The sequence below is a fragment of the Pristis pectinata genome, chromosome 2 (genome assembly GCF_009764475.1).
Source record: "Pristis pectinata isolate sPriPec2 chromosome 2, sPriPec2.1.pri, whole genome shotgun sequence".
In the NCBI taxonomy this organism is placed as follows: domain Eukaryota; kingdom Metazoa; phylum Chordata; class Chondrichthyes; order Rhinopristiformes; family Pristidae; genus Pristis; species Pristis pectinata.
In genome coordinates, this window is record NC_067406.1 from 128,555,026 (window position 1) to 128,699,204 (window position 144,179).

Consider the following 144,179-nt stretch of genomic DNA (forward strand, 5'->3'; position numbering starts at 1 on the left):
GTTTGGGTGATGGGCAGATGAGTGGGTGGAGGAGTGGAAAGTGACTGGGGTGAGTGTAGGAAGAATTGGCAAGATCAGGAGGGGAGAGTAAAGGGACAGAGAGGGGAGCGGTTTACCTGAAATTGGAGAATTCAATGTTCATACTGTTGGTATGTAGACTACCCAGGTGGAATATGAGGTGCTGTTCCCCTAGTTTGCATTTAGCCTCACCCTGGCAGTGGAGGAGGCAGAGGGCAGACATGTCAGTGTGGAAATGGAGAGGGAAATTAAAACGGCTGGCATCCAAGAGGCTTAAGAGACTAAATGGATGAAGCCATTTGTCTCGAGTCCTTTTGCTCCTCAATAAGATTATGGCTGATCAGCTTGTCCAGCATTTCACTGTATTCCTTAATACTTCTGTTTAACAAAAGCTGTCAGATTTAAAATTAACAGTTGACGTTGCATTGGTTGATGTTTGCAGAAGACTTGCAAACATCTGATTGTCAGACTTGATGTTTCTTGTCCTGGCCCCTGGTCCTACACTCTTGCAAATAGACTTTCTATCTTCTCTACCAGTTCCAAATAATGTCTTGAAAATTCAAACACCCAATAATGATAGTAAATTCCCAGGAATAGAATGCTGGTTTCTGTTATCCCTCCTCATAATTTAAACTGTAGAGTCCCAATATTGTTCCGGTAAATCTGTACTGCCCTCGGTGGGGTACCTCAAACTACTCTCAATACTGCAAGTTAGTGTGTCTTCAGATGGCAGCAGCTTAACTTTATTCCCTGCCTGTCCCCTCCTCGGTCATCCAGCATTTGATCAAATGATTAGATGATCTTCTGTTTATCCCATTACCAGTCTTTCATCTGGCACAATCATCCCATTTGCCACTTGTACCTTCAAACTACCCTGCAACAGACCATCCCTTTTTATTTTCTCCCACACCCAATCTTTCCCCTTTTTTCCTGCATCTTAAAATCTGTAATGAAATGTCATTGACTGAAATGTTAACTCATTCGCTCTCCCCAATTACAGCATTTTCTGTTATTTCAGCATTCTTGATTATTCTATGCATCTGCTCATAACAATTTTACTGATGTGTACTTGGAGACAAGTCTTGCAGGACCTCCACTAATTCTGTCTTCTCACCATTTAGAAAGTAAACATACAGGGAATATCTAAATTGGTTTGTTTTCTCTTCACAGAAGCTATATAAAAAAATATAAGATGAATACTGCAATACACAAGTTACTTCGGATCCCTTGCTCGACTAATAGGGATTGAATTTATTGCCAAACCTGTGATAATTCAATTTGCAACACCGGAATGAAAAACTGGTGTACTGTTAAATTAATTGTCTTCTAAATCTCCAAGTTGTTAAATAATTACTTCAGTTACAGCTATTGCTAAATTATTCATTAGTGAGGCTATTACAGCACAGTAAGAAACAACTAAATCCACAACACACAGATGCACATTATGTTCAAGAATATAAAATTCAGAACTCATTTTCGGATAACATTTGCAATGTGGGTAATACTGCCAGCTTTAGAAAGAACATTTTCTCAAAGACTTCCATTAACATTTGCTTTATTTGGGGATATAAAGCTAATGGCTGGACAATTCCATTTGTATCATACTATTTTATATTATCCAACATTTCACCATCCCAAGGAGCCAGACTGACTGACACAAAGCTGACTGCCCTCAGCAAAGTTGCATGTCCTAGATCATGGTCTGTTGGCTGACACAGTGATCACTGCTTTTAACTATGCTTGTTATTTTTGATGTGAGGCAATGCTCCAGGTATTTGCAACTCAATTTCGTGCCAGGATTTTGTCTGGTGTAGACAACTCTACTCATCCACAAGGACTGAAGCAAGTAAATCTAATTGTTAAGCTGCTGTGACTGGATGCTCAACAGCAGTGAAATCACTCAAATGCCACAAGCAGATAGGTTGCCACAATATGTTAATCAAGTGAAATGCCTCTGGGACTGTAACATCTTGGAACCCTGTTGGCTGATGTTTCTTTTGCATTGATTTCCTGTGACACCACATGGTGTGTAAGTTGGTCTGCAGTCTTCACAGCCAGCAATCACATTTTGAAGCACCCAACAGTGCTTGCACATTGGCTTACACATTATATACAGTCTGGGTTGGGGAAGATCAACTGGAGAAACGAATCATGGGAGTTCGTTCCTCCAGAAACGAGGTGGGGAGAAATTGGACACCGTGGCACCTGCATCTCAAGCTGCTGAATTTTAAACATGTTATGCAGACTCCTTATGTGTCACCATCTCCGGCCTAAAACTGAGAAGTGCCTCAGTGAGGGTTGAAAAGCTGCCAGTGTGACTGTGTTGTGATTTTTTTTCATTTGTGTCAAAGCAAGTTTCTATGGGTAATTGCTTTATTATTGTCACATGAACCAAGATATAGTGGGGAAAAAATTTGTTTTGCACGCCATCCATATGGATCATTTCAAAACATAAATACTTTGAGGCTGTATAAGGGAAATGCAATAACAGAATATAGCGTTACAGTTAGAGAGAATGCAGTGCAGGTAGACAATAAGGTGCAAGGGTCATGACGAGGTAGATAGTGAGGTTGAGTTCATCTTTTTTGTACAAGAGGTCCATTCAAGAGTCTTATAACAGCATGATAGAATCTGTCTTTGAGCCTGGTAGTGCGTGTTTTCATGCTTTTGTATCTTCTACCCAATGGAAAGGGGGAGAAGCGAGAATGTCCGGGGTGGGAGGGGTCTTTGATGACTGCTTTCCTGAGGGAAGTGTAGACAGAGTAAATGGAGGGGAGGCTGGTTTTTGTGATGGACTGAGCTGCGTCCACAATTCTCTGCAATTTCTTGCTGTCTTGGGCAGAGTGGTTAGGTAAAACATTTTATTATTATTATTATTATTTATTATTACTGAGCTCTAATAGCTCAATGTAGGTTTCGAGGTTGTAGTGAATTGGGCGGTGGATGAGGATAGTGATTCAAAGACAAATTTGCTAACATTCATGTCTGGTCATCGAACCTTTTCCTCCTGCTGGAGCAACATACCTGGCATTGACCTTCATTTGCTGCTTCTTCCCATTACTTCCTGAGAGTCCTCTGTGCAATGCAGGACTTTTATTGATCTCTTCTGCTGAGACCTCAGTACATTGTCAGGAAACCTTCTGCTCTCCCTGTTCCATGTCCAACTATCATTCAAGATGCTAAAGATGCACTTATTTTTGAGGGTGGGAGGAGTGGGGATCCGACCATTTCTGAGACCATGAAATGAAACCAAGGTGAAAGTTGGTGTGCTAAGCAAATGTGCTGCATTGTTTTTGAAGGGTTCAAACTGTTTGAATGGTGGAGCTGTACTTACCCAGGCAGATGGAGTATTTCATCACCACCTTGACCTTTGCCAGGAGGATATTGAAAAGGTTCAGGGAATCGGAGCCTGCTGCCCAGGTCTTGCTTCATGTAGACATAGAGAGCTTCATTATTTCAGGAGTGGGAATGGGACCTGAGCATTGGGTAGCAGAGTGTGTGCAGCTAGTTGATCAGCTGCCTCACAGCTCCAGCAGTCTGGGTTCAATTCTGATCTTCACTGCTGTCTGTGTGTGGAGGTTGAATGTTCTCCCTGTCTCCACAGAGGTTTCCTGCAGGTGTTCCGGTTTTCTTCCACATCATGAAGATGAGTGGGTTGGTAAATTAACTGGCACTATTAATTGTCCCTTGTGTGTAAGTGAGTAGTGGAGTCTGGGAAACACTGATGGGAAGGTGAGGATTATTGTAGCTGGGGGCTTGATGGTATTGGTTTATTATTGTCACTTGTACCGAGGGACAGTGAAAAACTTGTCTTGCAAGCTGATCGTACAGGTCAATTCATTACACAGTGCAGTTACATTGGGTTAGTACAGAGTGCGTTGAGGTAGTACAGGTAACAACCATAACAGTACAGAGTAAAGTGTCACAGCTACAGAGAAAGTGTGGTGCAATAAGGTGAAAGGTCACAAGGTGGATCATGAGGTCAGAGTCCATCTCATCGTATAAGGGAACTGTTCATGCAGACTTGGTGTGCCAAAGGGCCTGTCACTGTGCTGTAGGACTCTGTCAATTAAAACAATTAGATCTGATCTAATGAATGAGGGAAGGATACAGATCAAGCCTCTATATTGAATGGGCCAAGGACGTTGCCCCAATGAACTGCTGAGAAGATCCTTGGGATGAGCTTATTGGCCTTGCATCAACATAGCCAAATTGCTGTGTGTTAACTATGACTGTAGCTCTTAGAGCTTCTTTGTCCGTTAACCCACCCTGATGCCATGTGCTGTTTAATGATCCCTTCCCTTATCCTGGTAATTGAGAATAGGCTAATGTGCAGGAGTTGGTCTAAATAAATGAGATCTGCTCTTTAGGAGATTGACTTGCAACTTTCTGTTGTCAGGTAAATTCAGGATTGTTGGCTAGAGGAACAGCTAGTTCTGGAGTACACCTTTTGTGCACTAAAGATGGGACATTGCTAGTCCCATAGTCTTTATGCTATCCATTGTATGGCTGTTTTGTGATATCACGTGGAGTGAATTAAATCAGTTGAAGGCTAACTTCTATGATGGTGGGGACGAAAGGAGTCCAAGAAGGATCATTCACTTAGCACTTCTGGATGAAGGTAGTTGCATGTGGTTTAAGGGTGTCTGCATACAAGTGATGGAGTCTAGTCATTGAAGATGGTAATGATCGTCACTGTCTGTCACCATTTTGGATACGGCAGAAGTGCAGAGCTTGGATCTGATCCATTGAACATAAAACAAAAGAAAATTAGAGCAGGAGTAGGCCACTCGGCCCCTCAGGCCTGCCTGAGCATAGGCTGACAGATCATATGACAGTTATAAGTTTCAAAGGCGCATGAGGGATTGGGGACCTTCCTTTAAAATGGAAGGTTGGAGGCAGATGGTACAAATGAGGTGAAAACAGGTGATTGTTATGGTGGGCAGCATATGGACTGAAACACCATGTGGTGTCTTATAGGGCTCTGGAGTTGCAATCTATCTGCGTCAGCCTGAGACAACACTTGTGGCTCAGTGTAAAATCCTTAGTTTTGGGCCATCCCTTTGATTAAAAAAAAAGCTTAAAAAACCTATGCATCCCTCTGAAATCCTACAGCCTCTACTAGAAGATGCGCCAAACCCAGTGACAGGGGCACCATTTAGCTAACTGCGACATGGTAACTGACCTGAATGAAGAAGTCCCAGGTCCTAACCTTCCATTCTGGACTAATTTTAACTGTGAAGTAAGGCTAGAGAAGATGTGATCTCGAGGTGAATGTGAGAGACAGCTCCCCTTGTGACTGGCCAAACCATCAGCCACATATCGAACACTGCACTGAGGGCTCCATTTCTGGTGGCATTGCAATCATTTGCAGTCTGATGGTCAGATATTTAAAAATAATTTGAAAGCATTTAAATATTTGAAATTTATAAAGTGAACACCTGTAAGTGCTAGAAATTTAAACAAAAAGTTCAAATGGATAAAAAAAACCCTATCAGTCAAGGTCAGCAGCCCCATTCAAATGTAAGGGGTCTGTCTGAACTGGATGTAGTATGGCTGAGAGACCAGAGGTGAAGTGCATAGAGGCCCTCACCTCGGGTATGTATTGTCTTGGTCTTGTTGCTGATTCCAGCAGTGGAGCTGGAGTTCAGATGCTCCTATGTGAGGCTACAAACTTGTAGCAATGTGCAAATGCAGAAGTTAGAGATGAGCCGATCTGTGAAGAAGACCCTGCCGTCAGTTCTCTATGGAATTACAGCAAACAATAAGTATGTTTCCAGTCACTGACTTTTCATCAGAACACATTATTCATGTATGGTATTTCTATTTCCAGATGTGCAGTATTTAACTTTGGTATTGTGAGTATAGAAATGATATTGTGGGGGTGTGGACAATAACATAGGATCATGCAAGCTGATATGAGAGGAGAAGGGGGTGATGATGGGTTGTGAAGTACAAATCTATTGTTTATTACTTGTCCCTTCCTGTTCACATATGAGGACAGCAGTGGGGTTATGAAAAATGGGTGCCACATGTATAGATAGAATGAACTAACCCATTTATAATGTTGTCTCAATTTGGTAATTCCTCAATGCAAGCATGTTACAATATATAATAATTCCATTTTAAGGCAGGGAGTTGCTAGTCTCTTGGGTTTCAATATCTCTGGAAAAGCATTTGTATGTTGATCTTGAATGTTGCAGTTGTTTTGAATTGCGATGAAATGTTTTTTTTGCAACAGATCAAAGCTCGATTGAAGTATGTACAGTATCTGGCTTGAGCCTGCAAATTCAGGGATTTAATCAGAGACGAAAGAGAATGGGTACCTTGTTAAATCAGGTCTTCATGCTTTGGTGTAGAGCGACGATATGAATTTATAGCCACGGTACAAATTAGCATTGGGACATGACACCAATTCAGTTTTTGTGTGAGGTTGAAACTTTGCACTGTTAAATGAAACAAAGAAAGTGAAGGAAGAAATAAGTCACAACCTTGTTTTCTTACACTGATACAACATCGTGTAACTCCATCTGTAACTGACCACTCCCTGGGTAACAAAGATGACTGGAAAGATGTTTTTAAATTCTGCATATGTGGTAATTTATTTTTGCTGACTCTCAGACCTAATCACTGACAGCTTCAGAAAACATTTCTGGAAGTCTTTTACAAAACAAAAAGTAATATATTTACCCAATAAAGTTGAGTTTAATTTAATCTTCCATTTGCTGATGATATTAAATCATCAGTCATGTCTGCGCGTACACCGTTAATAAATGACGCGAGATGGGGAAAATGCTTCTGTAGCAGAGGCCAATTTATTCATCAAAGCTATGCTGTCGACTCAAATATGGCAGAGGACTTGGCAGCAAGTTAGCAAGATGTCATTGACCAGGAGAGCCAGAGGAGAGAAATGGAAAGTGTGACTGAAAAATGGAGGGTGCTGCTGAAATATTAGAATAATTGAGGATGACCTTGAGTAAGAGCTATGTAGCAATGGCTTCTTATTTAAAAAGTCCACAGCAGTTGTGATTAGAATTTGATTCATGTACCCTTGGGTGTAATCAACAAACTGAATACAGATCTTTAGTGATTTATATTTTACACACATAGAATACATTTGTTATCTGAGCATTGATACGAGCTTTAAGCTTGGGTTATTGCACTGCCAGAACATGAAACCCCTCACTGCAGCATATTTATCAGCAAATTAGAACTATGGAAAAATAGGTTATTGTTACATTTAGAGATAATTGCAGAAAACTATACTGAACCAATGTGCTACCAATTTCAGACAAGAGTCCACAGATGGGCAAGTATTCCTTTAACAGCTTGATCACAAGCATTGGCCTTTCATGAAATCCAGGAAGGTTATCAAAGATGGTACGGCTACTTCTTAGTAGATGTTTTATCTTTATGTAGATTCCGTTACGTTTGTACATCTATGTAGTGCCTGTTGCGAGACAACCTCGGCCCCCTCTTAAATTCTGCTCTTGCACCATCCATTCTTCATTGCAAAGAATTTCTCTGCTCCCCATCTCTCAAGTCCTACTACAAAGTTTTTGGATTTAGGCGAGCAGGTTTAGTGTAGGTTCAGCCTAGCCCAACGCATGACCATTTTACAACTGGCTCCAGCTTAATATGCATTTCAGAAGACCAGTAATCATGAATTATTTTAATCCTCTGGACATTTTGCAAAGCAGTTTAAGAAAGAGTCAACACCAGGATCACGCCTGCTGGTGTCCTGCTCTGTAATAGCCCTCCAAGAGATTGTAGTGTCAATAGAAAGACACATGGGGTCACAAGGCTTTGGCACCCATTTGAGTACACCTTTGATGCCTCTGAAATAGAATCATTGAAAATCTATGATGCAGAAAAAAAGCTATTCAGTCTCATCCCACATTCCATTACTAGGCCCCTTGACCACACAGATCTTCAAGTACATATTCAAGCACTTCATAAATGTGGTGATGGTGTTTGCCTCTACCACCCTTTCAGGCAACGAATTCCAGAACCCTAGCATTCTCTAATTCCACTAATTACTTTAAATTTATGCCTCTTGGTTTGGACACCTCTACTAATGGGAAAATGGCCTTTCCCATTTACTCGATCTTGAGCCTTCATAATCTTGTACCCCTTAACTAAGTTACTCCTCAGCTTCCCCTGTTCCAAAGGAAATAGTCTTGGCTTACCTAACCTTTCATCACAGCTACAATTTTCCAATCCTGGCAGAGCCACCTGAAATCTCCTGTGCACTTTCTCCAGTGCAATCATGTGGTGACCAGAACTTGCGTGCATCAGACCCAAGCCTTAGGGATCCTTTGACATCTTCCTGTTTGTAAAGTAGTTGATGCATAAAACTTGCCACTTGCCAAGAGAATATGTGGCAGTTCATTTGAGGTGCAAAGAATGGATTCAGACTTTAGACACGGTACAGTTCCTTTTTAGTCCAGCCCCAGTAAAAGTGGACTCTAGACTCAACAGTTGATGAAAATGGCTATTTAACCACTGTTTTTAGCAAAGTAATGTACTTTTTCAGTGAAATTGGATTCATTTTGCATTCAATTCTCACTCTCTAGTTTTATGGAGCGCCATGACCTACTCAAGTAACAATTGAAATAGGTGAAAAAAAAGACTGTTTTATTGTTGGCGATGTGGTGATTCTAAATTGCTAATAAAAACAGATTCTGTTTACCATGCCCTGCATCTTAAAACTAATTTTATTTAAGTGTTGTTATTCTCTCAGAATATTTGAAAATTCTTTTTAATTATGAAAATTAACTTGTTTCAACTTCTATTATCCATGTGCATGTTCAAATATTTTCTATAAAATCTTAAATCATTGCAAATTAATGTACTTATTGTGAGACTGTTTTAATCAAATTAGCTGGCTAGTAATGATAACTTCACTGTTCTTAGAAGTCACAGCTCCTCTTTAGAAGGTACCAAACTGCAGCATGTCAGAAAAGTATAAATCCACACCATGAAGTCTTTGTAGTCAGTAGTAAGTGTTGACCTTCTGTGGTCCAGGAAACCACGACTGTCACCTCTGAGTGCAGATCATCAAACCAGACTATGCAGAGATGTACAGAGCGCTTTTAAATCCCTTAACCTATGCCGACACTGATCGAAACATTCTTGTAGAATGCCAATGAGCTTAATAAAAACATCTATTTTTGTATCTTCATATTTTGTCTGAAATATGATTATTAATCTCTTCAGAATTAAATAAAGACTTGATATATTTTTTAAATCTGTAGAGAAATATTTGACGCTTTTTAAAAAAAAATAATTTTGAATCATCGGGGAAATTTCTGCTTGCAGTAATAAGCTAACAAATTTCACCCGTCGTACAAGGATTCAGTTCAGTGAGATTCTATCACATACATGAAAAGACAGTTGATTCTTGCCATGTTAGAGTATATTGGTTTTCAAGCAAATGCTGTAAATTATAGCAGTGGGAATTTTTCGAAGGTGTGGGTGGATTAATATTAATATGGGGAAAGTTCAGTTATAATTTCAGTTTGGTAATCTGATCTCAGTCTTCCAGAATTTCTTGACTCCTGACTGAATAATGAAAGATGGAAAGAGAAATCTTAGTAAATACCCTTTTAAATATCTTTTTAATCACCCTATTTTGTTTCCAACCAGTTGGTAAATTGACTAGGGCCTCCTGTGAGGGAGCTGCATCTTGTGATGCATTCTGTTGTTGTCTTATGGAAAAGGTGATATTTTTGTTCTGCTTAAGGATTCTTGTATTTGTAAGACATTATTAATTTGTAATTCATAGAAATTAGTTGTCCCATACCAGAGTATTGTTTATAGTGTTAGGTCACAGTCAAGGTAATTTGGAGATGTTTATTGAAGGAGACGGGTCAATTTCATCTGTATCTTACTGTTCACTTCCTTAATGTTGCAGTTTATTGTCCTGAACAAGGTGATTTATACTAATGGAATATTTTTGATTAAAAACATTTGAATTTAGAATTATGTATTGGTAATGCCAAAGTTTCAATAGCTTTTCTTCCGCTTTTGCAAAATGTTTACAACTTTTTTCCTAAATTGGCTTATCCCATGGTTAATATTCATGAGAATTGCATTAATTCCCACAATATTAAGAATGACCTAAGATTCTAATGTTAATTATTAACAGCCAAAATGTAGTGTCATAGAGAAATAGATAAATTTATTAGCATAACAAGATGGGAACTGTGACTCTATAAAGCAGACATGGAGATGTAGCTAAAAACTAACAGCAGAGTTAAGATAAATGGGAGGAGATGAACGTGCTTAATAATCTGTTTGTGCAGATAAAATGCAGATTTGATTTTGCTGTTTTATTAAGATGAAAGCAAATGAGGTCTTAGGAGTGAATGAAGTAAGTTCTATGTTAACAGGATAATTATCTTTTGGTGAAACAGTCTGTGAATTTGGACTTATTGTACTTGCCATAATTCCTTGACATTGTTACTGTCTTGTACGATACTTTTGTTTTCCCCACAACTTTTTTGGAACACAGTCAACCTGTAATCAGTGATCACCACAGGGTCTCTGTTTGGAGCCATTCCTGTCACATGCACTGTCCTTGCATCTCCTGGGAGATGTCTTTTATCAGGCAAATGGTTCAAGCTATTTGCCATTTCCGTAGGCATCAATAACATGTACTGGATAAACCACCTCAAACATGCCAGCTATTATGGGCAGTAAAAGTGAGCATTTTTTTGCAATGCTGGCTTATCTATATTCTTTTCAGATATTCCAGATTGGTCGATAATGTACATTGATTAAATATTGAAACAGTCTAAAAAGAGTGCAAGTTTGAGGTCCTGTGCTGGGAGGAAGATGACTTGCAGATGAAGTGACCACAACTCCCTGACCTTTCCCATAGCTATGGACAGGGATAGGAGCAGGCAATATGGGAAAGTTTTTAATTGGGGGAGGGCTAATTACGAAGGTATTAAGCAGGATCTTGGGAGTGTAAATTGGGAACAGATGTTCTCAGGAAAGTGCACAGAAGAAATGTGGAGGCTGTTTAGGGAACACTTGCATGGGTTCTGGATAGGTTTGTCCCACTGAGACAGGGAAAGAATGGTAGGGTAAAGGAGCCATGGTTGACAAAAGAGGTGAAATATTTAGTCAAAAGGAAGAAGGAAGCATACTTGAGCTTTAGGAAGCAAAAATCAGGCAGGGCTCTTGAGAATGATAGGGTAGCCAGGAAGGAGCTTAAGAAGAGACTTGGGAGAGCCAGAAGGGGACATGAAATGCATTGGCGAGTAGAATTAAGGAAAACCCCAAGGCATTCTACATGAGGAACAGGAGGATGACTAGAGTGAAGGTGGGACCGCTCAGGGATAAAGGGGGAAATGTGTGCCTGGAGGCGGAGGAGGTAGGAGAGGTCCTTCATGAATCCTTTGCTTCAGTGTTCACTAGGGACAGGGACTTTGATGAATGGGAGGTCAGCATAGAACAGGCTAATCTGCTGGAGCATCTTGAGGTTAAGAAAGAGGTAGTGTTAGAGCTTCTGAAAGACATTAGGATAGATAAGTCCCTGGGACCGGATGGGATATACCCCAGGTTACCACAGGAGGTGAGGAAAGAGATTGCTGGGGTGTTGATGATGATATTTGCATCCTCCCTGGCTACAGGAGTGGTACCAGAGTATTGGAGGATGCCAAATGTTGTTCCCTTGTTCAAGATAGTATTAGGGATAATCTTGGGAATTATAGACAAGTGAGTCTTGCATCAGTGGTGGGCAAGCTATTAGAGAGGATTCTTAGGGACAGGATTTACGAGCATTTGGAGAAGTATTGTATTATTAGGAATAGTCAGTACAGCTTTGTGAGGGGCAAGTTGTGCCTCACGAGCCTAATTGAGTTTTTCAAGGAGGTGACAAAACAAATAGATGAAGGTAGAACGGTGGATGTGATGTATATGGACTTTAGTAAAGTGTTTGACAAGGTTCCCCATGGTAGGCTCATCCAGAAAGTCATGAGGTGTGGGATCTATGGAGACTTGGGTGCGTGGATTCAGAATTGGCTTGCCACGGAAGGTGGAGGGTGGTAGTAGATAGAATGTATTTTGCCTGGAGGACGACAACTAGTGGTGTTCTGCAGGGATCTGTTCTGGGACCCCATACTCCTTGTAAATTTTATAAATGACGTGGATGAGGAACTGGAGGGATGGATTAGTAAGATTGCAGATGACACGAAGGTTAGAGGGGTTATGGATAGTGTAGAAAGTTGTTGTAGATTACAATAGGATCTAGATAGGATGCAGAATTGGATCAGTGGCAGATGGAGTTCAATCCAGAAAAGTGAAGTGATACACTTTGGAAGAAAGAACATGAAGGCGGAGTACAAGGTTAATGGCAGGATTCTGAGTAGTGTGGAGGAACAGAGGGATCTTGGGGTCACGTCCATGTATCCCTCAAAGTTGCCGCGCAAGTTGATGGGGTGGGTAAGGTGGTGTATGGTGTGCTGGCCTTCATTAGTCGGCGTATTGAGTTCAAGAGCCGTGAGGTAATGTTTCAGCTTTATAAAACTCTGGTCAGACCACACTTGGAATATTGTGTTCAGTTCTGGTTGCCTCATTATAGGAAGGATGTGGAAGCTTTAGAGAGGGTGTAGAGGAGATTTACCAGGATGCTGCCTGGATTAGAGAACATGTCTTATGAGGAAAGGTTGAGCGAGCTCGGGCTTTACTCCTTGGAGCGATGCAGGATGAGAGGTGACTTGTTAGAGGTGTATAAGATTATGAAGGGCATGATAGAGTGGACAACCAGCACCTTTTCCCCAGGGTGGCAAGAGCCAATACTAGAGGACATCAGTTTAAGGTCAGAGGAGGAATGTTCAGGGGAGATGTCAGAGGTAGGTTCTTCCCACAGAGAATGGTGGGTGCCTGGAACGCACTGCCGGGGGTGGTTGCAGAGGCTGACGCAATAGAGACCTTCAAAAGGCTCTTAGATAGACACATGGAAGTAAGAAAAATGGAATGATATGGGCTGTGTAGGAGGGAAGGATTAGATAGATCATGGAGGAGGTGTTCACATAGTTCGGCACAACATTGTGGGCCGAAGGGCCCCTACTGTGCTGTACTGCTGTGTTCTAAAGTCCATTTAGGAGTGTCAACAAGCTATTGTCCAGGTTTAGTGGAGATCACTTTGTGGCTGTTCAAGTGATATTGTTGGGCAATGGCTCAGAACGTTTGGTTTTCATGAAGTCAACTGTGTGTCAACAAAGATGAATTGTGGCTGGTGTTCCTGACTCTTACTCGGTGATCAAGTGTGCTATCTAAGGGCCCACGGATACTTGGTTTGGGATTTCTGTTACCCCAGACTCTCAGCAATCAGCTGGGTTCCCTCTGAAAACTGGGTTCAAGGGCAGTTTGGTCTGTTCAATAAACGGTGAGCTTGTCAGCAACTTCAACCTACAAATTAATTAAAAGAAAGCAATTTTAACATGGAAAGCAAAATTGGTTTAATCTTTCCATCGGCTTTCTCATCACAAAAGCAAAGTTTTAAGGATTTTGAATGTCTGAATAAGATTAAAGTTTCCTTTTGATTTGATCACCAAAAGAGATGTAACATTAGGCTCTACATAGAAGATGGTAAAATCTGTTGCTGACAATTTATTTGATGCTAGATGCATGTGTTCCAGTAATTACACCTTTAAGAAATCAACTCACTAAATCCTAGAACTTGTGTTCCTTTGAAGATAGCTGATGTGAACAGGCCAAGGCTGGCACATTCATTCCCTGGGAAGTTATCTCTGGGATGTGGGACTGCATGTACTGTGCAGTAAGTAGTCTTAAGGTGACCATTTTGAAGCAAAAATGAAAGTAGTTATTTTAAAAAAAAAACATAGGAATTGTTTTCCAAATGCAGGATCTCAGAAGTGTTTCCAGATGCATTCTTTTTAAATAAGCAAAGTGGTTTATTGGACTGCCTGTATTGTCTGGAACCATATCATTCCTAAAAGCATAAGTTAAAGTTCCAATACAATATTTAAGTGGCCATCTAGTATAAATCTTACTGCTTATTGTTGCTGTGGTTGTGCTCGGTCAATGTGATAGCTGTTAGGTTCAATAGCCAAGGCTTAAATTTCATTGGCACATGAGCTTAAACTTCAAATGAGATGATTCAAAAATATTGTACCAATTGGCATGACAATGTAATTGCTGGCTTATGTCATGTGTATGGGCAGCTTACCACTTATTCTGTGCTGAGACGGTGGATCTCAGAGAGTTATACTGAACTCTTGTACAATTTGGAGATGTAAATCGGGTAAAGGTTCTACCTCCTGATCATGACTCAGTGGCCACTTGCATAATCTGACATTCAGGATAAAATTGTCTTTTTTATACAACCCTCTCTAATTATATGCATTAATCTGGGGTTCAAACTTGACTTTAGACTCTAATGGTTTGCAGCTGGATGGAAGAGTTTATTTGCTCTGTTGTAGATGGCTGTAGTGCAGTGTCAAACTGGGTTTAAAAATAGTGATGGATCTCTTAGATCTGGACTTTTTGTTAGGATTGATGCATGTTTTTAGTTCAGTAACTTGAACCTCAAAGGACAATATGGCGAAGAATAACATTTTATGGTGATAGAAACAAAATAGAAGCATGACTGGAAACCAACTTGCAGCCAGAGTCTGGATACCACTTGCAATACACCTTAAAAGTGTAGCATCTGACCTGTGAAGCTTGGTGACTGTATCCCCTCTCAAACTGGAACAAATACTGCTCTGTCTTAGAAATTGGGTTGAACAGTTTCAGTGACATTTAGCACCCAATCAAAGTTAAGCAAATCTTGTTGGGGGGGTACTCGACTCTCAAAGACACCATAATGCAGAGTTTTTTTTGCAGTTTTTGAGCACAGTGGTTGGTACCTGTGTGAGGAAATAGGTGTGTTCACAAAGGAAATGTACACATTGAAGGAAATGTTGTTTGACAGTCCATTTGTTTTAAAATACACCTTGAAACACATTCACTGATATAATTCAAACTGTATCCTGACCTTTTTATCTGATCGTGCTGATTAATTAACTCAATACACTTGAATAAAGCTCCAACATCTGTTTCTTCACAGTGTTATTATGACTGGTGCCTACAATAACTTCTTCAGGATGTTTGACCGCAACACAAAACGAGATGTCACGCTGGAAGCTTCCAGGGAGAACAGTAAACCACGAGCTGTGCTTAAACCACGGAAAGTCTGCACGGGAGGCAAGAGGAGAAAAGATGAAATTAGTGTTGACAGTTTAGACTTTAACAAGAAGATCCTGCATATGGCCTGGCACCCAACAGAGAACATAATAGCAGTGGCAGCGACAAACAATCTCTACATATTTCAGGATAAAGTGAACTCGGAGATGCACTAGGTTTATAAATACCTTGGTGTAATTATAAACCGGCCTTTTTTTTTCTGACCTTTCTGGCAATGATCTTCGCAAGGTTGAATTCATCTTAGTGGAATTGTGGAATGTGGTTTCTCATTAGTGTGTATCACTTGTCAGTAAGAATTGATTTTTGTCTGTCACTGGGGGTGAGCTGAGCACTTCAGAGGGGCAAGTGTGGCTACCATCTACACAGTTACACCTCTTCTCCAGTCAATCAGGTTTCTATGGTTCAGGCATCTTAGAAAATTTACTGGTTGTTGAAATCTTTTCACCCAAAGTCTGCAGACTCAGATGAAGACACAGGATCTGACAACCAATTAATTTCTGATGCATTTTTCAGTCTTTACGGTGGATTCAGTTGGCCATGCATTAGTAAATAGCTTCAGCAGGCACCTGAAAGGCAAAAAGCTACTGTCTTTGTTGTGTCATTCTGTCCACATGCAAATTTAACAGATTGTTAGCCAAATCTACCACAAGTTTTTTTTAAAAAGAAATAGTTTGGTTGTTAGACAATTTGAAACAATGTTGGAAATGCATAGCAGGTTAGTCAGCATCTGTAGAGAGAAATATAAACAACATTTCAGGTTGATTGCCTGCCAGCAGAACATTTCTATTTCAATCTTCACATGCTGCTTTACTTGCTGAATATTTCCAGCATTCTATTGTTATTTCAAACTTCCAGCATCTGCAGTGTTTTGTTTTCCTATTAATAAATGGATTCTGATAATATTCTCTTGCCAATGTGCTTGAATAGTTGAACATTTCAGATTGTTGATTGTTGGAAGCAAAGTAGGTTTGCTTATTTGCACTCTGTCCTGAAAATAACCAAAAAATTTAAAGCTGTCAGATTTGGTATAAGTGATAGTAACTTGGCAGTCTGATTCAAAGGCATTTAGTTAAAATCTGACAGTATAAGGAGTATTGTTTTGAAGTTGCAGTGTTATTGAATGCTCTGTGAATTTTTCATTGAACTTAAATAATTTTGCATCTGACCTGAAACCTTCTGTCAGTGTCACAAAATGTGAAAATCATCCGTAATCCAGCACTGCAATTTGAAATAAAATTGCATAGCCTTGAATTTTTTCTTCCTAAGAATATCTTCAGAATTTTGAAAAAAAATAACCTTGCATCAATTCTTCAAACAGCCCAAAATATAGTTTGGAATCTCTGAACCAAACAGAACCATAGAATGAATCATTGCATAAGTTGAGGCTAAGCTACATTTTTGTTTAAAAAAACTTAAGTTGAATTATCTGTGACCTGTCATAAAATTTGAGATGGCCTTCAAAGATGTTAGGCATTTATACAGACTTCAGAAATCAACTACATTATTTGGACTATCCCTAACATAACCATTGCTCTTTGTAATGAGGCTGAGGACAACAGGGAAGGTAATGTTACTCCTTCATTTTGTAGCTGCTTGAAATAAAATATCAGAAGACAGTGCCTCTTTTGAACCCTTCTTGCTGACAATACTTGCTTTTGTGTTAAGGTTAACAGGGCAATAGGATAAAATAATGGAACAGTCATTACAGTTTGAAGACTATTTAATTCTCATGTCCATAGTTCAGCATTGGGAAAAAAAACCACAAGACCTGTGTTTTATATTTTACTGAATTTCCCAATAATCCAAAATTACATGCTAAAGAGTGGACAGTGTTAGAGTGGGAGAGAAGTGATGGATGGGAATGGGGATTAAAGGGTGTTGTGATACAGAAGGCACAAATACTTTGTTTTTATTCTTATTCTTTATTAAAGATACTGAAATATCATTGGGTTTGGAGATGTTCATTGAGAAAATTGGCTCTGAATCATGAAGCACAATGCAGTTTTAGTAAATTGATTAATGTTATCAAAATGCAATGGATGTCTAAAAATTCAGAGTGCTTTCGTTCTCCTCTTGACTCCCAGCTTCACTGAGCAGTCTCTTTGTAGGTTAGACACTAACACTGACTTCTGGGGGAAAGAACGGAACAAAAACATTTTGAGGAAATTGTATTGAGTATCACAGAAACTTCCTATATAGGAGCTTTAACTTTAAGCTATTTGGGTGACTAACTTTGAAATTTGCTTGGAAAAATGGCACCTCTTGAACCTGTTGCTTATCTATACCCAGGCAATGCTTTTTCTTATAATATAAAATTGGTAAAAATGTTTGTCAATGAGAGAGAGGTTCAGGTTTTCAAATAAAATCTAATGTCAGCCACTGTATCCTTTAATTTTGCCTAAATGTATACTTAACTGTTTTGGGTATTCTTTTTGGGCACATGTTTCTTAGAGAAGAGAATCTTTCTTTATGCTGGCCCTAGGTAGTGCTGTAATTATTTTTCAGAAGCTCATTAGAATATCGAAAATCAGATCTTTTTGACTGATACCATTTGACAATTTACACAAGGTATTACAGTATGAAATTGTAATGTCTTATATCCATAATTTCATCAGAGCTTCACCCAGTGCTATTGAATAGTCTAAACTGTGAACAATAATATCTCTCAATTGAATGAACTGTGCCATGTGCCTTGCTTTAGCTATGTTGATGTATATTGATGAATGTTGTCTGCTCCATTACCATACCATACCTTTCTGAATGGCAACCCCAAATTAGAAATTTTATATTTACAATTAAAAATGAGTTCAATATGAGGAAATATTGACAATATTGAAATAATAGTCATAATTTTTCAAAAATAAATTTATGTAATGAGAGAAATGTCAGTTTAGTCCGGAATAGTTTGAGGAGTGGTAGGGAGTTTTTATGAATCTAACGTGGAAACCAGGAGTTTAGAAGTATAGTCCATGGTTTAAATGTAACTTGCATTTTATTTTAAATTGATGTTCCCTGTCAATGTGGCTGATAAAGGCAAACACTTTAGGGACAAAGATGAGATGCAGAATATTAATGAGGTCCATAGATAATTTGAAGAGAGTTATTGCCAAACAATTTGCATCTACAGACAGACATTACAAAGATTTTCAAACTGCCTTGTTAGAAAAAAGGTGCTGAAACTCTAATCATTACTCATAGTTTGGCCACCTAATGTTTAACAGCTAGTCTAAAGGCTCTTCTCAGTAATATCTCCAGGAGCATCAATTTGATGTTCTAATGATTAATAGAGAAGGTGAAGGCAGGTACACTCAACATTTTAGTATCTATATGAGCACTTGAATCCCCAATGCATTGAAGACTACACACCAAGTGCTGGTAAATGGGATTAGTATAGATCGGTACTTGATGGTCAGTATGAACATGGTGGGATGAAGGATCTGTTCCTGTGCTAGATAATTCTATGACCAGAAAGGAGGTGCAGAAGCAGCGAAGTTTAGGGAATGACTTCCAGAATTCTGGTGCTGAACTTCTGAAGGCAAAGCCACTCATATGGCTGAAAAGACAGGGAGGAGTAAAGGCAGAAGGATTTTAAACATGACAATGGATGCTTTTAATTACAATTGTTGATCGACTGGGAGCCAGTGCAGATCGTAAGCACAGGACTGACGGACAGACAGGAATTGGTATGCTATCACATACAAGTGAGAATGAGCTAGTTTTTCTTGAGGGTAGAACATGCGATGCCAAGCTGGAGAGTATTGGAATGGTCATGTTTGGAGATGAGTAGAACACAGTTGAAGTTTTAAGAGCAGATGTACTGAGACAAGTTAGGAAAGGGGATGATAACTGATTAAATTCATTGTCCATTCCCAGTTTCCCTCAGGGCAGTCCTTAGGAAGGTTCTGCTTTAGTGGTGTTGGGCTAGGAGTTTTTGGACATAGACCAAGTGAAGAAGAGAGCGTAATGTATTTTCAAGTCAGGATTGATTGTGATGGAGGGAACATGCGGTGGAGAATAGAGGGGCTCGTTGGCAGTTATAACATTGCTAAACTGCTAAAAGATTTGAAATTGCCATGTTCTGAATTTACTCTGAATTTACCATGAGACAGCACCATTGTGCCATTATGTATTTGAATGGTAAAATGGGACAACAAAACAGAATTTTCTGTGAAACTAACAGCAGAACAACATCATTTCAATTTCTGCAAGTTGTGGTCACATTTGCACATTGTGCAATCTGACCTTGTTATTATTTTGGGACTATGTGATGTTCTGCAGTTAATTCAAATCATAATCATGAGTTATAGAATTGCTGTAATTTGCTATCAGTTAGAACATGCATCAGAAGCTGTTGCAGAATGATCCTTGGCTTGGACAACTTCCCTGCAAGAAGTTAGAGCAGGATAGAATCAATCATGCAGGTGGCAATTGATTATCTCACTGGTCCCCCCAGAGTACTTGGAACAATCAATTTACTTTATATGAGAGAAAACAGAATCTACATGGTAAACAAAAAAACACTCTATTTGTTTGGAAGGCAAACTTTCATTCCCATGTGATATTAGGAGATAATTGTTGAATAACTTCTACCCATCAGACATTTTTGTCTTCCGTGTTTTGAACAGTTTGAATGGTTCGAACACATTAACATTCTAATACATTAAGACCCTCATCCATCAGTCTAAATGGCATAACAGCACTTCTCAGTGACCTTAGATTGTGGATCAATTTTGTACCTCCTATCTTCCAAAGGAAATAGAACATTGGATCTTGTTTCAGCATTGAATTAATGAGTTAACTTGCCAAACAGTAAGTGATCATATAGTTTTAATAATAGAGGATCTGCATTTTATTGTACCTTTCACAATTCAAGGACTTTACAAAATGCTTCTTTGCCAATGAAGTGATAATATCTTTAAAACAACTGTTAAAATTATTCCTCCAGGAATAATTTTGACCATTATTTGTCAGGTGGAGGATTTTTGGGACTACATTGCCTACTTTACACTTCTAGAATGGAAAATGGGATTGGATGGAGTAATAAATAGGTAGCCAATCTAGTTAAATTTACCAGTTATCCCTCCTGGATTGTATTTCACCTTATCACTTTTCAAATTTTAAAAAATTAAGTGGTTTCAATATTTGTACCAATTGAGTACTTAACAAAAAAGCACCCTTTTGCAGCTCATCTTGGGTAAATAGGGCAAACAAGTATCAATGTTATTGACTCAAGAATTATTGGTTAGCATCTATTCTAAAATTCATTGCTCTGAGTTGAATTATTTGCACTTAAGGGTAACATTTTCACATGGATTTAAAAAAAAGTGCAAAAAAAAAGTGCAGGTAATTTAATTGAAATAATTAGCATGACCAGAACAGATGAACATCACTAGCTGTCATCAACTTGCTATTGTCAACCCATTTGACTAGAAAGAAATACAAACAGCAATTATCAGTGGACTTTTCTACCAGACTAGCAGGGAGTGATTCACTCAGTTAAAGAAATCAGAGATTTTTAATGAATAATTTTGAAATATTGCTCTCATCCTTTCCAGTAGATGCTCAAACATGCAACAATAGTAAATCCCTCATGAAGATCAGTCAGAATTTACCTGGGTGGTAGGACCTCCTTGTCAGTTTGCTTACTGATTCCAAACTTCTGTTTCACTTTACACAAGTAGCTGCAGGCTCTTGTCACAACCTTTGAACCTATCTTTCTTGAAATGTGTATCAATGATTATGCAAGGAAAGTGTTTTCAGATTAGTTCAGCAATTAAATTTCAGTTGAATAATGTCTTTCCCTATTTTAAAGAATGGTCCGATTTTATTTCCATCCTTGGCGAGGAAAACTTTTTTTTTCTACAGTCATCTCCATGATGCACTAAGCTTCCATCAGGTGAGCAGGAGAGTTTTTTTTTCAAGGTTGGTATTGTCAGCCGATTTTCAACTGCAGTAAAATTATCTGTTTTAACTATTTGGCTTTGAAAAGAATTTACCCCTTCTGGGGTACAGGACTCTCAACAGATGCCAGATTGGGAAAACTAAAGGGGATTTGCCCTGTAGAAGGTGTGCTCAAGTGTCAAGAGAATGATAGTTGAACACATTGTCTTTTGCTCTATCACTAAAGTTAACAAACTACCACTACAGTGTTATTGTAACCTTGATGACTTGCTTGAGTGTAGGGGTTCTTTACCATTGAGATATCCACTAGCAAAGAAATGATACTTAAAAAGAAATAAAATGAAGATATAATCCTTTAATATGGAACAATGGTTAGTATGTATACATTATAATATATACACAAGTGTGTGTATATCAATGGATTGAATAGATTTTGTTCATTAAAGCTGATTCAATCCATTGAATCTCTTCCATTGTGCAAATGTGGACTTCTGTTGAAAATTATATTTCAAGTATTAAATTACAAAAATGTTATAGGTTCCTTTTGAGTATCTCTGTTTTATGAGTGCAGATTTGTTTGAACTGCCTTTCTCATTTGTCCTCAATTTTTAACCTATTGGTTTCAGAAGGAATTCACCATTCTTGGGATAAGAAATGGTGAATTCCTTCAAGCGCTTCATCCAATTGGTCGTTGTCTGGTTATTCAAGCACAGCATTACAGTTGAGGTGGAACAGCTGACACCAGCATTCACGCCACTACCCATAGCTGAGATCAGTGAATTCTGCCCACAGCACTTATTGCAACCAGCCCTTCTAGGATAAACCTGTCCGGCTCTTTTTTTTTGCCATCACTCACTTAGTTTAAAGGTAACTTGTTCTAGTTTATCATAGGTACCTATCTACTACTGTTTCCTGTTTAAATTTCAGGATTGCCCTTCAATTAATGCGCTGTAGCCTTCTCAGCAATATCGTGCTAATAGATGGGGTTCTCCATCAGTCCATGTCTCAACTGGTTTCTGACCTTTATGGGTACCAACACTTCTGCTACCTCCTCCAAGAGAAACTGCATTCTCTATTTAATTGCCTCCATCTTTGTACTTGCCTTCCTACTGTGCTATCCCATTAGCCACTCTTTCATTGGGAATTTTTCATTAGTTCTTATCTGTTCCTGTTGATTCCTGTCATAGAACAGTACAACGCAATCCAGACCCTTCGGCCCACAATGTTGTGCTGACCTTTAAACCTTGCCTAAGACCTATCTAACCCCTTCCTCCCACATATCCCTCTATTTTAAAATCCTCCATATGCTTATCCAGCAATCTCTTGAATTTGACCAATGTACCTGCCTCCACCACTACCCCAGGCAGCACATTCCATGTCCCAACCACTCTCTGGGTAAAAAAAATACCTTCCTCTGATATCTCCCTTGACCTTCCCTCCTGTTACTTTAAAGCTATGCCCTCTTGTATTCAGCATCGGTGTCCAGGGAGAGAGGCGCTGGCTGTCTATCTATTCCTCTTAAAATTTTGTACACCTCTATCATGTCTCCTCTCATCCTCCTCTCCAAAGAGTAAAGCCCTAGCTCCCTTAGTCTCACCTCATAATGCATACTCTCTAAACCAGGCAGCATCCTGTTAAATCTCCTCTGCACCCTTTCCAACGCTTCCACATCCTTCCTATAATGAGGCGACCAGAACTGGACACAGTACTCCAAGTGCGGTCTAACCAGAGTTTTGTAGAGCTGCATCATTACCTCGCGGCTCTTAAACTCGATCCCACGACTTATGCTAACATCCCATAAGCTTTCCTAACTACCCTATGCACCTGTGAGGCAACTTTCATGGATATGTGGATATGAACTCCCAGATCCCACTGCTCCTCCACACTGCCCAGAATCCTGCCATTAACTTTGTACTCTGCCTTGGAGTTTGTCCTTCCACAGAGTACCACCTCGCACTTCTCCGGATTGAACTCCATCTGCCACCTCTCAGCCCAACTATGCATCCTATCAATATCCCTCTGCAATCTTCGACAATCCTCCACATTATCCACAACACCAACCTTTGTGTCATCTGCAAACTTGACAACCCACCCTTCTAACCCCTCATCCAAGTCATTAATAAAAGCAGAGGTCCCAGAACCGATCCTTGTGGGACACTGCTCGTCACAGCCCTCCAATCTGAATGCACTCCCTCCACCACAACCCTCTGTCTTCTACAGGTAAGCCAATTCAGAATCCACACGGCCAAGCCTCCCTGGATCCCTTGGCCTCTGACCTTCTGAAGAAGCCTACCATGTGGAACCTTGTCAAATGCCTTACTAAAATCCATGTAGACCACATCTACTGCACTACCCTCATCAATCTTCCTGGTCACTTCCTCAAAGAACCCTATCAGGCTTGTGAGACAAGATCTTCCCTTCACAAAGCCATGCTGGCTGTCCCTAATGATTCTCTAAATGCCCATAGATCCTATCTCTTAGAATCCTTTCCAACAGCTTGCCCACCACAGACATAAGGTTCACTGGTCTGTAATTCCCTGGACTATCCCTACTACCTTTTTTGAATAAGGGGACAACATTTGCCACCATCTAATCCTCCAGTACCATTCCTGTGGACAACGAGGACTCAAAGATCCTAGCCAACGGTTCAGCAATCTCCTCCCTCACCTTGCGGAGCAGCCAAGGGAATATTCCGTCAGGCCCTAGGGACTTATCTGTCCTAATATTTTCTAACAGCTCCAACACATCCTCCCTCTTGATACGCACATGCTCTAGAACATTAACTTTACCAACTCTGTCCTCAGCATCGTCGATGCCCCTCTCCTTGGTGAATACTGAAGAGAAGTATTCATTGAGGACCTCGCCCACTTCCATAGCTTCCAGGTACATCTTCCCACCTTTGTCTCTAATCGGTCCTACCTTTACTCTCGTCATCCTTCTCTTCACAAGTGAAAAATGCCTTGGGGTTTTCCTTAACCTTATTCGCCAAGGCCTTTTCATGTCCCCTTCTTGCTCTCCTCAGTCCCTTCTTAAGTTCCTTCCTTGCTACCCTATATTCCTTAAGAGCTCTATCTGATCCTTGCTGCCTACACCTTATGTATGCTGCCTTCTACCTCTTAACTAGATGTTCCACCTCTCTGGTCACCCATGGTTCCTTCACGTTGCTATTCTTTCTCGGCCTTCACTGGGACAAATTTATCCCTAACATCCCGCAAGAGATCCCTGAACGACGACCACATCTCCATAGTACATTCCCTTCAAAAATGTCATCCCAATTTACACTCACAAGTTCTAGCCTTATAGCCTCATAATTTGCCCTTCCCCAATTAAATATCTTCCTGTCCTCTTTGCTCCTATCCTTGTCCATGATGATGCTGAAGGTTATGGAGCAGGGGTCACTGTCCCCCAAATGCTCACCCACTGAGAGATCTGTCACCTGACCTGGTTCATTACCTAATACTAGATCCAATATGGCATCCCCTCTAGTCGGCCTGTCAACATACTGTGACAGGAATCTGTCCTGGACACACTTAACAAACTCTGCCCCATCTAAACCTTTGGTGCTAAGCAGGTGCCAATCAATATTTGGGAAGTTGAAGTCTCCTATGATAACAACCCTGATATTTTTGCACCTTTCCAAAATCTTGGATGATGCTCATTATCCCACAGTTTGTTAAAGTCTATGTGTGCTTCACCTGCCTTATCTGATTTGATCCCATGGATTTACCTGCCCCTGCTCTTGCTCCTTGCTTTCCTATTATAGCCCTTCAAATAGTATACTTGATCCATGAGGGTGAATTAGTAACACCAGACACAGCTCATCTGTGTTGGCAGACGGTTGACTTTACTTTTTTTTTTAAAAAAAACAATGTTCTGAGCCATTGTGCAACAATATCCCTTGAATAGTCACAAACTTGCTCTCCACTAAACCTGGACTATGGTTTATTGACACTCCAAGGTAGACCTTATCTACATCACAGCACAGGACCTTAATTTCAGGTTCTGTCTTCCACTTTATCCTTTGCTTGCAATAAGAACTTGACTCTCCTGATCTTTGTAATCTTCTGACAAAGGTTGTCCACTTTCACTTTTAATATCTCCTAGCTCATCTGCAATATAAACCATTGTCTCTGCCTTTTTGATGCCACTAGACTCAACCATTGTATTGCTGTCCTGATTGGGCTTCCATGTTTCGTGAACTTCAAGTAATTCTGTTTCTTGTAGCCTGTTCTGTTCACATCACTCATGCTTGATCACTTTGTCAATCACATCTCTTTAACGTCTCACAATTTCCCATCTTGGCAAGTTTCTCCCTCTGAGAACTCTGCCTTGCTGCTCCCTTCACCACTGGCAATTGTACCATCAGTTGTGTTTATGGCATTCATCTCACTTGCCTGTTTCCCACCCCCCACTTATTTTAGAATGGTCAAAAGAGGGAGTTATCATAGTTTTTTAAAAATTTGTCCCTTGGCACCTATTTTTGTCAGCATCTTTCTGCAAAATATCATTTGATTATATCCATGCTGTTTTTAAAGACAGGTGATTTAGCTGTGGAAAAGGTTCATTTAACTTCAAGTAGATATGCTGTTAGGAATGTTGCTCTTGTTGAAAATGTGAACCATCTCAGCCTGTTTTTTTTAAGGAGAAAAAAAAATGATGGGGTGTAGGGGAAGTAAGTCCCTGCTACAGGACACTACCAGTCCCAGAAATGCCATGTTACTTGTACACTTCCCTGTATATCACTTTCTTGTAACTGTAAATAGATTTTTCTTCTTTTAAACTATTTCCAGCTTTTGGGTAAAAAAAAAACATGGTTTTAAGGACCCATGGATAAACTCTTTGCTTCTAATCTAAGAAATTCTCATAATACATTCAAAATTTAGCCATTTTCATCACTCGTCTTGGGTTTGGTAGCGAAGGAGTCATTGTAAATACTGTGTGCAACAGGACTACAACCTGCCTCAATATCATCAGTGATCTGCACCATCGCTCTGTTACTGAGGCAGAAGATTGCTGGCCTGAGTGATCTCATGATCTGATTTGTGTAAATGAATGGGGGGGGGGGGGGGAGGAGGGGAGGGGTGGAGGGAGAACGTGAAAAGGGAGCTGGGGTCAGTGAAGGTATGAGGAGGAGGTAGTAGTTACTGACAGGTCCAACCTTTCAATACACATAATAGGAGAAATGTTTTAAAATTACTGTTGTAAAAGCTCAAATTACACTCCTGTGTGTATTGTGGATTAATTCAGAAGCTGCAGACTATTGCCAAGTCAAATTACAAATAGAAGATATTTGTTGGTAGGCCCCTTACTGCTTAGAATCTCAATTATACTTATTCAAACTAAGCATTACAGTGCCATCTTGTGGCATATAGTGCAAAGTACTGCAGAAGAAATCCTGGTTATTGACAAGTGAATGAACACTTTTAGAAAGAAATAGTCATAGAGTAATACAGCATGGAAACAGGCCCTTTGGCTCAACTTTGTCCATGCCACCTGTAATGTACACCAAGCTAGTCCCATTTGCCTGTGTTTAGCCCATACCTGTCTTAAACCCCTCCTATCCATGTACCTGTCCAAATGTCTTTCAAATATTGTTATTGTATTTGCCTCAACCACTTCCTCTGGCAGCTCATTCCATATATGCACTACCCTCTGTGAAGAAGTTGTTTCTCAGGTCCCTTTTAAATCTTTCACGTCATCATAAACCTATGCCCTCCAGTTTTTAGTTCCCTACCGAAACACATTTTAATTAAATTGTTTTCTTCAATGCTATTCGGAAAACTAAATCACAACTGCCGAAATATACTTTATGGGTTTGGGTTTCCAATTTGTCCTAAGCAAATTATAAACCAGGGAATCAAATGTTAGTTTTAAAGGCAAAATTATAAAAAAAAAAAAATCTCAACTCAAAGGAAATGTGATTATTTATTCATCATGTTACTTCAGTTTTATTGCAAAGTAATAAACTGCTTCATTATACTTGAGAATTTTAAATGTAAAGATTTATGGTATCCAATTATTTAATGTCATGCATTTTAGTAATAAGAGCATTAATAATTGTGCGGTGGGCTATTTGGTGCTTTGCACCTCTTATTTATCATGATCATACCTCCATGCCATTTTCCTGCTCCATCCCCATATCCCTCATTGCTTAGAAATCTGTCAGCCTTTGTTTGGAATGAACACTGTCTGAGCCTCCACAGTGTTCCAGGGCAGAGTATTTCAAAGATTTCCCACAGTTTTATGTGAAAAAATTTCTCATTTTTAGCTCTAAATGGCCCATCCCTTATTCTGAAATATTGATCCTTGGTTCTAGATTCTTCAAGTCAGGGCGGCCATTCTCCCTGCATCCAGCATGTCAAATGCTTTAAGTTTCTGAGCAGACGGGGCATGCATTCTCTTACACCTCAAAACTATCATCCCAGGAATGGATCTGGTGACTTTACTGTATTCCCTCAATGATAAGCATTTTTTTTAAAAAGAAAGACAACCTACCAAAATTCTACACCATTTTCCAGGTGCATTCTCACCAAACCCCTGACTAATTGCTCTTAGAACAACTTTACCCCAGTATCCCAGTGCTCATCCTTTTTATTCCATTTGCTGTATTTGGATATGGGCCTTTACAGACTTTTGTACAAACAAGCCGAAGTCCCCCTTGAATAGCAATGTTACCTAATGTGTCATTATTTATATTTTTAAAAAAATGCTGTGCTTCTGTTTTATGCATCAGAGGGTAAATTTGCACTTTTCCATGTTCTATGTCATCTCCATATTCTTGCCCACTTACTCAGCTTGGTATTGTTCCCTTGAAACCTCTTCACATGCTCCACTGCATTTGCTAACCTACCTAGTTTTGTATTACCTAGAAATGTGACGTTTGGGGCTCCTCAGCAAGGTCCAGTGATATAGATCATGACATAGTTGAGACCCAAGCAATGATCCTGGTGCTAATCCACTCATTTCATTGTCAACATTTATGACACATTAGGTAACATTGCTATTATTTATTTCCACCCTTTATTTGATAATTCTCTTCAATGGTGGGATTTTATTTGCAACTTTCTAATCAATACTAACAGTTTCAAAATGTATAAAATTTTGGAAGATGCTCATCAATCATGGTGTTCATTATTGCTGTATCTACCATTGTCAAAACTCTGGGCTATAGCTCTTTGGGATTGATCTTTTTTTATAATCTCACACCAATACTTAGCCAGCTGCTATATCTGACAATTTTCAGCCTCTTCCTTGGATGTAGTACTATAATTTCCACTAATTGCATTATTGTACTTGAATAGTTTTCTGCAAATTATGCATTATTTCTTTAAAAGGTAATAATTACCTGTCCATGGTAGCGTAGCGGTTAGTGCGATGCTATTACAGCGGCAGCGATCAGGGTTTGATTCCCGTTTGTCTGTAAGGAGTTTGTACGTTCTCCTGTGTCTGCGTGGGTTTCCTCCGGGTGCTCCGGTTTCCTCCCACATTGCAAAGACGTACGGGTAGGTTAATTTGGGTTTAAAATGGGCAGTGTGGACTCATTGGGCTGGAAGGGCCTGTTACCATGCTGTAAATAAATTTTTTTTTTAATTTTAAAAACTTAAATTTAAAAAATGTAGATTGTTCCATGTATTTGATCAAAAATCCATAAGCAATAATTCCAAAAACCCTATAAATGCCAAAATGAAATTCTTACATCAATGTGACTAACCACACAGCTAGAAAAATGTACTTAAATAATTATCTTCTGGGGAGATAACTGCAGTTCTCTGGGACTGGTTAATACCATTACCTCCACTGACATCCTTTCTATAGCCAAATTTATCTGGGGTAAGCCTGAACAAATTCTGTGGTTCTGCATTGCTGAAAATAATCAGCAATTATTTTCCCTCATGACAATCCAACTTCTGGCATTTGTCTTGTGAAGGGTAATTCCACCAAGAAATTTGAAGTTTTAAATTCAATAAAAATGCTAACCTGTAGCGGTTGCTACCGCGGAATAAAACAAGACTCTACTCGGAGGATTGCCAAACAGAACTGGTTTATTTTCCCGCCTTGTGCGGGCCCTTTAAGGGAGAAAAACTCCCGCCCAAAAAACCGGCAATGACGTAAGTCCTACGTCATCAGGACTTTCCCGTGCGCGGGTTCTCCCCGTCGCTCGGAAAGACTAGGCCCGCCGCCATCTTGGGCCTCGTCGCTCCGACACCGCGCGACCCGACTGCCGAGCCGGTTCGCCCGACTAGACGGTGAGTCGCCACACAACCCCCCCCCAGAACCGGCGAGACAGTCCCCAAGGTCCGTGGGCTGTGCCAGCTGCCGCTTAGGGGGGCGGCCTCTGCGTCGTGGCGTGGCCACCTCGACAGGCTGTTGCAGATCCAAATGGGCCGGTTTGAGGCGGTCCGCCGTGAAAACCTGTTCCCTGCCTCCAATGTCCAAAATAAAAGTGGATCCGTTATTCCGTATGACTCGGAACGGTCCCTCATATGGTCGTTGCAATGGCGCCCGAGGTGTGCCCCTGCGAACGAAAACAAACTTACAGTCCCGTAGTTCCTTGGGCTGGCAGGATGGGGCTTGACCGTGCCATGAGGTGGGAATCGGGGCCAAGGCGCCGAGCTTCTCGCGCAGTCTTTGTAGAACTGCTGGGGGTTGTTCCCCTTGGTCCTGAAGGGCAGGTATGAAATCCCCGGGGACAACTAGTGGCGCCCCGTATACAAGCTCAGCTGACGAAGTGCGGAGGTTGTCTTTGGGGGCAGTGCGTATGCCGAGCAGGACCCAAGGCAGCTCGTCAACCCAGTTAGGACCCTTCAGGCGGGCCATCAAGGCCGATTTTAGATGGCGGTGAAAACGTTCCACCAACCCGTTTGATTGAGGATGGTAGGCCGTGGTGGTGTGCAGCTGCGTCCCTAGCAGGTTCGCTAATGCAGCCCAGAGACTGGAAGTGAATTGGGTGCCTCCGTCTGAAGTGATGTGGGCCGGAACGCCAAAACGTGAGACCCAAGTTGTGAGCAGCGCTCGGGCGCAGAAATCAGTTGTGATGTCAGTCAGGGGGGTTGCCTCAGGCCACCTCGTGAACCGGTCCACGATGGTAAGGAGGTACCGGGCTCCTCTTGAAACCGGCAGAGGGCCCACGAGGTCGACGTGTATGTGGTCGAACCTCCTACGGGTAGGCTCGAACTGCTGTGGTGGGACCTTGGTGTGTCGCTGGATTTTTGACGTCTGGCAGTGCGGACAAGTCCTGGCCCACTCACTGACCTGTTTGCGCAGGCCATGCCAGACAAACTTGCTGGCGACCAGTCGGACAGTAGATCTGATGGACGGGTGCGCCAACCCATGTACCGAGTCAAAAACGCGTCTCCGCCAGGCTGCAGGGACAATAGGGCGGGGCTGACCAGTCGCAACGTCGCAAAGTAGGGTCCGCTGACCTGGACCAACCAAGAAATCTCGGAGCTGCAGACCCGAGATTGCGGTTCTGTAGCTGGGCATTTCGTCGTCGGCTTGCTGTGCGTCAGCCAGGGCCGTGTAGTCGACACCCAAGGATAGGTTGTGGATGGTTGGTCTGGAAAGTGCATCAGCAACGACATTATCCTTTCCGGAGACATGTTGGATGTCAGTTGTGAACTCGGAAATGTAGGATAAATGTCTCTGCTGACGAGCTGACCAGGGATCGGAGACTTTGGAGAAGGCAAAGGACAGAGGCTTATGATCGGTGAAAGCGGTGAAAGGCCTGCCTGCCTTCTAGAAAGTATCGGAAATGCCGGACCGCCAGATACAGCGCTAGAAGTTCCCGATCAAAAGCGCTGTACTTCAGTTCGGGCGGTCTAAGGTGTTTGCTGAAAAATGCCAAGGGTTGCCAGCGGCCTTCGAGTAGCTGTTCCAGTACCCCACCCACCGCGGTGTTGGACGAGTCTACCGTGAGGGCAGTCGGGACGTCAGTCCTAGGGTGTACCAGCATCGTGGCGTCTGCCAGGGCGTCTTTGGCCTTAACGAAAGCAGCCGCAGCCTCGTCAGTCCAGGTGATGTCCTTGCCCTTACCAGCCAGCAGCGAGAACAGAGGGCGCATGATACGGGCTGCTGCAGGGATGAAACAATGGTAAAAGTTGACCATCCCAAGGAATTCCTGTAGGCCTTTGACTGTGTCGGGGCGGGCAAAATGGCGGATAGCATCCACCTTGGCGGGTAGGGGTGTTGCCCCGTCGCTGGTGATTTTGTGGCCGAGGAAATCGATAGAGTCAAGTCCGAATTGGCACTTGGACGGGTTAATCGTGAGGCCGAAATCGCGGAGGCGGGAATACAGCTGGCGGAGGTGGGAAAGGTGTTCCTGGCGGTTACGGCTGGCGATCAGTATGTCGTCCAAGTAAATGAACACGAAGTCCAGGTCTCGGCCTACCGCGTCCATCAGCCGCTGGAAGGTCTGCGCGGCGTTCTTAAGGCCGAACGGCATCCGAAGGAATTCGAACAGGCCGAATGGGGTGATAATCGCAGTTTTGGGGACGTCATCCGGATGGACCGGGATTTGGTGGTATCCCCTAACGAGGTCCACTTTGGAAAAGATGCGGGCCCCGTGTAAGTTCGCTGCGAAGTCCTGGATGTGAGGGATGGGATAGCGGTCCGGGGTGGTGGCGTCATTCAGCCTGCGGTAGTCGCCGCAGGGCCTCCACCCTCCGGTGGCTTTGGGGACCATGTGCAGGGGGGAGGCCCAGGGGCTGTCTGACCTGCGAACAATCCCCAGCTCCTCCATGTGACGGAACTCTTCCTTTGCCAGGCGGAGCTTGTCTGGAGGTAATCGTCGTGCTCGGGCATGAAGGGGTGGCCCTGTGGTAATGATGTGGTGTCGTACCCCATGTGTGGGCCGAGAATTTGTAAACGAAGGTGCCAAAATGGATGGGAATTCGGCTAGGAGCTTGGCGAAATCGTCGCCAGAAAGGGTAATGGAGTCCAGGCGCGGGGCTGGTGGGCTGATTTCTCCCAGGGGATAGGTCCGGAGAGTGCTAGAGTGGACTAACCGCTTCCTTCGCAGGTCGACTAACAGGTTGTGGGCCTGAAGGAAATCGGCGCCTAGGAGTGGTCGGGCGACGGTGGCAAGGGTAAAGGTCCAGGTAAAACGGCTGCCGCCAAAGTGTAATTGAAGCATACGGGTGCCGAAAGACCGTATCGTTGTACCGTTGGCGGCATTGAGTAGAGGACCTGGTGGCCTATCACGAGTGTCGCGGCCTGTCGGGGGCAAAATACTGACCTCCGCTCCAGTATCAACGAGGAAATGCCGTCCAGATTTCTTGTCCTGAACGAAGAGGAGGTTCTGTCGGCGGCCAGCCGCCGTAGCCATCAGCGGCGGCTGGCCCTGGCGTTTCCCTGACTTGCAGGGTGGGCGGCATCGACGGGCCTCCGCACCCCACCTCTGATGGTAGAAGCACAGCTGGTCACCCGTGTCGTCGTCTGCGTTCCTGGGGCGTGGCTGCTCGGTTGCTGGGGCCGGGCGAGGCGGGCGTTGGGCTCGCGGCCTGGTGATTTGACTGACGGACGAACCGCTCTCGCGCTTGGCCCTCCACAGGACATCTGCCCGGGCGGCCACCTCACGGGGGTTGCTGAAGTCGGCGTCAGCTAACAACAAGTGGATGTCATCGGGGAGCTGTTCGAGGAAGGCCTGTTCGAACATCAGGCATGGCTTGTGTCCCTCGGCCAATGCCAGCATCTCATTCATTAGGGCGGATGGGGATCTGTCCCCCAGGCCATCCAGATGAAGCAGGCGGGCGGCGCGCTCACGACGGGAGAGGCCGAAGGTCCGGATCAAAAGATCTTTGAAAGCCGGGTACTTATCTTCCTCCGGAGGCGACTGGATGAAGTCTCCAACCTGGGCGGCTGTCTCCTGGTCCAGAGAGCTAACCACATGGTAGTACTTCGTGGAGTCGGAGGTGATCTGCCGAAGGTGGAATTGCGCTTCGGCCTGGTCAAACCAGACGCTGGGCCGAAGTGTCCAAAAGGTGGGCAGCTTGAGGGCCACTGCGTTGGCTGCTGCGCTGTCGTCCATTTCGCGGGTCCAAAAGCCGTTTGGACCGTTGGGGTCACCAATGTAGCGGTTGCTACCGCGGAATAAAACAAGACTCTACTCGGAGGATTGCCAAACAGAACTGGTTTATTTTCCCGCCTTGTGCGGGCCCTTTAAGGGAGAAAAACTCCCGCCCAAAAAACCGGCAATGACGTAAGTCCTACGTCATCAGGACTTTCCCGCGCGCGGGTTCTCCCCGTCGCTCGGAAAGACGAGGCCCGCCGCCATCTTGGGCCTCGTCGCTCCGACACCGCGCGACCCGACTGCCGAGCCGGTTCGCCCGACTAGACGGTGAGTCGCCACAACCCATGATTTCCTAGTCCAGTTACTTGTGCCTATTCCCACATTGAAGCTCAAATCTTTGGGGAACAAATATTGTAATGCAACCCTCTCTATCCCACTTTGTCCTAAAAATGGGACTCTTCACAATGCTGGGGAGAGAATACAAATCTGACTAATTCCTTGTACCAAAGGTTTTGTATGTTTGCAATGTAACAAGAATAAAAGACTGAGACAGGTCAATAAGTACCTTTTATTTAAGAATGGAGTAAAAGAAGTTAGATTATTGGGTAATAGCATCAATACAGTTTTTGTACAGATGTTACACAAACTGATATAATCATGAACTGTCACAATAAGGTAAATTTTTAAATGAACATTATTTACAAAAATAACCATCAACAAACAAGTTGTTCCTGTAAGGCTCATGTAAGTTAAAAATATTTTGGTTCAATAATAGCTCTATTGGCACCAGGTTTTATTTCTCAGGATCCCAGTGAGCTTCTTTACTAAACAGAATGTACACTTCAAAATTTTACTCAAAGTGCACCATCTGCTTATTGAGCCTGGTTAAACCCCCAAATACTTAAGGGGTTATAGAACCACAGTGAAGGGTCACAGTCAGGCATTTCAAAGTAGAAACTGATTACTCAATGAACAACTTGTGACTTTTTGTAAAAGAAAGAACTATTAACCAAATTCAATTCCTGGTAAAACATTCAACTGATTAGATGAAGAAACATATTAAACTATTCAGTCATGATTTATACCATTTGTTGGGAAACAATGTATGCATTTAGCTTTTAACTATGAATTATTCAAAACATTACTAATGGTATAGGATAATCTTCCTCAAAAAAAAATGCCAACACCATTCACAAAATAGTCTTTTGTTGATTTGGAATTTGCAGTACAGAAATGCATTAAAAGTACCATTTACTTGGCTGGGGGGGGGTGGTAGTAATGGTGGTGGGGGGGAAGATTTATATTTACTTCAAGTTTGTCATTTTGTGAGTTAGTCTCAACATTTCACATCGCCCTGAAACAAAGATGAGATTTGTGATTGATCATATCATACTGAATGCATCAATGTACAAGTGCTTGTACAATACCATTCCATTTCATTTTATTGCTAACCCTATTACTTATGACCACTTCTAGAACCAGAAGTGTATGACCAAACCACCAAGCAGACTGTTGGAGTAGTTAAGATATCTTTATTAGTCACATGTACATTGAGACAAACAGTGAAATGCATCTTTTGTGTAGTGTTCTGGGGGTAGCCCACAAATGTCACCACACTTCCGGTGCCAACATAGCATGCCCACAACTTCCTAACCCATTCTAGTTTATCTTCCATGCTTCCCCTCTTATCACACAGTAGGGTTTTCAAAAACTAGTTGTAAAAATTGCTGGTTAAGTAAGTCACACTCAAAGCAATGCTCCATCTGTAATGAAAAGTTAAAGCTGTCCTTTGATTTTTGGTTTTATATTTAGAAACTATACAGGATCAAATGGTTTAATGACCCATTCCTGTCTGTTTTTTCCAAACTTATTTCATTTTATCTTTTATGTGAACATTTTAAAAATGTTTAAAGTCAAAATTGTGATCTTTGGAAACCAACTTACCAACTCCTCATACTAGTTGACATGGTTATGCAATACTTAGTGTTGTCAAGAGGTAGCATCTTTTTGCACCACATTATACTATTTGGTCAGAAGCAAATAAGGCAAGGTTTCATGAACCCAGAAGTCTGATATGAAGTTTCTCTTTGTGATCGAAGGTGATTAAAATACCCACAATTAAGAATTCCACAAACTCAAGCTGGGAGTAAACTGACATTTTTTTTTAAAAAAAGACCATCAATTTAATAAGCCATCCATTATAAAAGGCCCAAACTTCTCAGCCATTAGAGAATTAAATTGCTATATCAAGAATAAACCAATTTCTTGTCAATGGATACCTATTCCTTTGTTGGTCATCACCATCACTTACAATATTTTACACTGCCTTATGCTACCAAAATAAACCTAACAAGTTTGAGCCAATGTTGCTGATACTGAGAGAATATTACAGTGAACCATAAAGGAATTTGAGAGTACTATAGCTTTCCATATATTGGTTAAAGGCTCAACAACAGGTATGCTATAAGATCATTATCCTACCCTGTGTTACACCATCACACAAGTAGTGCATGTGTTTGGGGGATTTTGCTAGGTGGAGTTATGGGGAGAAGCTAAAAGGAGGGAAGCGGACTATATCCCAGCTCATTTAAACTTATCTTTAAAAACAGAACTTAATCTTCGTATCCTGACAGTGATGGAATTAGATTTATGGTATTCAAGTTTTATATGTTCTATCTAAATAATTCTGAAAAATAAATTTGTGACTGCTGAGCATCTCACGTGATGCAATGCCACGGATTGACCATATTATTTTAGCTCTTTAACTAGAAATAAAGTATACCAGAGATTAAAAGAAATTGCAAATTTATGTATCCTTTAAAGAATCCAGTGATCTCTCAGTAGCACGCAAATACAGTTTCAGATCTAAATTACTGGAAGTGATGCAAAGCATGATCATTGAATGAAAACTGCATGGACAAGGTGAATTTATTTTTTTTAATGTGATTGTTGTCTTCCTTTGCATTTTAAAATCAGGTGATAATGCTTAAATTCAAACCTTTCATGCAAAGGCAAAACCTGAGCAAGCCTAAAATGTCATTTTACTGAGACCTCTTATTTACATTATTTTTTTCTACTAAGTATGGCTACAGATGTACACTTCAGTCGAGTAATCCATGGTACTACAGCATACACATCAAGTACATGATTCACCATTTAGCATTAAGCTTGTGTTTACTGACTCTTCTATGCATAATGATCAGGTTAAACAGACCTACTTTAAGGTTGCCTAATTGGTTAACAGTTTCAAGTACCTTGTGCAAAATCATCCACAACCATTTCCTATTTATTTAGCAAAAGTAGATCAGACTGAAAGAGTAGCTGGTATCTGCACAGCCATTTAAGATCAAATAAAGCATGTACCCTAGGTATTGCAGCCCAGAAAACAACTGGTAATTCTTTCTTTCTTCCTTCCTTTCATACGCAACCAGAATGGTTTGGTCCAGGTAACATTAAAATTGAACTGGGCAATGTGCATTTTATTGCCTTTTGCACAGCATTATATCAATGGATTGAGGTCCAGGTTTGTTACACAAATATGCTGCAGCGTACCTCTTAAAGAGACAAAATTCAGGGGTTTATCCAGCAAGAATAGATTGAAAAGCAAAACATAGGTTTATAGAGCACACAAGGCTGGCTCGAAGAAAAAATTGAAAGCAAATTTGAAAGCTTGCTTCACTGTGCCTCTCCAGTCATGTTCAATTTTAACCTGCCTTGCTGTTGCTGGTATTAACTTTGACATGCAGTTAAGACATCTGATGGCTTTCAGTTCAAAGACTGGCCATTTACTACCCAACTTGCCCTCCAAAATGGTACTGAATTCCACTACACTTCCTTGCACCAAGTTCAGCAGAACACTCTTGAACTCATTACTAGCTCTAAGTACAATGTCTTTAGTTGCATCATCTTCAGGTGCCTCATTTCCATTTGAATTATATGGCATGCCAACAGTTATTTCAAACTTATAACGACAAAATCTTTTAAGATGGCAAGTGTGCTTGGTGAGGAATTTGAGCCGACAAAGATCATCCTCTACCACTGACACATTTTTGGGATCACATTCAGGATAAGGTTCACCATACAAGCATCTCATCCAATCACTTAAGAAGTACGGAAGCATATTTATCGCAGACTCTGCACTGTTGTCAATCTCTACAACACGAACGTACTTGAACCTCCCAGTCCACGTGACTCTGTGTCCCTCAAGGTGGCCACAAAGCATCTGAACCCTGGCCATGTTAGTCTCTTTCCAGGCCCTGGGCCCACAAACAAAGCTGTACTGCTGCCAAGTCAAGGTGGAATTATACACCTTCATTCCCTCTGACCTGTATACATATACCCAGCAGAACATCATTATAGCGGTGAGCCAAACCAGGATGAGCTTGACGATTGAGCTCCTTGTCAAGGACTTCACTAGTCCCAATAAGGTGCTAGTTGATTTTGTCCACATGTGGAGGACAACTGGAATAATGCACAAAATAATGGTGACTATTATCTTGATCAATTCCATGGAAATAAACCATTTTATTACCTGGATCACAAACATTAATGCAATACCTATCAGGAGGATAGGCAGGGCAAAGAGAAACAGGAAATAGCCAACTGATGCCCGTATAAGACCTATTCCTGTGGATATCTTCAGAAGGGTTACTGCTAGTTCACACCACATAAAGCAGACAAGGTAAGGAATCAAGTAGCAGTAAGTACCTTTAAAGTTCCTCAGATGTGCCATTCTGAAGAACAAGTAGAACAAGAAACAGTACAAGAGACAGGGAAGGCCAATATTCAACACAAAGTTTTTACCAATCGAGATGGATGCAATATCTTCCCCAAGGACCCTCAGGTAATACCAGCTATCAGGAAGAGATCGAAAGAATCCCAACGCTGACCATGTAATTTCTGTAATGAGAGCCCATCGTGTGAATGGTTCTGCACACGTACTCAGGCTCATATAAGATGTTATCAAGAAGAAAATTGCAATGATTGACAGCTCTGAACAAGGAATCCAATTTTTGTCTGCTACAGGAAAGGAAAGAATCACAAAGAACACAGAGAGCATGAAGTGTATATGTGGTTCCAAGTGACTCCAACTAAAGTTCACCTCAGCCTGTTCTACATCTAGATCTGGCTCAAAACGGAGCAGCAAGTCAGTCATTGTCCTGAAACTGTCCCATGCTTTACTGTCCTGAAAGACTTTCAAAGTGCAGATCACCATGGAAATGAAGGAAAGGTAAAAGATAACTAGAGGGATGATGAATGCAAAAAAATCAATTGTCAAGTTGCTGATTATGAAAAAAAAGATGAGGGCATTTACATGGTGGAGTGGGATAATTGTCTGCAGCCAATGCATTCCAGCTTTAGAGGCTATTTCAATTAGATGTTCCTTTATTTCCATTAAGGCATGAAGTGGGTATTTCAGAATCTGCAGAAGATGACAGAAAATATATTCATTATATTAAACTTGAATACAATTGCAAACAAAAACTACTCATCGAGCTGTAATCCCAAGAGTTGATGAAAGCTGGTTATATTAATTGCAACAAGCCAATTTATTGCCACCATTTACAGATAAGGTAATACTATAGTGTAATTGGCCAACAAAATGAACAGGAACATATTAATACAAAGTAAAAAAAAAAGTCAATAGCAATGTTCACTTAAAGTCCCGCGAAATACACGTAATCTCCAAGGGCTCAGAATTTAGTTGGTGCTTCTATTATTAAAATCTTTCAAAAATTTTGTTATGTATGAACCATTCATTGCTACTTGTATTCAACTGAACCATTTATACTTGGTTGCTGTAGATTACAACAGGATAGTGATAGAATGCAGACCTGGGCTGAGAAGTGGCAGATGGAGTTCAACCCAGATAAGTGTGAAGTGGTACACTTTAGGAGATCGAATTTTAAGGCAGAATACAGGTTAATGGCAGGACTCTTAGCAGTGTGGAGGAACAGAGGGATCTTGGGGTTCACATCCACAGATTCCTCAAGTTTGCCGCGCAGGTCAATAGGGTTGTTAAGAAGGCATATGGTGAGTTGGCCTTCATTAGTCAGGGTATTGAGTTCAAGAGCCATGAGGTAATGTTGCAGCTCTATAGATCTCTGGTTAGACCACACTTGGAGTATTGTGTTCAGTTCCTCATTGTAGGAAGGATGTGGAAGCTTTAGAGAGGGTGCAGAGGAGATTCACCAGGATGTTGCCTGGATTGGAGAGCATGTCTTATGAGGATAGGTTGAGTGAGCTGGGGCTTTTCTCTTTGGAGAAAGGGAGGATGAGAGGTGACTTGATAGAGGTGTATAAGATGATATGAGACATAGATCAAGTAGACAGTCAGAGACTTTTTCCCAGGGTGACAATGGCTAACGTGAGGGGACAATTTTAAGGTGATTGGAGGAAGGTATAAGGGGGATGTCAGAGGTAAGGTTTTTTTTTACACAGAGAATGGTGGGTGCGTGGAACGCACTGCCTGCAGAGGTTGTGGGGGCAGATACATTAGGGACATTTAAGAGACTCTTAAATAGACACGTGAATGATAGAGAAATGGGGGGCTATGTAGGAGGGAAGGGTTAGATAGATCTTAGAGCAGGATAAAATGTTGGCACAACATTGTGGGCCGAAGGGCCTGTACTGCGCTGTAGTGTTCTATGTTCTAAATTTACCAAATAATTTAATGTGATCGCTTTCTGTAACAAAACTCAGGATAAAATTAAATGTCCAAATCTGATTTTTAATTCTTTCTGAAACTGCTGTTTGTCAAAATAGTCCTTAGAATAAACCAGACACATTCTTGATTTTACCTTCTGTCGCAAAGGCATGTCTTCAGGTGGTTTCCCTTCAATACTGTCGTCCTCTCCCTGGGTTAACAAGTTAGATGGGATAATGCCCTTGGCATATTTCTTCGTCATGTCAACAAAATCTTCTACCTTCATGTCCCTGTTATCTGAAATAACAGGATCAATTTTTGTTAATACACAGATCAGAAATGTGACCAAAATGCTGCATCATTGGAGAAGTAGCAGATTCTACAGCATTTATTTTCATGCTTGGAGTAAGGGCATCAGCAACGACCAACAGAACAAGCCAGCATTTTAGGTACTTTGCACTGACCACTTTCAGCTAAGTAAAAAGGGAACATTGCTTTTGGCTTAAGCAGGTTGTGTAATCTAATCAAATCTTAATTATCCTAGTCATAAGAGATTCTGCAGATGCTGGAATCTGAAGCAACACACGATGGCCTCAATATCGATCTCTCTAACTTCTGGTAACCCCTCCCCTCTACCCCCCCCATCTTTGTTTTCCCTCATTCCTGTGGCCCCCTTACTCCTTCTCTTTCCCCTGCCCTGCCCATCTATTCCTTTCCTTTATTCCATGGCCCACTGCCCTCTCCTACAGAATTCCTTCTTCTTCAGCCATTTGCCTCTTCCACTTATCACCTCTCAGCTTCTTACATCACTCCCTTTCATCCCCCCTCCCCCACCCACCTACCTTTCCCCTCTCTCCTGGGCTCACCTCTCACCTGCCAACCTGTGCTCCTCCCCCTCCCTTCTCATTCTGGCTTCTGCCCTCTTCCTTTCCAGTCCTGAAGGGTCGCGACCCAAAATGTCACGTGTTTATTTCCCTCCATAGATGCTGCCGAACCTGCTGAGTTCCTCCGGCATTTTGTGTGTTAATTCTCCCAGTGCACAGTATCCATTTCTAATGACCCAGCATCTGTCATTTTTATGCCAAGTTACAATTCTAGCTTTGCCACATGAAAATCAGAGCTTGAAAGCTTTGTCACAAGGGTAGAGTCTCTCCCATCAACATTAACAGAATTAATACTTGGATGCATTTTTAATCGAATGGATGAATTGTTTCATCTTGAGTGTACTCTTTACTTGGAGTACTGGATAGGTGGGATCAGAATTGTCATCATATTGATTGGGTTTGTATCTACCTTATAACCCAGGCAAAAAATTAAACATCCAGGCCTAAGGTTGTACCTTTGAGTTAACAGTGCCCTGACATATTAACTATCTAATCTTCTAAATAGGTACAGGTACATCACATCAGGCACCTCAGCTGTGTTAGTGTGTTACAATGGCATCACAGAGCACAGACACGACAAAGCAATTGCAGCAACACAAGTTTCATTCTAAACTGTAACAATGATATTAGGATGTTTGCAAGGAAGGTTAATTTCCCACTGTTGCTTGAAACAGTTCTGTTTGAGAGCTGCTGAATGTCGGTACTTTTACTAAGAGGCGAGTAGGCAGGTGCTACATTTTCCATGGGATTTTCAATGTTTCCACCTTTGAGGGTTTCCCTTGAAACTTAAAGTTTTCTTTAGTTCCAATGATTTTTCATGCAAACATCTGAAGTTATGTTTGGATGCAGTGAACGACCTAGAAAAAAATATCTGCTATACATAATGGATCCTGATTTCAAGCTTCATTTTTTGTTGTTTATAAGGTTCTTTTTTTAACTTGTTTTAAGTTTTTAAAATCGAGAATAGTGGGGGCTGGACTGCGCAGGTGTGTGATGTCAGCAGGTAAGGCACGGGCAGTTTAAAAAGCAAACTGCCATATCCAGCGGGCAGCGTCGGAGCGGACAGTGGAGTGAGAGGGAGCAGAGTGGTTGGGCTTTGGCTTAAGGGGCTTAGGCGTAAAGGGGCAAGGCAGGTGAGTATCTGGTAGGTAGGTAGGTAAAGGTAAGGTTTACCTGCTATCCGTTATAAATTTTTTAAGTAGAAAAACTGGTGGGGGGGGGAGAAAAGAATTAGTTCAGATGGATGACATGGTGGTGTGCTGCAGCTGCTTGATGTGGGAGCTAGTGGACCTTGCTGCGGTCCACGATGGCCATATCTGCAGTAAGTGCTTGAGGCTGGAGGAACTTCGGCTCACAATCGATGAGCTGGAGTTGCAGCTTCAAACATTGTGCAGCATCGGGGGGGAAAGAGTTTTGTAGATACTGTACGTAAGGAGACGGTCACCCCCCTTAGAGCAGGTAATTCTGGAGTCCAGGAAGTAGATAGAAGGGTGACTGTCAGGGGAGGGAAAAGGAAAAAGAAAACAAACAGGCAGATAGAGCAGAGGACCCCGGAGGCTGTTCCCCTCAGTAACAGGTTTTCCGCTTTGGAGGCTGTCGAGGGAGATGACCTGCCGGGGCCTAGCAGCAGTAGCCAGGTCTATGGCGCTGGGACCGGTCCTGCTGCTCAGAAGGGAAGGGAGGAGAAGAGGAAGGCAGTAGTGATAGGGGACTCGATAGTCAGGGAAACAGATAGGAGGTTCTGTGGCAGTGAGCATGAATCCTGGATGGTATGTTGCCTCGCAGGTGCCAGGGTCCGGGATGTCACTGATCGGGTCCACAGGATTCTAGCGCAGGAGGGAGAACAGTCACAAGTCGTGGTTCATGTTGGTACCAACGACATAGGTAGGAAGAGGGATGAGGTCCTGAAAAGTGAGTTTAGCAAGCTAGGCAGAAGGCTGAAGAACAGGACCTCGAGGGTAGCAATCTCAGGATTGCTGCCAGTGCCACGTGATAGTGAAGGTAGGAATAGGAGGAGATGGCAAATAAATGCGTGGCTGAGAAGTTGGTGCAGGAGGGAGGGTTTTTAAATTTTTGGATCATTGCGATCTCTTCTGGGAAAGGTGGGACCTGTACAGAGGACGGGTTACACCCGAACCTGAGGGGGGCCATTATCCTTGCGGCCAGGTTTGCTAGGGTGGTTCAGGAGGGTTTAAGCTAGATTGCGAGGGGGAAGGGAACCGGAGGAGTAGGTCAGAGGAAGAAGGGGATGGGGAAAAATCAGATCTGACAGGCAGAGAGGCTTTGAGGAAGGAGGAGCAGAGTACAGGTTATAAAAGTAGTAAGGTGGATGGGCTAAAGTGCATTTACTTAAATGCAAGAAGCATCAGGAATAAGGGAGATGAACTGAGAGCTTGGATAAGTACATGGGACTATGATATTGTGGCTATTACAGAGACATGGCTGACATCAGGGCAGGAATGGATATTGAATATTCCTGGTTTTCAGTGTTTTAAAAGGGATAGGGAGGGGGGGAGAAGAGGAGGGGTGGCGGTACTGGTCAGGGACACTGTTACAGCTGCAGAAAGGGTAGATAATGTAGAAGGATCCTCTCTAGAGTCAATATGGGTGGAAGTTAGGAACAAGAAAGGGGCAGTTACCCTCCTGGGAGTATTCTATAGGCCCCCCGGTAGCAGTAGGGATACTGAGGAGCAGATTGGGAGGCAGTTTTTGGAAAGATGCGGAAATAACAGGGTTATTATAATGGGAGACTTCAACTTTCCAGATATTGATTTGCACCTACTTAGTGCCAAGGGTTTAGACGGGGTGCAGTTTGTTAAGTGTGTCCAGGGTGGATTCCTAACACAGGAATCCTGTAAAGTGAGAACTTGGGAGTGTAAATTGGGATGACATTTTTGAAGGGAAATGTACTATGGAGATGTGGTCGATGTTCAGGGATCTTTTGCAGGATGTTAGGGATAAATTTGTCCCGGTGAGGCAGAGAAGGAATGGTAGGGTGAAGGAACCGTGGGTGACGAGAGAGGTGGGACAACTAGTTAGGAAGAAGGCAGCAGCATACATAAGGTGTAAGCAGCAAGGATCGGACAGAGCTCGTGAGGAATATAGAGTAGCAAGGAAGGAACTTAGGAAAGGGCTGAGGAAAGTGAGAAGGGGACATGAAAAGGCTTTGGCGAGTAGGGTTAAGGAGAATCCCAAGGCTTTTTTCTCGTACATAAAGAACAGAAGGATGGCTAGGGTAAAGGTAGGTCCGATTAAAGACAAAGGTGGGAGGATGTGCCTGGAAGCTGTGGAAGTGGGTGAGGTTCTCAATGAATACTTCTCTTCAGTATTCACCAAGGAGAGGGGTCTTGATGATGCTGAGGATAGTGTTGGTGAGGGTAATGTTCTAGAGTATGTAGATATTAAGAGAGAGGATGTGTTGGAGTTGTTAGAAAGTATTAGGACAGATAAGTTCCTGGGGCCTGACAGAATAATCCCCAGGCTGCTTCCTGAGGCAAGGGAGGAGATTGCTGAACCGTTGGTTAGGATCTTTGAGTCCTCGTTGTCCACAGGGATGGCACCAGAGGATTGGAGGGTGGCGAATGTTGTCCCCTTATTCAAAAAAGGTAGTAGGGATAGTCCAGGGAATTACAGGCCGGTGAGCCTTACGTCTGTGGTGGGTAAGCTGTTAGAAAGGATTCTAAGAGATAGGATCTATGAGCACTTAGAGAATCATGGACTGATTAGGGACAGCCAGAATGGCTTTGTGAGGGGAAGATCTTGCCTCACAAGCCTGATAGGGTTCTTTGAGGAAGTGACCAGGAAGGTTGATGAGGGTAGTGCAGTGGATGTGGTCTACGTGAATTTTAGTAAGGCGTTTGACAAGGTTCCACATGGTAGGCTTCTGCAGAAGGTCAGAGGCCAAGGGATCCAGGGAGGCTTGGCCGTGTGGATTCCGAATTGGCTTGCCTGTAGAAAGCAGAAGGTTGTGGTGGAGGCAGTGCATTTGGATTGGAGGGCTGTGACTAGTGGTGTCCCACAGGGATCAGTTCTGGGACCTCTACTTTTTGTGATATTTATTAACGACTTAGATGAAGGGGTGGAAGGCTGGGTTAGCAAGTTTGCAGATGACACAAAGATCGGTGGTGTTGTGGATAGTGTGGAGGGCTGTCGAAGCTTGCAGAGGGATATTGATAGGATGCAGAGCTGGGCTGACAACTGGCAGATAGAGTTCAATTCAGAGAAGTGTGAGGTAGTACACTTTGGAAGGACAAACTCCAAGGCAGAATGCAATGGCAGGATTCTGGGCAGTGTGGAGGAGCAGAGGGATCTGGGGGTTCATATCCACAGATCACTGAAAGTTGCCTCACAGGTAGATAGGGTAGTTAAGAAAGCTTATGGGATGTTAGCTTTCATAAATTGGGGGATCAAGTTTAAGAGCTGTGAAGTGATGATGCAGCTTTACAAAACTCTGGTTAGGCCACACTTAGAGTACTGTGTCCAGTTCTGGTCGCCTCATTATAGGAAGGATGTGGAGGCGTTGGAAAGGGTGCAGAGGAGATTTACCAGAATGTTGCCTGGATTAGAGAGTATGGATTATGAGGAGAGACTAAAGGAGCTAGGGCTGTTCTCATTGGAGAGGAGGAGGATGAGAGGAGACATGATAGAGGTATACAGGATATCGAGAGGAATAGATGGAGTGGACAGGCAGCGCCTCTTTCCCAGGGCACCAATGCTCAAAATAAGAGGGCATGGCTTTAAGGTAATGGGTGGGAAGTTCAAGGGAGATGTCAGGGGGAGGTTTTTCACCCAGAGAGTGGTTGGTGCATGGAATGCGCTGCCTGGGGTGGTGGTGGAGGCTGATACATTGGACAAGTTCAAGAGATTGTTAGGTAGGCATATGGAGGAATTTAAGATAGAGGGATATGTGGGAGGAAGGGGTTAGATAGTCTTAGGAGTGGTTTGAAGGGCGGCACAACATGGTGGGCCGAAGGGCCTGTATTGTGCTGTATTGTTCTATGGTTTTATATCATTTCGTAAACCATGGAAAATTCTGATGACAATTTGGTTTTACTATCCATGGGTATTTCACAACATGACACTGCAATCTTCAACCAATGTGGAAAATAGGGTTAATAATGAAATTGATTTTAAAAAATTGCATTACACTGAATATTAAATTTAAACCATATTTTAAGACTACTAAGACTGAAATAGCTAGTAAGTTTTGCCCTTACTTTGAACGCTGACCAGTCGTTCAAGCACTCGTCTTTCTTTTTGCAGCACTTTTGGAACAGGGCCTGGTTCAACCTTGGTCTCTGCATTATTACAAAGCCAACAAAGTTAATTTATCAGAAAACATGGTCCTTGTAAATCTGAAAATCTGTCATCTCTTCTAGGTTGGACTTCAGAGCACATCTGAAATGGTCCAGCCGTTATTATTCTCTTTTATCCTACCTTCAGCATTGATCTGGCTGACATTTTCCAGGAGTTCAGAAACAGCAACCTGTTTCTTTCGCTTTGGATTAAGCTTCCAGTACATAACTAAAGTAGCCTTCCGCACAACCCGCTCAAACTCACTTTCACTTGTGAGCTGTTTCACCTCTTGCTCATTTTCGGAAGTGATGCCTTTAGGGGGGAGAAAAGTATTTAATCAATGGAAACCAACCATCTCGTCGTATGCAACATTACAACATCCTGTAACAAGAATCTTTTCAAGATGAAGATTTTCAGTCTTTGGCAGTCTATTTACTAATCAATTTCAGATAAGCATCAGCTCATTTTAAGTCAGTTTTATCAATTATTCCTATCCTCTCTTTCAGGGATGCAACTAGTATTGGATTAGGATAAAAAAAAAGGGAATGAGTATTACAGGGTTGCAAGACAGAGAGAATTCAGTAGTAGAAGATGCAGACAACGTACATGATCGATTTTTTAGTCTGATCAGAAACATTCATTCTATTGCCTTGAAGCCAAGTTCATAGAATATTAATGGACAAGTCTTTATTTGAAAGACAAGTAAAAATTCTGCATTGTTACAAATGGAAAACAAATTTGAAATTTGTCCTTAAACATTGGTCAAAAGTGTGTATTTGTAGACAAGCTAGTCATGAAAGTAGCAATTACCTGATCCTAGCCAAGTCAACCCAGGTAGATTACCGAGAAAAGGTGTCAGCCAAGGTAGTTTCCTCTTGCATTTCCAGTTCCCTGTCCTTTGGCCATACATATCACTACCCACCTTAAAAGTTATACTTTCTCCAACTTTATACTTAGAAGAGAAAATATTTGTTTTCTATAGTATTTTGAGCTTTTATATTTCAGATATTTTATTGAAGTTCCCACTTTAACCCTCTTCTTTCTAAAGACAGAAGTTCAGCTGATTTGGTCTTTACTCTTGGTATATTCTCATTATGTAATTCTACATTATGAGAATAAGCACAGAAACAAGTTACTCAGCCCAGCTGATCAGTTGCTGGTACTTATTCTCTACTCAAGTTTCTTCCCACTCTTCATCTAACTGCATCAACATTTTTTCCCCCCATTAATATCTATTAATTTCTTCCTTGTTATAAATTGGCCTCCCTTCAAGTGTTTTTTAAATTCTCCTCAACCACTACTTCTGCTAAAGTGTTCCACATCCTAATCACTCTCTGCATAAAGGAGTTTCTTTATTCTGTTATTGGATTTATTGCCTTACATTCATAGCTCCCAATTTTAGTGGAAAAATTTCAACTTTTAATAATCTCTCAGTTTTAAAGATCTATCAGGTGAAAATGAGAATCAGTCTGTTTAAACTTTCATGATATGCAAATCTTCAATAATTTGGGATTAACTATAATTAAAGATACTTCCAAACACTGAAAAAACATGATTCTGCAAAGTTGGGTGACAAGTATAAGATGGCATAGAACATAAAAAAAACTGAAGAATGATTAAAAGATTAATAGGGAAAATTAGAATATGAGACAGCCTTAAATGTAAAAATATGTTTCTACAGATAATTGAACAAAGTGACCATTGGCCCTGCAGAAAACAGAATCTGGGGAATTAATGTAAAATAAGATCATAGTAGATGTATGCATTGGTCTTCAATATAGAGTATAAAAGTAGCCAATAATTGAATGTTGTAGGCATGCTTATTTGGGTAGGCTGTATTGAGTGCAAAGGAAGAGATCTTAGTAATATCTGCGTTTTGTGGTATCTGCTTTTTTGGTATCCACAGGAAGTTTGAACCCTTCTTGATTGTGGATAACAAAAGTCTTAATGTACAGACCAGTTTTCAGACTCAAATGTTTTCATTGAGAAAATGTTAGAAGTTAACGACATTTTAGCAGGGTACTTTGAAAAGTTTAAGGCAAGTCAACAAGATTTTGTGAAAGGAAAGTCACGTATAGCAAATTTATTGGAGTTCTTTGAAGTAACAATGCTGTGGATTAAGGGGAACTGAAGGATGTACCAAGATTTCCAGAGGCTATATGTGAGGTTATTGTGGGAAATAAAACCCCAAGTGTTAGTAGTAAATTGGAATGGATGGAATATTGGTTGGTTAACTGAAACAAAAACATTGGGCATAAATGGATTTTAGCTGGTAAGATGTCACGAGTGGTGAGCCACAGAGATTTGTGCCCTGGTGTGTGATTTGCTTAAGACTGGTATGGAGATTCAGCACATAGTTAGGAAAGCTAACAAAAAGTTATTTCTTATTGCTGTGGGAAATGAAAACAAATGTAAGGAGCTAATGCTTTAGTTATATGAGCACAGTATTGGTCTTATTTAAAGGTGGTTTTGTTTGTAGTTCGGAAAAGGTACACTGGACTAATACCTGGATTATCTAATGATGAAATGTTGGACAGGTTAGGTTTACATCTCATGAAGAGTGAAAGGAGAGTTATTTAAAAATCACATAAGATACTGAAGGGTAGAAGACATTTGTGGGTGAATACAGAACCAGGAAATTACTGACTAAAAGTAAGGGATTGCCCACTGAAGGGATGAGGCTTTTTTCCCTCTCTTAGATGGTTGCAAGTTTTTGGAACTCCCTTCCTTCATCAAAATCTTTGAATATTTCTTTTAAGGCAGTGCAGATAGATTCTTGATAGAGGCTGAAAAGTTACAAGGGGTTGACACAAATACAGGGTTGTGGTTCCAATTAGATCGGCAATGATCTTGCTAAATGGCAGAGCAGGCTAGAGGGGCCATGTGGCATACTCTCGTGTTTGTCTCTTTATAATAAATTGACCAGATTTTATTTAATTTTGTCACTCTGGTTGTTTTTCAGTAGATGTATTTAGCTTTGTCCAGAACTGAATGAGTATTTAAATTGTACTCTGTACAGGCAGTGTTTTACTATGAGTAGGTTACTTACTGTGATTATGTAATGAATCTTTCCCTCTTTAATATTACTTGTTTTATCATGGATTTGGCATAGAAACACTTGCAATCTGATGAGCTAGTAACTTTCAGTTAAGAAAACTTACCTTTCCTTTCTGCGAGACAACTTCTCAGGAGTTTTACTGCTTCTTTTTTGCCCTGTTTGGCAGCTTGGATCAACCACTCCACTGCTGTACAGTTATTCAATTCTTCATCCTCTTCATCAGCTAGCTTCAGATAATATTTACCAACCTAGGTGTAACAGGGAAAGCAGTCTGTAATGTTTGCTGAAAATCTGTCAATCATGATTAAGAAATGCACAAACTTCTGTAGATAAGATCGAGTGGCTTTTAAACAAAAAGCTCAATTCTTAGCTCTCTAAATGGAAGCAGCATGCCACATTAAGATCGCAAGGTATGTTGTATTCAAATATGTTGTTTAATATTAATCTGGTGTTGGCAATTTTATTACTTGCCTCAAGCTACAAACTGTAACTACAAGTTGTGAAGGGAAAGCTTCATTAAAAAATGGACAGTATATAGCTCTGGTAGATTGAAAGGTTGATAATATTTGTTATTCAATGCCAACATCTTTGTAGGATATACCTGTATAGGTTTATGGGAGCAAGTGGTCAGAATAAATGGTTGAAAAACTGCAGATGCAGAAAGCAAGTCGTAGGGAAAAGTGTGAACTTTGAGCATTACCCAAAGTAGGAAAAAGGAACATTTGGAAGGAGTCTACAAACACGAGTGGCCATGGGTGAGCAAAAAAGTACCATAAACAATGTAGTTTCAGTTAAGATAATCTATGGCAAGGCACTAGTATCCAGAGTGGGATACATGCAAGGTTACACGATACAGTATGTACATTTAAAGGAGGAAGATGGGACACCAGCCAACAGAATGCAGGAACAGAAACAACGCACAAGAGAACTGTCAGGGCCAAGTGTTGCTGAATTCCTATTGTCCTTATTTATCTCTGTAATACTCAATAAACTCTGACTTAATTTAAGAATGAATCTGTACCTTGCAGAGCAAGGGGTTGGGTTGATGGAATTGACTTTTAAAGATCGAGCAAGTTGGGCCTCTACTTATTGACGTATAGAAGAATGACAAGTGACCTCATTGAAACGAAGGATTGAGGGGAACTGGCAGGATGGATGCCGAGAGTGCAAGTATCTAAAACCAGGGCCAGGGTTTCAGAATAAGGGGTTTCCCATTTTACACACAGACAAAGAGCGATTTCTTTTCCCAGAGGTTCCCAAATCTTTGGAATCTCTACCTGAGCAATGGAGGCAGAGTTATTAATCATATTCAAGCAGCGATTCAGACATGGGGGGCATGGTGAGAGTGGAAAAGTGGTGTCAAAACCAAGATTGGATCAGCCATTATCAAGGAACTGAATGGCTTACTATCGCTCCTGTTTTTTACGTTCCCATGTAAAATTGGTCAAGGATCCCAAAAGATGGGTAGTCTTCTGTTTTGTTAAAATTATTTTGCCCGACAAAGGGAAAACTTTCCCAGTTTTAAAGGTACAAGGAAGTCTCAATAAACGTTGAAGACATCATTGGGTTGGTCCCAGCTGGCTGCCATGGCCAATATTTGGCCCCACCTTTCAGGCGATCAATCCATAAAAGGAGATTTACTAGAATGTTACCAGGCATGAGAAGCTTCCATTATATGGAGAAAATATCAAAAATGATGTTCTCATGAGGGCAGAAAATATTTTAGGGGAAGAGTGTTCCTTCTTTATTTACTGGATTTCCACTGCCAGAGGTAAAAGGTTGCCAGAGGTAAAAGGTAACCAGAGGGCATAGATTCAAGGCAATTGCCAAAAATCTAGCAGCAAAATGAGAAAGTACACCATGTTATGACCTGAAGTTTATTGCTTGCAAAGGTGTAGGAAACATCCGATAGAAGTAATCGAAAGGAGATTTGATAAATACTTAATGCTCGCAAGGCAATTTGACCAGAGTAGAGAGTTGAGCTAATTGGGCAGTTCTTTTAAACTGTCAGCTCCACAATTTCAAGCAGCCTATTCCACAGAGATACTTTTGGATCAGCTAGAGTACTGCTTTCATTTCCCACTACTTCTAGCTGTCATTATCAAGATGACAGCAGCATCCAAATTATTAGCTGCACTGCTTAACTGTAAAGAAGAGAGCCTGCAAACCTCAAACATTATTCATTTCGCTATAGTCAGCTGCCTCAATTGTAAAAGACAACCTAAAATATACAATCTATACGAAGAACACCCAAATCCACCTGTTAGAGACTGCTTCAGTTAAGATGAATTTACTTTAATTCATACCAAATACGCATGCCCAGACTATTCCGATACACTGTAGCAACCTTATCTGCCCTAAATTAAAACAAGGCCACTAACCTTCCTCGGTTTCCCTGAAAACACTGAGACCAAGGTGCAATATAAGCACTGTATTACATATGCTTTAACCAAGTGTGTGTGCATATATTATGCAAATGAGTTGGATGCTCAGATAACTTTGCCAGATAGATGATCAAAATGGAAATCATTGCAAGAACTTAAAATGGTTGATATTTGTCAGATATTATACTAAGTCTGTTAACATTCTGTGACATTTGAATAACCAAGCTATTGTCACTTCTTTTCTTCTCTGTGCAAAACCCAGTTCTTTTACTCACAAAAGCAAAGCACTAGACCTGTTGCACCAATGGAAAGGAGCCTCATCAGGGCAGGGAACAGTTCTGACTTTGTTTAAACAATTTTTCCATGTAAATTTACACCATTCATTCTTAATAATAGACTAATCTAATGCATCTTTTAGCATGAAGCTTTACAAATGAGCAAGATAATCAGCAATTAAAGCAAGTTTTGGACAAGATCTCAACTTATCTGAATGGGCTACCCGACCAGCAAACTGGCAGTTATGGGAGTAACTGTTAGAATTACTTTTGTTGTTCATTGAAAGATGGTCAGATCAACACAGTAGCTTGCTAATTGACAATCTGGCTACCTTCTGGTTATTTGCTCATGAACAAAGCTGATCTCTCACCCTGCTGCCGATAGGTGAAAACTCCTATCCTTTGCACTGACAGGCAACCCTCACCATTTAGGTCTGAGATTTTTTACGCTCAACTAGACGGCTGAATGGCTGGAAGCCTCTAATGAGTGAATTTGGTAAACAATGTCCGTGTAACCTTTGCCCAAAGTACCAAACAAGGTGAGAGGTCTTTTGACAAACCCTAGCTGCTTGCATTTAAAAAAAAACACTTTAAAGACTATTGACATGGTAACCTCAGTGACACTGGTCAATGACATCCTTTGAGGAACATGTGCCAAATTTCATGCCACATATTGTTCCCAAGGACACAAGATAAAAATCATCACAAAGGGCTTCCATGTCCATCACCTAAGAAACAAAGGAAATGATGTCATCAGCATGCATGAGGGTCAGTCATGTGACCTATCCTGCACCACAATGGACAAATGGCACCGAGAGTGCCATAGGGCTGGTCTGCTGAAATCAACCAATAGTTTGGCGGTCTCAGTCAGCTGTGACCAGCCCACACTGGAGCCACCCACTACCAGTGGGGTCATGAATCCAATCTGGCTTTATTTTAACTCCATCTACCAATCTGGGCTGCAGAACCCTTTATACTCTCGTCGCACAAAAATCTATTCAATCACTGTTTAGACGACTTCAACCGACCCACACTCAGTTTTCTCAGGCACGAGATAAGTGAACAGATGCTTTCCGACATCACCTGCAAAATAAAAATATTCGCTCCAAATGTATTATTCTGGTCAATCTCCACCAGAGTCTACCTGATCAACTGCTTTAACATTTACTTAATGAGACTGTCTCTAGTATATTCAAGTGGATAAAAATCTGGTCTATGAAGTCTGCCTTCAAAATTTAACTGGGTCTTGGTATCATTCTGGTGATTGGAACTACAGCCTCTCCTAGGCCTACATACACTCTCAAGGTAGGTGGCCAGAATTTAATCAATCATAAGATGGCCAACAATTAGCTTGAACACAAAAAAAGACCCAAAAAAGTAAAACGTTTATGCAACTCTGCAAAGCAATTTTTAAAATATATTGTGCGTAGAGGAATAATCATTTTTTCCCCCGTTGATAATGCATAAATGATTTGCGATTCTACTCATGGGAATTGCAAATAATACTATTTTACACCTTAATTTTACAATGGAAATTGCCTTCTTGTACATAGCAGGAGCAGCTGGAAGACTCCTTTAGAGTGCTTTGGCATGCAGGAAGCAGATCACTACTGCACTGCAGTGTCACATTACACAGACTTGCTTACCAAGATATTTCTAGATTGCTGTGCCATTTTAGACATTTAGTTTAGTGAAGGTCTATCTCTATACTGGTATCTCTATATCTCTAAAGGTACATCTGAGTTTGCCGACAACAGTAAATTAGGTGACACGGTAAATAGTGTGGCTGGGATCAGGAAAGGTCTGATCTAGTGAGTTCACAAAATTGTTACTGATAAAATTTCTCTGTGAGACTTCATCCAGTTTGCACCCAAGAAAGATAGATTGGAAAATAAAACAAAACAGAAATAATTAGATTGGAGAGCATCTGTGCAGAGAAAAAGTTAAATTGAAACTCATTACAAGCCCAGAGGCTCTTAATCCTCCCTTGCACCCAGTTTTCAGTAAGGACTCCATACCTCATCTCCTAGATAATTCACTGTTGCATAAATGCTTACAAAATCTGCTTTCAGGGCAGGCTGTGGCAGAATAGTAGAATCACACAATAGTGCGAGCTGGAGATGAGTTGTAACGCAAAGGCTGGTGCACTGAAAGATGCAGGCTATAAATATTTACACTCACAGCAATTAAAAATGTTGCAAAAGCAAGAAACCCTGATCAAAAAATAAATAAAGCAGGTCTGAATGTATATAAGAATATAGTTGTATAATATTGTCCCGTCTCATCTTCTCATGACTTCGTTAACTACTCTGCAATTAAAAGCAGATACAGATGATTTAGAGACATTGTTCATCCAGACGATAAACTAATTGAACAACAAGTTTACATGTTTGCTTTAATTAAGAACATGTGCTAACCAGGACACCAAGAACTGCTGCTCCCCTTTCCAATGACCCTTGGGATCTTCTGTGAACATGTAAATAACAACTCATCACATGAAAGGTTGCACCTCTGATAATACAGAACCTATTGCAATAATGAACGGTTTGCCTAGAAAAAAAAAATTAACAAGAGTATACACAAAACCAGACTGACCCTTAAAATCATATCAACTTGGTTAGTTGGTGATAGTACCAGCAGTATTCAAATCATGTAATTGAAACTGGTCTGCAGTAATGTGACCCAGTTACCCTAATACCATTTACTTTAATCCAGCTGTGCCAGCTATACAAGATATTCAAGAGCGAGGTTTTTTTCAGTCAAAAACACCAGAAGGCCAACCTGGAAAAAACACACTTTCCCCACTGACAAAACTCTTGCGCCAACATTGCATGTACAGGATGTGGAATTTATATTTTCATTCATCTTGCTTTAAGAATTCTGCACATCACTTTCAAATGATTTCTGATCAATCCCATGCAGGATCCACTGGGGTCCTTGGCATGATGGTGAGGTGTAAAAGTCCTGACTAGTTTAGAATTGTTGTTGCTGATTTCGATTAAGTTGTATTTCATGAAGACCAAGAGTTGCTGCACGTTGAGTGATTTAAAAAAAAAAATCCCATTTTGCTGAAAACTAAAACTGAAATAATTCAAATTGAACAGAAAAGCCTAAAAGACACAAACTCAGTTATTTCATATCCTAAATACCCCTGCGCATGTGTCCTGATCAGCCATCACCCAATGCTCTTGTTGAGCAACAGTTTCATTTAAAGAAATGCTCATCATATTTTTAAATCCCTTCACGGCCTCCAATTAAGGATTGGTTATCCCCAAATACTTTCTCTTTTTCTCCCTCTTCTCTCACACACACAAAGTACCCTTTAAAACCAACTTTTGCCCAAACATTTGTCATCTAACTTAATATGGTGATTTGGTGCCACAATTTGTTAAATAGTATCTTCCTTGGAATGCTTTGCTACCTCAAACAAAAAAACACTGGTTGTTACTGAGTAAGTGGTCCTGAATCATCTCCTTGAGTCCTTGTAGGACCACCCTTATTACATGATCTACATGGATTGGGTATGGAGATCTAGGATTGACCCAGCATGAAGAAGAAACTGCAACTCATTTCCAGGTCAGGATGATGTGCAGGTGGTGATGTTCCCTTGTGCCTGCTGTCCTTGCCCCTCTAGGTGGAGGGGATGCAGATCTGAGAGCTCTTACTGAAGCAGCCTTGATGAGTTACTGCAAAACATTTGGCATAATGTTTTATTTGTTGAGGAGGGAACGTTTAAGGTGTTGCTGCATTTTGGTGGAGTCTTCCTCCTTGCTAAACAGAGGAGAGAATTCCATCATATTCCTAATGTGCTTTGGTGATGGTGGGAGTTCTCTGAAGAGGTGGGAAGCAAGTCATTCACTGCAAGATAGCCAGTCTCTCTGACCCTTGGTCTTGTAACCAGACCCACAACAATGTGGTTCATTTTAAATGTTCTCAGAAATGGCCACTCAGTTGAATCATAACTGCTACATTCAAGCTTAGAAAGAATAAAACTAGATGGACCATCCAGCATCAACCTAGAAAAACTCAGCAACAGTTAAATCACTACCAGCCTAGTCCTCCTCCTAAACATCTGGGCACTGGGGTCCAAATTGGGAGAGCCATCCTACAGCCTACTAAGAGAATAATGCCCCACAGACGACGTACCAGACTCCTCCATCTCGATGCGTGGGTACATCCTGTTCCACTAGAAGGACTGAGCCATCAGTCGGGGTTGGGGGAGAGGTGGGAGGAAGTTGTATGGTATGCAGGAAAGAGAGTAAAGACCTGAGAATCCTCAACATTGACTCCAGATCCCATGAGATCACATGGCATCAGATTAAATTTGGGGAAGGTGAACTATTGATTACAATTTGCCACTCACCTTCAGTTGATGATTCATGCTCCATATTGAGAAGCATTTAGAAGCAGCATTGAAAAGCAGGCACAGTAGTGTAGCGGTTAGCATATTACAGCCCGGGTTCAATTCTAGCTGCTGTCTATACGGAGTTTGTACGTTCTCCCCATGTCTGCGTGGGTTTCCTCCAGGTGCTCTGGTTTCCTCATGCATTCCAAAGATGTACGGGTTAGGAGGTTGTGGGCATGCTATGTTGGCGCCAGAAGCACGGCGACACTTGTGGGCTGCCCCCAGAACACTCTACACAAAAGATGCATTTCGCTGTGTGTTTCAATGTACATGTGACTAATAAAGATATCTCTTATAAATAACAAGGCATAGAATGGATTCTGAATCAGGGACATTATCCATCACCAAGACTAGCTTGGTATCACCAAGTCACAAATCATCCTGACTTGGAATCACATTACCGTTCCTTTTTCATCACGGAGTCCTGTAACACTACTGAATAGCATTGAGGAAGTAGCTTCATTAGAAGCACTTCAGTGCTTTTCAGATGCAGTTACGAGTGGGCAATAAGTGCTTGTCTTGTCAGGGGTACCCTTGTGCTGAAAAGTCATTAATAAATTTACATGGATGAAATAAAATCAAAATGTTGGAGATACTCAGGCAATATCTATGGAGAGAAACAAAGTTAAAATTTCAGATTAATGACCTTTCATCAGAACTGGAAAAAAGAGAAAACAATCATCAAGTTGCAGAGGAGGAGGGGTGGCAAGAGCAAAGGAAACTTGAAAGGGAAAATTGGTGAAGACAGGGCAGTAGATATTGTCTATATGGATTTTCATAAGGCATTTGACAAAGTCCTGCATGGTCGACTTGCCCAGAAGGTTAAGGCACAAGGGATTCAAAGTGAGCTGGCTAATTGGATCCAAAATTGGCTTGCTGATATGAGGCAGGGGGTAGTGGAGGGGGGATGCTTTTCTAATTGGAAGTCTCTGACCAGTGGTGTACTGTAGAGGTCACTGCTGGGACTCTTGTTGTTTGCTCTATATATTAACAACTTGGATCTGAATGTAGAAGGTAGGATTCATAAGTTTATGGATTACACAAATGTTGGTGTTGCAGATAATGACAAAGGTCACTTAAATTGGGTAGAGAGTTGTCAGATAGAATTTAATCCTGGCAATGCATTTTAGAAAGTCAGATATGGGGTAGGACAGATCCAGTATATGGTAGGGCTCTAAGGAATGTTGGTGAATAGGAGAACCTTGAGGTTCAAATTCATAGTTCCCTAAAAGTGACAACACAGGAAAGTAGTGAAGGCATCACAAGGCACGCTTGCCTTCATAAATCAGGGCACAGAATATTAAAATTATAGCATTATGTAGCAATGTTACAAAACACTGGTTATTCTGTACTTGGGGTTGTGTGTGCAGTTCTGGTTGCCGCACTACAGGAAGAATGTGGTTGCGCTGGAAAGCATGCAGAGGAGATTCATCAAGATGTTGCCTGGATTGAAGGACTTTGGTTATGGGGAGAGATTGAATCGGCTGTGCTCGCTTTCCCTCAAGCAAAGGAACTGAGGGATTATCTGATAAAGATATAAAATTATGAAAGACATAAATAGGGAAGATAGTCAGAATCTTGATCGCATGGAAGGGGTTTAAAAAAAAACAGGAGTGGATAGATTTAAGGCGAAAGGAAAGAGTTTAAGAGTATTTGAGGGGAAGTTGTTTTTTGTTTAAAAACAGACTAGTTGATATCTGGAACTTACTGCCAGAAGAGGTGGTGATATCAGGTACAATCACTACAGTTATGAGACATTCAGACAGGCACTTGAATAGGCAAGGCATAGAGCAGACCTAATACAGGCAAAATGGATTAGTGCAGATGGGCAAAAAATTGGCATGGACGTGGTGGGCCAAAGGGTTCGATTCTGTGCTGTCTCTGTCGATGACGGGTGGTCCAGGCATGGATGAAGCCACTCACTGTATCAATTCTCCTCAATCTTCTCTGCCTACTCTCCACCCATCATGGACATTTTGAATAATTTCCCACTGCTATAGTAAACCTGCCATCCTGCAACTGCACAGAATCAATTTATGCTTAAAACCGTAAGTAGTCACATCACAAATAGCAAACTGAATCTATATCAAGCATGACTGAACAACAACCTTAAAACTTGTGTTCACATCAGAAAATGCAGGGCCTTGCAGATATCCTACAACTGGGTACAAAATGATTAGTTGGAAGAGCTTAACAGTTGCTCAAAACAGTAGCTTCAACTTTCTCTCAGAGATCTGAAGACACTTTTATACTGCAGTCATCTCAATACCAATTGCTCAAAGTCTCACTAATTCAACAAATATGACATTTCCTTCAATACAACTCTTGCCAGCTTCAATCTTAGGCCATCTCCAATGGCCCCTCCCTGCACCAGCCAGGCTAATCTCACTAGTTACAAAGTGCTCTTTCACATTATGCCTACCAGGTTGAATGATTACTGACAACAGAATAAATGAGAAAGTGTCACACTAAATATTATCTCTGGTAGGAAGGCAAGGAAGATACAAGTAACATGTTTGCAACAGCAGCTAAGCAATGCAAATTCAATTAGAATGTGATTTCAGTAAAATATTACACTTATAAGGAACATACAGGCACGGTAGTGTAGCGGTTAGCATAACGCTATTACAGCGCCAGCGACCTGGGTTCAATTCTGCCATTGTCTGTAAGGAGTTTATACGTTCTCCCCGTGTCTGCGTGGGTTTCCTCCGGGTGCTCCGGTTTCCTCCCACATTCCAAAGGCGTACGGGTCAGGAAGTTGTGGGCATGCTGTGTTGGCGCCGGAAGCGTGGCGACACTTGCGGGCTGCCCCCAGAACACTACGCAAAAGATGCATTTCACTGTGTGTTTCAATGTCCATGTGACTAATAAAGATCTTATCTTATGAAATTAAGGAAGTTTCAAATTGCTCTATAAAGCAGACAAAATGCATCTGATGTGTGTGGTGGGGAGAAAGGGGGGGTTGGACTTGGTGAAACTGGTGATTGACAAGTGAACTATGCACATCCCTTCTCAATTTCTTGTGTAAAATACGTGGAGATTATTGACATAAAGGGAGATTGAGATTATATGGATATTAACTGAGTATATTTCCATCACCAAATTCCTTTGTACAAAGATCTAATTTTACCTCAGTCTGTGCCGTTGCATCACCATCTCTGGCCTTCTGTTTTTGTTCCTCTATTGATATCTCTTGTTCCTCATTTAGTGGTTCCACTGAAAAATTAGAACAGACCAAAAGAAACTCATTAATTTCATATATCAGCTTTATCTTTCTTTAGTGCAAAAGCTAACATGATGTAACTTACTTCTGGATGAAGTTCAGCATTAAAAATAAAAGTTAAACAAGATGCACCATAATGCAAAGGAGCTCAGGAAGTACTCAGCGTCTGAACAGTTAAGAAAATACATTACGTCCTTGTGATATAAACTGCACAGTGCAAGTGTCCATTGCATCAGGAGAGCAAGTTGACACCCATGGATTCTCGTAGGCGAATAGTAAATGATGACAACTCACCACACGCAGTAATATTTTTTCCTTTAAAAATTGGTCAGTATGATGATGATCTTGCTCTATTGAAGCATTTGTAATTATAACGAAGCACAGAGAATTGTAATCAAAGCAATATCTTTTGATTGTCAAACATTGAGGAACTGTACCAAACAAAAGAATAGTCTGAGAATCTGAAGTCAGGGGCAAGCAATAGAGAAAATAAGCTGGCTGCAAACACAGAGTAAGTGGTTAAAAAGTCACTCAAACTAGAAAAAAGTTTGAAATGATTTTTTCTTAAGGTCACTGCAGGAACCACTGATTTATGGCATACAAAAACAATCTAGATCCAGGAATTGGAAGTCCAATTAAAACATTTGCAAATACTACCTTTTTTTTGTGAGCAGGTTGCTAGGTATAGTTAATACAGAGAACCAAGACAACATACACTAATAATATTGAAGAATGTCCATTTAATTTGTAATTAAACTTCAAAATAGACAAACACGAGGTTGTACTTTTTGGATATAAAGAATAAAACCAGAATTTCCTTTAGAAAGTAGGTGTTTAAGTGGTAAAAAAATATTTGAGGATATGGGTGCACGGATAAGCAAATTCACAAAAGTGGTAAAATAAAATCTTCTTAGGCAGTCCCTCAAAATAGAGGATGACTTGCTTACACTCTGGTTCTATGGATTATGAGATGACTGATGAGGCCAATATGGAAACTCTTCCTCAGATGGGACAGATTGTGCCTGACAGAGCAGACAAAGTAGGCAGGCAGTTGTGATGTTGTGCATTCCCTCTGCCCATTATATAGGGCTTGTGTGTGCTCATGATACATGGACTCAAGGTTCTCAATACCATCCCTTATGTACCTCCTCGACTTTGAGCCGTCCTGGGCCAGAGATTCCAAAGAGCCAGTGTGAATGTTGTGTTTTTCCACTGAGGATTTGAATAATTTTTTTGTTCACTTGGTAATCTATTCCCAGCACAGAGCTCAGAATAGTGTTGGTTTCAGGAGTCTGATGTTGGGCATGCAAATGATATGACCTGTCCAGAGCTAAGTGTAATTTGTGCCTCATTGCTGGGGATATTGACTTGAGATAGGATACTGATATTGGATCACTTATCCTTCCATTGAGTTTGGAGGACTCTGAAGAGACACCATTGTTGGTAATTGTCCAGTGCCTTGAGATGCCTGCTGTAGATATCCCAGAACGCAGAAGCATACAAGAGGGCAGTTAATACTGCTGCATGCAAACCATGATTTTCGGTGTCAGGTCTGAGGTCTTGATCTTCAAACATTCTTTTCAGTAACCAATGTGTTGGCACATTGAAGACAATGGCAAATTTCATCACTGATAGCCATCTTTGCTGAGAAAAGACTCCCATGATACAAGAAGTGGTGTGCATTTTCCAGAGTCTTGGTGTGAATCTTTATTGTCAAAGGATAGCATTGAATAGCGGGTCAGGTTGGTAGAGGACCTTTGTCTTGCAGATGTTGCACGTCCAGCCCATCTTCTCGTATGCTTCAGAAAATGAGTTGATGACTTGGAACTGACTCCAAGCTACACCATCAGAAGCATGGTAAATTGGTTTATCATTGTCATGTGTACTGAGGTACAGTGAAAAACCTTGTTTTGTATGCCATCCGTACAGATCATTTCATTACAACAGTGCATTGAGGTAGTAAAAGGGAAAACAACAACAGAATGCAGAATAACGTTACAAAGGAAGTGCAGTGCAGGTAGATAATAAGGTGCAAGGCCATGACAAGGTAGATTGTGAGGTCAAGAGACCATCTTATCATTCTAGGGGACCATTCAATAGTGGGATAGAAGCTGTCCTTGAGGCTGGTGGTATGTGCTTTCAGACTTTTGTATCTTCTATCTGATGGGAGAGGGGAGAAGAGCGAATGTCCGGAGTGGGATGGTCTTTGATTACGATGGCTGTTTTACTGAGGCAGTGAGAAGTGTATACAGCATAAATGGAGGGGAGACTGGTTTCCATGATGTGCAGTACACATACTACAGCTCAACTACCGAAGTTCTGAAGATTAGCTCACTCCTGCAGAATGTTTATTGGAGAGATGCATAACTGAGCCCAGAAAGACTGAGAAAAATGTTGGAGAAATGATGCTGTCTTGTTTGACCTGATCTTCTTCAACATCATTGGTTAGGAACATGGCTTGTATGCCATCGTAAAATCTGAGATGGAGACAAATTTCTGTGGACTGCCAAATCTGAGAATACTTCACACTCCCTCCGTGTTAATGGGAATCAAGACTCAAGTGAGATCAAAAAGGCCATGCATAGTGGTTGGCACTACTCTCTGCACTCAGAGTTGTGGCATGGTGAAAATCATATCCACCATGCCTCTGGATGATTGGAATACACGATGTGATTCAGAAGCAGCCCTGTAGCCAATGGGTGGCGATGGTGGTTTTGGATAGTCCCGACGATAACTTTCCCTGGAGCAAACAGCAGGGAGACCCATCACTAATTACCACAGTTAATTTGTCTCTTTTCTTGAAGATAATCATGATTATGGCATCTCCAAGATTTTCTGCCAAATCCTCTTTTTCCTGAAAGTGGGTGATTGTGGATTCAAGACTGAAGCTCTTCAGTTTTAGAATTGCATCAGGGAGGCTGTATGGTCCCAAGGCCTTCATGGTTTTTTGTCGAGATGTAGGCCTTTTGACCTTGACTGATCAGGAGTGGTGGCAAGGCTGGAATGGGTAGGCTGCTGTAGGATGGCTTCCAGGGAGCATTGACTGCCTCTGTCCTTGATAAGTTCACCCCTATTCTTGGCTCTCAGTGGGGTGGGGCCTCGTGTATTTGACAGTATTGAGGTATTCTCACATGTCATTCTTGTGAAAAAGTTACTGAGCTCTGTGATCTTTCCACCCCAACTATTCTTTAGGCAATGGATTTTCTGCTGGAAAAATGGCTTCTTTTCCCTTGAGGAATAGTGCAGCTTCCAATCCAGAAATGCCTGGTGTTTACAATCAATTACCTCTGTAATTTCCTGGTTATTCTCATCAAACCAGTCCTGTTTATCTTGTAGAAAAGCCAAGAGTTTCTTCACATATGCCAATTATGGTGGACTTCAGGACAGCTTAAAAAATTATGGAACTCTTGTCTCCTGTTAGATGGGAGTTAACAGGCTTTTTTTTTTGTGAGGTACTGTCTGAGAAGAGCTGCCTTTATGGCATCCCTGACAATTGATCCATTGATCTTGTTACAATATTCCCGCTAATGCTGATGATTTGCAGTTAGGTTAATGGAAATAACAGAACAGATTAGACACTGATCGATCCAGCAATCACCACATAAAATAAGTAAGTAGTTAAAAGACTAAAAGAGCACTTAGGTTCACTTCCAGAATGAACATCATTCACAGGTTGATTTAGATTTTCAGGAGACATTTGACAAGGTTCCACAAAGATTCTTGAGCTCACAGTGTCAGAGAACACATTAACATCAACAGAAGACTGGCTAGCTAACACAGAAAACAGAATAGGTATAAATGGATCTTTTTCTGGATAACAATACAAGTGAAGTTCCCATTATTCTTGAGAAATGATTCAGAATATCACCATGGAACTTATTTAATCAAATGGATCTTGCAATATCTGATGAGCTTTACTGTAAAGGATCCTGTACATGCTCCACATTTGCTAAAATATAGTTTAAAACTTCAGAGTATAGTTTTATGTCTGCCTTTTGCAATTGCATAAGATACACAGCTACAGCTGTAAGTGCTTTCAGAAGGCAAGCGCAATTCTCTTCGACCACATAGCTACACAATAATAAATTTTAAAAAGTTATTGTTAGGATCAAATAATAATCTCATTCCATTGCATTAATAAGTCTGTGCAAGGGAGTGAGCAGCCAAATGGGTTCAGCATAGCTCAAACGGACAAACAGTTTATTTTTGCTGCAAGTGAGTCATATTGTTGGAATCTCCACAAAACCTTAACAGAGGCAAATACTGTGAAGGCATGCAGCAGATTGGATTGTGCCTTGCCAAGAGTGAACTACTTCTGCAACCACCTTGCCTTCCCCTGACTTTGTAAGCAAATTAAAAATCCAAACCGACATCACTGGAAAGCAGTTATGTTTAAAGAGATAACTAAAATGAGCAGTGTTATCAGTGGGAAGATGCAATTTTAGTGAGATACGATAGGTTGTTTTAGTCTTTAATGTGGCTTTCTTTAAAATCAAGTAACTGGAACTGATTAATCAGTTCTCATTTGGCTTGTTCAAATGTCTTTATCCCTACAAAATAGCTTTTTGATCAACTTTAACATTGCTCCCCCCTCCCCTTCTCACCATCACTTACCCAACTTCCTCAGTTACTCTTAAATCACTTGATAAAGAGAACCACTAGTATGCCAATTAGTGTAAGTGAAGATTTAGACAAAAGAATTTGATCATTACATATACACACAACTCTTTCCATTATTTTCTATGTATGCAGTTTAAGTCACAATAAATGCAACTGAAATTCTTATTCAAAGATGGATAGGGTTGAACACTAGATAAGGTCTTGGCTCATCTTCTTGAAATGTGCTTCCAGCATTCCTTGTTTTAATTTCAGACTATCATTACTTTTTCCCTTGAAACCAGTAGGGGCCTTTGACTGAATTTTTTGACAACACAGCATTTGTTCAATAGCATTTTTCACATTCTTCATCCGAGCAATCGTAAATCATCCAAGTCTTCCTTTCAGAGTTATTTTACAAGTACTGATACCTAACAATGGAAAAAAGGGGGGGGGGGGGGGGGAGAAGAGGAGAAGGGGAAAGGAAGAAGGGAGAAAGGTACAGTGCAAATTACAGCAGCACACCTGCTAAGTATAACCCTTTTAATCTCTCAACTCCTCTGAAGGGTCACTTGCATTGACTGAAACATTGACTGGATTCTCTTTTCACAAATGCTGCTTGAGTGGCTGAGTTCTTCCAGCATTTCTGTTTGTGCTACAGATTCCAGCACCTGCAGTTTTATTTGTTTTCCTTTTAATCCCTCGGCTGCCTCGCATGTCATTTTGAATACCCTGCCGCTTAGCTTGGATTAAAAAAAATACTACTAACCAATAGCAATAATTATATTTGCAAACCAAAAACTTTAGGTAAAATAGGGAACCTTACTAAGTACAGAGATCATTAAATGCTACACAAACGTCGTTTCAAAAAAAATAAAGCGCACCACACCTTTCCCCTTACAAAGACTTTCCCACCCACAGGCAATAAAGATTTGTCAAGCAAACGTTTTTATGATCAGAAAGGGAACGTCCTTATAGCGTTAGTATGCTGGGTGTTGCACAGAGGAATATGTTGCACTTGTTGTGACTGTGATACAGACGAGTAACAGGGAAACATTTCTCCACATGAGTGGGTCGGCCAACTGTTGACGAAGCGGTTACCGGCTGGACGCAGACAGACAGGGTGCGAAATACTGACCATCCTCTGCAGCCTCTGACCCATCCCGGTGCACATCCTCAGCAGCGGCATTTAGCTGCGATTTGCCCTGTTGCGGGGCTGTCAGCTGCTCCGGCTCCATCTCCCCGAAACACTGCAGAGCCTCCACCCGCCGTCCCGGCTGCTGCAGTCTGACCGCTCCTGTCAATCTCCACTACCCTTCCAGTCCTCTGATTGGTGGAGCCATCAGAGCCCGGCGTTCCTGCGACGTCATCGTGAGGCCACGCCCCCTGATGCGACTCCAGCCAATCGCGCAAGCTGGTTACCCTCACATGGCCCCGCCCCCGCGGAAAAGAGGCGGCACCTCAAGGCCACCCCACCCAAATGCGATGATGAGTTTTAACACCATAGGGGTGCCGACTTGCGAGTAAATGCTAGGTGCCGCTGTGACTGGGCGGCCGGGGTTACCAACGCAATCGCGCTCAGGCGCACGCCCGTGGCCTTGCGGCAGTGCCAGCCGGCGGCGCATGCGCGCACGTCCTCCTGCCCCCGCCCCCCTCCTGCAGTTCCACTCGCCGCCGCTGGGTGCGCGCACGGTCCCGGCCCCGGCCCCAGGCTCGGGCTCCCGCGTCCGCGTCCTCGCCGGCATGGACCTGGAAGCGGCGGAGGCGAGCGGCGGCTCCGGGGCCCGCGTCTCGCAGGCCGATTTCACCGTGCCTCCCTTCGCGGCACAGTTGTGCCGGAAAGCGGCATCGGTGGTGAGGACGGGCCCGGCGCCCGGCGCCAGAGGAGGGAGAGGCGGCGGTGACGCGTCGGCCTACGGCGGCAGCGCGGCAGCCCGGGAGGCGGCCTCCTTCATCGAGACCGTGCCGGTCACCGTCTCCCTGGAGAACGTGGACGGTCAGCACAGGTACGGCCACGGGAGGCATTGGAAGCGCCGCTGGGTTTGCAGCAGCAGTAGCCCAGGGAGGCCACTCGGCCCGACCCGACCGGTCGTTGCTGGCCGGTCATAGTCGTCCCCTCCCGTTCCGTGGGCACTTGGCAGATCTTCCTGCCCTTTGAGGGCAGGATCCCGGCTCATTTACCACCCATGATCTACGTGAATTGCCAAGTGCCGGGTTCGATTTCCATTCGAGAAACTTGAGCTCATAGATCTGAACTGATGTCCTGATGCAGAGCTGACAAAGTGCTGTAACGCTGGAGGTGCTGCCTTTTGGATGACAGCCCACGATGAGATCTTGTCTACTCCCACAGTTTCCAAATGTCAATAAAAGATTCCAATGTCAGTACTTCAGAGGGAAGGGAGGTAGCAGGCAAGGGCGTGTGTGTATTTGTGCGCTCATGTATGTTCAAAAGGTTGCTTATACGTGTTCATATCCAAGCAACAAAGCCTGGTTTCCAGTCATTTTGGTGCCATTGCCACTGAAGGCTTTGCTTTTTCAAAGCCGTATAATAGTTGGTGAGCTATGGCTACCCACATTAAAATGTCAATCACAGGCATATTCCGCTCTTCAATATGAAGTTCAGGGCTTGGAGCATCAGGATCATCATGGACACTTCCAACAGTCACTGATCTGAATGTTGCTCTGTTGTCATAGCTTGGGAACAGTTATTTTGACATCACTACCCTGGATGATACATGGCAGGTAGGAGATGTCCAGTTCAAAGAACAAGGTAGTGGGTACACCATGATGGGGTAGGCTTTGCTACTGAGAATGAGGTAATCTGATGTCTTGACAGCTACTGCTTTGGTACACATGGACATCTCATGACTTACCATCCCACTCAAATAAGGAGCCAGCATTCTATGGTCATCAGTGCATACACCCCAACCTTGAAAGTTGTAGATACAGCCAAGGAGTTTTTCTACGTTGACCTTGCGGAAAAAAAAAACTCTTGGCCTGCATCCCAGAGGAAGATACCAATCTTCTTGCAACTTCAAAGCCAAGATTTGAAAAGATGAAACTTTTTGGCAAAGTGCAATTGGCAAGTAAGGAATTGAGAACATAACTCCAACAGGAGTATCCTCTTGACTTAATGCTTGGAGCATGACCTTATCATAATCAATACCCCATCTCACTAGGGACACAGGCACAAGAAATCAGGAAAACTAATCCAAATACTGGCATATGTTAGATTGTCCCATTGTCTGAGGGAGAGATTATTACCCATGCTGTGACAGTTAACAATGACTCTTGGATAGACTACCACCTTTGTTAACTCGATCAACCTGGCCCCAAAACATCATCAGCAACAGAAACATCAGCATAAGAAGATCATTGCTGAAGGTCTGAGACATCCCCACAAAGAGAGCTCTTGAGACAGCATCTTATAACCTGTTGACTTCCACCAACAGGAGCCGTAAAGTGTCCATGACATCTGAACTGTCCTAACGTCCATCATAATTAGCCCCTACAAAGAGACTCTTGGATTCTGTATCAGAAAGAACCAGGACTGATTTAATAAGTGTGAACTGGCCTCAGAGGCAGGCAGTACTCATGCTAAAGTTCTGGAACTTCGTGATGAGGAACTTAAGTGTCAGATTCTTAATGCCATCTCCCGTGTTTGGGAAGAGGTGAACATGCCAGGGGACTTTGGGAGATGCCACAATTGAGACCACTTTCAAGAAAGGAAACAAATCTGACCTCCTGTTGTCTGCCACAGGGAAAGTCATCGCCAAGATCCTCCTCAGCTACTTCCTCTAGTGGTCAAAGGGCTGCTCTGTGAATCACAGAGTGGATTCTGTTTATCTGGAGGCATGGAGAAGTGCAGAGAACAACACTAACCATTATATGTGGCCTTTTTTGACCTATTAAAGCTGTTGACCCTGTCAATCAAGAGGGACAATGGACCATACTCCTCAAATTTTGCAGCTTACAGAAGTTTTCTTCTATCTTATGTTTGCGTAACGTTGGCATGCAAACTGTGATCCTAATCAGTTACCATGCAGCGGATTCAATATTAGTGCAGACTGCTGTCAAGCCCTGACACTTTTTTAAATCTTTCTTTCAGCTAATTTCTCCTCCAGTTATCTTCCGGCTGGACTGAAGTTGATCTGCAGGAATGTTGGGAAACCGTCCAACCTTCACCGCCTCTACTCCAGGACCAACGTCACTCCAACCTCAGTACTGTTGTTCAGCTGCAGTATATAAACATGGCTTGCATTTGGAGGCTGAGCTCCAAGTCATCATTAACTTGTTCACTGAAGCACACAATGGTTCTTGCACTTGAAATCCACAAAACATAGATCCTCAATGGACTCTATCCGTACTTTTTGCTGCCGCATTAAAGAAGCCAGCATAATCAAAGAACCCACCCACCCCAGACATTCTCTCTTCTCCCCTCTCCCATCGGGCAGAAGATACAAAAGCTTGAAAGTACGTGCCACCAAGCTCAAGGACAGCTTCTACCCCACCGTTATAAGACTATTGAATGGTACCTTAGTACATTGAGGTGGACTCTTGACCTCACAATCTTTGTTATGACCTTGCACCTTATCGTCTACCTGCACTGCACTTTCTCTGTAGCTGTTACACTTTTATTCTGCATTCTGTTATTTTACCCTGTACTACCTCAATGCATTGTGTAATAAATTGATTTGTATAAATAGTATGCAAGACCAGCTTTTCACTGTACCTCTGTACTTGTGACAATAATAAATCAATTCCAATTCCAATCAATGTTCCCCACTGTACAATGCCACTTTCTGACTAGGATAATCTACAATGAGAACGTGAACCTTATCTTGGAAACCATCTTTCAACAAAGTAGCCATTGATGAGGAACTTCCTCATTGCCCTCAGGGCACAGCATATCCCTTGGCCATTGGAGGATAAGAGTGTTTGGAGCTCAAATTCTCAGACAGGCACAAAGCTTTTGGTCTACCTGGCAGCAATGTCCCTGTCTTCCTATTTCTAGCTGGCATGTCAAAGCACCGGAGACAGTACTGACAATGTCTCTACACAATCCTCCAACTCCACTGGCAGAATAAGTGAGCCAGTGGCAGCATCGTCTCCCAGGTCAATGTCCCTGCATTGAGGCCCTAGTTATACTCAATTGGCTTCAATGGGCTGGCTATGTTGTTCCCAAGATTCCCAAGATATTCTGTTCTGATTCTCTTCCAGCAAGGGCTTGCCAGGTTGATAGAAAAGATTCAAAAATGTTCCTGAAGCTTTCTTGGAAAAAGTGCAACGTTCCCACTGACTCATAGGAATTACTGTCCATTGACTGCTCAAAGTGGATAAGAGCTTAGGTTGGCACTGAGAACCACAAGTCCATGCATCAGAAACCCAATTTAAACAGCAAAAGGATCTCAGCGCTCCCAAACTGCTGACCTGTCTGCACTGTCAAGTACTTCCTGCCCCACCAGGGGCAGAATCTGCAGTTTCTTCATTGGCCTGAGAACCCATAGAACTGGAGTGGAGGTAAGTCATTTTTGTTCCCAAAGGACCACCTAAAATAGAGTCTGACAGTCCTCATCCATGTTCCGCTGTGCTTAAGTGTGCAATGGACCATGTACTGTAAAAAATAATCTTTGGTTCTAGCAACTGTGCATATTGCTCCTATGATGTCAGTAAAGAACATTTTCTGATTTTAAAGTCACCTTGTGGTCCCTGGGCAATCTTGCTGTTTTATCCACCTTGGGCATGAAATCATTTGGCCAATCACTGTGAATTACTAAAACTCGATTTCTTTTGAATTTCATAAGCTCTTCTTCCACTTGGCTTTTCAATGAAGAAGTAACTGGCGTCTCTTGCAATCAAAATTTGAGATGTATATGTGCCTTGTAATAAGTGCATCTTTCTAGGTGGTATTGTATTTGGTCGAATGCAGGGAGGATTTTTCCAGAGACTGAGGAATCTTGAACTGGGGCTATAATGTCAAAATAACATGTAGGCCATTTGGGATTGAGATGAGGAGGAATTTTTTCACACAGAAGATGGTGAATCTTTGAAGTTCTCTAGTCTAGAAAGTTGTAGATGCTTAGCTGTTGAGTTCATTTAAAATGGAGATCAATATATTTCTGGATATTAAGGTAATCAAGGCACATGAGGGTGCGGGAAAGTAGTATTGAGATATATCAGAGATAATTTTGATGAATGGTGGAGCAGGCCAAATGGCCTACTTCTGCTTCTATTTCTTATCTTAGCTATTTGGATAACAGTATCCTTAAATCTGATTTTGGTGATCATTGAATCTGATTTTGGTGATCTCCTTTCAGTTGATTCTCAATTGTGCAAGCCAGTCTTTGTCACTGCGAATCGGAGTTTGGCGTATTCATTTCCACTATCACTCATTCGAGACTCTGGCCGTCATAACATACCAAGGATTGTGTTTGCCCTAAAACTTTAAACTTTTCCTGTATGAATCTTAAGTCTGACCATGCTCCTTTTTGAGTCAAAGTGACTGAACTGCTTGTTTTAGGTACCTTCCCTATTGTGGAGCAATCTGCAAATGTGCCAATTTGTATTACTAATTAACTTTGTTTATTGGGATTGAACTTAAAGTTGTCTTGCACTATGGTTGCTTGCAGCTTAGATGCTATGAAATTCTACAGCAGTTGCAATGATGTTAAGATTTGCACTTTCTGAGAAATCCTTTCTCTCTGAGCTAAGTATTTGCATGAGTCAAAGTGCCTGTATTTGTTGCCTTTTGTTTGGACTTGCAGGTTACTGCTATTTATCATTTCTTCTGATGTGAGTAGCAGTTAGATTCTTCAAAAGAATAATTGCATGAGAAATGACTGCTGGCATGTCTTTAACACTTTCTTGTGCCACTGTTGCCGACCCATTTTCTGAACCAAAGATTTTGCGTTTGTACTTTGGAAGTCACAGTTACATTTGTGACTAGCAAAGGACTCTTGGTGCATTGGTCTGCCATTTTCATGAAGTCACAGTACTGCAAGCCAAATCAGTTGGGTTTTTATTTCTGCCTACTTGCTTTGACTGGATTATTTCCTTTTTAGACCATACATAAACTTGTCTCAGTGTGTAATCTAAAACCCTGCAAAGTTGCACTACCGTGATTGCGATTGTGACAATATAATCACTCATTGTTCACCCAGTTTTCTCTTTATATGTGCTCTCCACTATTATAAGTGTGTGAGTTGACATACTCTAACTTCTGAACTACCTCTGCGAACAAGCTGACTGTAGAGCTGCTAACTTAGTGAGTGCGCATGTGCATCGGAGCCTGTTTAAGAGTATAATTGCCTTCTTGTGTTCCCTCATATCGCATTCACTGTGCGCACATTGTTTGCACTCTTCCACGTCAATAAGATTGGCAGCAAAAAAAGACCTCACAAGTCTTGTTTTTCAACTCCATGTTGTCAATGAAGCCTGCTTGTGCTTGAGCTGCTGTTCTCTTTTATTTTCCCACCAAAGGTGGCACAATATTCAAGCTGTGTTTCCACTTTACAGCCAGCTATGTTCCAGAGTAACATTGCCTTGTATAAATTCCTTAATATTGGTTGGTTCAGCCCTCTGGGTGATTGCTGCCATTTGTTCTCTGCTTGACCTCTGAGCAGACCTGGCACTGTTTGCAAAAATGGACTCATCGAGATTCTGTGCTGGTGGATGTTTTCTGCCATTTCTGTTGCTCTTGCCTCGTGACCACATTTCTTTCAGAATCCCGCAAGGAACACAATGTAGTAGTGATCCTTTGAAGGTGTAATATTGATTGTCTCTCTTGATGACTTTTCTCACTAGTGCCCTGACTTTTGGCCCCTACCTTAAAAAGTATATAGTAGCATTGGAGTTGGTCCAAAGGAGATCTACCAGGCTAATTCATGGGAATGAGAAGGTTGTCCTATCAAGAGAGGCTGGACAGCTTGTGTCTGTATTCTTTGGAGTTTAGAAGAATAGCAGGGGTGACCTTATCAAACATATAAGATCCTAAGGGGACTTGACTGGGTAGATGTTGAGATATTCTCACTAGTCGCAGAATCACAAACAAGGGATATGTGTACAAAAAAGGGGCCAGTCATTTAAAACTGAGGTGCTGAGAAATTTCTTCTCCCAGAGGAAACCCAGGCAGACACAGAGAGAACATACAAACTCCTTACAGACAGTGGCTGGAATTGAACCCGGGTCGCTGGCGCTGTAAAGCATTACGCTAACCGCTACAGGAGCGTGCCTGCCTTCAACACAAAGGTGTGTTTTTGTATAACAGGAAAGCATGGCATAAGTATCATATGATAAGTTTTAAACACCCATGACTTATTTACATAAGTGCACCACATATATTATATCAAAACCCACGATAAAAATAATTGTTTCAGGACTTGTAAAAAAAATTTGCTGTTAATCGTAAATCCAATGGCAGCAGCTCGATATAGATTTGAGCTTTCTGACCGTTTTTAGTATTTACGTCGCAAGGTAAATTAATTGTTTTATGACGAATGACACTTTTGGTAATGTCTTTACATTGCTTTAATTTTTGCAACTTTTTGAGTATGTGTTCCTATTTATTAAATATATCTTTTAACAGTTTGTAAAGCATCTACCTTCAAAAATAAGGCTCTCCCTTCAAAAGCCTTTTAGCTTGGTTCTCATTTAAGACTTTGATTGTTAGGAATTTTCTACAGTTGGTAAAAAGTCTGAAATAATTCCCATCACTGTATCATTCAGTATATCTTTAGGATGTGTTGATATTAAAATCAGTCATTTTTTTAAATGTGTTTGTTCTTTTGAAGTTTGTATTGAGAGTGATGTTAACTGCAGAATTTGAAACCTAAATGGTGTTTAGAGGCCAAGTGCAAGTCATTCTTCTTTTGCACTATTTATTTATTTTTGTAAGTTATAGTAATTTTTACGTCTTGCACTGTACTGCTGCCACAAAACAACAACTTCATGACATATGTTAGTTATAATAAACCTGATTCCGATTCTGATTATAGCGCTTCAGGATGGATTTTGATAGTATATTTTGAGTATCTGGAAATGCTAATAATCTGTTCATTTCTATTAAACAAAATACAAAAGTTAGCATTGCACATTTTTTTTCAGACTGCATATATTGCCAGGAGCTGGAAATTCGGCATTGTTTGGATGGAAGGACCTTCTCCCAATATGCATCCAAAGAGATTTTACCGTGTCGGAGTTCTAGGCTCTGAATTCATGTATTTATTAATTTGTTGACCTATTGAGAATGACTTCCATGACACTCCATATATGCTGCAGCATTAGTTACAGATCTGATACTCGGCTTACGATGATCAGGGAAGAGAAAGTGTACTTCAAAAATGAGCATAAGTAGGAATCAGTATATGAGAGCAAAGGATTAAAATATAAATACTATGCCACATAAAGAACTTTTATTTGCTTGATTTCCAAGCAACCAAGAATAGCAATTTATCAAGTTTTTGGGATTATGATAATTGAATCTAAATAATTGTGATGTATCAGATACAATTGCAAAGTAAGGCAATAACATCATTCTTTTTTGAAGGGGAGGAGGGGACAAATGCACAAGGACTATTAACTGGTGTGCATTCATTTATGATTCTTTGTTTTTATTACACTTTTAAGCCATAACTATTGTAAAATATCACTTTACCATTTTTAATGTGAAAAGGCTATTATTAGACTAGACAAATAACTTTTTCAGCAAAAACATTATGACTTTAATTTTCTATTTTCCCTTTTAAGATTTCATTTGACTCCATTTTTAAAATTTCAGGATAGTGTGTTTGGCGACAGATGCTAATGGAGGTACATTGTCTTATGTTGGCCAGCTGAATTCGGATGTGAATTTGGAACTGCAGGCTGCAGGTAAGGCACTTGTACATTGTGACAAAAAATGTATTTTTCATCTGACTAGTTTTATCCTGTGTCAGGGTGTTTTGTTAGGGCGTTTCCACTATTTAAGAGGTTAATAACTTAAAGACTGAGTATTGTGAAATTATGATGGTTCAAAGAACAGGTGGTACAGTGGTGGATTTTTGTCCTGAAATAGAAAGTTTTGGGTTCAAATAGTTTAATAGATTTTTAACATTTTGAATTTCAGGACATACATTGTTTTGACAACTGACTAAACTAAGAGGTATCGTTTAGTCACCTATCAGATTTCTTTTAGCTGTGTTCTCTGTAAGTTCCCGCTAGGAAGTCTCTGCAGGGTATATGTGAATTTTTTGGGAGGTCATAATTGAAAGATGGTTGTTTCCTGAAAGGATTCAGGTGCTCAATAAATATATCAAATCTGAAATATTTAGTGGGATTGTCAGCTACAAAAACAGTGTTAAAAATGAATATGCACATTTAAAGTCAAAATATTGTGGTTTGCTGAATACATGTTTTGCATAGTGAGAATTGTGATCTGGAATGCACTCCATGTATGGGTGGTGGAAACAGATTCAAATCCTTTTTAAAAGGACTTGGATACTTGAAAATTCTGGAGTTGGGAAACCTGACTTTTTCTAGTGAAAATCTGACATGAGTTTGATAGGGGAAATAAACTCCTGTGCGAAAATATTTTTATGACTGTGATATTATATTACCATCATAGTCTGAGAGATCTTGATTGGCAATTGGTCCAGAGTTGAATATCTGGCATTATTTACTTTTCTTGGGATCAGGACCAATTCGTGCAGCAAGATTTGAGTTCTTGAGTGAGAGGAGCCCAAGAGTGTGGAGCCAATTACACTTGGAGCTTTCTCATTAACATCCTTACTGACTCATCTGTGGTTCCATTTGGGTTGCCACACCTCCCACTACTATTTTCACTGTAGCCAGTTCCCGTCATAAAACATGTTATAATAAGTAAATGGTTCTTCCAGATCAATAGCATATATCTGCTGTAAAGTGGCCAAGGATGCATGGTTGTCCTGCTGGGTCCCGAACCGTTTCATAATCTGAGTGGAAGTACTGTTTTCTTCTATTGTATATTTTAAAAGGGCAGTGATAGTGGAACAGTGTCATATTCATATTACTGCCATAGAAATATTAGAGGTTAAAATGCCAAAATTTTATTAGTAAAGCCAGTATCTATTGCTAAGGCTGGCCCAGTGTACTTAATACTGCCCCCCTCACTGTCAGGTTTGGCTAAGAAATAGAAATCCCAGCAGTTTCTGTTTCCACTATCAGTTGACTCATTTAAACCAAGTATAATTTCAATGAAATTTGACACGAGCCTGGTGTTAATAAAGATAAGTAGGGTTAGGGTTATCCTGTCCCATAATGTTTTGGATTTAATTATTTTCATTCTTGGTATATGTCATTGCTCTATAACTGCCCACTTCCGGGGGTAATTAAGAGTCAGACGTGGTGCTGTGGCTCTGGAATCGCTTGATAACCATGTATGGATGGCAGATTATCTCCCTGAAGGAGATTTGTGAATCGGAAGTGTATTTGCAACATTCTGGTAGTTTCAGGATAACCGTTCAAACTTAACGTTCTAGATTTATCTAATTTACTGAATTTAAATTCCCCAGCTGCCTTGGTGAGAATTCAACTCTGGATGACTTGTAATATAACCACTATTTGACTTTATATGTGGCATGGCAGCATTGCTCTTAATTGGACATTTTTGTTATGTAGCAGTTAATAACCAAACCTCCATACACACATAACCTCAATTATAATCTTCAAATCTATATGCAATGACTGATTATGTGCCATATTTACATTGCATTGGATTTAAGTCTGGGACTTTCTTGCTTAGGAGTAGCTGAATGCTGGAGGTTCCTGTTGGAACTGTTGATTGCAGCCAGCTCAGTTCTGCCCAATAAATTTTCATGTGTAATTGTTAGATATCTCATGGTGTTTGAGTTGAGCATGTTTTATACAGTAAATCATTGGGCTTGATGATATGCATTTGAAGTATAGGATCAGGCCCATTGTCTCACAGCAATTGAAAATATGACATTTTTATTATACAGTATTTTAAAAATTAAATGCAGTATTTGCTTATGACTAAAATTATTGTCATTCTTGGCAAAGTTGTTGGAAAAAACTTCATAACTTGACACATACATTCTGAAAATATACAGTTGAAATTTTCAAGAAACCTGGCAGATCATTCTATCTTTGTAAAGTATGATTCAAATTTCAGGGCCTTCCAGATCCAAGTACAATTTATTTAATGCTCTTCAATTTACAGCTTGCATATACTGTATTTTTGTGACAGCCTATGATGTACAATGACCAAAATTGTACAAGAAGCATGTGGAGATGTGGGTCTTTAATTTGGGTGTGTAAAAATAAATATTATTATAAATATGTTTTAGTGTCTCCACAGCCTTTGCTGCAGCAAGATGGTTTGAGTGCTATTTCAGCAGGCAATCCAGTTCTTCAGATTCGCTCTCTGGATACAGGATCACAACAACTACAAAATGTTATCCTGGAAGGACAAGTCGAAGATAGCAGTGGCACAAAAGAACTGGAGAGTGATGAACCAAAGGTATTTATGTATTAGAAATTCAGTGATTTTGTGTTGGTAAAATTGGACAGTATGATTCCCGATTATAGATTAAAATCAAATACTTGTATGATAACAGACTGAGGTTACATTTTATCGTGTGTTCATTTATATATTTAAATAGAATGTCATACTTTAGACACCAGTTGGTTCTATGTCAAGATTGAAGATGGTGTGGTACAGCCAGATCTTTGCTTCTAATTTCTTTGCCAGTTGTACTTATCCATAACTCAGTTGTTTATAAAGAGAGTAACATTTAAAAGAAAGTCTGTGGATGAGTGAGCATTTTGGTGGAACATTTTACATTATGGTGCAGCTTACAAGAAAATTTTGAGCAATTTGCTTAAACTTGGTAAGTGGAAGCTGTTTGAATATTAGCATTAGATAAAACGTAATGGTTCTAATCTTCTGTCTGTTCCACCCCATAAATTTCTTGTAACTTGTAGAATACTTCCACAGATGTAGATTGATATCAACAAGTGCACAATAAAGAAATTATTTGACAGATTTTCTAAACTTGATTTCCTCATTTTTTGGGCACTCTTGGCAAGGCTGGTGTTTATTGCTGGAATACCAATACCTTGAAGGTGGTGGTGAGCTAACTTAAATTGCTACAGTCCTTCTGCATGAAGATGCTTCCACAATGCATTGATGGGAAGTTTCAGGAATGAGGGAAAGGTGATATATTTCCAGGTCATGATGGTGTTGACCTTGTCCTTGCTGATGGAGTTCATGAGTTTGAAAGGTATGTCAGAGTAGCCTAGGTGACAGGAGTGTCTTTTGATGATGATGCACACTGTAGCCATTATGTGCTGGTGATGGAGGAAGAGTATTAAGGGTAGTTAATGATGCACCAATCAAGCAGGCTGCTTTGTCCTGAATCATGGAGAGCATTTTGAATGTTGCTAGAGCTGCTCTCTTCAAACAAATGGGCACTATTCCATCATACTCCTGACATTGCTTCCTAGATATTGGAAAAGTTTTATGGTATCAGGAGGTGAGTTACTCATCACAGAATACCTAGCTTCTGACTTGCTCTTGTGGACATGGTATTTATGTCATTGGCCCAGTTGATCTTCTGATTACTGTTGGGGAAATCAGCAATGGTAAAACCATTGAATGCTAAGGATATTAATTGCCTGACACTTTCATGGCATCAGTTGCCACTTACCTATCCATACCTCGATGTTATCCATATCATGCTGCATGTTGGTGTGGACTAAATTTTCTGAGGAATTGTGGATAGAATTAAACATAATTCAATTAGAAGTGAACATTCCTGCTTCTAACTTGAAAGTGGAAGGAAGGTCATTGAAACAGATGAAAATGGTTGGGGCTAGGATACTATACAAAGGGAACTTTTGGGACTGGGATGATTGACCTCCAGCAATCATAGTTACTTTCCTTTGAGCAAGGTATGAATTCACCCATTGGAATGTTTTCTCCTTGCTGCCTATTGACTTCAATGTTGGCAGGGCTCCTTGATGTCACACTTGGTCAAATGCTGCTTGGATGTCCAGCTTAGTGATTCTCAGTTTACCACTTTAATTTGGCTCATTAGTCCGTGCTGGAACGAAAACTGTGATGTCTGCAGCCAGGCCGTCCTAGCAAAACCCAAACTGGATGTCAATGAGCAGTAAAATTTAGAGGGCGGTGAAGGCTTATTAATCGCATGGCTGGCACCACCACCATTTGTGTCATTCAGTTTCTCATGGTCTACACCCGATCATAGACATTTGTTTACTCCACCACCCCACCCCCCACACTCTTCTGCAGCTGAAAACATGCTCACTTTTTAATTTTTCCTTGTTCTGTTCATCAAACCTGAAACATTAACTTGAATTCTCTCTGCAGGTGCTGCTTGAGCTGCTGAGTATTTTCAGCATTTATTGTCTTTATATCAGATTTCCAGCATCTGCAGCTTTTGCTTTTTGATCAGTGAGAAGGTTATTGGGAGTAAGTGCTGGTTGATAGCATTCTCAACAAGAGCTTTGTTGATGATTGAGAGAAGACTGGGCAATAATAACTGAATTGGTTTAGTCCTGCTCTTGGTGAACAGTACATATTTTGACACTTTTCCACGTTTTCCGATGGAAATCAGTGTTGTAGCTGGACTAGAGCTGTGGCTAGTTCTGGAGTACATGTTTTCAATATTATAGCTGGAATGTTGTCCAGTGCTGTAGATTATGCTGAATCCAGTTTGCTCAGTTATTTTTTTTATCACCAGTTGAATTGAACCGGATGAGGGCTAACTTCATTGAGGATGGGAATCTCAGAAAGACGCCAGGTAGATTATACACTCAGCACTTCCGTTAGAACATAGCTTTAGACCTGCCTTTAGCACTCGTATGCTAAGCCCTGATGTTGTTAAGAACAGGATGTTCTTGAAGGTACTGCCTATAGTTAGCTGCTTAATTGTCCACCACTATTCACAACTAGATAGATGTGGACTGCAGGATTTTAATCTGAAACATTGGTTGTCGTCTGCAAGGTGTGATTCTGAGTTTGAGTCCCTCAGGCAGTTTCTTGACTAGGCTGCTGGACACCAGGCCTCAGGTAACTGTGAGGTGAACTTTTCAGGTTATCTGGGCTAGGAATGACTTTGCTTTGTCTGATTTTGGTGCTTATTCAATGATGTTTGTCCATCCAGTTTTATTCTTTATGAACTGTATAAAGACGTAAGGTAATTCTTATGTAATTGTTGATGATTATACATTTGCGTTGTATTTATTGTACCCCACACTTCGGCTGACGAGTAGGGCCCTCAGTACTTATGCATTTAAAAGAAGAGTATTCATTGTGTGATTTTTTTTTAAATAGTTCCTTTTTTGTTTATCCCCCCGACTGCTGCATTTCTCATTTCTAGCCACTTGCCAATCCTTGTGAACTCTCTAACTCCCCATCTCACTTCATTTGACTTTTGAGTCCCCTACACCTGGTTAAATTTCCCATCTGCAGAAAATATACAGATATTTCAACACGCAATTGTGTTGCCAAATAACTGGCTGTTCCATGTCTCTATGATCCAATTTCTTTCTCTGTACTCCTTTTACTCTGATCCCAACCTCCATCCCATTCTCCCTCCTAGCCCCTATCATTTCTCCTTTGTTGTTGTATCACTTAGTTCCATTCATCCTATGCCATCCTTGACTTAAAATCAAACTGCTCCTGTTCACACTCAAGCAACGGTGTGGAAGATGACCTCATGTGTATATAGAGATTACATTTGCAAGGTGTAAATGACCATGGTTTATTTGTTTCAATTCTGGTTTTAATTTAATAGAAGAATGATCTATTCTTTATTTTGCTATTTTTAAAATTGGCTTTGACATCAAAGATGAGCAAGCGAGAAAAAATATTGCTCCATCATAAGATCTGGATGTTCTGTCATCTCATGACAAATTTGTTCTCCAACCTGAGGCCCTGACTTGTTGAAATGTTATCCACCGTATGATTTGCTTGTGGTAATTAAAATTAATTGTCAGCTAAATTGAAACCAGTATTTTGCTGAAGTGAGAAATGTGATTTGGCTCCTGGTGTAACTGTAATTATTTTGACTTAGGGGGTTGGGAGTCCTCTTAGCACAAGTGGAGACTGGGGCCATTGACCCCCCCCCCCTCCCCCCCAAGGCCTTAAAGTAAAATGGTGGGCTCTTCACAACTGCCCAATTTCAAATAAATTATAAGCCAATTATTGTAACATTGGGCTAAATCTATTTGTGAAATTCTCATTGTTGTTAAAAAATATATACATTGTGATGTCTGAAAGTAACAAAACGCTCAGAGCTTTTCAGTTGATAAAGTACTTTCAATTTGTTGCTGTAATGTTGTAAAAGTGGCAGCTAATTTTTACACAGGAAGATTTCACAAATAATAAAATAAAACTTATCAGGTAACATGCTTTCCATAATATTGACTAGGAAATAAATGTTGGACTGGACACGGGAGAACTTTAGTTTAAAAATAATGCTTCAGTATCTTTTGTGTTCACCTGAGGTGGTGATGACTTCAGTTATATAATTATGCAGTCTGATCATTCAACTTGTTATCTCGCATTGCTGATATCTTTCAAGATGGCTATGAAACAGTGATGGGAAGGAATTTTTGCAGTAAGTATTGTCAAGTATTGCTGAAAAATAGGCTACATAATTTCTGTTATTAGAAAAGTTAGTTAGAATCAAACCAGTAAGGTTGTAAATCACAAGGGAGATGTCAGTAAAAATGGGAGAAATAGTAATTAGAAAATATCAGGCTTTCATGAATTTCTCACTTGTCCGTACTTGCTTAGTCATTTACTATATCAACTATAATCAATTTCATATGTGAAGTATGAATTTTCTTAAAATATCATTATTTTCTTGCATGGTGATCATATCAAGTTTTCAAAGTATAATCAAGACATCTGAGATAGTCCTAAACTCCTCTGACCTCTTTTAAATTTAGAAACGGAAAGGTGGTTGGCCCAAAGGCAAGAAGAGAAAGCCGCCTAAAGATTTCACTCCTCCACGTGCTCCAACCACAGGGTAAGGAAATGGTTGTGCTGTTGAATGTCAGTTATGGTTATGCTATGTAAACACAAATATGTTTGAGGTACTAACTTTCAATGGGTTAACCTGCTACATGCCTCAGAAAAATGACAACTCCTGTAATTTAAGAATAATTTTGATGCTAATTGACAAATCCCCGGTGATGTATGTTTCTCCGCTTAAAACTAAACAGATTTTCTAAGAGATTTCCTGGCTTTTGGATAGTAAGCCAGTGTTTTAATATTAATGTAGGTGAGTTTATTTCAGTAATTTAGGGCATGATCTTTATAACATCTAAGATAATCAAATTGTGTATGTTATTCTTATGAATACATAATTTGACAAAGTGTATTTGTGTATGTATATGAAAATGCATATTATCAAATATAATTTATTAACTTCATTATTGTCTCCTCTTGCCTAAATCATTGTGTAATTAAAATGTCGCAAGATCTATTCCTTCAAAAGTTTTAATTTTTTTTAGTTTTATAAACCACATGGTTCTGAAGAATTTGTTCCTTTAATCCCTTGTAACTGCCTGACAGGTATGTGTTATTCCTGAATGAACAGAGAGCCAAGCTGAAAATTGAACATCCGGAACTTCCTTTTACAGAGATTACTAAATTGCTGGGCACTCAGTGGTCACAGCTCTCTCAGGAGGGAAAACAGGTGAGAAATCCCATATGATTCTTTTTCCTAGTTAAAGAGTTAGAAATCAATATTTAGGTCATTATTTTCAAAATTCAGTCTTCTATTGCCTCCTATACTCTCCATCCAACTCTCTTTGGGGGAAATGGATAGGGAGAGGAGTAGAAGGAGGTTTCTCAGGTTTTCACATAGGTGTATTATGTAGAGCTTTGAATATTACACTTGCATGTAAAGTTTACATCCATGTTTCCATTAACTAGCACATATCTTGTCAGTGATGCAAACAAATCTTGGTGTCCTGATTTTAGGAATTATCTACTGATGTAACAGCAGCAGTAAACCACCCTTTCCAATCTCCAGGCACATACAATTATAATAATAAAAGAAACAGAAGCAGGAGAGCAGGCTGATGTTTTACTATGTGCTACCTTGTTGTACTAGCCCCATAACCCTTGATTCCCTTAATATCTAAAAATAATCTCAAGCTTTGCTAGTTGTCTTTATGGATTTTCTGTTTTTCAAGCAATAGACCAGACAGATATTTACTGAGTTCTCCTGTTAAGTTCTGTAGTGGTAGAGATTTTCATTATTAAAATACAAACTGCTATAACTGCTAATATAGGTCTTTAGTAATCTCTTAAAGGCAGTTTATAAACGGCCAAAGGTCTGTTTATTACCGACTGAAAGAGGAAGAAAGATTGGCTGTAATCCTAAACTTCATCTCTCACTTTAACTTTAATTGACTATCATAATCTGGGCCATGGATCTACAATTTTCACTGTTAATGGTGTTAATGAATTACATAATGTGATCTCAAAGCACCTGATTATATATATCTCAATGGAATTCCTTGCCATAAAAACAAGATTTGACTTTTCAGTTAAAGTTTGATTATAAAATAAAAGTCTGTTGGTATTTTTGTCGGAGATGTTGTCTGGACTAATATTGCAACGATATCAAAGTGTCAATGTGCCAGGGTAATCTTGACTCGAGCATTAAACGTGCTCCACGTGTTTCTGGTTAAATAATGTATAAATAGTCTGGGCCCTGCGTTGAGATTTCTAATGTTATGATTGTAACAAAATTTTTACTGCAAACCCCAACACCTAACCTGGGTTGAAGTATATAAATGTAGTCTGAAGCAATTGACGTGACTTGCACTAAGGATTCTTTCCTTTTCCTGGACAGAAGTACATTGATGAAGCAGAAAAAGACAAGCGCCGCTATATTGAGGAGCTGAAAGCATATCAAAATTCAGAGGCTTATCAAGCTTTCCTGAAAAGAAGGGCAATGAACAAAGTAAAAAACCTGTGTGGTAAGAGAGAAAATTATTTCCCTTATTATTACATTGTCTTAATCAGATAAGGTCTTTTTCGAAAAAGTGCTGTGAGTGGAACTCACTCAAACAGAAAACAATTTTGCTCGTAAGGGTGTGGGTGGAGAGAGAAAAAATATCTTGTAATCCAAAAGCATATTACTGCAGACGCTGAAAATATGAGATTTAAAAACAAAATGCTGGAAATGCTCAGCAGGTCAGGTAGCACTTACGGAGAGAGAAACTGAAACAGAGTTACTATTTCAGGTCAATGTAATGTGAATTGCTGCTAAACTACAACTTTATTACTTAAGAGTTTCAAAATTTATTTTTTAACCAAATCAAGCCTTAGGCAATTCACGAATTAACTGATCTTTGTTCACAAAAATTGAAACATGTTGTCAGTTTACAGCTTCAGTTCCGTAGATTGTTTAGCATGTATACTTGTGATATGTGCAAGAGCAGACATACTACTGATGCTATAATTTTAAAAAAGTACTGTAATTTTGGCACTAATTTTCTATCATGTAAAAACAGTTTAAAGTTTATAGGTAGATTTCTGTTGGAAGTTTTGCATTTTAGTTATGGGTGTAATTTATTTTGAAGATACCTTAACAGACTGGCAGGGTTTAACTATTTCACTGCTAATATGGAAAATGAAGCCACAGAATGATGCATTAATATTAAATTCATCAGCAGTGAAGATTGTGGTGTTTAACTAGATGAGGAGGAGATGTCATCCTGCTGCTGATGAGGCTTTAGGTTGTTGAGAATTCAAGTTGCACTTAATGTAACATTGTACTCCAAATAGGTGTCGAGTCTCTGGATACTGAATATGAAGGTGAAGCTGTTACAATGTCAGAAATAGGTGTAAGTAGAGATTTTATTTCATTACACTTAATTCGTTTAACTTTGTTAATATAGCATGATGAAAAGACAGTAAAAATATATTGATTAAATTGTTCGTATGGTAAAAGAAAGTAAAACCTTCACATGTGGTCTTATAACCACAGGTGCCCTAAGAGCAAATTAATATTTTTGAAGTATATATACTTCATTGTAACATAGGGAAACTTGACACGACTGAACACAGATTGGCTGCCATAAAACAGCACCAAGACAAAGATTATTTCTACAGCATTTAGAATATCAGTGCTGGTCAGGATAGTCGGTAAACTTCCCTGCTTTCCAAATTGTGCCATAGGTTCTATTATATCTACCCGGGTAGGCAGGCAGAGCCTCTCTCAAATGTCTCAGGTCTGGATTTCTCAGTACTGCACAGATGTGCTGGTTGGATTATTCAGATATGACTCTGGAATAGGGCTCAACATACAACCTGGTAATCACGAGAAACTCAGTCAAGGCTGATTTATGACTTGAATAACAAACTCTTTGTTGATAACATTGAGCAAAAATAATTTGTGAAGATTATCCTAAGGTGGCTCTCCACCTTGAGATCTTCATCAGTTAGATGTGAAAATGTGTTGACTTTGCAAACATGTAAAATTATCAGATGGTGCAATGTTTTTTGCTACGGATGGAAGAGAAGCTTCTGACAGTTGGGTAGTCTTGTGTTATGAGCAATGGTCATAGTTCTAAGAAACAGGGAAGGTCTTTCAGGAATGAAGTTAGGAAAGATCTCTGCATGTAGAAGGTGATAAAAATTTGGAACTCTTCCTCAAATAACAGTTAATGCCATGTCAGTTACTTTGAAATTGGTTGGATTTTTGTTACCCTTGGATATTTGGCATAGTTAGAGCAGCTATGGAGTTAGCCCACAGCACAGCTATTGAAGAGTGGCACAGGCATGAGGGTCCAACAGCTTATACTTGTTCCTATATTCCAGTGTGTTCCTTGTAATCCTGTTTAGTTATGAATGAACTGGATGTTGGTGGGAGTTATTATCAAGTAATTATTGCTTTCACATTCACTTTTTCATATTGCATATGTGTAAAGTCATATGATATTTTACCCACTTGAATGTCATTGCAAACTACACCAGATGAATGTTTTATGTTCTTTAAAGCAACACCAACCACTTGACATGACATTGTTTTAAATGCTGATAATGTCAATGAAAATGAGTCAACAATTTGATTTAATTTGTATTCTGGACCTATAGTTCTGTTTTTAAGTTGAAAGTAATTTGTCAAGAAATGATGTACATCAGCATTACATTTTTTTTGGTTGATTCAGTAACTGGATGTGTTTGTTAAGCAGGATGAGGGAAACAATGATCTGTACTGCAAAACATGTAATCAGTATTTTAGTTCACTACATAACAAAAAGGAACATCTTTTTGGAAGACAGCATCTTCAGAATTTGACAGGTAAAAGAATTCTACATTTCCTGATCATGGCCTTTAACAACCAGAAAACATATCATTAAAATAACAGCATCAGGACCATCTAGTGATTTTAACACAGCAAATAAACAAGATTTTTTAAAATATAAAACATTGCTTTTCAATTTGTGTGATAACTGCATGTGATGGCTTACTTTTTCAAAATTACTTCAGTCCATTGCAGGCTACATAATGTATCCAGATTTCTGTTGATGTTACTAATCAATAAGCTTTTAAAAATGACAAAAGATTGAAGTGTTCAAATAAAATGACTTTTATTAATGTATTATGAAAATTGAAACTTCTAAAATGTGTATGGTATTTGCTGTGTAGCTGCGGTAATTAAACTATGCATAATTATATTAATTTTTTGTATTCTACTTGGGCACTGAGTTTAAATTTTAATAAATGTGTGGATTTGGAGGTTGAGTGGTAGGAAGTATAGGAAAATGGAATTTTTAAATGATAGGAAACTAGTAAATCTTTGTGTTTGGAGTGTCTGGGTGTCCATGGATACAGTGTGCAAAAGTTTACGTACAGGTAGAGAAATTGATTAGTACACCAAATGCAGTATCATTGTTTATTTCAAGTAGTTGAACTACAAAATAAGTAAGTCTTGTTGAACTTGTACAGAACTTCCACGAGAACAGACCTGGAGTCCTGGCTCTGTTGCCAAAGAATTAACTGGCCTTAGAAGTAGTGTGGTGTTCACTGGTTCTGGGGATGAGAGAGCTCTCCCAAGAGGAGAGATCAATTAGATTATGCCCATGCGTAAGTTTTAAAAGAATGAGAATGTTGACAGGGCTTGACGGGATAAATGCTGGAGCCTGTTTCTTGCGGCAGGCTAGTCTAGAACTAGGAGATGGTCATTTAGAAGGTGTTGGTCATTTAGGAGTGAGTTGAGAAATTTCTTCACAGTCTGTGTGAAGTTTGCATGTTCTCCCTTTGACTGGGTTTTTCCCTGGGCGTTGCAGTTTCTTTTTGCATCCCAAAGAAATGCCAGTAACTTTACCCTTTGTGTAGATGGATGGCAGGAAAATTGGGGCACTTGATGGGCATGAGATAGAGAATGAGTTACAGAGAGATGAGTGGGGGAATGGGAGTGCTCTGTGGGCTGGCATAGACTGAATAGTGTATACCTTAAAGAAATGAAAAGTGTGAAGTATGGGAATTCACTACCCCGTAGAGCAATGGAAACCTCTCATGAGTATATTCAACCTGACGGATAGATTTCATTTTGATTTTATGACAGTCAGTAGATTTGGGATAGAGGATCAGCCTTTATTACCTTATTGCATTATAAAGTATCTCGAGAAACTGTATATATCCTATGTTTTCTCCTATATCCGATGTTTTCATTTACCCACAAACTTTTTCTTCTCACGATAAAACACGCAAGATCTTGTATATTGGAAGTAAGCCAGGCTACTCTTGCTGAAAGGTGATATTTTCGATATTTTCTGAGAGCTCTAATGTAGAAGTACTGGGCTTGAACTTGTGAGGAAATATCAGCAATCAACTACCGTGAACTGCTAGCATTTGTTCTTGTAAGTGTCAGGAAACTCGGGACTTCCAAACAGGAACTCCTAGTATTTGCTCTGAGGAACCTGTCTGCTGTACCTGTGCCAAATTAGACATGGAATAGAGAGTCCTGTTTATGTGAATAGAGAAGTAGTTTGAGGGAGAAAGGTAGGTGTAAAGTAATTTTTTTTCATGGATTGTGTTTACTTTGATCTTTTTAGGTGATTTAACTTTTTTATTTTTTTAATCTTTAAAATGCTTTAATTGATCTTTTAATATAGTTTCTGAATATCAGAAAAAGCTGGAGGCATGGTCTTCCCAGCTGTCGGACTTTTTTTCCAACTGTTTCGTATCTTGACCCACCCACATCATGCTGGGGCTTCACCATGCAGCAACCACTGCTCTCCCCAGTGACCAGTGTTACCAAAGCTTCAGCTCTTAAATAATAATGCAGGAAAATGGAAAAGTGATGTAGACAATAATATTTATTCAAAGGGCAGTGGGCAGACAAGTACTTGCAACCTCTCTTAATATCACCCATTACCAGCATCAGTTAATCAGGCTGAGCTAGAAACTTGCACTGAGTTCTCAACTTTTGGTCCTAGGTTCATGCTGTAGGACCAGCTTGAGTCCCCTGTTTTAATACCTTTTTAAGTTCTTGGTTCATTCATAATTGCAAGCTCTGTGCTCACACATGTATAGTGTTACACAAGTTATACAGTGTCATTATCAATCTTAGTTTATTTTCTGTGAATTTCTCAGGCATCTCCCTCAAAGTCCGAATCGGGAGACATATACTCCCTCCTAATTCGCATGCCTCAACGTGTTCTTGTCTTGCTTACACATTAGATGTTGTTGCATGCATTGATTCAAACCACTCTATACCTCCTTTGTTTGTTCATTGCTCATCATTGTGACCTTTATACTTGGTTCTGCTGCCTTCTATAACTTTTGCTGCTGTACATAATTAGTTTTCGGCCCACTTGACTAACACAGTTTGCATGTAGTTGAAAATGAGGTACATCTCATGTGCTTGGCTGAATTCCTAAACTAAATTCCTGTTTACTATGCCCGCACTTGCCATTCCGACCCGGGTGCACCCCTGGGCCATGTGTGTCAGCACTGAGTGGCTGTTTCACTCACCCCAGCAACAGAAGGCAGGGATTTGCAGAGGATTCCTAGCACTATGATATACAGCCTGAGCAAATGTATTTTTTCGATTATAGGGCAGTTTTTCCAATTAAGAAGGGAGATTTTCCAAATCAGTTAAAATGTTTGGCAAGTATAGACAAACTTTAACTCATCCTGACAGTCCTTGGGGACTGCTAGGATCCCCTTAGCACTTTTCAAATTCTTTTCACCACCATGCTTGTACATAATACATATAAAGCCCAAGCTACTTTAAGGTAATATCCTCTTTTGGACTCTGCTCAGGTTTCAACTCCAGAATCATACTACAAATGTAGTGTTTTTGCAAAATGTTTAAGATGTTAATACTGTAGTAGCAGAACTTCAAATTATTTTAGTTATCATCACAACTTGAAAAACAAATTATATGAGAAATATATTCCGCCCACCACATACTCCATTCGCTCTCAAACTGCATGCTTAGATGTAACAACTGTGACTTCAAATTTAAACAGGAGACTTTGAGAAAGAAGCAGCTGAACTCTCTAAGCAGCAACAAGAACAGCAGCAGGGTGATGAAGATTCAGCTGATGATGCTGACACGGCAGAATTCTCCCACTCATGTGGCCTGACTTCAAGACATAACTATACATCACTTAATTTAAGTTTTCTGGAGGAATATATCTTCAAGCAAGTAAAATGTAAGTAAAATACAATTATTTTTTCTGTTATTTCTATGTTATTTCTAAATTTATAGCTAAAATTAACTGACTTTTATTAAGTACTATGATTATACTAACAAAGGATCGATGAATCGTGATGCTCGGATCTGGGAAGAATTTAGCTTAGTGTCCTTTAGCTTTGCAGAAAGTTTCTCAGCTGAAATCTATTCCCAGCCTTGATTATAATCTTATAGGTACATCAACTACCTATAGTTTGATACAGTTGGCATAAATTCAGTTTGTGTGATGAATTGCTGGCTGAATCACATTGGTGATAGCTTGCATCCTAGGTCTAAATACTTCATTCACATAGGGTGATAAAGGCCTTATTTTTCATTTGATCTGGCTTGGACTTGATTTGGGAGTATGAAATGATGATACATGGTATCTGAATTGGAAAGATGTTGCTGTTCTGTGTGCCTACATTTCTTTGAGGTCTGGCTACCAGATTTCTATCTCACAAACATCAGCTCAGACACATCTCATATCTCCCTCTGTTCTATGACCCCACCAACAAACATCAGGCCATTGTCGTCCTGGCAGTCACAAATGTCATTTCCTTGGGACATCTTCCCTCCAAAGCTTCCATCCTTATCATGCCACATCCCTGCACTGCCTCTTTCTACTTTCTGCACAAGCTTCACAAACAGGGCTATCTGGACAGACCCATTGTTTTTAATCCTGCTCTTGTCCACCAAACTTATTTCTTCCCACCTTGACCCCATCCTTTCGCCCTGATCCAGTCTCTTTCCACATACATCCATGACACCTTTGATGCACCCTGCTACCTTGACAGTTTCCAATTCTCTGTTCCTAGTTGCCTCATCTTTACGGTAAATATAAAATCCCTCTACACCTGCATCCCACATCAGGAGAATCCAAGGGCCCTCCATTTCTTCCTTGAACAGAGGACCTTCCAGTTCCCCTCCATCAACACATTAATTTGCTTGACTGAACCTGTTCGCATGTTGAACAATTGTTTCAACCTTATTGGCTTCCTCCTGATCAAAGATGTAGCTTTGGGAACTTCCATGTGCCCAAAATAGGTCTATGTTTTTAGTATTGGTATTGGTTTATTATTGTCACTTGTACCGAGGTACAGTGAAAAACCTGTCTTGCATACCGATCGTACAGGTCAATTCATTACACAGTGCAGTTACATTGGGTTAGTACAGAGTGCATTGATGTAGTACAGGTAAAAACAATAACAGTACAGAGTAAAGTGTCACAGCTACAGAGAAAGTGCAGTGCAATAAGGTGCAAGGTCAAAATAAGGTAGATCGTGAGGTCAGAGTCCATCTCATTGTATAAGGGAACCGTTCAATAGTCTTATCACAGTGGGGTAGAAGCTGTCCATAAGTCTGGTGGTACATGCCCTCAAGCTCTATGCAACACTCTTTATTTCCAACCTACTCTGGCCCCCTCCCTCAATTGTTTTTTCCAGTACATTGATGACTATATCAGTGCACCTTTCTGCAGCTTCCATTTGACTCGGACTCCCATAGCTATCTTGACTTTACTTCCTCCCACCCTGCCTCCTGTAAGGACACAATTCCATTTTTCCAGTTTCTCCAACTCATATCTGCTCTGATAATAAGACATTCCACACAGGTATTTCTGAAATGTCTTTCTTCCTGAAAGGAGGCGCCCCCACCACCTCCCCCCTTAATGGACAGAACCAATGACTGTGTCTCATCTATTTCCCACACCTCTGCTCTCACCCCATCTACCCCTGGACAGAGTAAAGATGGAGCTCACCAGTTTTCACCTTCAGTCCTGCCAGCTTCTTTATTCAACAGATCGTCAAATGTAATTTCCGCCGGCTCCAACAAGCTTCCACCACCAGTCATGCCCCCCCCCCACCCAACGTCCATTTCAACATTTCAAAGGGACTGCTCCCTTTGAAACTCCCTGGTCCACCCTTCTGTCTCCACCAACCATTCCCCATCCTTTGGCACTTTCCCATGCGACTGCAGCAATGCAGCACCTATTCTTTCACCTCTCCCCTTCCCACTATCCAGGGACCCAAACAGACTTTCCAGGTGACACTGCGGTCTTGTCTGTTGCATTCAGTGTTCACAATGTGATTACCTCTGCATTGGAGAACCGAAAAGCAGACTGGGTGACCACTTTGCGGAACACCTGCATTAGGGTGACCCTGAACTTCCTGTTGCCTGCTTGCTCCTACTTTGACATTTCTATTTATGCCTCCTGCACTGTTTCAATGAGGTCCAAATCAAAACTGAGGAACAACACATCATCTTTTGCTTGGGCATGTTGTAGCCTTCCAGACTCAATATTGACTTCTCTTACTTATAGAATATTTTTTCTGTCTATATCAGAACTGATCATTTTTGCTCCAAGTTGTTCATCTGTGATATTGGCTCAGTTTTGCAAAACATCACATTGCTTTATCGCCCTCTAACTGCTCAATTAACAACCCATCCTCAGAGCTACCTTGTCCCTACCTTCTTTGCAACTTAAAAGTAACGTTGCTCTCTTTCCTAGTTCTGATGAAGGGTCTTTGACCTGAAGCGTTAACTCCTTTATCTTGTGCTTTTGTATTTTTTCTGCTGGCTGACCTGCTGTGTGTTTCCAGCATTTTCTGTTCTTGTTTCAAGATTTCCACTACCTGCAGCTTCTCTTTGATTTTCATCCTATTTAACCTTGTTGATTTTATTGTTCTAATTTCTCTGCTTATTCTTTCTCAGCAGTTTTTATTAATATAAAGGGTAGTTTGTAATATTACAAATAGATATAAAATTTGCAAATCTAAAATAAAACAATTGGAATTAAACGGCTTCTCCATTTCATTCATGTAAGCCATTCTGAGACTGTTTTTAATAAAAGTAGAAAATACTGGAATTACTCTGCAGGTCAAAAGGTCACTGACTTGCTCTCACGGTTTTTCTCTCCACAGATACTATCTAACCTGCTGATTGTTTCTAGCACTTTCTATTTTCAGATTATTTTTGCCTTTTGTTGTCCTTCCTGATTGTTTACTTTCATTGATAGGATCTCTGTTCAGATATAGCAACTGGACATATCAAACTCTTTAAAATGACACCATCAGGAATGATTAAGTATGGTGAAAACATAACTATCTTCAAAAGTACTAGTTTTGTGATGTTATATATGAACTAGAATAATACTTCCTTCTTATGAATTGAGAAAGCACCATTGATTCTAATTTACTGAGCTGAGATCCTTTTATTCAGTGGTGTGTCGTTAAGAGCTGGTCCTACTTAGTAGATTTCATGAGCTATTTTTCTTTTTACTTTGCATCACCTTCAGGGAGCCACATCAGGAATTTGAGTGCATACTGCCACTATCTGTAAAACCATTTCAGCTAATGAGTCATGAAGTCATTCACAAGCCTTGAATTCCTGGTGTGTGCTCCCAGCAGAAATGGCTCTGTCATAAGTGCCAGTTAAAAATTACCTGATTATTTCCAACATTTTTATATTTGTATTTCAGTTTTTCAGTATTTGCAGTAATTTGCTTTTGTTGAAAATTGCCCTTTTAGTTCTCTTATTTAAGTAAGTTCATCAAAGATTGCATTAAGAGAGTATTGAACAAATCACAAGAAGGAGGAAACAAATATTGATAAAATAATTTGACAGTTCCATTCATCTTTTTTGCTTGGTTGGTCTGGTGAGAGGGTTGTGACATTGGTGGTATGGTCTCCTTTTTCTTATTGCCAATGATACAGTTACTGATTATTGTGAGATAGCTTTTAAATTGCTTGATGCAGTTATTTTGGCCATGGCACCGGAACGTGCAATACTGCAGCATAAAATTCCATTGCTGGTAAATGGAAAGGTGAAAGTGACATGAAAGTACATTGTGTCATTAAATTTCATTAATGGGTTGTTGTTTAGTATTAGCTTTGGAATAAAATGTAGTTAATAGTAATTTTTACATTCTGGAACCATCATTGCATGGAATTTTTTCCTTGTTTTACCTGTTAGATTCTTTCTTGTAGGATATAATTGCCATACATGTGCCTTGTGATAATTACCATTGTAATTGAGAACTTGGTTAGTGAATAGAAAGTCTTCCTGTTGCAACTTATTACATGAAGCTTACACCACTTCCCAAGTTGGTGCAGCACCTGACTTGTGTTTGAGGACCAAGTAAATGGCTGCAATGTAATTACTTTAAAGGTAGACATTGGAATTCCCAAACGTGTCAATTTTCACTTGTCTTTACATTTTGCGTCACATGATCCTAAAATCTAACCACACAAAGGATTAAGAGAGAATCTTTCACGCTCTGTGAAGAAGCTTTCTTTTTCAATCTTTTTATTAATTTTCAGATTAATACAGATTGATATATAGCATCAATATTTATACATGTAATACAAAGAGATCAGGATAACAATCATAGCATAGATAATCATAAAGAACAATAAAATATAAAAAAAACTGTAGATCCAATGATCTCTTAGTAAGTGAATATAATATGTCACGATCCAGCAACAAAAGAAACACACTGAGCATGATTCAGTGTTAAAAACTATTTTATTAATCACTACTTATGATAATACGTAAAATAAAAGTAAAAATGTTAGTATGTTAGAATTCAAAAATGTTAAACTTTGAACGTTAACCCCAAAACTAAACTCTTCGTGTGTGTGTGTGTGTGTGTGTGTGTGTGTGTGTGGCAAAGTCCAAAACTCCCAGTTCCGGAATGGTTCTTAAAGTTCAGTTCCGCAAGCCATAAGGTGAAACATGAGCAAGGGCTTCTTCAACAACCACCGTTGTCTGAAGATAAGATGTAGACGTAGAGAAACATAGAGAGAGTAAATACGAAATCCAAATGTTCCACGATGGAACCCCAGCGACACTTCAGTGTTTACTCGGTAGTGACTTCCTCACCCCGAAAAGCATCCGAATCGTGGTCGTCCACACACAAATACCTGTTTCCTTCTACAGGTCAGCAACAAAGTGAACTCCACCGGATTACTTCCAACTTCCATACATGGATTTCAGTGGCAGACACAGTTATAGTTTCTCATCCATCGTAGAGAAAACTGGCAGGCTGGTGTCTCTCTCCCTTCTCTCTCTCTCTCTCTCCTTCTGACTTCTTCAACAATGTCATTACGTTCTTTATCTTCTATTGACGTAAGCACGCCCCACACACACATACACACACACTCTCTATCTTAAAGGGACTTACACTGATTCCGTAACAAATATAAAAGAAAGGAAAGAAAAAGATATATAAATTTTTTTTAAAAACCCAAATCAATAAGAAAAATTATAAACAATATAAACTAAACAAAAAAAATTTTTAAAAAAAAGCAAACAACAAAAAAAAAGAAAAAAAAACTGGGCTAAAATTTCTCAGTAGAAACAGAGCAATATTATGTCATCAAGTCCGTTCCTCCAAGTTGGAAAGTTATTGAAAGGGGATCTACATCATGTGAAAGTATTGAATAAATGGACTCCAAATATCTTCAAATTTAAGCGAAGGATCGACAGTACCACTCCTAATTTTTTCCAAGTTTAAACATGATATAGTTTGAGAAAACCATTGAAAAGTAGTAGGGGGTATTAAATCCTTCCATTTAAGCAAAATGGATCATTTGGCCATTAATGTAACAAAAGCAATCATACGGTTAGTGGAAGCAGATAAATGGCCAGCCTCTATTCTTGGTAATGCAAAAATTGCAGTGATAGGGTGAGGTTGTAAATAAATCTTCAATATGTTTGAAATAATGTTAAAAATGTCTTTCCAATAGTTTTCCAGAAGAGGACAGGACCAAAACATATGTGTCAAAGAAGCCACATTCAATTTACATCTATCACATATAGGATTTATGTGGTGCTCTGTGAAGAAGCTACTTAATTAGTTCCTCTCCTTCACTCTTTCTTCATATCAGTTTCTCTCTGAAAATTATTATGAATTCTATTTCAATCACCCTTTCAGGCATTGCATTTCAGATAGCTAATTGATGCATTAAAGAAATAACCACATTATTTACTTTATCAAAACCTTCAACTTTTCATACTTCTCGTTGTAACCTTCTCTTTTTGTGGAGAACATCCATCTCTGGTTTCTCCACATAACCTAATTCCCTCAATTCTGATACCAACCTGCTAAATTTTCCCCATACTCTCTTAACTAAAGTGTGCTGACCAGTATTCAAGATCAATCAGTGACTTGCAAAGGTTTACCATAATTTCCTCAGTTTTGTATTTTTTGCCTTTTTATAAAACCAAGGATTCTGCATATTATTTTACCAGCTTTGTCAACTTGTCTGGAAACTTGAAAGCTTCGGATATCAGAGCTTCAGTCTCTTCAGTCTTCCAGCCCCACCTTTTAACATTCTTCCTTCCAAATGCATGGCATCATATGTCCCTGCATTAAATTTCATTTGCCAGGTTCCGTCCACTTCGTTAGTGTGTCCCTTTCCTCCTGACATTGGATTCAGTTGTCCTTGCTGTTCACTACATTTCTAAACCTTGAGTCATCTGCAAATTTGGAAAATATGTTTGCCTGAACCCAAGTTCAGATCACCAAGAAAAGTGAACAGTGCTCTTCATGCAAAGCCTGCAGGGGCACTTTTACACTTTACCCCGGTCTGAAAAACAGAGATTCACCAAAGCTGTCATATCATTGGTTTAGTTTTGTATCAATACGGCCAGAGTCACTTTAATCTCATGTGTTTCAATTGTAGTAACAACCCTATTGTATGACACTTCAAACATTTTTGAAGTCTAAAAACATAACTGCACAATCTTGATCAAAACTTTCCATGTGTTGACTGGGATGCTAACTGTAAACATTCAAATGGCTGACATTCATGCTGTATGCGGAATAGTCTCCTATCTGTTCTGAAATTCATTGAAGCATCTCTTCATTAAAGAACTCAACTGAGCTTGTTAGATACAACCTACCTTTAGTCTTGGCTTTCATTGACACAGCCATGTTTTAACATGAATTTTGAAAAAGCATTCCTAGTCATTTCAAGAATTCTAACTAGGAGCAGGGGTGCAGCCCAGGCATGACTAAGATTTTTTGATTTAAAGATTGTTTTCTTTGATTCCTAGTAAGAGAGTTTGAGCTTGGTGAACTTGCAAAATCGTTGGAGCATGTGCAAGATAAACACAAAAATTTAAATAAACAGTTGGATGGATTGAAGGTAATTTATATTATCTCTTCAATGTTCAGTCATTCCTTTTATGCAGTTGTCCTAAAGGGTTCATTCAGAGGATTTTGCAAAGAGAAATATTTGTATTTTAAAACAGTAAAAGCACAGTTGTGCAGTATATGTCAAATGATTAATATTAAATGTTAACATAAATTCATGATGATGACGGTGAGAAGGCTGTAAGAAGCCCCTATTTTTAAGCTGACTTTGGAAGGCTGCCATTCAGTAAGAGTTCCCTACTTCAAATCCACATTCCTGCCAATCTCCCTTAGTACCAAAAATATATCCATCTCAGCGCTGAATGTACTCAGCAACTGAATGTACTCAGCAACTGAACGTCCACAGATCTATTTTGTTAAGAATTCTAAAGATTCTCAATAGTCTAAATAAAGAACGTTCTCCTCATCTCAGTCCAAACTGGCCAATCCCTTATCCAATGGACAATGCTTCTTAGTTCTAGATTCATAGCCAAAGAAAAGAACTTCTGAATATTTTATCTCGTCAATACTCTATATCCTCCAGTGAACGTTGGCTCATTGTATTCAGTCATTCCTCAGACAACTACTCCTTCGTCCCTGGAATCAAATGAATCTATCTGCACCACCTTCAACATGAGCAGTATATCAGATATAATCTGATCAAGCCCCTGTATAATTGCAGTGAGACTTTCTTATATTGGGCTCCAAGCCCTTGCCATAATATAAACATTGGTTGTTGAGCTCGTACGTTAATATTGTAATCATACCTGGATCCCTCTAAACACATTTGTTTTATTTTTCCACTAGCCTTAATGGCAGGCTAGAAGTGTCTAGATCACCTCGCATGTTGTACTCCTCCATTTTGGATTATCATGACCACAGAGCTAACCCATTTCTATATCCCTTTTCCGGCTCTTGAATAGTTTCAGCTCGCTTTCCATTCTTCGAAAAAGAATGAGGGGATCTTATAGAAACATACAAAATTATGAAAGGGATAGACAAGATAGAGGCAGGAAAGTTGTTTCCATTGGTAGGTGAGACTAGAACTAGGGGACATAGCCTCAAGATTCGGGGGAATAGATTTAGGACGGAGATGAGGAGAAGTCACTTTTCCCAGACTGTAGTGAATCTGTGGAATTCTCTGCCCAGGGAAGCAGTAGAGGCAACCTCATTAAATATATTTAAGACACAGTTAGATAGATTTTTAGCATAGTAGGGGAATTAAAGGTTATGGGGAAAAAGGCAGGTAGGTGGAGCTGAGTCCACGGCCAGATCAGCCATGATCTTATTCAATGGCAGGAGCAGGCTTGACGGGCCAGATGGCCTACTCCTGTTCCTACTCCCTATCCCCCCCCCTCCCCTTCTCTCTCTCCCCACCTCCTTCCCTCTCCCCTCTCTCCCCCCCCTCCCCTTTCTCTCCCCCCTCTCTCCCCCCCCACGTGTCCCTCTCTCTCTCTTCCTCTTCCGTCTGCCTCCCCCGGTTGAGTAATTCCCTCCCCACGCCGGTGTCGGGCCAGGTGTTCGCTGCTTGCGGATCCCCGCAGTCCCGTCGCTCCGCTCCACTGCCCCTGGCTCGCAGGTAAACGCTGAACCTGGTCGGTGTGTGTGCCGTGGTGGGGGGGGACATTGGAGAGGCTGACCTGTGGGATCCCGGCACGGCCGGGGTGGGACCGCATGGCACCGGGTGCGGCTCCACCGAGGAAGTTGCCGTCCCTCCACTGAACTGCTGGTCGCAGGTGAGGCTCCAGGGGGCACATCAAGATCCCAGACCCTGCCACGTGGTTTGGCGGGGGGGGGGGCGGGGGTCAGATGGTGCTGTTAAAGCTCCACAATCTTAATGAATGAGGAAGAAAGGAGCAAGCAGGAAGGGCCAAACGGTCAGCTGCCTCCTGTTTATATCCTTTTTGGGCTGGCTGTTCGGCCCATCGAGCTGATGTAGGCATGCACGGTGATCCCAAGTCCCCCACTAATACCAGAGGGCATTTAAGATGAAGAGGGGGGTAGGTTCAGAGAGACGTGAGGGTAAGTTTTTTACTGAGAGAGTGGTGGACGCCTGGAATGCGTTGCCTGATAGGGTGGTGGAGGCAAATTCATTGGGGGCTTTTAAGAGGGGCTTGGATGGGCACATGAATGAGGGATATGGGCATCCTGTAGGTAGGAGGGATTAGCTATGTCGGCACAACATTGTGGGCTGAAGGGCCTGTTCTGTGCTGTACTGTTCTATGTTGTTATGTTTCCATGTTTTAAATTATCAGCAAACTGGGACACCCTTTGCTTTTTCATCTTGGTCTTTAATATAGGTTATAGAAAGCTTGTCCCAAGCACTGGTTATTATGGCATCTTACCTGCCAATCTGAATCCATTTATTTCTCCTCTTTTACCATCCATATTAAAATGTTAGAATAATAAGATTAATTCTGCTTTTGTATCATTGTATTAGCTTTTTGTTGTATCTGACATCCCTATATGTAAAGCAAAGGCGTGTTCCATCAAATGTTTACATTACATCTTAAATGTCATTTACCATGATTTATCAGACTGTTGATTTAAAAATTACAAATGTTTTCTATCTTAGAATCAGAAGATAAAACTGGAAACTGACCTTGCGAATTTGAAAGCCTATGGAGCATCATTGGATGCACAACTGGAAAGTTTAAAGATGGTTCCATTGCTCTTTCAGTTCCACATTCAAATAATGGATAATGGTGAGATATAAATTACACTGATGATCATTGCTTTTATTAACATGCCAACTTCTAATGGTATGGACTAAGCAATTCCTGATTTTTTTTTGTTACACTGTTCTGGCTTTTGTGGAACATTTATTTTGTACCCTGCAAATTTTAACATTGATTTATATTAGCTCAAGATACCAGTGCTGTTCTATTTAGCATCACTTTGATGAGAAGTTTTAGTAAGGCGTTTGACAAAGTTCCACACGGTAGGCTTCTTCAGAAGGTCAGAGGCCAAGGGATCCAGGGAGGCTTGGCCGTGTGGATTCAGAATTGGCTTTCCTGTAGAAAGCAGAGGGTTGTGGTGGAGGAAGTGCATTCAGATTGGAGGGCTGTGACTAGTGGTGTCCCACAGGGATCGGTTCTGGGATCTCTACTTTTTGTGATATTTATTAACAACTTAGATGAGGGGGTGGAAGGCTGGGTTAGCAAGTTTGCAGATAACACAAAGATTGGCGGTGTTGTGGATAGTGTGGAGGGCTGTCGAAGCTTGCAGAGGGATATTGATAGGATGCAGAGCTGGGCTGACAAGTGGCAGATGGAGTTCAGTCCAGAGAAGTGTGAGGTAGTACACTTTGGAAGAACAAACTCCAAGGCGGAGTACAAGGTAAATGGCAGGACTCTGGGCAGTGTGGAGGAGCAAAGGGATCTGGGGGTTCATATCCACAGATCACTGAAAGTCGCCTCACAGGTAAATAGGGTAGTTAAGAAAGCTTATGGGATGTTAGCTTTCATAAGTTGGGGGATCGAGTTTAAGAGCTGCGAAGTGATGATGCAGCTTTACAAAACTCTGGTTAGGCCACACTTAGAGTACTGTGTCCAGTTCTGGTCGCCTCATTATAGGAAGGATGTGGAGGTGTTGGAGAGGGTGCAGAGGAGATTTACCAGGATGCTGCCTGGATTAGAGAGTATGGATTACGAGGAGAGACTAAAGGAGCTAGGGCTGTTCTCATTGGAGAGAAGGAGGATGAGGGGAGACATGATAGAGGTATACAAGATATTGAGAGGAATAGGTAGAGTAGACAGCCAGCGTCTCTTTCCCAGGGTACCAGTGCTCAAGACAAGAGGACATGTCTTTAAGGTAATGGGTGGAAGTTCAAGGGAGATGTCAGAGGGAGATTTTCACCCAGACAGTGGTTGGTGCATGGAATGCGCTGCCTGGGGTGGTGGTGGAGGCTGATATATTGGACAAGTTCAAGAGATTGTTAGATAAGCATATGGAGGAATTTAAGATGGAGGGATATGTGGGAGGAAGGGGTTAGATAGTCTTAGGTGTGGTTTGAAGGGCGACACAACATGGTGGGCCGAAGGGCCTGTACTGTGCTGTATTGTTCTATGGTTCTATGGTTGTTCTATGGTAGGACAGTGGTGTGCGTGGGGGTTGCTTGTAGCTTTCACCTCATTTCTCTCAAAATAGCACATAGATGGGATCCCTGCATCACCAATTATGAAATTTCAGAACTCACCTCCAAGCATTATCTCGGAGGATAAAAAGTACAAATAATATCCTGCATTGTGCAAACTACACTAAACTCAGCCGTCATTATGAATCCAGTTTGTACACCAACTAGTGGAGAAAAAGAGACATCAACCCTGAGGCTCTGTACCTGTTCAGACATGTTTCCTAACTCCAGCTGCTTTTCTGAAGAAACTGGTTGTTACAAAATGGGATTCTTTAGCATAAAATGGATTCCTTTCTTCATATCATTGCTTAGTTAATTTTTCTCCCCTATCAGTATTGTAGCTTGCTTCTTTAAGTGTTTGCTTTGTATATCACACATTCACATCTCTCATAGTCCTTGGTTTTCTTGATGGCAGAAATGTGACAGTCCAAGTTATGTGGTTATGAATCAAGGGCTACTTTGCCTTTCAGGACACTTGTTTCCAGGTTCTTGGTGGACTGATCCTTAGAGTCTCCAAGTCTCCTGCACGTGCCCAGTGACTGGTCAAGCATAGCCATGTACCCAAACCACTTTATTAAACTGCAAGAGCGAAATTGTGAGATCAGTTTTTTTTTGAGTTTGCTGTTGGTGATGTGGTCAACAGCCATTGTTGGTTGTTTCCTTAGCTGTCAGGCATTAAGCTTTGTAGTAACCTCACTGAAACTCCTGCACTCTCAACTTTAGGATGTGATTTAAAGTTGAATTGTTCTGATCGTGGTTTTGGTCACCAACCCTACCAATTTTGCTTGGTGTAGTGTTAAATTCAGTTTGGTAATGTGCCTATAAGGGACAGAAGCTGTGTATTAATTTAACTAGTAATAGTCTTAAACTATTTTAGTTTTAATGTCATTAGTTGCCAATATGATGCCATAAAATCCTGTTATTTGTTTGAATTTCATGAGTCAGGTAATAAAACAAAGCATCTCTGGTACTTGAGAACTTATAGCATTTTTTGTTTTGACCAGTCATTAAGTCAGGATAAATCTTTTAGTTTATAACTTAGGAAATTGCATTGTGCAGAAACATTGTCAATCTTTGGATATGTTAATGAAGTAAAGGTGAATATTATTTCAAAACAATTTGATACCATTGATAATTCAGTGCCATGTTGGTTAAGATCTAAGTTCGCAAAAATAAAATGAGACTCCTACTTTGCAGCCATCTTACAAATTCTAAAATTGGTTTGGGCAATTTGTAATTTCCTTTTTATTACAGATTACATCAATGTCAAGCAAAGTCTTGTTTTTTTTCCCATACAGCATAACTAGGTAGTAAAAGGTAACAAGTCTGCACTAATAAAATTTGCTCATTGATATACATTATTTTGATCATTGAGTAAGCCTGAGAAATAGTTTGGCTTTCACCAAAGTACAGTGCAGATCGGAGGGATGGATTGGAATGCCCTCCAGGATAATAGCAATAATTCTGATGTATAGCCACTGTTGTCTTTACAGGAAGTATTCATTTGTGCACAGCAAACTCTAAGATACAGTAATGTAATAATTACCAGATAGTCTATTTTTGTTTGCCACTGTAATGCTTATGAAATTGTAAGGATACCTTGGCTTTATTTTGTGATACCTCTCAATCCTATAGAAATATTGTTTGTATTTATATTTACTATAATTCTAATGTCTCATTCTTTTTGTGTGATACAAATTAATAAACACCATAGGTAGTGATTGCCAGCATAGCATTGACCAATGGGAAGATTCTAGGATAATCTAATTTGTCTTCACAATCGTTTTCTCAAATCTTAAATGTTTTAAGATAATGGTAATAAATTTAATCATGGCAATCATTTGGATGATTATTCCTGTTACTACGATTGAGTGATAAATTTCAACAAATTCTGAAGAAGGTTTTAGTAAGAGAAGGCAGACTTAGGCGTTGGTCTTTCCAGAAAAGGGGATAAATAGTCATAAATTCATTCAGTTGTGAGGATTTTAAATCTTTTTATGATTTGTAGACAGGCAGCTGGGTGAGGTATTGCACAAATCTTTGGCAAGCTAAAGTGCATAGATGTCTTAAAATGCTGGTTATATTCTACACTGTCATTATGAGTAGAGAGATCTGAGAATAAGATGAAGATGTTGGAATTGACTTTTAATTTGTCGCGAAGGAATACTGAAACATCCTAATGATTCAGAGAAAAATTGTGTTCTGTTTGAATTGGTCTTTATCTTTTGAAGTGAAGCCTATCATCATTTAGTATGGAGCACCTCATCCACTCTTTCATGAAGATCTCAGGTTCAATGCTTGCTCTCTGTTGAGTTAGTTGATCTCAATTGAGCTGCAGATGGCTTAACTTGCCTGGTTTAAGGATGGGGAAATTGGCCTGACTTCTTGCTGCTCCCTAGTAATCTTTACTGGTAGTACATGTGTGTATGTTGGATGAGAAAGGATTATGTTCAGCTGTAAATTTTTTTCCTTACAATGCAGTAGCCATTCATTGTTTATCATCAATAATGAAAACTGAAAATGCTGGAAATATTCAGCAGGTCAGGCAACATCTGTGATGGAAGAAAACAGAATTAGCATTTCGGGTCATTGAACTGAAACATCAATTTTGTTTTTCTCTCTCCACAGAAGCTCCCTGACCTGTCAAGTTTTTCTCCAGTGTTTTCTGTTTTTTTTATTTTAGATTGCCAGCATCTGCAGCTTTTTTACTTTTCACTTCTTATCAATGCTTGCACATGAAAAACAGCTATGTGAGTGCTCGCTTTTGAACATCTTTAATATGCTCTGCTGCATTAATCAAAGACAGAGAAATTAAGTAGCTAAAGTCATTTTGCAATTACGTACAAGTTAACTGAGTGTAAAAAGGATTCAGTTGTAACTAATTATGCATGATTTTGCAGGAGCACTTCCATTTGCAAAAATCCTTTGTTAAGATTTGAAGAATATAGAAAGTGAATGATGAAGAATAGAAAAGGTTTGAAGCTGCAACTCAGGTCAGATGTGAACATTGAATTTCACTGGATTTCTATCTGTTAAGAGATTTTGTCTGTTGAATTTGACTTTCATGGAGCAAAACTATTGTTTTTATTCAAATGCAGTGTTTTATTTTCACACTGTTGAGTATGTTTTTATTGTGCTCTGCATCTGGTTATAAAAGCATGTTGAAGAAAATATGTTCACCCTGTGGTCTTGGTTGTATTTGATTTTTGCACATTGAGAGTTAGCGAACAGGACATTTTTCTCTTTATATTATGATGGGTTTAGACTTGGTGCATTACAAGTTATTAGATGGTTTAAATACAATAGGGAAAGATATTTGGCATGGTTATGTAATACTAACCTTAGTTCAAATCGATATTCTTTTTTCTCCTTCTCCTTTGTTTCTTTCCTTTTGGAACACTAAAGTCTTGTGGTTAAACATGTTGTATTCTGCATGTACCAAGTGTCACAGCAATTTTTACATGTGAATAACTGTAGGGGAAAATGGTCTCCATATATGTGTTTTCTACACATTCTGGCCTGTGGTTTGCCTTTCATTTTAAAGAAATAATGCATTTTAACGGAAAACTACTTTGCCCAGTTATTTTTTGAAGTAGCAAATGCAATTTTTACAGTTGTTTGTGTTGTTTGCAGCCATTCACCACATTACCATATGTTATGTACAAAATGTACATGTCTATCATACTAGTTTTGTTTTAGAAGGATAAATTAGATGGTGATTTTTAAAGCATATATTTTGCTGAATGATATTATTTTCAATTGATGCCAATCTAGTGAAGACCAGATTTCCAGTAAATGGCTTTTGTCTTAACATCCATCATTGGTGCTAGGGTAGTGAAACTTTTTAATTGCACTTTCGTATATGAATCATATTGTAGAATGTGTATTTTTAAATGACACTATAGAAATCTATGAACTCCTGCTTTATAGATATAAGAAAAATCATTGTTTTGGTGTTCTAAGTGTTTACTAAATCATTGAGAACAGTGTTTTCTATATAGTATTGATACATTTGGACAGAGAAAGTACTGTATATTTATTTTTTGTGGAACTGTCAAATGCAATAAACAATTTTTTAAATCATACTTTATTTACTACTTATTTGCAAGGGAAAACTGCAAAATTTGTATTTGTGTGTTGTCTTACATATTGTAATGATGTACAGATTTCCAATGGCCTTTGCAAGAACAATTGGTAATAATGTGGAGTGCCAGTACTGACTGGCATAGGAGTCAAACTGGAAGAAATGGTTAACATGCAGGAATTTGGTTTGTAGAAGGATAAACAATCTTTGATTAATTTCCATTTAAAATTTCTTTTACTGTAATAATTTGCTCAGTAAAATTGAATGATCTCACTGCTACAGAACAGAATGGTTTTCCATTTTTGATACCTAGTACAGCACAGAAAATTCTTCATATCTATTATTTGAGATAGTAAATATTTGAATTGTCTTGGTTTGCCAAGAACAGTCAACACAGTTAGCCTTTTGCTAAATGTAATTGCCTTATAAAGCAAACCCATTAGTTTGACAGAAAGTGTTCGTAGTGTTTCACGAAAGCAACTTGATAGAATATTTCAGGTACATGATGCATGAGAAAATATAACAGCATAAGTAGAAAATTATGTAGGAACATGAGAAACCCTTGTATAATTTCAAGAGTTTAATCTTTGGATGCAAAATTAACCAAGCCTAGTGCAGTGTGTGTTGCAATCAAAGTATTAACTGAATGATGTAGCAATTTGTTGTAATTTGTTTAATTAAGGAGAAGTTATGCTATTAATATTCATTGGTGGTAATGCAAAGACTGTGAAATATGTCGTCTTTGTTTCTGCGTGTTTACATTTCAAGTTTGTGGTCCAGAAGAAGCTGTGTAAACGTTTTTTTGTGGCATCACTTCTGTGGAACTGATGACTTGAAAATTCATTCACATTAGGTTATGCACTTACTGTTTGTGTAGGTGAAAAAATTCCACTTCATCAGATCCAAATCCACAGCATAATTGGGGTGCAATTATCAATCCTTTACCTCGTTGTATCACACTTTGACTAGTTTCAATTATTTCTCTAAATACTTTTCGTTCAAATTGAGGTCTGCTGATAACGGAGAATTGAACTCATGCACTCCACCGGCAATATCAAATCTTCATGGATGAGCTCAAATATTAAGATTTGTAGGAATGCATATGTTGGCTTGCAGCTCAACAACTGTATGGACTCAGTGCAGTGACAGTGCATACAAAAGTGATAGTTTTGTGCTCTGAACCCAAAACACAGTAATGTATCTGTTGACACACCTAAGCTCACTATATATTGGGTGATTACATGCATTTTAATACTTAGAACTGACCTCCATCCAGCCCCCTCAATAGTTTGGTTCGGAATTTTATATTTCTACAGTTAGTTTAATAATATGCAATATTATGTGTATTGCACCTGTTCTTTTAACTATCAGATGAATTGTCTTCCTGTTACAATAACGTGAATATTTTCACATTTGTGTAATCTACTTTATCTATTCCATGCCAGTCTGCACTGCAGCTTTGAACAAAAACTGGAGCCCTGTTGATATTGATGACATTAGTCATCTAATGTCATCAGGTTTTTGAATATAGTGGGATCAAGTCTCCATAAATAGCACTAAGGAGACATTAAATCTCGAAACAATTTGGTGTGCTTTGTGGTTATTAATAAATGTGTCAAAAATTTCTGCTTTAATTATTTACTGATTTCAACCTTGTTTTTGTTTCAACCTTGGTCTTGTTGACAAATGCTTGTTTCAGCCCAAAGGCCACCAGTAGAACTGGAGTAATTGTGATTGTTGTTGCAAGATTCGGAGCAGGATCCAAAAGTTTTATCCAGAATTATTCATTCATCATTTGCTGATTTCTGTTTAGCCAGGCAGACCCAGCAACAGTTCAGAATAGTCTGATTAAGATTTGTAGTCTTAAAACACAAATGCGCCACTCAGAATTATGCCCGATATTGGACAAGTACTGAAGATGAGCCCTGATTAGCATCGTACAAAGATTTTGGCATAACTTCCTTGTTTTTCGACTCAACTAATAAGGACAGTTGGCTTCAGATTTTCAGCATATATGGTTATAGTTCTGCCTGGAATTTTGTAGATGACGTACTCAAATTGAACAGTAGGTGGCAATGCTTTGTGCTTTATGACCACAAAACTGACCAGATTGAAATTGTGATTTAAATCTCAATGAAAGTAGGTAAGCACTTGCAGAACTTTTCTTCAGGAAATCTCTCTAAAAATGAGTAAAATGGGTTGTAATAGGATTTCTTCTTGCACCAAGTATTTGAACTGATTGCACCATCCCTTTTTAATATTACACAATGGAAGTTCTACAATTTGTTCAGAATACTGAATACATTAGTTATCCATGTACTTTACACAGAAGTATAGTTTGTATGCATACATGATTATAACATTTCAAACAGCCAATAAAAATAATTTTAAAATATTTGCCATATCATTGAATATGATGTGTGAACATCATATTGTTCTTAATGCAGTCACATATTAGTGATTTGATATTAAATGCATAAATACAAGGTTAAGGTTTTAAGGGCATTGAATTTAATAGATTTCATTTGATCATAATGCACATTTACATAACTTCAGGTGTTGCCTCATAATGGTTTACTGCACATTAATGTTTATTGATGTATACCAAGAGTTAAGTGAAACTAGATTTATATCTGTTTTCCAATTTGTAAGTGTCATGTCAATCTTAATAGCAGCTGCATCAACTAATCTGAAAACATCCATTAATTTCCATTTACTGGAAAAGAAAGTAATAAATGGGAGCAGGATTTGACTATCCAGCCCATCAAGCCTCCTTTGCCACTCATCAAGGTCAAGACTGTTCTTCTGCCTCTGTGCCATTTTCCTGCACTTTCCTCATGTCAATTGATTTCCTCAATATCCACATCTCTGTTTTGAATTAACTCATTGACTGAGACTCCATAGCCCTTTAGGGTTGAGAATTCCAAAAGTTTGTCACCCTCTGCATGCAGGAATTCCTCCTCATCTCGGTGCTAAACAGCTCCTTGCTCAAAACTCCTCAGCTGGGGGAAACATCCTCCCTGTATGCAGCTTGTCAAGCCCTCTGACAAAAATTTTGTAAATTTCCAGAAGGTCCCTTCTTTTAAGCTCTAAAGAAGACGGGCCTAGTCTACTCAATCTCTCCTATTAGAGTAAGTTTACCATCCTTAGAAATTATGCATCAATTTAACTTCAATTTCCTTCTATGCAGTGCTGTAGCTTGAGTTTCATGAACCACATTTCCCTACATTTTACACTAATTCTGTATATTTTATCATTTCCTAAAACTATTAATCTTTTGTTATCCTTGGGCTCTTTGCTGTCACGTTCCTTCTAGATAGTGTTTTATCAGGTGAGGGAACAGCCTTGATCCATCCATTAATTTGATATTTATACATTACAGATCTTAAGCAGGCATCATCGGATAGGAATCAGGAATTGAACACCTGGTCAATCAGCCATATTCTGCTACAGGGTCCTCAAGGTAATTATAGCATTCCATTTGTTCTGACTTATTCAGCAATGAGGAATAATTAAACCTGTAATCAGTAATCTATAGTTTTTGCATTGTTAACCAACTAAACCATTGGATGCCATGTTTTGTATTTTTAAAATCTACATTGGCATTATTATTGTGGAAGCAAATCAGTTGCAACAGGAATATTTAACAGCCATTAACTTTTGGGATTATTGCATTGATGATGTTTAATTTCACAGTCATACAATGTGTAATAGTCATCTTCAGACACACACTACATCTGTCACAGTAATTAACTAGTGTGGTACCTTCAGCATAATGTGAATTCATGAAGTCATCAAGGTGAATATAACTTGCTTTTTAATGGTCTGCTTATTTTACAAAGATTAATTAGCTTAACTTCATTCATGGCTAAGGTACCAAAAGGGATTATTAGAGAAAGAGCATGATCACCTGGAGATAAGAAGAGTCATTAAAAACTGAATATTGCTTATTCGGTTAAATGTTTTGAAGTTAAACTAGTGAATGAAGGTAGACTACATATACTTGGAATTTTGAATAGGATTTGACAAAATGCTGCAGAATATGTTACTCGATAATTTACTTTTTTGGATTGGATTAAAGAATTGACCTTATTCCCTTATTGACCTTATTGGGTGGGGTGGGTGAAGTTATTAATGGTGACCAATAATCAGTATTGTCCCACAGGAAATGTTGTTAAGCCTATGGGTTTTTACAATCTTTGTTAATGACATTGGGTCTGGTTATTATGATAGCTGTCTGCAAGTTGCAGAGTATATTAAGCTCCATTTGACAAAGACATTTAACAAAGATCAATGTAAAGGTCTACACATGGATTGGACCAGATGTACTAGTGTTTGCCCACAGGATACATAAGTAAAGTCTGTTGGGAAAGATGATGATTTCTATGTCAGTACTTAATTTTAATGTTCATAGCCAATGATGTGAAACGACAGAGAACTATTAGATTGCTTTGCTAGGAAAATTCATTATAAATCAAAAAGCTCCACAATCTCCTTCAATAATGTATAAGTTAAGCTCCATTTAGAATACAGTGTCCAGTTTTGATAGCCTTAAGTGGGTGGTGTTAATGTTTAGGAAAAGGTTCATATGGAGCCTATGGAAATAATGGAGTTTATCTTGGTTTCCCTTTAAGGATTAAGTGTTGAGTCCAGTTAGTCAATAGAATTCGATTCATGACATGCAACGTAGAATGTAGAACAGTGACTGAGATTGTGACTGAGATTATGACTGAGGTGTAAAAAATGAATAGACTAAAGATTGATTATTTTGGTTAGTTAGCTGAGGGAGAACCAAGGTTGCTTGTAAAATTTAGGCAAGGGTAGAACAAAGTTACATTTTAGGAGAGTCTTTTCCTGGAGTAAAGTAGATCTGTGCAACAAGTTGTTGTTCATACATTGCTTGAATTTGTGCACTTCTACAAGCTTTCAATAAAGCTGTAGGAATTTCTAGCCTGGCTAGACAACCTATGTGTATAAAGTATAGGTGAGATACTAACATACCTTAATGGCTACCGCCTGGTGGCTCTGACATCCACCATCATGAAGTGCTTTAAGAGGCTGGTCATGGCACGCATTAACTCCAGCCTCCCGGAAAACCTCAACCCACTGCAATTCGTCTACTGTCAAAACAGGTATGACAGACACTGTCTCCCTGGCCCTACACTCATCTCTGGAACATCGAGATGGTAAAGACACCATCATTAGACTTTTGTTTATTGACTGCAGCTCCGCCTTCAATACTATAATTCCAGGCAAACTCATCACCAAATTCCGAGACCTGGGACTCCACACCTCTCTCTGCAACTGGATCCTTGACTTTCCTGACCAACAGACTGTAAGGATAGGCAGCAACAACTCCGGCATGATTATTCTCAACACTGGTGCCCCCTACTCTACTCCCTATATATTCATGACTGTGTGGCAAGATTCTGCTCAAACACCATCTACAAGTTTGCAGGTGATACCACTGTAGTGGGCAGTATCTCAAATAATGATGAGTTGGAGTATAGGAGGGAGATAGAGAGCTTAGTGACACGATGTGGTGACAGCAACCTTTCCGTCAATGTCAGCGAAACAAAAGAGTTGATCATTGATCTCAGGAAGGGGGGCAGTGCACATACACCTGTCTACATCAATGGTGCTGAGGTCGAGAGCTTCAAATTCCGAGGAGCGAACATCACCAATAGCCTGTCCTGGTCCAACCATGTAGATGCCACGGCCAAAAAAGATCACCAGCGCCTCTACTTTTTCAGGAAGCTGAAGAAATTTGGCATGTCCCCCTCGACACTCACCAACTTTTATCGATGCCCCATAGAAAGCATCCTATCTGGATGCATTACAGCTTGGTATGGCAACTACTCTGCCTGGGACCACAAGAAACTGCAGAGTTGTGGACACAGCTCAGCACATCGTGGAAACCAGCCTCCCCTCCATGGATTCTGTCTTTACTTCTCGCTGCTTCGGTAAAGCAGCCAGTATAATCAAAGACCCCACCCACCCCAGACATTATCTCTTTTCCCCTCTCCCATCAGGTAGAAGATACAAAAGCCTGAAAGCGTGTACCTCCAGGCTCAAGGACAGCTTCATTCCTGCTGTTATAAGACTCCTGAACAGTTCCCTAGTACGATAAGATGAACTCTTGACCTCACAATCTACCTTGTTATGACCTTGCACCTTATTGTCTACCTGAACTGCACTTTCTCTGTAGCTGTGACACTTTACTCTGCATTCTGTATTGTTTTACCTTGTACTACCTCAGTGCACTGTTGTAATGAATTGACCTGTGTGGACAATATGCAAGACAAGTTTTTCACTGTGCCTCGGTACAGGTGACAATAATTGATCAATTCCAATTTTATGGCCAATGTGGTCTCATGAATTAATTTTGATTGCTTGAGGGTGTGCACAGGAATTCTGATGCTAATGACTATGTGCATAACGCAATGGATCAGATTTTTCTCGTCATTATTTCCATATGTTCTAACAAACATATATGATCAGGAAGATTAGAAAAATGTTTTGTGCTGTTTATTGGCCAGGGCACAGAATATAAGAATTGGGATGTCATGTTGCAACTTTACAAAACATTTGTTAGACTGCAGTTCTGGTTGCCACACAACAGAAAGAATGTGATTGCAGTGAAGAGAGTGCAGAGGTGATTCACCAAGATGTTTCCTGGATTGGAGCACTTTAGCTATAAGGAGAGTTTGGAGCAGACGGATTTGTTTTCCCTGAAGTGAAGGAGGCTGAGGGTTGACCTGATAGAGGTATATGAAATTTTGAAAGGCATAGATTGGATAGTCAGAATCTTTTTCTCATTGTGGTGGTGTCAAAAACAAGAGAGCATAGGTTTGAGGTGACATTTAAAGGGGATCTGAGGGGAAAATTTTAAAGAGGAAATCTGAAACACACTGACAGAAGAGGTGGTATAGGTAGATACAGTCATAAAGTTTAAGAGGCATTTAGACAGGCACTTGAAGAGACAAGGCTTAGAAGGATATGGATCTAATGCAGACAAATGGGATTAGTATAGATAGGCGCAATGGTCTGCATGGACGTAGTGGGCCGAAGAGACCATTTCAATGCTGTAAGACTTCATGACTCTAAGTTAATTGAACAATAAGCATGTTTAGATTGGCTTCTCTGGAGTAATTTCTAATATATTTCTGGTTAATGTTGAATCTCACTGTCAGGCTATCTAAAATGCAAATTTATTGCAGACCTGGAATATTTTTTCAATATGTTGCTAATGCCTTCATCAAATACTACCAGAATACTTCAGCCTTTAATGTGTTGCTCTCTTATTGTCAGGCTACTAATTTTCCCAATATTATATCTCTGTTGCACTAGCAAATTTATTATTTTGAATAACAATTCAAACGAGCAAGAAGACCTGTGGTAATTTAAAGTAGAAATCTAAAATCATTTAAAAATCAGTTAAAGTCTTAGAGGTACTGGGGCAAAGAAGCAGATCAGCATTTCAATTGAATTAGTCTACTGTATCAGCAGAAATCTCCATTTGTGCATAAGGATGAGAAACTTACTAGGCCCTTAGTTTATAAATGAGCTTAGTGGTAGAGCAGCATTGGAAATGCAGATTAATAAAGGAGTCAGTGACCTGGTTACCAGGACTGTCAGTTAAAGAAAGGGCTTAGAGGCTGTTAAAGAAGTGTAGGGGCCATTAACAAAGAATAAATATAGCACTATACTGATTGGAAATGTTGGTGGGGTTTGCGAATAGAGTGAAATAAGATGGCCAAGGCTCTCACTCTGCAATTATGGCAGTCTGTGTGATGACTGCAGGGCATATCTTAGAAATTATTCACTCTTTCCAAAATGTTTTCTATTTTTCATTGATGTTTATTTTTCCATTTTGATCATGGAGTTGTGACAGAAAAGAACCTTTTGGAGCAAAAGGAAAAGATTTTTGAAATAAGACGCTGCAGATCCATTAAAACCCCAAGTGCATAATTTTTGCAATTTTTATTTCAATTTTGTTCAACCAGTGTAAAACTCTCACTGAGGTGAATCTATCTCATGTAAGTACACAATAACCTTTCAACAGCAGGTGAGTTACATTAGAATAGAGATTCACTCTTGTTATGAAACGTATGACTTTGGAATAAATCTGGTGTCTGCTTTGTAAATAGAAATGACATGACACTCAGTAATGGTCCCAGCCTGTATTCCAGTCCTATTTTTAATGAAGATTGCATTTTTAGTATACTTATCAACTGATATAAAAAGAGTTTATTTGTCTGCTGCCCTTTTTGATGGCTTTTTTTTTGCAATGCATGTGATAACAAACAAGTTGATAAGACACTTCACCAGAGAACTGAGATATGCTGCCACACCTCACTGTACCTAATTTTAAGGGACATGTTGAACAGCTCTGAAAACATCCTTAAGCAAGTGTTTTGGCATATCAGGGAGGCACTTGGCACTAATATTAAAAATGAGTATCCCTATATAAATGTTGCAAATATAAAAATGTTCCCAAAACTGCCAATTTTTATCTGTCCCCTGGTTGATAAGTCGATGCACATAAATATGTCTCTAATTTTCTCCTGCTTAGTCTGTTTCTGGACATCGACTGGATCTCAGAGGAGGGCTATTTCTATACTGACACCAAGGATGCCTTCTGTTTTACAGTAGGTTATGCAGCATTTCTGCAGAACAACCTGAGCATTCCTGAGATGAGATTCACAAACTGTCTGAGAAATCCATTTTTAATATTTCCCTCTATAATTTTAACTATCAATTTTTAACAACACAGTTATTTAACAATCTTAGAATATCTATGTTACTCTTAAAATTGTTAAAAGGGAAATGCTATATCATCATGACATAAGTTCTTTCTCCTACCACTCTTTAGTTATCTGTCTGTCACATTTGTGTGCCATTCTTCGATGATCCCAATTATGCTATGCATGTCGCATTTGCCTCCCACTGATTCCTCCTAGCCATGTCTTCAGGGCTGTTGCCTCCATGCTGCACAGACATTGATTTGAAATCTCTCATTTATTCCTTGCTCCCTGCTGTCTTTGCCATAACCTTCAGCATCCTATTCACCTTTCAACTTCGCCTCCTTTATATTCCTACTTAATGTGCCCGATTTCCTTAGTATTATTAAATCTGACGATCTGGGCCTAATTATAGATAATTTAATTGTATTTGTTACATATTATGACAACACTGATAGGAGAAAGCTGGGTCAAGATGATTCTTGACCCCTGAGTGTATGGTTGTTGGAACATGTACTCAATTTATGTTGTTCTGGGTCGTTCCTAGTGTACCTGAATATATCATAACCTGAGTAGGTTTTCTTGTGATTTGTTGCAGAAAGAGATAATGGGAACTGGATCCAATTATGAATTGAAATATTATATTTCAATAATTTAACAACTAAATTGCACTTATGGAGAAGCAAAGGAATTTTAATGACATACATCAATATAACTTCTTTAAAGTACTAAAACAAAAAGCTGTTGGAAGAGTTAAAAATGATGCTGAGTGACTTGAGAAATTAGGGTTACTGACTAAAATTTGATGAGTGGTTAGTGACAGGTTTTGATGAATGGTTAGTGACCAAAATTAGTGAGTAAAATTTGATGACTTGCAATGGTCTTTGAGGAGGAAAATAGGTAGAGTGGGAGGAGTTTAGCAAGAAAATTCCATGACTTATTGGTGAGAAAGTCAAAAGAGGTAACAGAAATTGGGAATGGTCGTGATCTGAGAGACAGTTCCCAGGAAGGTTAAAAAATGAGGTTACAAGACTGAAATGATCATAACACAAGAATTTATCTTGGATCTCATTGGATGAATGGGAAATGATGCAAGCTAGGATGCAAATAATAGATTAGCCAGGTTGATGGAGTATGAAAGATGGGAGGCCAGCCAGGTGATCCATTAGAATGGGCAAGTCTAGAGGTAACCCAAACTTGTAAGACCACTTCAACACCAGATGAGTTGAAACAGGATAGATATGATAGAGATAGTGTTCCAGTCCTAAAGATAATGCAAAGGGTGTTTAATGTCTTTATATTCACGTGGTTTATAATATTCTAAGATATATTCTACTATGCCCAGATAGATCAGCAACAAATTAGACTGGTGCCTCAATTTTGGGCTGAACATAAAGAACATTCTGATCTCAGTTATTTTTAATTCTGTATTTGTACAATTCGCATTCCCACAGTCAGACAGTTCCTTTTATTGACAGGCCCAAATGATCAAATTTATCTCTGATATCCTACCAATCAGCAGCTAAGGTATATCAAGATTATGTTTGCCTTCAAGTTGTGTATGAGGTTTGCGTTGTAAGGGTTACTCCTGCTTGGTATCATATCTGCTTTCCTCAAATGTTGGTTTGCAGATCTGCCAACACAGTATTTCAAAGCTGACAAGCAGTTGTCAGTACTCCTTGAAAGTGAATGGTGGCATATGTCACCTCCTTTCGGAGAGGAGAGGTTAAAAAGCAAAACGAAGTCAGTATTGTCTGAATATGATGGAGGGGAATGCTTTAATCTTATCTCAGCATAAAAGGATTATTTTTACAGTCTGCTTGTTTGAAATTGTGAAAACAAGTGAAATGTAGATAGAAATTTCATTTTCAAAATTTTAAGCATTTAGTTTTTAATATAATTTCATGCAATTAATTTTACTGGGAAGTACAAGGTCTACCAACCCACATGCTTGGTCTTCATTTTCCTCTTGCAAATGTTACTGCATTTAATTTTTCCTATCTGCAAGGACGAAGAGTCTGAGCCATTTTATGTATTTCTACCTTGTGAAGTACAGAAGCTTTTCACAGTATGCCAGTTAATACACAGTTAGGTTGGACAATTTGCTAGTATTTTCTATTTCATTTTGCAGGTTGAAAACGAAAGTCATTTTGTTAGAAGCGAACATTCACATTTATATGATGCTAGGATGTAATTTTACCTCATTCGACCAAACTATTCTGGACTGCACTCATTCTAAAAAGATATAAGTCACTTTAACAGAAGTTGCTACAGTAGTCTGGAGGTGAGCCTAATAACATTTCCTGTTCAGAGGAAGATGAGCTCTTGCATCTATCAGGAATATTGTAGCTTGAGTACAGCAGTTCATGAAAATCCAATGATAATGAGTAGGTTTTCCTAATAAACAAAAGATGCAGTCAAATATGGGTATGAATGAAAGGGACTGAAAATTTCAGAAAGAAATTGGAAACTGGAACAAAATATTTGATACTGTATCTACAGGATCATTCTTTTCCTAACTGATAATCAAGAATACAGTAATTTGTTTCTTTTTGAAGTTAAATTCTGAGAAACAATATTAAATTGTGCAAGGTTGCACTTTTAAAGTGCAAGGGGGATTGTACAGGGGGATTAACAGTGAAAAAAGTTAACAGATGCCAAATGGTTGAAAGAGCTTGTCTAAGTTCCTGACCTTTGAAATGTTACTTCATAAATAGTTGATTTTTTTTGTAATAATGCTCATAGATTTCCATTTTGAAGATTTTTTTTCTGTACCTTTTTTTGTAAACAGATTAATCCTTACCACCACCAATTTTCTGACTATTGCCCATTTTCTTGTCTCTCTCTTTCTCTCACATACTATCTTCATCAGATGTTACTTCACATTGGCTGTCATGCCTCTGGAATTCTCTCCCCAAATGTCTCTGCCCTCTCCTTCTTTAAGACAAAGTTAAGGTCATCTACTTTGATCAAGCTTTCGGTTACTGAACCTTACCTGGCTCAGTGACATATTTTGACCAATTATGAGTCTCTGCAGCACTCTGGGACATTTTGCTATGATAAAGACTCTTTAAATGCTGGTTGTCATTGTTAGCTCTCCTCCCTTCCCATTTCTCCTATCTCTTGACATCCCGACGTCCCCATTCTTCATGTATATATCCCCGATGATCTAGCTTTGTTGTTTTTGTTGTGTTGCCTTTTGAATCTGTATAATATGATCTACACTTTTTAAAGTGAATGTTTCCTTAAATGGTGTAGACAATTCTCAGCCAGTTTGCAATCAAATATTAAATGGCGTATGACTTCTACATTGAAATACCCATGGCAGTAATTTTTAAAAATATTTACAATGATAGACTGGAATAAATGGTTTGAAATTTGAATAAAATATATATTGAAAAAGCTCAAAGTACAAATCAATCTTGGGCATTAAATAGCTTTGTGACATCAGTTGGCTAACAGCCTCGCTTTGTTTCTTGCTGACGTCACTGTAATGAATGCTGTTGCCTGTTGATGTCAATTAGTGGCTATGGTTATAGATTTTTCATTCTTGATGATCCTTCAACCATTTAAGTCTGTTGTTTTGAGAAATAATAAGTTAACAAATTATTTAATTATTTTTTTAAAATAAAAAAAAATTTTTGTTATTTAATATCAGCAGGACCTCAACATTTCAGTGTTTTTATTTATTAGTCACAAACTGAATATTTTGTACCTATTAAATATTTAAACAAGTTCCAACCATTTGTCATATTTAAATATTTACGTAATATATTTAGGTGCATATATGTTTGTATTTTAAGATTAGATGCATTCATGTGCAGTTTTGTGCATCATAAATGTTGCTTCATGCTGCACAACAGAAGGACTATGCATGTTGGCAACAGGCCTTTCAGCATATAGCTGCTATTTTAGTTTTATGTCTGGTAGCATTTTCACTCTCCATTTCTAAATTATTGTAAACATTTGAAAGACAAACATGGGTTCTGCTTTTTGGCAGAGAATGTTTTATATTTTCAATCAATGTTTTTATTTTGGTATTAAATTCTGCAGGTAATAGAATATGCTTTATGAGTAGCAATTTTGTTTTCACAGAGTAAGATTGGATATGCCAGAGTGTACACAAATGTTTTTCTTTATCTGTTCCTTGACAGTATCCCCTTTTTTTTAAATCAGTATTTTGATATGTAAATTTAAAATGGTGAATTGTAGGACTATGTTTCATTGAGTTATCCACAGCTTGTATATTATAAATATCCAAGACTAATTACATGAGGAATTGTTGTTTACATTGGCATTGTGTGGGGAATAAACAGATACTTGGGAGTGACTAAATTGACAATTATGTACAAAGTGATTGTATTGTGGAAAGATATTGCATAGATATTATGCATTGCTGCAGGCAATTAAACCAAATGAAATATTTCATTCAGATGATGTCAAAGTATTGGAAGTGAAGCTGATTTGTTTTCGATCATCATTTGGTCCTCAGATTTTGGTTATAACTTTTGTGTCTTTTATAATATCCACAGTATTTAAATTTAACACAGTTCTGTTTGCAGCAACTCTGCATCTGAATGCTGATTTTCAGACTATCTATGATGACACTTAAACCGAAGAGTTGAAAATTTTGATGCAATTGCTGTTGGCTTACTAAGGAAAATAAGATGAGGCTCTTTACTGAAGAAGTCTACATTCAATGTAGAAAGTCGTCAGTGAGGAACTATAGTAATTATTTTACTGATCCCTGAAAGATGTGCAGAATTCATTCAGGCTTTGTCATTTTTGAGACTAATCACATTTTGTGTTCACAGATCTTGGCTAAGTGTGCTTCAGTTTCTTCTATCCATGAGTCATATAGATTAAATTAAATGTTCAACTCGAAGACATTTCAAATTGTTGAGAAGAATATTCACTTTTGTAATCTAAAACTTACTTTTTATTCAAATGTTGATAAATATGTGATGTAATCTGCTGGATCATATATTCAAAGTTCAATTTGATAGTGTTAGGTATGTTAATATGTTTGGAAACATGATTCAATAAAGCAAATGCTTTTACAGCACTATGGTTTTTCCTTTCTTCATAGTGATTTCTTGATAAAATTAAATGATAATGATATTAATGTAAAAGTCATTTATAATCACATAATATTCTAAAAGATGGAAATGACACAAAACAACACTATTGTTGTATGGATGGTGTTAAAAAGTCGATTGATTCAGAGGTTATCCCTTGTTTATGTAACATTAAATTATTCAAAGTGGAGGACCCTATTACAGTTGTCAATCAAAAAGTAACAGACTTTTACTGAATTGTTCCCATTTAAATCACCCTTGTACCTCTAGGGTGTTTTAGATTTATGGAATATCAAGAAAGGATTTCTTACGGGATCGGACAAACTAAGTGAGGTTATTCTAAAACTTGTCTTCATGGCACTAAAAAAGTCTCCTGCTGAAAATATTGATTACTTGCTGATGAAAGGATCCACATGAGCTCCTGCCCTTCAGTAGCCAGAACAAATACCATTCTTCGTTTTGGGATAAATAGTAGCATATGTGTTTATGGGCATTACAGGTGATTCTGTACCCAACCTAGCCTCACCTGGCATTTGCATATTGATATTTCCACAGATGTACCTCATGCCAATCTGGGGCAGGAACTTCGGCTTTTTTTTAATTTCCCACTCAGGTAACTTGTGACTTTACCACCACCACCTTATGCCCCACAGATTGAATCCAAAATGATTAGTATGCCACCATTATATTAACTAGCTAATTGGCTACAAGGATCTCTTCTTCAGTTTTAAAGATTGTATTTTCCACAAATTGTCATTGTCTGTAAACATAATTTTCATGTTGCTTTCCTCATGGTATGTGGAAAGAGACCACCAACATGTGAATTTTGCCTTATTTAGCCGAGATTGTGACTGGTGAAAGAGCTTTGTGCTTTTAAAATTTGTGACCTGAATAATACTTTTTGTCAATGCTAACTAGTGCGAAAGAACTGACAAGCTCCCAGACTATGCATGTGATCAGTTAGTAAAATCCAAAAGAGACTGTTAGTGATTCCCTGCTCCTTCACTGGATGTGCTATCAAGGCCTTCTCCAGTGTAATCTTTGGAAATCAGTGAGCTGACTACAGTGTGAGCTATGAACAGACAATGCTTTCAGTGAAAAACACAGGAAGTACTATCTTGGTTGGATAAAATTATACTTAATGACCTCTCTAGTCCACAACAAACCATAAATGTCATTCATTATTTCCTCAAATAATTATAGAATTCCTTGATTTTTATTTTAAACCTTATAAAATATTTTAGTTAAGTATTAAATTTTTTAGCCTCCTGATTGGTGGGCTGTGAGATTCTTCATTGGGGTTGTTTGCTCAGCCAGCTGGATGACGACTGGATCTCAGAGATGCCCTACAGCTGTGCCCCTGCAGCAACTGACTTCAGTGGTGAGTGCAATCACATTGCTGATGACTGTGAAGTCTATTAGTTGTTGCATATTGATCTTTGGTAATAGAAGCAATTCATGGGGATAAATTAAGTATTACACACATGTTTGTACACCATTAGAGCTTTCTTTTTCAAGAGACCTGCTGTTCCTTTTCATTCGCTTTTGTTGAGTTACAGGAGTTAATTGTGTTTCTATTTGGATCTTAATCCGAAATTTCTATCAAAAAAAGGAGATCACTTTCAGTGGTTTAGGAATTTTATATTCAAATATCCCTTGAGAAAAGTCTTGCCAATACCACTACAATTTTTCTTGACTTGTATTGTAAAGCAACAGGTTAAAGCTGCCTGCAAACAACACTGTTCCCTCAAAGGTAGGAATACTGCACTCCCAGTGTTCTGCTGGCAATGTGTATTTCAAGCCCACACTTAGGCATGAACACATTCAATAATGTGAAGGTAATCTGGGAAAAAGTCACAAGATATCTTGGAAGGGGCCTGGTTTCCAGATGACACAAATCTTGAGAATAAATCTGTTAAACGCTTCCAAGTCACCAGTAAAATTATTAGCCGGCCAGTAGAGTTCCAATCTTAGAGCTGATGGTGATGTAAAATCTTATGCCGCGATGTGAAGCAGATTTCACAATTTCATTTGTGTGACTGTCTTTGAGTGTGCTTCCAGATCATTCTGGGACCTTTTTGCTCTTGGAGTCTACTTGTCAGCAACACCTGGCTGTAGATATTTCCTGCTGCTGGAAGGCTAGCAGGTTCTGGGCAGACTGCACTGATTCTTTCACCAACTTGATGGTGTTCCATCAGCAATGGTGCTTTCTTTTAGCTGGAATTGTGACTTGGGGAAAAAGGACTTGCTCTTTTTGACACTTATGGTCCAGAATGTCAAGCACAATCCAGTCTTGGGATTGACAGTAACACATCTCTCTTCACAACTTTCTCATTAGTGAACTTCCCACAGAAGGTCTTGTTCCCACTCCAGTTTGCAATGGTAACAAGGCCCCTTCTGAGTTGGAAGGGCCACAGAGAGAAAGACTTCCTTGCCTGCATAATGATGTATTTTGGTCAGTTCCAAAGAGAATGTGTTTTGCCAGATGTCATCAACCATATCATCGTGAAGATTTCCAATTGAGTCCATTCTTTTTTTCCTTGCACATTTCAGGCAGTTCATTCTTGACAGCTTTGCAATTGAGAGAACACAAGAAAATAGTAGGGAGTAGGCACTAGGCCCCTCAAGCCTGCCCTGCCATTCAGTATGATCACAGCTGATCTATGCTGGCCTCAACTCTTCTAGTTCCCTATAACCATTAATTCCTCAATCTTTCAAATATTTATCTATCTCCACCTGAAATATATCTAATGATCTGGCTTTTACCAACTTCTGGGACAGAGAATTCCAGAAATTCGCTACCCTCTGAGAGAAAAAATTTCCACACACCTCAGTTTTGAATGACCGGTTCCTTATTCTTTAGCTATGTCCCCTTGTTTGTGACTCCTGCTAGTGAAATCATTTCAAAACCTACCCTGTAGAGCTCCTTTAGGAGCTTGTATGTTTGAATAAGGTCACCCTCCTTCTCTTATGGACATAACTGTCTAACCTGTCTTGATAGGACAACCTTCTTATCCCAGCAATTAAAAAGCAAGATGCTGGAGGAACTCAGTGGGTCAGGCAGCATCTGTGGAGGGAAATTTACAGTCAACATTTCAGGTCTGTTTCCCTCCACGGATGCTACCTGACCTGCTGAGTTCCTCCATTTTGTTTTGCTCCAGATTCCAGCAACTGCAGCCTCTGTGTATCCCATGAATTAGCTTGGTGAATCTTCTTTGGACTGTCTCTAATGCTTTCATATCCTTTTTAGGTAAGGGTTAGTATTCAGGTGTGACCTCACCAATGCCCTGTACAACTGTAACACAATCACTTTGTAACTCCAACCCCTTCACAATAAAGGCCAACATGCCGTTTGCTTCCTTGACTACTTGTTGAACCTGCCTTCTAACTTTTTGTGATTCATGTACTAGAACACCTAGATCATTCTGAACTCACTTGCTGTCTCTCACCATTTAGATAATCACCTTTTGATTCCTCACACTTGCCCACATTAAACTCCATTTGCCAGATTTTCACCAAATCGCTCAATCTATCTATATCCCTTTACAGAATCTTGGTATCCTCATCACAACATGCCCTTCTACCTATTTTCATATCATCGCCAAACTGGGAAACCTTACATTTCGTTCCCTCTGCTGCGTCACCAATGTAAATAGTAAACAATTGAGGGCCAAGAACCAATCCCTGGATTTCTTTTTGGGAAGTTTTCCACCAGGAGCAGGTGAGGGTATAGATAGGTTAGTGAGTAACAATTTATCTGGAAAATGAAGTATTATCTGGGAGAATGTGAAGTTGTCCATTTTGGCAGGGCAAATAAAAAAGAATACTATCTAAATGGTGAGAAATTACAGAACTCTGAGATGCAGAGGGATCTGGGTGTCCTAGTAGATAATTTACAAAAGGCTGGTATGCAGATACAGCAAACAATAAATGTCATCATTTATCATAGGGGAATTGAATACACAAGTGGGTAGGTTATGCTTCAGTTATATTGAGCATTGGTGAGACCATAATCTGAAGTCAGGTGTACAGTATTGGGCTCCCTAGTTGAGGAAGGGTGACAATATGTTAGAAGCAGTTCATTGAAGGTCTACTAGAACAATACCTGGAATGGGCTGATTGTCTTGTGAGGAAAGGTAAGGCAAGCTGGGCTTGTGCTTGCTGGAGTTTAGAAGATGAAGAGGTGAATTTATTGAGAGACAAGATCTGGAGGGGTCTTGACAGGATGGATGTGCAGAGGATTTTCCCTTCTGTGGGGGAACTTAGAACTAGACATCACTGTTTCAAAAATAAGGAATTGCCCAATTAAAGGAAATGTTTTCTTGCAGAGGGGTGTGAGGGTTTGCAATTCTCTTCCTCAAAGGTCAAGGGAAGCTGAACCTTTGAATATTGTTAAGGCAGTGGTAGATACTTGTTAGAACGGGGTGTTAGGAGATTAGCACGGGTAGACAGGAATGCAATCAGATCAGTCCAGAATCATATTCAACGGTGAAGCAGCCTGTCGGGACCAAGTGACCTACTCCAGTGCCTAATTTGTACGTGTCAGAAAATTCAGTGTGGGCAGAATTAGTTGTCTCAGAATGGAGGCAAGTAGAACTGCAGGTTGTATACTCGAACTCCTCAGCAGCAAGAAAACTGATTTGAAATCCAGAACTTCTTCCCTTGTGGCATTGGGGTAACAGCTTAGCAGGTAAGGGTCTGCCTCAGGTCAGCGAGGGTGGGCAATAAATGTTGCCTTTGCTAATGATATCTCCATCCCGGGAATGGACTTAAGTATGCCTGATGTTGGAGCAAAATATCAGCAATGGAAAATAAACAAAAAGCGTTGTGGACACAAGGTTGGAGATCGTTACAGTCTGTTTACCATCTGATATTTACTCTTCCGGGTGATCTGTTTAAACTTTAGAAATTACGGGGACCCATATTTTAAAGCATCATTTTGCTTAAAACTTTGTTTTATTATGTAGAGTCTGAGTGCATTTTCAAAATATTTTAATACATGTTGAAACATTCATACAATCTGCTGGACCCCATATTTTAAAGCATAATTATATCTTTTCTGCCTGATTTCGCATTTGCTCCTTGCCGATTTTTAAAACGTATTTGTGTGCCACGCAATATTTTCTCCCATACACCGTTATCTAGATGTGCAATGTAATGGAAAGAGGTGTGCGCTAGCGCTGTAGGTAGACTGTTGCCTCTTTAAGGAGCGCAGGCTGACGCTGTGCGGATAGAGGGAGTCAGATGGCTGTAGGCTGCGTCGCGCTCTCTCAGCTGCGCCAGGAGCTGTCCAAACGGTAGGATATATACGTATAAATAGTTTCATAATGAAGGTGCAGCAGGATTTTCTCCCAGTCCGGAAGCTGGTCGCGGCATGAGGTTAATTTTCTAACAGTGTAAGAAAATATTTAAGTAGCTGCCAGTGTGCAGTTTAATCGCTCAAAACGTGAAGACAGCATGGCAAGTGAGTACAGAGATACCTGAGCACTGTCAGCCCTCTCAATGCAGGGGAACAAAAAAAATGAGGCAGAAATTGTTCAGCTTTTACACCGTGCCTGCAGAACAGCAACACGTATTTCATTAAATCGCGTGGGTGTGTTTTATCGCTTTATTATCGCTCAACCTTTATGTAATACAAAAAAAACTACTTGTGCGCGTTAGATTAAACACACTGTGGAGATTTGTTAGCATAACTGTCGTTAAGTAATGTTCGAAACATTTGCAGGAGGAAAAGCCGACTGGTTTTTCGGTTTCCTGTGTCATGCAGGCTGGTTTTATCAATTGCAAAGAGGACATTTAAAGAAGAATTCTCAGTGAATGTGGTTTCAAACCCCATGCTGCTCCTCAGGCCCGTGATGCTGTAGTTAGTACTGCAGAGGATGTGCCTTTTGCAGGCTGGCATGAAGGTAGGGTGGGGCAACTCACAGCCTCTTTCTATTCACATCATCTCTCGTACATAGCTGAAAATGCTTTGACATCCTGTTACTAATGTTACATCTAACCTCTTCCGAGGTGCATTGTCTCTATTTGTAGTGACTCGCACGCTCTATTTATCAGTTCTCAGTCGGAAGTATACCACCTCCCTGACCCAGTGCTAGTTCGAGCATCTTTGCTCAACAGAAGTTTTTTTTAATTAATGGTTTTGTTGATTCAAGCACCAAATTATTTGGTTTAGATTCACAACGGAAAAAAATAGCTTTTGGTTTCAACAGTTGGCATCAGTGTTGTTAATTGAGATTAAAATTCTGTTCGTGAAACTTCAAAATTTAATGCTGTTTACTCCCATTGTGGTATCATAGTGTTTTCAACAATTTATTTTACCATGTTTGTATCTGCATAATTGTATCTGAAGAAGTGAGTCGTTGTGCCTGGAAAGAGGAAACGGTTGTGCGTTATTATAATCACGTAACATTTTTGTGATTAGCTTTGACATAGGTTTCATTGCACTATTTGGTAAACATGGCATATAGCTAACATATATCTTAAGTCATGCATTGGCCTAAATTAGGATTTAATATTTTTTTTAAAGAAAGGAGCCTGCTCTTTCTGTTGCTTAATGCTGATAAACATAGAAGAAATACTCTGGCGTGTTCAAGGATCTGTTTCTATGTTATTTTCTACAGTGCTGCTGAGGTTTGTTCTGGTTATAGATACATATTTTAAAAAAAACAGAATTGTTTTTGGTAAGAGGGCCTTGCAATGCTCACTGCTGATAAAATTATCGGATAAGGGTTAATTGGATTCCATCCTACTTATGGGAAAATTACAGAGCATGAAAGCTTTTTGGATGGATACCAAGGTTGTCAGGTTAGCAAGTTTTAAAAAGGATGAGTTCGATACCAGCACTGTCACATCCAAAACAAAAATCATCTGTCTTTTATTCCAACATGTTTTGCACTGGTGAAATATTCTCAGCAGGGTGAACTAATGTACTATGAATAAGGTGGAATACCTACTTGCACCATTGATAATAACACCCATCATATATATTTTGAAGAAATATTTGGGTTAGGGAAATTAACTGGCACAGCCATATTGTTTTGTGTTGATCCAGAATGAAGAGGAATTTGAGACCAGTTTTAAATCCAAAAAATTACCATTTATTCAGTTTTATTTAGTCTTTAGAAGTGTTATTTCTTTAACGCAGCACTATGTTAGCCTATTCTTTCCATGATTTGTATATTAATTAATGGTTTTAATGATCTGGGGTTTGAATAATTAATGACTGAGAAAATGGCCCTCAGTTACTGTAGTTGTCATCAGTGTTGTTCAGCTCACTTAGAACCACTTCAATGTTCCATGCTGTCTTTGGAAATAATGCATCTGTTATTGAGGCACTTTTTTCTGCCGGAGTATAAGTGGTGAGAAATCTCAGAGAATTTACTATGAAGAAATGTTCCTTTTCAATCATCTTGAACTTAGTGCAATTAAAGCTATCAGTGAAGTTTACAGATCAATCTTGTGTGATATTCATACAGCATGGGAACAGGCCCTTCGGCCCACCAAGTCTGTGCTGACCACCAAGCACTCACCTCTGTCACCTACTAATCTGATTTTTATTCTCCCCATAGTCCTATTCTCGCCACACTCTACCATTCAGCCGCACACTAGGTGTCGCATAAAAGACATCCAGAAGATAGGGGTGCATGGTGTTGGGGGTAAGGTATTAGCATGGATAAAAGGCAGAGAGTTGGGAAAAATGGGTGTTTCTTTGGTTGGCAATCAGTGGTGAGCAGGGTGCCACAGGAGTCGGTACTGGGCCCGCAACTGTTCACAATATATTAATGATTTGGAAGAGGGGACAAAAGTGTAACATATTTAAGTTTGCCAATGACACTAAATTGAGTGAGAAAGCAAATTGCAGAGGATGTGGAGAGTCTGCAGAGAAATATAGAGAGGTTAAGTGAGTGGGCGTGTACAATGTTGGTAAATGTGAGGTCATCCACTTTGGAAGGAAAAATAGAAGATCAGTTTATTATTTAACTGGTGAAAGATTGCAGCATGCTGTTGTGCAGAGGGACTTGGGAGTGCTTGTGCATGAATTGCAAAAAGTTGATTTGCAGGTGCAACAGGTTATCAAGAAGGCAAATGGAATGTTGGCCTTCATTTCCAGAGGAATTGAATTTAAGAGCAGGGAGGCTATGCTGCAACTGTGCAGGGTACTGGTGAGGCTGCACCTGGAGTACTGCGTGCACTTCTGGTCTCCTTACTTTGAGGAAGAATATATTGGCTTTGGAGACAGTGCAGAAGAGGTTCACTAGGTTGATTCCGGAGATGAAGGGGTTAGCCTATGAGGAGAGATTGAGTCGCTAGGGTCTATACTTGCTGGAATTCAGAAGAATGAGACAGGATTTTATAGAAACATATAAAATTATGAAAGGGATAGATAAGATAGAGGCAGGGAAGTTGTTTCGATTGGTAGGTGAGACTAGAACTAGGGGACATAGCCTCAAGATTTGGGGGAATAGATTTAGGACAGAGATAAGGAGAAACTGCTTTTCCCAGAGAGTAGTGAATCTGCGGCATTCTCTGCCCAGGGAAGCAGTAGAGGCTACCTCATTAAATGTATTTAAGACACAGATAGATTTTTGCTTAGTAGGGGAGTTAAGTGTTATGGGGGAAAAAGCAGGTAGGTGGATCTGAGTCCACAGCCAGATCAGCCATGATCTTATTGAATGGTGGAGCAGGCTCGACGGGCCAGCTGACCTACTCCTGCTCCTACTTCTGATATTCTTACGTAATTTACAATGGCCAATTAACCTACTGGCACATCTTTGGGATATGGCAAGAAACTGGAGCATCCTGAGGAAGTCCACAACATCATGAGATTGAAATTGACAAAGTACTGCACAATATTTTTGTGGTTGAACTATGCATATATAATGTGAAAAGAAGCAGAAAGAAATAAAGAAAAAAGTCATTTATAAGGTCTGTCACAAAAAAAACCCCACAATTTTATTGTGATATTTTAACTAAGGCATGTCAATACTTTGCTTTCCTGAATGCTGTTGTTTGGATCAACTGTGCAAAATGTTAATACATGCAAATTGGAATTAAGAATGGATTTTGTGGCTAAAATGTATCCAACAGTATATGCATAGGAAGTGATTAAGAACATTATTTACCTGGGAAATAAGGAGGCAAGTCATACTTATAAGGTGGATTATATTATACATTTGCTTATTCCAGTGGGCAATGGTCCAGCTTCAAATATTATTAATTATACTTCCTTATAATAGGAATAAGATGTGATGCTTTTGTATTCCCCAGGTAATAGCTGTTAACAAATGTGATGACATGAGTAAAGTACCATTGCTCGCAACAAGTGGAGATGGACACAGTGAGATCAACTGCAGTTTGGTCATTATATTCATATGTCACATAATTAGCTTTGCACCACTTCACAAATCTCATTGTCAGCTATTATATATTTTCTATGCGTACTGATGATTACCTTCAATGTTATCTCTATTGCAAATCTAACTACTTATGCCCAAACCAATTTTAAACTAAAATCTCAATCTATCAGCGAGCTCTCAAAGTAACAGGATATGTTTGAATGGCTTATGGAAGAAAACTTAGAATACCAAAACTGGGCCAACACCATAATTTCTTATCTCAGTGTTACATTTTCCCCCAAAAGGATGTCATAAACCAAACAGATCATTCAAAAAGCATGACTAAGGTTCTATCCACAAATCCAGTTGTTAAAAGTTATTTGATAATCGGGCTGTTGATAAAGAAGTTGTGGTATTTTTAGAATTATAGACTATTGAAAAGTCTGTGGCATGGCCATTGTGTATTTGCATTTTCACTGGATAGGTTTTCCTCAGTTGAGATGAAAGGGACAATGGAAATTTGCCAGGAATGTTACATGACTCAGTTTGACTTATGTAAAATAAATATTGAGTGTGGGCAAGGCATTTACTGATTTGACTAATAATTCTGCATTATAAAAACAAATGAAGTAAAATTTCTTAAAAACAAAGAAGTAGGCATTTTGGCCCTTCAAGTCTCATTTGCTATTGAATACAGTCATTGTTGATCCACTATCTCAATAGAGTATTAGTATTGGTTTATTATTGTCACTTGTACCGAGGTACAGTGAAAAGCTTGTCTTACAAACCGATCGTACAAGTCAATTCATTACACAGTGCAGGTGCATTGATGTAGTGCAGGTAAAAACAGTAACAGTACAGAGTAAAGTGTCACAGCTACAGAGAAAGTGCAGTGCAATAAGGTGCAAGGTCACAACAAGGTAGACCGTGAGGTCATAGTTCATCTCATTGTATAAGGGAACCGTTCAATAGTCTTATCACAGTGGGGTAGAAGCTGTCCTTAAGTCTGGTGGTACGTGCCCTCAGGCTCCTGTATCTTCTACCCGATGGAAGAGGAGAGAAGAGAGAATGTCCCGGGTGGGTGGGGTCTTTGATTATGCTGGCTGCTACACTAAGACAACGAGAGGTAAAGACAGAGTCCAAGGAGGGGAGGCTGGTGTCTGTGATGCGCTGGGCTGTGTCCACAACTCTCTGCAGCTTCTGCCTTTTGCACCTGGAAACATATCTATCTCCTTCAAAGATATTTAACCTTGCGGCCTCTTCCGCTCTCTGTGCTAGTGAATTCCACAAGGCCGTCACTTTTGAATGAAGGGATTTCCCTTTACCTCAGGCCTAGATCTCTTCCCCTGTAAGCTAAGGCTGTTGCCTTTCGTTCTCTACATCCCAGCCAGGGGATACCTTTTTGCATCCAGTCTGTACAACACTGTAGAATATTTTAAGTTTTGATCCCTTCTCATTCTTCTAAATTCAAATGTATACAAACTGAGTTGACATAATCACTCTTCATAAAGCATTCCCACCATCCCAGGAATCAGTCCGGTGAACCTTCAGTATCCTTTCTTGAATAAGTGGACCAAAACTGCACACGATAATCCAGAGTTCCTGTCTAATTGTATTGTACTTCCCTGAGCTGAACTCTCCACTTATGCAAAATTACCAATGTCATTCAAAAAAGCATGCCAACTCTCTGCAGGTCATTTATCTGAAATAGTGGTATGGCAGCGTGGTGATTAAATTATTGGTTTAACAGCTAGAGACCTACAGCATTAATCCAGAGACTGGAGTTCAAATCCCACAAAAGTAGTTCAAGAAATAAAATACAAATAATTAAATAAATCTGGAATGCAAAACCTAATATCTGTAATGGTCTACAGGCAATGTCCTTCATGGAAGGAAATAAGCCATCATTGTGGCTCTTGTCCCATTCACCCATGTGGTTGATTCTTAAATGTCTCCTGAGTCCCGGGACAATAGGGAAGAACAATAAATGTCAATATTGTCCACAACCTATGAATAAGTGACATTAAAATCAGAACTGTTGATGTGTGTGATGGACAGTGGCAAAAGATGTCATCTATATGCACACGTAGCTGGTACATTTGATATCTGCTTGCATTACGAAGACCACTTGTATATGTTGATGCACTCCAGATATTTTTGAATAATAACCATTGGCAATTTTTTCCCCTTTTACAGAGAGAACATTAAATACACTTCCTTTAACAATCATTTATCCCACATGACATGAAGATTTATCTTCCCCCTGAACAGTAAGCAGTAGATTAATGTTGTGCTGAGAATTTTTTTGCAACCCTCCCCCACCCCACTGGCGTTTCTCGCTTAGGAGGAATACTGTTTGCCCTTTCGTGCCTCTGTCATCTCTTGGCTAGAACAGATGGATCCCACTGCCCTGCTGTCTTCCCAAATCCTGGTATCTTTCTCTGCTATTATTCATTTTCTTAAAAGATTTGTTGATCTTTGCCTCTAGATGTAACAGATTCCTCTTGTGCTCTTCTGTTTCCTCAATACTTCCCCTGACTAAGTAGTAAGTATTATTAGTTTATTATTGTCATGTGTACTGAGATACAGTAAAAGAAATACTTCTGTTTGCATGCCATCCAGACACTTCATGCTATATAGAAGTACATCATGCCATACATAATTTTCTCTTTCAACTAATAAAAATCTTTAAGAAACTTAGAAACCTTTATTAAACTTCATCTCAGAATTTCCTCCTTTGTGAACTGTTATCTCATAACTGCTTTACTATTTCTATTTGGCAGCTATAAAGAACAATTTTAACGCAAATGAAGTGAATGCTGTATAGCAGCAGTTAATCTGAGGATCCAAAGTGGCATGAAGCATTTTGTTTTTAAATTAAGTTTTTAATTGTATTTTAAGCTGTGGATAATAATGTAGGTAGAAGGGTACATTGTAGATACTTGGATATATTCAGTACATATTAGACTTGGAAGTTGAGCTTGCTGTTCAATTGGTGTTCAATCCATTGAACTTGTGAGAGAGTTGCTGAAGGACAAGAAGGTAAATGGCAACTTAAAAGAGGGAGTTCCCCAGAGGAGAAATGTGCAGTTGCTATTCTTTTCACTGCATTTATTATACAAGGACCCAGTTGTTTTTTCATATTCCCCTGGGTGCCCTTTGCTGTAATCTGAACATTCTCATGTTCAAAGGTCTCCTCCTTAATGAGAGATTTTCAGTTCTCTGTGGCATTCTAAGGTGGTAAACTTTGCAGTGGCTATTAATTTGTGACATAGTCTACAGATGTTGCTGAATTTGAAGAATTGTGTACACTTGGTGAGATTCAGTCTGTGGAAGTGTGTTTCCTTCAACTTGTCACCAGGACTTCAATCCAGAAATGCTTTGATTATAAGATCTTTATTAGTCACATGTACATTGAAACACACAGTGAAATGCATTTTTTGCGTAATGTTCTGGAGGGCAGCCTGCAAGTGTCGCCACTATTCTGGCACCAACATAGCATGCCCACAACTTCCTAACCTGTACGTCTTTGGAATGTGGGAGGAAACCGGAGCACCCGGAGGAAACCCACGCAGACACGGGGAGAAGGTACGAACTCCTTACAGTGGCGGGAATTGAACCCGGGTCGCTGGCGCTGTAAAGCGTTATGCTAACTGCTATACTATGTACAGAAGTTTAGATCTGCAGTCCCATTGTCTTGAAGGAGTGCACTGTTTTTAGGGACACTTTCAACTGATGTTATTTCTGTTTCCTGCTTCTGCCAGTATGATTGATTTATTCTCTACCTTCTGTTCAATACTCAAGACTGGAGCACCTTCTGACAGTGATGCTAGAGAATTTATAATAAATCTCTCTGAATCTTGACATAGTTTTTAAAAAAAAAAGAATTGGAGGTTGTATTTGGGCTGATTGCTATTTCATATGGACATTGAAGAGGTCTTTGCTCAATTCCATGATTAAAATGTGAATGCTTAGTTTGTAAATGATTAAATCAATTTATGCAGAATAGCAGGTTTCAGTTTTGCATTATTAAAGCTGCAATAATTAAAATACTTCTAGACCTATACATATATCAGCAAATCTGTGTGGTTAATTTGAGTAATAGGATTGCATGATGTAGGGTCATTGAAGATCCCTCACTATGTGCCTGTAAGCCTTAAGGTAAGATTAAGGTGATTTGTTAAGGGAAGGGAGGGAAAAGGTTGAGTTTTTTAAGTACACAGAATCCCTATAGGCCACTACTCTAGGGAAATCTGGTTTGAGTACAAGGTTGATTGCATACCCTCCTCCTAACTTACACTGGGACCACTGGAGTGCAGTAAGAAAATGCCCTGCCTTGTGTAGGAAAGCGCGTGCATCTCTACGTCTACCAAAGAAATCAAAATCGGTAGAAAATAATTGTCTGTCAAATTGGAGTCTCAATCTAATCGTGTGAAGGTTGTGTTACATAAGCTGTAACATTTGACAAGTTGTGGAACCATTTGTGGAGTAAATTTTTGACTTTTTTTTGGGGAGGGGTGTCTCTAAATTCCTAAGAGCTTTACTATTACTGGGTAACTCTTAAATCAGGGAAAAATGAGATAAATCATTTCTTCTTCAATGTTAATTCATGGGGCTATGAGCTGGTCCTAAAGTTAGCTAGTGGTGATTGCAATTAGCACAGGAGACCATTTAGCCCATGAGGTTTGCACCTGCTTGCATCAGTCAATCCTATTCCGTTGCATAGTCCTGCAATTTGTCTCTCTGTCAAGTTTCTAACCAGTTCTCATTTGAAAGCGGTAATTCAGTCTGCTTCTGCCACCCTTTCAGACAGTGACTTCCAAATACTGATTACTCACTATGTGAAAGAGTTTTATTTTCTCTCTACAACAGACTACAGTGTACCCTGCATTACAGAGGAGTTGTGTTCCTAGAAGACTGTCCTATCATGGTTTACTCTCAACAGTAGTGCTCCTGTGGGTGCGCTGTCTACAGGCAAGGGAATTCTGATTGTATTGTAGGCAGAAAAGAAAGTGGTTAATTTAATTGACTAGAAATGGATGTTGCATTGTTAGATAAAGTATCATTCTGCAAGTTTCAATGGAAGAGATTGCTTTGCCAATTTCCATGAGTGGCCTCTTGAGTGGTCTCCCGCCATGAACCGACAGCCTGTGATCAAGTATCAATAGAAGAGATTGCTTTGTCAGTTTCCAAAGCAATCCCTTAAGTGACCTCCTACTGTGAACTGGCAGACTGTGATTGTTGCCCTTGGGGAAAACTAGTTCAGTTCTCTGTATACATTTTGTGTTTGTTTATTTCCACATAAATTCCATAAAAGAGAATTTTTATTCTGTATCTCAAATTTTTGGTTGTGATTTATGAATTCATAAGGGTGAATTTTTACTCCATAATTCAATTTTTTTTTGGTAATGACCTGTGAATTCTGTCAAGGGCTAATTTCTGTTACCTGAACTACCAGGCTGCACTGTATGCTGGAAATGCTCAGCAAATCAAGCAGCATCTGTGAAAAGAGAAACAGAGTTGACATCACAGGTCTTGACACTTTGTAAGTTTTGACAAGATGGTTTCTCTTTCCAGAGATGCTGACTGACCTGCTGAGTGTTCTGTTTTTATTTCAGATTTTCAGCATCTGCAATTTTTTTTTTGATTTTCTGTTTTTTTTATATATATCACTCCCTGGTTCTTTTGAGTCTATTATAACTGAGTTTTGCCGAAATCAGAACTGGATGCGTTCCACAGAGCACTCCCTCTGTCTTCAGGTTCAACATGAAAAAGGGCACTAGGAAAGAAGCCATGTAGTAACAGCCATCCAAGATACCTGAGACTGTAAACTGACATGCTTAACATGACACTCAACCTGCGAAAGGCCATTGTTGTGGTACAAGTGGAGAAGGTATAGACCTGACTCATTACGGTGCATCCCTGTATAGATTTAAGGGTGCTACTGAAGACTCTACTGTATATGAGGCAGCGCAGGTAAGCACAGTAATTAGCTGTGTGCCTGCCACTAGCTGGGGCTGCAGCTTATGCTCAAATCTTTGTCATGAGCAGCACAATGTTTCTGCTGGTACACAAACCTGCTTTAGTTTCATTAAACGAGACTTCGGTGCCAGTTAACCCCAGTTCCAATGAAAGATTAGCTTGAAACCTTCACTCTTCCACCCTCCGTAGATGTTGCCTAATGCACTGAGTATTTCCTGCATTTTCTTATTCGGATTTCCAGCAGCTACAATATATACCTTTTGGAATCTAATTTTTATTATCACTTGCAGCACTTGAAGTGGTGCATGTGTGCTCAGTGTGTTTCTGTACGTGCTTGCTTCGATGTATGACACATGTCTTCTGCTTTCTATATTAATGCAACAGCTTATCCAGGCCTGTGCATTATCTGGCATAACTGAAGATTTTTCAGTAGGGTGGTAAGTGATGTGACTCCAGTAGCCAGCTGAGGGATGCTTCATCATTAGTGTCAATTCCTTCTATACCACTATAAGCTGACCATTCCCAATGTATAGCTAAAGATCTGTCAGGAGCTAGACATCAGTGAGGCTGTGAAGGCTTGAATCTGATTGTCTAACATGATGTATCTTGAAGGGATGTAATGTAATCAATTGGAACCCAAAGCCAAGAATCACCATCTCAGTATTTGACAGCCTGCATTAGGGAAATTCTGAGCTGGTGACTGTTTTACTTCTATATGATGTCACTACTGCCATATATCATTTACCCCTAAATCAAGTTTTGGGATTAGGAAAAATCAGATGTTTATTATAATACTTCTATGTTAAATTGTTGATCTAATAGAACACAACCACTAGATCACAAGACAAGAGAGCAGAAGCAGGCTATTCGGCCCATCGAGTCTGCTCCAAGGAAAGGGAAAAAAGAAATGGGGAATGGGGGGAGAAAGAACCTATTCTAATCCCAATTTCCGGCCTTATCCCCATATCCCTTGATATCCTGACTATTTAGATATCTATCTCCTCCTTGAACGCCCCCACTGATCTGGCCTCCACTGCTGTACGTGGCAAGGATTTCCACAAATTCACCACCCTCTGGCTAAAGAAATTTTTCCTCATCTCTGTTTTGAAACTGTACCCTCTAATTCTAAGATTGTGCCCTCTGGTCCTGGACTCACCCACCAAGGGAAACAGCCTAGCCACATTTACTCTGTCCTTTCCTATCAACATTTTAAATGTCGCTACGAGGTCCCCTCTCATTCTTCTGTACTCCAGTGAGTACAGTCCAAGAGCCGACAAACGCTCATCATACGTAAGCCCTTTCATTCCTGGAATCATCCTCGTAAATCTCCTCTGAACCCTCTCCAACGTCAGCACATCCTTCCTAAGATGTGGGGCCCAAAACTGCGCACAATATTCCAAATGAGGCCTCACTAGTGCCCCGTGGAGCCTCATCAACACTTCCTTACTTTTATACACTATACCTCTCGAAATGAATGCCAACATAGCATTCGCTTTCTTTACCACCGATCCGACCTGGTGGTTAACCTTTAAGGTATCCTGCACGAGTACCCCCAAGTCCCTTTGTACTTCCGTACTTTGAATTTTATATCCTCCTAGATAATAATTTGCCCGCTTATTTCTGCTTCCAAAGTGTACAACTGCACATTTCTCAACATTGAATCTCATCTGCCATTTCCTTGCCCATTCTCCTAAACCGTCTAGGTCCCTCTGCAACCTTCCTATCCCTTCAATACTCCCTACTCCTCCACCTATCTTGGTGTCATCCGCAAACTTAGCCACGAAACCATTTATTCCGTTATCCAAATCGTTACTGTACAAAGTAAAAAGGAGCGGTCCCAACACCGACCCCTGCGGCAAAGGTACCAAAATTCACATCACTGATGGAAGCTCCCAATGCTGTTTGCCCTATGTAATTAAAGCTTCATACGTACATGAGATCCAGATGTCGTCACTTTGTGTACATCTTTTTATTGGTAAGGTTAGCTGCTACCATTGTACAAATTCTTGATTTTTCTGAGTTATACTTTTCACAAGTGCTCATTAGTCTTCCGTAACATTTGTGTCTGACTTTATTAGTCTTTATGCCCGGTGCAGTCATTTTATTTTAAAAATAGTGGATATATATTTACTATAATAAAGATTCCTGTTGTTATTCTACTTAGAAAGTCTATAGTTAAAATAAACACTTGAAAAACACCAGTGAATTCTACAGACCCAGAGATAAATATTTGTGATGGAAGTTACGCGGAGGTTTAGTTGCAGTATTGGTGCTGAAGGCATTTAGTTTGTGATGTGCTTTGCATTTCCACAATAGGGTATGCTAGAGTGCTCGTGTTCTCAGTGGTGAGACATAATTTGGTCATGTGGTCAGGCAAAAGTGTGCATGTGTGTTAATTGATTTTTGCAGGGTGCATTGCAGCAAAATGCCAGCTTGAACCAGTAGCGCAGATCCACAGAACTTATTTCTAGGCTACTCGCGTGAGTCCCAAAATCATGGGCGTTTAGCAGACAAAAAACTGCTCAAGCCTGCTCTCTGGATGAGAGACTGAGTTAATCAACTTTTACCTGCTCTTGTACAAGTTCAGTGTATCACCATCTCCCTCTTGCAGGCCTTGAGGCTCTGATATGAATGTACTCCTGTGTGCACTTGCTTTTGGTGCCTGTGGTATCGCTTTAGGGCATGTTACCCACTAGGGGAATATGATCAGAGGGACAGGTATTACCTTTTGCTAGGAAAATGGTGCTTGTGTTCCTGTGGGAAGTGTGTACTTGTTTTTCAAAAGGAGGAGCAAGAATAAAAAAAACATAATGAGACACCTCTGAAATGGTCTGAAGGGGACTGATCTCCACCTTTGCCATTCCCTCAATTCTTCTGCTTGAGGGGTGCATTCTTTACATCTTTGGCTGGGTAATTTTCTCCATGAAAGGAGACTTATTGGATGATGGAAGCTGAGAGATGTGTGGTAACCAAGTACACAAGCTGGATGCTGCTGCATGCAAGTCTCCAAATATGTATATAGGTGTTCGAGGAGGCAGGTGTTGGCAGCATGCTTGTTGCTTGGATGGATGAGAGGACGAATAGGTAGGCATGGTAGTAATAATCCTGTGCAGCAAAAATGGAGGTTTTCTGTGCATGTGGGAAATAGACAAACAGTTGACAGAGAGCTGGTCATTTTCCCGCAGAGGCATGCTTGGAAAATTGGGGAAGATGTGATGGATTTAAAATTTGTGCACTCATTGAATATTACTGGTCTCGTACCACATTCTTCCATACTGCTCAGAAGTGCTTCATCTTTCCCTGCTGTCCTCCTTATGATTGTGAACGTCTCTTCATGGCTGTATCACGAGCATTGTGGAGCTGCACTTTGAATTGTAGCATTTGCATCACAGTGAACTAGATGGGTGTTTACAACATTCACGGTTCGTGGTTGTCATTACTGATACTAGGTTTGCACTTTGAATTTAAATTCCCCAGCTCGAGCTATTAGTGTGATAACTTTACCCCTATGCTATTCTACCCCAATGGCTGACATGTCTGTATAAATATTACTTACTGCTCGACAGCGCAAGTCTGAATCCTAAGTCTTGCCACATATTGCCAAGAACTGCTTCATTATCTGATGGATTGTGAACCGCACTGGACAGCGTCCAACTATCTCTGCTTCCCTCCCTCAGAAGGTTAGATCAATCACTTTGCTAATGTGGATTGGGTCTAGCACACTCTGCTGGGGAATTACACTCTATTTCCTAACACTGAGATGATTGTCCACCATCAACCACAACCATTTTGTTCCTGTGTTGAGGTTTCATTTTGTTTCCCACTGACCTCAGTTTTACAAGGGTTCTTTGATACCACAATTAGCCAATTATTGACCTGAAGTCAAGGACATTGGTTCTTACCAAACCTGTAATGTGATCAGAGGCCAAATATTCTTGGTGTAACTCACATCCATTAGAATATTAGTAAGTACTACTTAGTATCACTGTCAACAGCACCTTCTGCTTTACCAATGATTGAGAGCAGATTGATGGGTGGGAATTGGCCAGATTGGATTTGTCCTGCTCTTTCTCGGCAGGATATATCTGTACAATTGTTTTGCATTGTGGTAACTGTATAGGAAGAGCTTAGATGGCAAAATATTGCACCTTGGCAGAGAAGCAGACAACTTCAGTCTTTGAGTCTTCCCACATTTGCTGGAAGGAGTAGAATGAAAAACGAATACATTTAGGATCCAGAATTATTGCATGTACCACGTGGAGAGAGGTGGGAGCAACACTGACTGCCAAACACCACAATACAAGGACTGCAGATTAATGCTGGAAAAAGTTCCACAGCATGGCAGGCAAAGTAACACACTGCATATGTCTCATTAATGTCTATGCATACCTTGGACCCATACACACTCAACCAAAAAACATTTTGAGGTGTTGGTTTATGTAGCAGGTTTGAGCTCTTCATTTCACACTTGGTCTGCAGACCCTAACCCTCATCCCTCCCCTTCCAGGATTATAGAAAGTTGCCAGGTGCATACCTGTAAAGGTGTGAGCACAGTTGTAGTTTTTGGATGCCTGTAGTGGTAACATCTACCAATGACTGGTCCAGTTGCTCCTGTGGGTTGATGGAGAAGCAAATTAGTTCTGGTGTGTAGAAAGGAGAGCATCAGTCTTCTCCGTAATACAACAGTGTTCAGCAAGCTGATATGTGGCATTTCTTAGCAGATGCAGATTGTAATGATCTTGAGGCTAGGAAGATGAAATTGAGGATAATCTTGGCTGTGAGAGCCGTGTAGGTGTTTATGAGCTTGCTTGTGACCCCATCAGACCACAAGTACAAGAGTGAGTAAGCACAGCCTGTTTGGGCATTGCTTTTCAATGAAGTGTAGGTAACAGTGTGGCTTCCTGTGAAGCTGGACTGTCTAAGGTGTTGAGTGCTGATCTCCTGCCACGTGGTTCCTTTGGGTACCAGTGATGCCGAAGAGGCATCTTTTCTAAGGCCATATCATCCAAGAAGAGAGGCATGTTGGGTCCAAACAAATGGAAGACCATGTGTAAGCATGCAAGGAAAGCTTGCCTTTCAGTGTGAGTGATTGTGTATATTAAACTGAGAATGTAGAGTGGTGTACAACAGCTTGGCTGTGATGCATGTGCAGAGTGATTGGCTCTTGAAATTTACCTTCTCAGCCTTCTGATTTGTAAGAGCAGGTTTTACAGTGACTGAACAAATACTGTCACATTGTTTTTGAACTATTGTTGAAAACCTATGCCTTTGCTGTTATTTGGGGGGGGGGGGGGGGTGCAGTGCTATTGAGCACAAATATTCTACTCAACTAAGACATCTGGAAACGGGCATAATTATTTTACTCCACATTAATTTTGCAACTCCTTTCCTTTGCTGTTACACAGACAAAATTTCTAAACCTATATTTTTTTAAATAGAGAGGAATGAGTCAATGTCATTGTACAGTGAGATACAGTCATAGAGCAATACAGCATGGATACAGGCCCTTCGGCTCAACGAGTCCATGCTGACCGCATTGTCCTCCTAAATAATCTCACTTTCCTGCGTTTAGTCCATGTCCCATCAGGCCCCTCCTCTCCATGTACCCATCTAAGTGCTTAAATGATACCTGCCTCAACCACTTCCTCTGGCAGCTCATTCCATATACTCACCACCTTCTGTGTAGGAAAAGTTGCCCCTCAGGTCTCTTTTAAATCGTTCCCCTCACAGTATATCTATGCCCCCTTGTTTTGGACACCCCTACCCTGGGGAAAAGACTTACCGTCCACCTTGTCTATGCCTTTCAAATTTTGAACACTTCTATAAGGTCACCCCTCAATCTCCTACATTCCAAGGAATAAAGACCTAGCCTGGCCAACCTCTCCCTGTAATTCAGGCCATCTAGTCCTGGCAACATCCTCAAATCTTTTCTGCACTCTTTACAGTTTAACTTGTGTAAGTTCAGGAAACAAAATAAACAAGGGTACAGTGAGCTATTAGAAACAGAGATATGTTGCCTTCAGTGCAAAAGAGTTAGAGTGCAAAGTAAGGAAGACTTGCTAAGGTTGTACAAGGCATTGGGGAGACCTGCTTTGGACTACTACATGCAGTTTTGGACTCCATACTTAAGGATATGTGTGCCTTGGAATTATTGGAGCTTGGGTTCAGTGATTTATTTCCTGGGATGAAGTTGTTGTCCGATGAAGAGTGATTAAAATTGGCCTATACTTTCAGAATCAGGTTTGTCAGAATCAGGTTTATTATCACTGACTTTTATGTTGTGAAATTTGTTGTTTTGCAGCAACTGCAGTGCAAAGACATAAAATTACTATAAATTACAAAATGGATAGTGCAAAAAAGGAATAACGTGGTAGTGTTCATGGATTGTTCAGAAATCTGATGACAGATGGGAAGAAGCTGTTCCTAAATCATGAGCGTGGGTCTTCAGGCTCAGATTCAGGAGTTGATCTCGTTGAGACGTGCAAAATCCTATAAGGGGTTAACGAGCTAGATGTTGTGAAGCTGTTTCTTCAACCAGGAGATATAGAACCCTTCTTGGGTTAAGGGCTGACAGCAGAAAATACTGGAAACACTGAGTAGGCCAGTCACCAACAGTGGACAGAGAAATGGTTACTATCTCAGATCAAGAGAAAAGGAAAATAATTTAGTTTTCCATTGCAGCGAGAGTAGAAGGTGAATGGATAGAACAAAGGGGATATCTCTGGTAGGGCAAGGCAAGGGTTTCCATGTTGATAATCTATTGATGAAGCCATCTGCTTAATAGGTTAGTGAGGGAAGTTAGAGAGTTAGAAAACAATGCAATGTGTAAAGTCTGTGAAATACAGGTTAACACCGTAAGAAATGCCCAGCAGATCATGCGGTGTTAGTGGAGAGAAAAACAAGGAGTTAGTATCTCTCAGAGGTTAGTCATTTAGGAGTTGTATCACACAAAATTCTCTATGCAACTTGTTGTAAATGTTTGAAATTCCCTACCTCCAGGAAGTTGTACATGCTCAGCTATTGTGTCTATTTGGGGTTGATAGATTTTGGACACTTTTGGAATCAGAAGATATGGAATTAGTCAGGAAGGTGGATTTAAGGGACAAGATTAGCCATTATATTGAACGGTGGAACAGGTTCAATGGGCTGCATTGTATCTTCCTGCTTCGTCTAGGTACACCAGCCCTGGCAAGTCCTCTCTTCATGTGTTCTAAAGCAGTTACTCTAAAACTGAAGGAAAGTATAAAATGCTGCTCTAACAATGGATGTCCTAATTCATTGCAGCTAATGACATATTCTTGAAGTGTAATTCAAGGATCATATCAACCAATTTGCGCAGAACAAGGTTCCACAATCAGCCGTGTGGTAATGCCCAGGATCATCTCTCTGATAATAACGCTTACAACCATATATGATGCCTTGTATTAAAGGGGTGACTCATTCCACCTGAATTTTGGAATGGCTTGGTTATAGAAGGGAGCTGTGATGGATTGCAGTCTGGATCGTTTTTCTTAAAAGAGCACATTTATTTGGGGGGGGGGGGGGGGTGGGGGAATAAGATTCCTGGATCTTAAATTGCTCTGTGGATATTATTATCCAAATCCCCAACCATGACATCTTGCAACCACTTTAAAGGGGCAATTAACTCGATTAAATTCATAAAGGGATCCAGTAAAATAGAAGAGAAAGTAATTTCATACAAATGTGTCAATGTTGTGCATGGCAGTATATTTTCAAAGGAAGGGAGATTCATTAGAAACAAATTTATTTTCTAATTTTGAACCAGAGTTTGTGCCAAAAAGACAATGAATATTGAGCTGAAAGCAAGTTACCACAGATGCTGGAAACGTGAAATAAAAATAGGTGCTGAAAAAAAATCAATAAGCCAGATGCCATCTGCGGAAGGTGAATGCAGAATTGTCTCTCTGTAGCTGTGACATCTTTACTCTACTGTTATTGTTTTGACCTGTACTACATCAATGCACTCTGTACTAACTCAATGTAACTGCACTGTGTAATGAATTGACCTGTACGATCGGTTTGTAAGACAAGCTTTTCACTGTACCTCGGTACAAGTGACAATGATAAACCAATACCAATAATAAACCAATACCAAGTGTTGAAACCATTCAAAGGGAAAAATATTTCCATTTTGTTAGTGGAAGAATTTCTAGCCTATCGTGACCTTAAGCAAGAAAAACTATTCCATGAAATTTATAATTTACTCTTCATGAGTTCCCTTTTTTATAACATGTCATGAGATGACCACCACTTATTTATTTGAAGATATGAGCATCTAATCACAGCTCACTGGACTGAGCAGCTCACCGACACTGACAGTCACTTATTACACAAAGGATTTTGTCAGCAACTTAATTATAAAATAGTGGAAAAATGGTAATAATACCTTGATTTTTGTAGCATAGAGTCAGAGAGCACGGAAACAGGCCCTTCGGCCCAACTGGTTCATGCCATCCAAGACGCCCATCTAAGCTAGTCCCATTTGCCTGTGTTTGGCCCGTATCCCTCTAAACCTTTCCTATCCATGTACCTGTCCAAGTGTCTTTTAAATGTTGTTAATATACCTGCCTCAACCACACCCTCTGGCAGCTCATTCCATATATGGTGCACCCTCTGGGTGGAAAAAGTTGCCCCTCGGGTTTCGATTAAATCTCTTTCCTCTCACCAATCAGTTACAGGGCTCCATGGCAATGAACAGGATCTGTTTTTACAAACATCCATACGTTGGAAAATACACAAAAATCACTTAATATGGTAATCTTACCTCCACAGTATTGTAATGAATGGCAGCAAAAGTACCAAACACTGATGATAAAGAATGATTACAAAAAGTAGAGAGAGGAAACTAGTTGTGCAGTTCAGAGGAATGAATGACTTTTGTATTTAATAACATTGTTATATACGTAGGAATGGCCTGTATTCCCCTTTGTGGATTACATTTTGATAGAAGAAAACTTTTAGGTGTGCCTTATTTCCAAAGATTGATCTCAATAACGAGGGGAAAATGACTGTGTATTCAACCAATTCTTTACCAACTTGGGTGGTTTGTGGAATTGATACTGACTGGCATTTTTGAGTACTTGACTGGTATGCAGTGGTGTTTAACAGTTTTAAGTGTTGTTAATGGAAAACAGCATTAATATATTTATAACTCGGGAGTAAATCAGGTTATCATATTTTAATATGTTTCAGCCGATACATTTATTGAAAGTAAGATAACATTTGGTTGCATGTAATGCTTAAAACATCTTTAAGGAAATGTTGATAGATTTTATATCTTCACTATAATGTAGCACTGTAAAGTTAACATTTTGTCAAAAAATAGAACAATTGTTAATGGCAAGGAGGTTGATGTACAGTGGGTTGTGAAATCCTAATTTGGGTAGAAATTTCTGCCATTGATTTTATTTTATGAGTACTTAGTATGTTTGTACCAAATCTCTCTCTGCTAATTTAATGATAGCATTAACATACTTAAAATAGAGCAATAGCCCAGTTAAAATAGCAGAGGAAGATGTTTAATAGAAGTCGATTAAGTGTTCATGTAATGACAGTTCTAATCTGTACTGTTCTTCAGACAAAGTGGTGGTACTCATAATGGTAATAAAAAATTTAAACCAAAAGGAGGAGGAAAAAGTGCACAGAATTTCTTCATTCAGTGTTCGGTTCAGACTGGGATATAACTTGTGCATCTTTTCATTTGAGATTGGTGCATTCTCAGTTTTCAGTTGGTTGGGCCTCTTGTGGTATCTGGTCTTAAGCTGTGATCCAACAGCTGAGGACCCATAGTTTCTATTATAGATGGAAAGGACAAAGAGGAAGCAAGTATAGTATGTTAAGCATGCTATGTTCAAAACATTTTGTTTATTGCATCTTAAAGGTGAATAATCTGCACATTTCCTTAATTTATTCTTGAACATCTCATGGAATATCTCCAAGGATATGTAAGTTTGCAATGTGGAATTTGTCTAGCCTGAGCTGCAGGGTGGGAGATGAAGCACTGGTTGTCCAAACCTTGAGCAAAATGATCCAAGCTGTGGTGGTTTTAAGGCATTTGAAGATACTCCAATGAGCTGTTGTATTGATATTTGCATTGCTGCATGAAAACTGTTTCATGTCTATTTCGATGGTACCATCTCATGAGTTTTTCTACTATATCCCTAATGGAAAGGAGGAGTGAATTGACTTAACTAGAGCATTGGATACTAACTGAAGAAGCAGCTGATGATGTGCTAGTTAAGAGTGTATGTTGCATTCTGGGCAAGATTACCTCAGTTCTGTTTTCGCATGAAGGATCAACTAATTGCGCTTTGAAAGCCAAAAAAATGCAGATGCTGGAAATCTGAAATACAAACAGAAAATGCTGAAAGCACTGAACAAGCCAGGCATCTGTGGAAAGAGAAACAAAGGTAATGTTTCAGATTAAAGACCCTTCATCAGAACCCTATTTTAACCTATCAGACTATATTGCAGCTGACTGTGCCTTCATAAACATCACTGTCCAGATCATCCTTTGCAATGCTTCACCACTCTACTGGACAACTTGCATGACTACCAGCATCTGTGTCATGGAACCATCAGAAGAACTGAGATAATGGCAGAATGCCTTGCATATTGGTAGATCCATAGCCATAGAGATGGCCTACGTGAAATTATGAAAAATTTCATTGTTGGATAAAACTTATTGTAAGTATTCTTTGATAAATTAACAGAGCAGATGGTATGACAGAAACTAGAGGGGGATAAAAATGTTCAAGGCTTAAAAAGCTTTAATAGAGGAAAATTTTGTTGTTAAAAATACTTTCAGAAAGAGACATCAGGACCATTATCACTTTACCAAATGGGTCACATTTTGTACACGGTGCTGAGAGACACACTTTTCTACTTGTAATAATGCAATGATATTTTGAGCAAAGGAGAGATCACCTTAGACACTAGACAGTCAGCAACAGAATGCTTAGAAAAGAAAGTTAATTTGGTTTGGAAGATATTAGTATGTTTGTCTGTGGTAGAGAGGGATACACCTCCTGGA

General features: G+C 39.9%; 3 protein-coding genes across 8 annotated transcripts in view; 2 read left to right on the top strand and 1 right to left on the bottom strand.

The window, feature by feature from the left end:
- LOC127586356 (serine/threonine-protein phosphatase 2A 55 kDa regulatory subunit B gamma isoform) overlaps positions 1-16,142 on the top strand; it is a 232,718-nt gene extending 216,576 nt beyond the window's left edge. For all 4 annotated transcript variants that reach the window (XM_052044252.1, XM_052044280.1, XM_052044260.1 and 1 more), the window contains one exon: positions 15,104-16,142. In XM_052044252.1, the coding sequence (XP_051900212.1) occupies positions 15,104-15,395 (292 nt within the window). In that variant the 3' untranslated portion in view covers positions 15,396-16,142. The remainder of the gene's footprint in view (positions 1-15,103) is intronic.
- Positions 16,143-33,702: 17,560 nt separating this feature from the next.
- LOC127583289 (wolframin-like) lies at positions 33,703-65,285 on the bottom strand. The gene is made up of 7 exons (XM_052039115.1): positions 65,053-65,285; positions 59,226-59,311; positions 49,135-49,279; positions 46,115-46,285; positions 45,895-45,975; positions 39,949-40,091; positions 33,703-38,570 (listed from the first exon to the last, which is right to left on the bottom strand). The coding sequence occupies exons 1-7, from the start codon at positions 65,150-65,152 to the stop codon at positions 36,765-36,767; spliced, it is 2,532 nt and encodes an 843-aa protein (XP_051895075.1). The 5' UTR covers positions 65,153-65,285; the 3' UTR covers positions 33,703-36,764.
- Positions 65,286-65,314: 29 nt separating this feature from the next.
- On the top strand, positions 65,315-107,450 carry LOC127583295 (uncharacterized). 3 transcript variants are annotated; one of them, XR_007958241.1, is made up of 13 exons: positions 65,315-65,920; positions 73,690-73,781; positions 76,235-76,407; positions 80,868-80,947; positions 81,496-81,619; positions 82,787-82,913; positions 83,725-83,783; positions 85,131-85,242; positions 88,422-88,607; positions 95,687-95,778; positions 98,341-98,470; positions 102,801-102,893; positions 107,367-107,450. XR_007958241.1 is itself a non-coding variant. In XM_052039142.1 (12 exons), the coding sequence occupies exons 1-12, from the start codon at positions 65,442-65,444 to the stop codon at positions 102,830-102,832; spliced, it is 1,683 nt and encodes a 560-aa protein (XP_051895102.1). In that variant the 5' UTR covers positions 65,315-65,441; the 3' UTR covers positions 102,833-103,984. The 3 variants fall into 3 exon arrangements, 2 of the variants coding, with proteins under 2 accessions (XP_051895102.1, XP_051895089.1); XM_052039142.1 differs by lacking the exon at positions 107,367-107,450 and having other exon boundaries at positions 85,134-85,242; positions 102,801-103,984; XM_052039129.1 differs by lacking the exon at positions 107,367-107,450 and having other exon boundaries at positions 102,801-103,951.
- Positions 107,451-144,179: the final 36,729 nt, after the last annotated feature.

Coding starts and splice junctions, on each gene's coding strand:
- LOC127583289 (XM_052039115.1), bottom strand. CDS start 65,152: ATGGAGCCGGAGCAGCTGACAGCCCCGCAACAGGGCAAATCGCAGCTA. Junction 45,976..46,114: donor CAGCCAGATCAATGCTGAAG/GTAGGATAAAAG, acceptor GTAATAATGCAG/AGACCAAGGTTGAACCAGGC. Junction 38,571..39,948: donor ACATGCCTTTGCGACAGAAG/GTAAAATCAAGA, acceptor CATCTTCTGCAG/ATTCTGAAATACCCACTTCA.
- LOC127583295 (XM_052039129.1), top strand. CDS start 65,442: ATGCTAGGTGCCGCTGTGACTGGGCGGCCGGGGTTACCAACGCAATCG. Junction 73,782..76,234: donor TTTGGAACTGCAGGCTGCAG/GTAAGGCACTTG, acceptor AATATGTTTTAG/TGTCTCCACAGCCTTTGCTG. Junction 98,471..102,800: donor CATTCAAATAATGGATAATG/GTGAGATATAAA, acceptor ATGATTTTGCAG/GAGCACTTCCATTTGCAAAA.